Source organism: Lissotriton helveticus, chromosome 9, assembly GCF_964261635.1.
Source record: "Lissotriton helveticus chromosome 9, aLisHel1.1, whole genome shotgun sequence".
Taxonomy (NCBI): Eukaryota; Metazoa; Chordata; class Amphibia; order Caudata; family Salamandridae; genus Lissotriton; species Lissotriton helveticus.
This window is the reverse complement of record NC_136070.1, coordinates 76150335-76294513: the sequence shown is the minus strand read 5'-3', so window position 1 is coordinate 76294513 and position 144179 is coordinate 76150335. Positions and strand designations below refer to the sequence as shown.

At 44.5% G+C, this 144179-nt stretch overlaps 1 protein-coding gene across 1 annotated transcript; it reads left to right on the top strand.

The window, feature by feature from the left end:
- Window positions 1-24721: 24721 nt before the first annotated feature.
- On the top strand, window positions 24722-124207 carry CHURC1 (churchill domain containing 1). The gene is made up of 4 exons (XM_078661987.1): window positions 24722-24910; window positions 45745-45880; window positions 68463-68533; window positions 123661-124207. The coding sequence occupies exons 1-4, from the start codon at window positions 24872-24874 to the stop codon at window positions 123751-123753; spliced, it is 339 nt and encodes a 112-aa protein (XP_078518113.1). The 5' UTR covers window positions 24722-24871; the 3' UTR covers window positions 123754-124207.
- The last annotated feature ends 19972 nt before the right edge of the window (window positions 124208-144179 follow it).

The window sequence follows — 144179 nt, the reverse complement described above, 5'->3', positions numbered from 1 at the left end:
TATTGGAACGATTATAAGAGCTTGCAGCGTCACTATCTGTTCCAGAGGAGGAGGTATCAGAAAAAGAAATAAATTGTCTTCGCGATCTACCCTGGTTTCCTTGAAGGAAACGTCTAGATTCCGCTTTGGAATAAAAATCAGCCTGTAAATAAGGATATATATTGTCTAAAGAAAAACCTTTTTTATCTTTTTCAAATTGGTTCGACTTTTGAGTAATCGTGTAGTCCTTAAACTCTTGTACTTCTTTCGCGACTTTTTCTAAAAGTGTCTTGGCATCTGCTATGGTGGGGTTACCACTAATTTCAGACTCTAGCTTGGCGATCTCAGCTAATTCTTCCTTAGATATTCTCACAGCTGTTTCAACCGTTAAGACCAAAAGATCTCTACTGCATTTGGTCTCTATCATAGAGAATCCTTTTTTAAATATTGGATCTTCTGTAAAGATTACAGGTATATTCTTAATTTGTAGCCCAGCCGGAATGGTGCCTTCTCGGAGGTGGTGCAGCAAGAAGTGACCGTGGAGGTCTGTCCTGATCTGCTTCTTTTTAAGACGAATTAATTTGTCAGATTCGTTTGATGTGGTAGCTGTTTCACTTAAGGTGACTGAAGAAAAAATAGGTGGGTCACTGAGGAAGTTTCTGATGTGATCTTCTGAGTAAGCAAAAGTGTCCTTCTCTGCCATTACTCCTAGGGATGAACAGAAAAAGAAGGTGAGGATAAAGAAAAATAAATTGAAAACATATAATAAAACAATTAACGTGACACAGTACACACGAACGGTTCTAAAAGAACAGGGTGGAGGTAGGTACCTAGTTGGCCTCCGCACCCAGATGAATGGGCTGGTAATGGGACCTCGCGAGCCTGCGCTCGCTACAATAATCAATAAACAACTAAGGGTTGGCTCTAATCAGTATGGCTGAGCCTTCATAGAACATAACAAAAGAGAAATTGCCAGTACTGATGATACCGCAGTAACATAAATTCAAAAACAGTACTTGAAAAAATATTCAAAACTGAGTGCTAGTTGATAGCTTTTATTCTTATTTATGATTTCATCAAAAGATACTTTTTCATTTTACAAAAACCAACATGTAAAAAACAATTTACTACCCACAATCAAAAATAGGAATGAACATTCATCATAACAATCATATCACAACCATACAGTCAACAATCAATCAAGGAGAGAAGGAAAGCACTAAATCAGAAAACTACGACAAGTAATAAAACATACAATATTTACAATATAATACAGTACAGTACTAACAAAAACAAGAGAAGCCAATGTCTGCAAAAGCACTTAGAAAATACTTTTTTCTGATATACAATCAGTTTTGGCGTACATTCCTATAGTTAAGTATAAAGAATACTTCTCAGTTCTTTTGGGAAAAGGGGATAATGTACGAAAATAATAAGTGATAAGCAACAATTATCATAACATTCACGCTTATCACTGCAGCAGACAGTCGAGTGGCTTGGGCCTACGCGTTTCGAATCCCAATGACTTGCAGGGATTCTCTTCAGGGCCTTTTGAATTTTCTACACAATAGAAAGACAAAGAAAAAAGGGGGGAGAAAAAGGATTAAAACACAACTCAGACAGGTAAGGTTAATTGTAGTCACCAGATCAACATCAGTCGCCTGCACTCAGTGAGGACCCAGAATTTCTTAAACTAAGACTATGCACAAACTCCTGACCAATACAAGAAGTCTTAAAAGTACTGCAGGCAAAATAGACTTTACTCACATTTTTTATTTGGGAGCATTAATGGTCTCAAGGTGGAGATAGGTAGAAACCCTTGAAAGGAGGTAGACCTATAAACGAATTTAAGATTTGTTCAAAAGAAGGGCGAAATTATATGTTACATTAGAGGTGCTTGCCGTTTAAAAGAGATTCTCACCTAGTACGATGGTGAAGGAGAACGCGTCTCAACAGGCTGTTCATTTATTGTCACTGGACGTGTCTTTTAGAAAAATAAAGAAATGTCACATTTAGTATATCCTAATGACATAGTCTGAAACCGTAGTGAACAGAACAACAGATGTCAATCATTTACCGAAAAACGTAGTTGTACGAAGTATTGAAGTAGCACTTGTTCGCGGAAACCGTCTAAACACGAGGAGGCTTTCAACGCTAACAGTGAGTCTCATTAGCCGCCAGCGTGCTTTCTCAGAGAGACAGTAAATTAAAACAGAGGCGGCCGCTTACCAGCACAACAAGTGAAATGAAATAGTACATAGAGAACTCGGCATTCACCATCTTACCGATTTGATTCTCCTTAGACCCCTTATGTTGTGGCGATCCATCTGGATTAAAGAAGAAACATCTCTATGTAGAGCCATTATCATTGACTGCCTCTCAATGGATAATTATCTCAAGATCCCATGGATTAAATATAATCAAGATAGTTTCCAGGAGATCTTTGACCTCGACATTAAAGTAGACAATTACGGGGCCTCTGATTTATCTAAACCTGAAATGAAGAAGTCTTTTTTTAATCTTCTTTCTGAGAGACGGATTAGTAACAGTGTCAACCTATCCACCTGCGTGTCATATAATGGTTTGAGTGAATTTGAAGGTTATCAACCATATCTGACCCAAGTGACTAGAATATCGCATAGGTTTGTATTAACCAGATTGAGAATGGGGATTGTCCACAATTTGGTGGCTTTCCCTACTCTTAACAGTCACCCGGTTGGACCATGCCCGTGTGATAATTCTTCTGCACAAAGCACTATGCACTTTCTTTTATTATGCCAAATGTATAGGTATAAGCGAATAGCTTATCTGAAACCCATCTTTGTAAAGTTTGGAGTGAGGACTGTTAATGACTCCATGAAACTGCTTTTTAACTTGCACCATCCGGATGTCTGTTTTTATACGGCTACCTTCCTCCTTAAAGCAATCAATGTAAGGAAAAGTATGTGTTTTTAATTATTTATTAATCCCTTGCCTGTATTTCTTTGTTCTGTTTTTTAACCCTGGAAATTGTCCGAAATGTTTTTTAATGTTCTTTTATGGACATTGTTTTTTTTGTTCCGAATAAAGCCTTATGAAATGAAATGACTGGAAATACTGGACACTTCTTGTACAAATTGGCCACCCAAAGTATTTCCAAAAAATAAAATTGAAGATTTTAAGATCGGCAGCTAAGCTTTGGTACCAGATAAGGAGCACCTCGAATATTCCATATTATAGAGAGTTCGCACCTATATGGGACTCTCCAGGGTCCCCAGAGTGTCTTAAAGACAAACTGGCAAATCCACTGAAAACATCAGGTTTCCAAGTATGGGGCCAGTTAATAGTTGACAATGCCATAACAGATTGGGGCACTCTGTTTGCGAGTACAAATGCATCCCTTTCAAAGTTTAAATTTTATCAACTGACTAGTTGGGCGAAAACATTGAAGGAGAAAAGCAGCGGGAATAAAACCTTAGAAACATCTATGATAGAAAATTCACCTAAGAAAAAAGAAATTGCATTATTGTACTGGGCACTTATTGAAGCCGGGGAGGAGGACTTCCTGATTCCAGAAAAGACCTGGGGGAAAGATCTGCCGTCGTTGGACCTCCAAAATCTGTGGCAAGTATCTATGAACAAATGCTGGTCCATTGTGAAATCTGCTACCCTAAGGAGAAATCCCCTTTTTACCTCCCACAGAGCCTACTGGACGCCGAAGCGATTGTCTAAATTCGGCGGTCCTAACATGAAAATCTGTCCCAAATGTGGCTTACCAAGGGCAGATGACGTGCACATGTTTTGGCAGTGCCCCCAGCTCGAGGGCTTCTGGCGGGAAGTGAGTAAAATCTTAGAATCGATACTGAGAAGACCAATTGAAGTAAGTATGGACCTTGTTATTTTTGGGGTTAGTAGACAAGAGGTAGAAATAGCCCTAACAAAAAAGGAAGAAAATCTCTTGTTTATGTTGATTTTGCTTGCGCGAAGGGAACTTTGCATTAAGTGGATAAGACCAGTCCCCCCACACACCTAGAATGGGTGGCCTCTATAAATAGAATAAATAAGTGGGACAGGAAAGGGAAACCCAGCAGGAAGTATAACTATTGGGAGATATGGGAAGACTCCCAGTTTGTAAACTAAAATTGGGATACTGAGAATACAAACACGTTATGGCCTACCTATTACCAATGATTATGCAATGGCAATAAATTTACAGGCAAAATGCCTGTGTGAGGGGCCAGGGTGGCCAGCTACCCCATCTTGAGTGGAAGGTATTGAAGGTGTTATGGACGTAAGGGGACCCTACTCTGAAAGCACGTATGGCGAGACCCCCCAAGGCCAAGGGCTGTGATGGTTCAGAAAGCAGAGAAGCGGGTCCCTGATAACTCCAAATACACTCTATTGCAGAATGAGGGGGAGGGGGGAAAGAGCAGGGAGGAGATGGCGAGAATGTTGGTGAAGACCCTTGTTATCTAAGCGATAGAGAACCGCTAAATAATTGTGTACCAATCTGCAGGAAATGTAGGTAATAAACCAACCTGTAGAAGAAAACAGGATGTTGAATGTTCAACAACCCACATTTCATGCTGGAGTGCAGCAGCCTGCACCTTGCTGAGTGACATACATGCTTCCCTTGTGTGCCGCATCTTGGGCTTTCATGCAACATGTGGAACACTGGAGATAAATGAAACTCAAATTAATAAATTCTGTTCTTTAGCCAAAGCTTGGGACAAATGTACCTGTTGCTGTGCTTTTACAGATGAGCCAGGAGAGGTGGGGAGCAACAAGGACAGAGCAGGTGCACAGATCTGAGGGGGAGACAGCAAGAAAGCACAGGCACTCTCATGGAGTGTTGAATAAAAAAGAAAAAAGTTCTTTCCTTAATGTGAGCGTGGAAGTAGAAAATGCATCCAATCAAAGAGTAGTAAAGAGGCTATGCTCCAGGACACGGAAACGTGCAAGAAGATGAAGGACAGTCACTGAATAACAAACATGCAAATGAGATTGACAAAAAGCCAGCAAATGATACGCAATGTGCTAAACCAACGTGCATCTTATTGTACATAATAGGCATTTGGACTGGGGTTTTCTTCCCAATTACCAAGGAGTTTCTCTGCGAAGCCGGCCTTGTGCTCTGATGTTGCTTCAAAACCTCTTCTGATTCCAAAATGCTGTGGAGCCCAGCAGAAAACCAGTCTATGTGAAAGTACACATTTAGCAGAAGCGGATGCCTTCTGTTGCCCTAAAATGGTTATTACCATTATTTGTGGGTAAATTGACCTCGTTATTTTTGCATGTAAGATTTAACCTCTTGTGAGGCTGCTCTAACATTCTGATAAGTAGAAGTAAGCTTTCCAGAAAGCCAAGTTGACTGGCAAATGCAAGTGAATCTGTACCCGGTGTAGCCCTGTTGACTGGAGGCACAACTAAACATTCCACCATATGAGACTGACAGTAATGCAGTGACTCCTTCAGAGACAGGCATGAGTGATGCCCACTGAAACTGCACCACAGCCCTCAGAGACATAATGGAATGTGATGATGTCACATCCTGACTCACCCACAAAAAAATGGAAGAAGTTCCAGAGCAAAGAAGGATCAACAATACAGGTGAAGTCATTGGTTAATGATAATTCTTTAATCTTACAAAACGTGTTGAGGGCACGAGGAACTAAAATCTGGAGGTGGTATTTTGGAGTAGATGGTGGTTATCACTTCCATAATGGTATTGCGATAACCAAAACCAAGGCCATACCCAGCACCGTAGATGACAGAGTGCTGTTTGAGGGTTAACTCTGTGGCTCATTGAAGTTCCTGACATTTGAAATACTTTCTGACTAGGTAGTTGGTGGTGTACCCATCCTTCCCTTAGAGGTCCATGGAGTGGGTAAACTTCAGCTACAAAGCCACATGGGGAATGCAGTCTCTTGTTATGATTCATAAAAAGGGCCATCTATGCGCAAAGCTTGGGTAACAGAGTACACTTCTCTGGTTGACCCTTAAATGGTTTGCACAACGACACACACTCATCCCATGTTAACATCTGGCAAAATATGAGCCAGGCTCAACTCTTGCTGGCTGAGAAGCAGTGCTTAATTTGTTTTAGAATGCGTGCCAGTGCTATTTGCTCTTATTTCATTTGTTATACTTACCCTATGCACATCTCTAACTTTAGATGTGCTGCCTGTGTCTTTGAGAAATTATTCCCCAGGAGCTCTGGGTCCCTAAGACACACCAACCTACAATTCTGGACCAGTGTTGCTCTCTCTCTCTCTCTCTCTCTCTCTCTCTCTCTCGCCCAATGGGCGCCTTGACGCCCATTGGGCTAAGTTTGCGCATGATAAGACCCCCTTCAATTCAATTAAATTCTCTCTATTTCTACCCTATTCCCTTCCAAAGGTTGACTGGGTGGCACCTAGGGTAAATACAGAGTCTAGGGAGGGATTGACTGTAGGATGGCAATAGTCTCTATTGGCTCTCTGTAAGAACCCTGTTTAATAACATTATAGCATGTATACAAGCTTTATCTCTGGTTACAAGGATTGAGATGTTCTTCCTGGTTGTTGAGGCTGAATCCTCATGCTGGTATAATCACAAGGCATAGCCTTTTACCTGTACTCCTCGTCCTTTTTTCTCTTCCCCTAAGGTGTCTTATGAGTATGCATAAATATGGCACGGGGCCCGGTCTATGCATTTTACATAGGGGACGGTGTAATGCATCTTTGAAGATGACATTTAACGGCTACCATTTTGTTCTAGCAGTCTATAGCATGCAATAGTTTCTTGATGTGCCGACCAGCTGACGGGTATTTAGAACAGCTAGGCCATGGCTGCGCCTCTGAATGCTTCTTACTATGACACTGTGTGTACTAATGTCTGATTTCCTATTTGTTGGTTTATTTAATGATGCTGACATGAAAAACTATTGTATGGCTTCCTTTTTTTCAAATTCTTTTTTATTGTAAACTGTATGGCTTCCTTTCTTGAAATTTCTTTTGCATCCCACTGTGAGTTTTTTTTGTTAACTCACATTGGGAACAATAGATGTTCCCTATTTATTTATTTATTTAAACTTATAACGCGCACAGCTACCCACAGTGGGTTTCCCGGCGCTAGGGATAGACTCAAGAAAGAAAAGCAGGTAATAAAGATGGAACTGATACATCAGACAGAACACTCAAAAAGCAAAGTTTTGAGTCCCTTCCTGAAACGAAGCATGTTTGTCTCCAACTTTAAAGTCACCAGTAAAGCATTCCAGAGCTTAGGGCCCAGGTAGGAAAAAGACCGACCACCCATTTTTACAAGCTTAAACCTTGGAATGATGAAATCACCATTCTCGGATGATCTCAGCATACGGTGAGGTTTATAGGGTTGCACCAAATTCTGCAAATATTTAGGCGCCGAGCCTTGCCTGATCTTAAACAGATAACACAAGGCTTTAAATTTAATGCGACTCGGAACTCTGAGCCAGTGGAGATCGCGCAAGGCGTAGGCAGCAGAAGTTCTTCTTGGGACATTACGGAGGAGACGGGCAGACGCATTTTGCAACACTTGAAGAATTTTGGTTGTTGCTACGTCAGCTCCGAGATAGAGAACGTTACCGTAATCCAGGCGGGAAACGACCAACGCCTGGACAACAGTTCTCCCTATTGTAACATATACCCGTGTGAAGCATAATTTAAAGCTCCTCCATCATTAGCATCGTATGGACCACTCTAATTAGCTGAGCTAAAGGTTCCATATAAAGTTCAAAAAGTACTGTGAAGCAGACAACCCTGCTCATACTTCTTCTAAAATATATATTCTCTGCTGAGTTTCCCCTCACCAAAAGTCGTGCAGTTGTGGCACTAAAAAGGGAGCTGCATGTCACTCAACCATCATTAAGCTTTAGAAAATCTGTTCCATATCTTCATCATTTAACACTTGAAACAAATGTATGAAAATGTGTGAAATATATGTTCAGTCTTCATTACATGATATGTCCTTCCTATCCTGGGTATCTTGGATGCAATTTAATATAGTTTTGAGTTCTCTCTGCACCATGACAATAATACTAGATAAAAAGGCATGTTGTGCAATGTCAGATCAAAGGCAAATCATAGACACTAAATCTCAGAATACGTCTAATTGTTCATCTCGCTTTAGAAACTACTATAAGACACACACAATCCATTCTGGATTGCAAGCCTTTAGTAGGTGCCTGCAAAGTTAACCACACTACAATAAATGTTATGTTATTTCTAATCTTCCTGTGCTGTTTGTAGAAATTATCTCCCTTGCCACAGCAAATCAACATCTAATTGTCTTCGATAACCTCGATCTCTAGCTTTAAATGCTTTCCACTATGGAAAAAACCTGTTTAAAAGACCTTAAAGTCGTATTTTAAATTTAATTAGCACAGTGCCTAGGTGCATGGCTGGACATCTTTGTGATCCAAAAGGGTCATGTCTAGAACAAGTCCATCTTGAGAAGCCCATCCAGTTCATGTGGACCAACCACTATGGTGTTCCATTTTCTATCATAACCCCAGCTATAAAAACACATGGAAACAAAGTGATATGATCTCTCCAAGTGCTCTTGATATAACTCAAATGCCCCACTATAAAAAAAATGCTGTCCAAAGAAAATGATACCACAGGCATGAATGGAGCCCCTTTAAACTGTGGTTTTTATTGCTTGCAATGTAGATTTGTGTTTGGTTTTTATTCTAGAATTTACATTGCTCTGAGAAGAAAGCACATTTTGTCTCGAACATATGCGTTTTCTGTTCCTCATTGGGAATTGCAATATGGGTTCTAGCCTTTGAGCAGGTGGGTGTTTTAAATATGTTTTTCGTAAGACTTATATTTTGTAGTTGTTTGTGCCATTGTGACGTTGAGCAATGTAGTCATACGTGTGTTTTGTCAAATGATCCTGTTTTTGGTTATAGTAATAACTTGCAGGAGGGTAGTCATACAAATGTATTATAATTGTGGAACTTGGTTTGATTCTTGTTCTGGCAAAGATGTAATCTATGGCTCCTGGCGGCTCTTTGTGTAGATCATGTTACATTGACAAATATAGAGATTTTCATGCCTATGTCTATGCAATGAAAAGTCTGTTATGAGGAGAACATAGGAAAGGTCCAATGGCCCTGCACTATTACTACCTGTTCTGTTAGTAATCCTACCTAACAAGAAACTTGAGTCTTTAGAAATGGTGGTCGAGTGCCAACATCAGAAGAAACCACAGTTCCAAATGCAATACCACATTTCCGCTACTGTAATTAGTTTCTTTAACTCCCAAATAGCCAGCACATCAGTCTCAAATTGTAATCTGATGAAAAAGGGTTTTGACATAATAAACATGACGTTTTCTTCTTTTTATCCCTATATGCAAGTAGATAATGTATGCAGAAAGACATTTGATCATTTCAATCAATTGTTAACTTTATTTCGGCCACCAGGGCATTAAAAGCACATAATAAAAAACATAGATTCATTACAATTAAGAATAAATAGGTTAAAAACTGACAAACTACAATGACTTTGGGATTAATAATAAATTAGACATTTTCAAAAAACATATACTAAGTTAAAAACTTATTAAACCATGTAAAGAAGTTATCATGAAGATGCAATAATTATCAATAAAATACAATAGCAGAAAGTTCATCAAATAATCATTATATAAGGGAGTTACGTCACTTCAGCCACATTGCATTTAAGAAGCGGGACACTGCGAAAACTATCCGGGGGTGTGTGTCAAATTTTAGAACTCTCAGAGCCGTGGAACATTCCCTGAATCCGAGGTTCCTACAGATTGGTTTGACCCAACATCTGCGTGCTGCCTGATATTTAGGACAGAAAAAGAGTACATGAGTTTCATTTTCTAGATCGTGATTGCATGATGGGCACTCAGTGCTTTGGTTACTACCCATCCTGAACTGCATGTACAATTTCCTTGACATAGCCGGGACGATCCCATCCAAAAACTGTTCCAATTTGTACTCTAATTTACCGTGGAGGAACTGGGATGTCAGCTTGCCGAGTGTAGTGCTTCTGTGTAGGAGGGTTAAATTGTAGTACCTACAGTGGTGCACAAGGTTGGCCTTAGTTATTGTAGCGCAAGCTACTTCTGGTGTGGCCCACAACTCTGGCACACCAATCCTACTGGTATATTTCTTAATGTGATTTAGCCATGGAATCCTTTTATCTCTAATATCCACCCGGACATTGCTAAACTCGTTCTTGTAGGCAGATAATTCAGGAGAAGTTCACAGTCTTCTCCAGAATATTAGTGGCCTTAGTGCTGCCTCCTCCTCAATAGGAAGGAGCCCTAAATCCAGTCTGAGGGGTATTAGAGGAGTGCTGACAGGCAGCCCCAACAAGTTCCTCATAAATGTATTTTCAGTCTTCGTGAGGTTGGTAAGCTGGTTGTGGCCCCATAGCTCAGCTCCATACATCGATGCAGCTCTAACCAGCACTTTGTACATTTCTAAGGCGGGTGCAGTAGGCTTGTAGGCCGAGAGTCTATACATTTTGGTTAACCCTCCGACTTTTTGTCCCATTTTGAGAGCTGCCTTTGACAGCTGGGTACCCCAGTTCAGATGTTCTTCGAGCGTGATTCCCAGATACTCAAAGGTTTTTACCCTCTCTAAAGGAGTACCATCTAATACTGGGTTTTGGCGGGTCTTACTGGGGGGGTTGAAAATCATAAACTTGGTTTTGGCCAAATTGATTTCCAATCCTCTTAGTGCACAAAAATTGGCAAAGCCGTCCAGGACGCGTTGAATCCCCATTGACGTTCTGGGTAACAACAAGGTGTCATCCGCGAACATCAATGCGGGTACCCGACCTGAGACCAGCTTCGGGGCATCAATGTCCTTTATACCCACCAAATGATCCACAAGTCCATTTATGTAAATACTGAAAAGGGTAGGAGCCAGGACGCACCCCTGGCGTACTACCTTTCCTACTGGAAACCGTTTGGAGAGCTCTCCTTGTCTCCCACACCTAACCTGGGCATAGGTTTCTGTGTGTAGCCTGATTAGTACATCAAGAAGGTAAGGAGGTAGGCCTAAATCTGCGAGAACTTTCCACAGTTTTCCCCTGGGCACCAGGTCAAATGTAGACCTCAGGTCCACGAAAATGAGGTAGAGGCTGCCACCCTCTACACTCACTGCTCTCCAATACAGGACCTGAAGTCTGAATAACTGGTCAGTGGTTGACGTACCTGCCCTAAAGCCAGCCTGGAGAGGACTCAAGATCTCATTTTCCTCTATCCAGGCTTGCACCCTGTCCAGGATAATTCGACACATCAGCTTCTGCGTGTTATCTATCAGACTGATGGGCCTATAGTTTGATGGTAAGAGAGGGCAGACTTTTTTATAAATGGGTACTATTTCTGCCCCCCGCCAACTTTCAGGTGGATCCATTTCCCTCAGGATAGAATTGTAGAGCACACAGAGATAGGGGGCCCATATTTCAGGTTGAGACCTAAACAAGTCCCCAGGAAGTCTATCCAATCCGGGCGCCTTGTTTGGCACTAGTTTGTTAATAGCAGAAACAACTTCTGCAAGAGTAATTTATTGTTCCCCAGCCAGTCGATACTCGTGGGTGGGGGAGGAAGCAGAAAATACTACTGCATCTTCGCTTGAGCAAGCGTACAAAGATCCAAAGTGTCCCTCCCATACAATTGGGGCTATATTGGGTTCAATTTCCGCTTTAGGCTCTCTCCCACCACCACTCACTATGGCCCAGAAGGATTTCTATCTCTATTCTGGAGTGAAATTCTCAGTTCCTCCCATTTCTTGGCATCCCAGTCTTTCTTAGTATTTAGGATAGCCCGCTTATATAGATGTCTATGTTCCTTGATACCTGTCCTAGATCATTTCTATTAACAGAACAACTGACAGTCAAAATGATCCTCACAGCATCTTCCCTTCCAGCCATCTCAATAAATAACAGCCAAAATGTATCAGAAAAATAATGTCTTCCGTTTAAGCTAACACATGATGCAGGAATAGAATGACCTACTTCTTAAAAGCTTTTAGTCTGAGTTATAAGTAAGGCTCCCGGTTTTCCGTTTAAACTGATTTTTGCATATAAATACAGAGAGAAAAATATTTTTCCATTGTCTGTATTTATAAATATAAACGGAAAAATGCCAGTAACTATGTTAACTGAGAGATTTTGTTGTACCTGTGATAACGTAGCATGTTTGCATTTGCGGATTGGTCAGCCAGGTTTCAGGTTCTTCGGACGCTAGCTTTTTGTTCTCTGTAAAAAGGATACAAAAAAAGAAACACTTTTGCTGGAAATGTCATTTTCTGACATTTGTCTCTTGCAAAGTGCAGTGGCTGGACGCAAAGTGGCCAGATTGGGTTTATTCACACATTAGCACCTCGTTACAGAGTTTACCAGTTTAGAACTACTTTTGTTTTCTTGTCATTCTTTGAACAGCATTGAAGTGAACCATTCCTGGAGATGCCATAACAAAGTCAGATGGTAAGGGGCCATCAGGCCTCCTTTTGTTGTAGTATCCTGGCTGGGGCTATGGGGGTGGGGAGGAGATGCACACCTAAAAGCAATGGAGGGAATACAAATGCACACAGCTTATCACTTTTCAGGCACTTAAAAGAGGCATGCTCTTCAGTCCCTGTATAAAAGAGATAGGCATGCACTGTACGAATGTTATATGTGCTGACCTGTCAACAATTTAAATACCTTTATTTTGCTTTATTTCTTTTATAGTGCTATAGCGTCACTCATCCCAATGTAGGGTGTCAGAGCGCTTTATATCCCTCGTATACATTATACATTGACAATAAATCATATGTGTATAATCAATGTGTAGGATGTGTTAATTAAGACAGTGGGGGTTACAAGGTGTAGGAGTCACATGTCGCTCATAGCTCAGTGTGCTATATTAGAAGGATTACAATTTATGAACTGCAAGTAACAAAAGAACCTCTTTGTTCAAAGCAATAACCCATGTATCCATCTACATAAATCTATCTAAACCTATAACAACCAAGTGCCCATTGTCTATTTAAATAAATGTGAAGAAATACCAGCTGTAGCGTCTTTTTTTTCTTGCGACAAACATAAATGTGGATAAATACAGATAAAATGACAAATAAAATATGGATAAGTACAGCTGGAAATGTTAAAAAAATAAATACCATAAAACCGGGAGCCCTAGTTATAAGCCGACCACTAGACTAAACATAAAAAATGTCTCCCTTCTCCCTGGCTTTAAATCTTGGTTATACGTTTGTATCAAGCACTTCTGAATTTTAAGGATGATGTTAAGTTTTTAATATAAAAGTGGCTAGCCGACCATGTGCCGAGAGATATATGACATATTCAGAAGTGTAGCTTTATAGGGCTGAGAGGTGGGGCGTTACACCCCCTAAAAATGTATTCTGTGATAAATAGTTGGGTACAAGTACTTTCAGTCAGTTATGGTGAGGTGTCTGTCGGATTTCACCTGGGAGTTTTACAGAAACGCAGATCAAAAACCACACACACTCGAGTCCCATCTCTGTTTTGAAGGCCTTAAAAACTGTTGGTTCATTTGGAAAATATTGCGTTTTAAGCACTCTTAACAATACGCACTGTTCCTTAAGCCTCCCGTCACACCCTGCTTCTCATTTAATGTATTTTCACAGCCTACACAAGCTTGATTGTTGGGAAAACTGAAGTTCACCCCGCCCCTCCCAATCTTACTGACTAAGCTACGCTCCTGAACATATTTCAGTTAGAGACAGAGATCTACAAACGTTGTGCAACTTCTTGCCTGTGTGGCTATTATGATAAGGAATTTGCTAACTAAAATACTGCTCCAAACCTCACCACAAATGAGTGGAGACAATGGGTTACATTTGTAAAGTGGTCCCTTATGCAGTACAATGTAATGCAAAGGAAGAGGGGGGATACACCCAAATAGCCAATAGCATTAGGTAAGCGATGAATACTCCACTGGGTCAACAAAGACATGACTGAAAAAGTTTCAAGCCCATCTCTGGTCAAAAATGCCAGTGTTTGAAAGCCCCCATATGTTTTAAGAACAGCTAATAAATATCTGCACCTAAAAGGCTCATAAAATGAGCAAAAAAGGTAAAATGTGTCAGTCTAAACTAAAGTGAGGTTTCATCACAAGGGCAAACCAATATGACCTTGGGATCACTCTGCCCTAGTGGAGAGCAGAGGTGGCTTCTAAAGGCACCAGCATGAAATTTAGTTAGGAGTGACCTTTGTTAAATGTTTTTTACCACACATAAATAAGGCTCAATCCACCCACTTGTTTTGAGGACTATATAATCTCTCAAAGCCGGTTTTTCCAATTCCCTGCTCTCTCTATCTTCCGATGCAGACTTCTTGGAAAGCTCCTTTACCCTGGCACGTTCCCACTTTCCCACCGAATAGGATGACGTGTATTAGTCGAGTCTGCCCAGCGCTTCATCAGTTCTCTTGATATAACTCAGCCACTGGATCTTATACCCAGAATCACAAGCTAGACAATTAGTAGTAACATCAAGATTAAATGAGGTATGCTGATTCCCCATAATGCAATCCAAAAGAGTGGCGTGGGTTTTGCGTCATCTTCTGCATAGGTTAAGCACAATTCCTCATGAAAAAAATAATAAGGGTTACAGGGGCCTAGACCTATCCAGGACCTACAAATTCAGTCCTCCACCTGCTGTAGTTTAGAGCAGGCCTGATTCCCCCATAAGGCGTCCCCAAAGGTCGACATTTAAGTCTATAAACTTCCAGCAAGGACTGCATAGGCTTGCTGCCAGCAGCGGCTCCTGGAGGGAGTGCTGCGGGGCGGTGGGGGGTAGTAAACTCCGGCATACGGCCGAACGTAGGTAAGTAAAGAAATGCATAAATAAAACAAGTTACATTGCGCATGCTGCAGCGCGCGCAATGTCATTTGTTTTATTTACTTACTTCTTTACTTACCTCCGTTCTGCCCTATGCCGTAGTTTACTACCTCCCAACCTGCCCTCCCCCGCCCCAGAGCACTCCCTCCAGGAGCCGCTACTGGCCAACACTAGTCGCCAAACCAAACAGGGCACCAACAGAGTGATTAATGGGGAGGCACCGGTTAGAAAAGCAGGGATGCCAACTACTTTGGAAATCAGAGGTTACCCCAAGATAGGAAAATTCGATGATCCTGGTAATATTTTTCCCCTTAATTGAAATGGGCCTGATTTTACAGTTTACCGACCATAAACTATAAAATGAGTTTTTTTGGTTTGTTTTTTTCAGAAACATCTTTATTGGTTCATTCTCTTTGCATGAGAGACACAGGTAATTAGGAAAATAAAAAGCAACCTTGAGCTGTCATCCGTTCAATAATAAAAAAAATTGCCATATTCAGAAAAATTACATCCTCTGGCCAGGTTTAATTCCAAGAATACTGAAGCCCTTCTCCATAACAGCAGCTGTCGCCTCCCACAAAAGCATTCTTCACATGTTGACCTTTACAATCTCACCAGTTTGCCGGTCCTTTTCCACACAATAGCAGTTGTCCTAAAACTCTGTGAACGTGGTGGCTAGCTCATAAAGGTAGTCACAGAGCGTGTGAAGAAGGAGGTCGTCTAGGATCTTCTGTAGGATCTCCGGGAACCGCAAGATACACTTGCCCAACTTCCATTCCTTCTCGTGGTCCAAAATGATCGCTTTCTAAGCATCTACTCATCCACATTTGCAAGTCGTGCAATACTCCTGATTCTGGTGAAGGCATAAGCAGGTATGCCGCTGTGCTCCCACGATCATCCAACATTTTATCAAAGGAGAAGATGTAGTAGTTCGTTCGGTTATGAAAGAGGTTGGCATATTTCACACAGCCAAATGCTACAGACTCCTGGGCAGCTTTCAATTCTTCTGCTGTTGAAACCTTATCTCTCTCTTTGTCCTTTAGTTTGTCCATTGATCGTTTCAGTCCTTCTTGCAGCAGGTCTATTAGGCGCACAGTTTCCCCAGAGCGAGTTTTAAACTTCTTCTTGTCTTCTCTTAGGACCACTCCAAATCCTGCATGTTCTACTCTGGTCACTTTGGGATCAAACCAGCCAATCATCTGGCCTCCTGCATAAATATTTTAAAGATGTACCGACTGCCCACTGTCTACCACATAGATGAGAATGTCGCCTTTCTCCTCAAGCAGCCTTTGTTTGAGGGCAGCTAGATCCAATGTGTCATACGTGTACCCTCCTATATTACAGCGCAAACCCAGGTAATCCAGACACATAACAAAGTTGTTAATGATGCCGTAAGGCCGTTTGGTGCATGTGAAAGGAAAACGGCATCATCAGCGTCCAGCAGATCTGGGACAAAAGTAGACTTTACCTTGGACAGGTCCTTCTCTTGTGATTTTAAAAAGAATTCTAACAATTTATAGAGAGGAGAAATAAAATAAGGGTCAAAACACAGCCCTGGCTTACTCCCCAGGATAGGGCAAAAGGTTTGGTGCATTCTCCATCCATACCGTATATAGCTGATGTGGTAACCCCATGGTGAGGTGCACACTAGAATTCTACCAGGATTTGCGTCAGGCTTATCAGGGTTAAAATCTTTCATCATTTGTAGTGATGAAGACAGTCAAAAGTGCTGCTAAGGTCCATGAAAGTGAGTTAGAGTGATCCATTTTTAGCGATTGTGTACTTCCCAATTATTAAGTGGAGATTCAAACACTGTTCTTGAGTCCCTAACCCCTCTTTGAACCTGTACTGTACAATGCTAAATGTGCCATTTAGCTATGTCCATTCCTCTATCCTATTCAGGATAATACATCTGTCTATTTTTACCACAGAATCTAACAATGATAGGGTTCTGTAGCTAGGGGTCTGGCCTATTGCCTTTCTTAAAGACTGTGTAGGAGCTGAAATAAGAAATGATGCCAGAAATACAATTCTCTGTCAGCACAAAAGATGGCACAATTATTGGAGACCAACAGACAATGTAAATACGTGCAGCACGGAGGCAGACAGCAAAGTCACCGAATGCCCAATGATGTGACGTTCCTGACAACTTTTATAGGCCCAAACCACAATGAATGCACCACTATTACCCGCAATTTTCCAACAAACTAAATGTGTCAGATGACCGTTTTCATAGGGCACTCCTAGAGACACCCCTTTAGGGTTGGAGTGATCCTTTTGGAAGTTTGCTACTCCCATGGTGCAGAATAGTGTCTGTGCCTGGAGTCTAAGGCCTCCAGATGCAAGAGGGGGGATAATGTATTCACGGTAGAGACATGTGGTTGGATGATTCTGCAAGGGGGGGCAATGAATCCACCGATTCCATCCTGCGCTAAAGATGGCGGCAGACATATGGTTATTCGGGGAGTTTTACAAAACATTTTGGTTGTTATAGGAAATCAAAAGGAAAGCTAAATTCGGGTTATTGCAATTAATTATAATGCAGTACCCCTTAAGATGCTTGTCTGAAAAACCAAACGAAATAATGTCTTAATATGCTTCAGTGTTAAAATCGGAAATGCTAGTTAGACAACAACACACCTTGCTTTTAATTTGGAAGCTGTTTACCACAGATGTAGACAGAGGTGGAATGTTAGACATAACTGCTACCTAGGGGCAGCATTCACGTGGAAGATTAAGGCGAGGCTGGTTGATAATTTGATCATATCATCTTGCGGGTTCTTCCCTTCTAAATCGCACCCTGGAGTGATACCCTTATCCTCTGTACTACACTGTGAGTGCCGCCCCCTTCCCAAAACATGGAAATACAATAAATTGGACATATATGTGCTTCTAAAGCAGTAGGCCCTTGAGGCAGTGTTGCTGTTAACACTTCCATACCAGTGATGGAGTTCATTGGTCCCACTTGCCCATTTCTGACCAATGCTTGATCCTCCTTCTGAGCACTGCTTAATTTTAAAATTGCACATTCCAAACTCATTACTTTTTCCAACAAAGGGAGTAACACATGCTTTAACAATGGACTTTGTTTTACAGAGGTGCTGGTCCCAGTGGAAGTTGGCCTTTCCTTTGGCTGAATTAACAAGCATTTGCAATGCAATAGGTCTCGCATTAGGAAAGTTTGAGCTATTGTTATTGTAAATGGCAAAGTTTTTATTTATGTTTCTTTTTTTTTAAATAGTTAAATTAATAGCTTCGTCATTTACAATGCCAATAGTTATAACTTTCGCAAATGTGATACCTATAGCATTTGTAATGCAATATGTTTTGTATTTACAAACCGCGAGAGGACAAAAAAAAGCTCCGGACCACCGCCTCCTCCCAGGCCTTCAAAAGGGACCTCAAAGTTCTCCTCCTCCAGAGACACCTCCAAAAGTAATTCACGTCCTCTTGCTATTTGTGAGGAAGACTTCCCACTACTGATAATTTCTACTTTCCATGACCATGGAAGTGCCTTCCCAGTGTATGCCTGTGATTGGAGGGTCTGCCTTTTTGCAGTATTTTCCATGTACTGGTGTTCGGTGCCCTTTTGTAACATGCACACACCACTCTGCCCTTGCAAAACACGGCTGCTACCTCTCACATGTCTTTGCCTTTGATACTTGCACAAGTGCCACCTTGCCCATGTAACGCTTGTTCCTGAGCCTGAGTGTCTAGCACTTATTGCAGGACTATACCTCTAATTATACTCTGTTTTCTCTTATAACTGCACACTTGTCACTTTAATTTCCTCTTGTGCACTTTTGACTACCTCATGTATTTTGGTTGCTCACAATTTTTACTCAAGTATTTTGTTTGCTCACGATTGTCACTATTACCTTTACTACCTCATGTATTTTTGGTTGCTTATAGTTTTTACTACCTCATGTATTTTGTTTGCTCACAATTGTCACTATTACCTTATGTAAGTAACGTATGTTTTTGCAACCTTTTCTTTTGTAATGTTTCTCATTATGTTTCATTTCTGTTCCTAATGTGAAGCGCTCTGACGCCTTCGGGTAAAGTCCGCGCTATATAAAAATGCATAAATACATAAATAAATAAATACCGCCTCCGGGTAAAGTCCGCGCTATATAAAAATGCATAAATACATAAATAAATAAATACCGCCTTCGGGTAAAGTCCGCGCTATATAAAAATGCATAATTAAATAAATAAATAAATACCGCAAATCAAACATCCTCGTTACTCTGCCGGCCTGCGACCAGGAAGTCAGGCAGGCCGGCGCGACAACCGGAAACAGGAAGTAGGAGGGCGGGAGACTACCCCGCCTCCCACGGAAGAGCCGCGATTGTTTGGAGCACCGGAGCAGGCAGGAGCCTACCCTGCGCCCCGGTGCCGAAGGAGGGAAGAAGAGTCCTGCTGCCGGGCCCTGCAGCTGAGAGCCGCCGCACGAAGGAAGCCGGTGAGGAGGGGGGGGGCAGCGCATGTGTGTGCGCGCGCGTGCGGGGGGGCGGGCTGTGTATGTGTGTGTGCGTGCGTGCGTGTGTGTGTGTATGTGTCTTGGAGTGCGTGTGTGTGACTGTGGGGGAGGGGGTCTGTGTGTGAGCGAGTGTCTGTCTGCGCGCGCATGTGTATGGCGCGGGACGCGACGTGCGCGTTCGCACACACGAATCCAAGCTCGTACACCCTCTTGTCCTCCTTCCCCCCAGACTGATCGCTATACGTCTCCAGCTGGACACATGCATCCACTTGCGGATGCATTGCCAGCGAGACCCAAAAAGGGATTCAGACTGTTCATGGGCCAGGAGATTCCTGACCATGCACTCGGTGGTGCCGCTCTTATTGCTGCAAGCGTGCTTTGACAGCCTTTTCCTTTTGCTGAGGGGCACCCTCAGCTGATGGTTGTAGGTTCGCCCAACGTAACAAGTAATGGGTGATTAAATGAGAGGCAGTCAATTCATCACTGAAATCCAGAGATAATCATCATCTTTCGGCAAGGTGGATCTCTTTAGAGATGACCATGCAGGCTCTAGCCAGAAAGGAATCCAAGGTGGTGCCATGGGGCTCATTTGGCGTTTTGGCTTTATCTCTCCCCCAGGCAACTTCCTTTTTCCCCATTGCCCTCGGTCATATATCTGCTGCAGTCAGATGATATGCCTAATAAAAAAGGCAGGGCTTCGTGCAGAGTAATTGAGGCAAGATATCGAGGTAAACAGACTAGTAGGGGCTAATCCACATGTTGAGATAGACAGTAAGGAGAAAAAGAAACAGTCACTCAAAATTGGTACCTTCCCAGGAAGACGTTGATCAACCATCATTCATCGATGATACCGTATCCTTAAGGCCAAGAGGGGTGGTTCAGCCCAACCTCTTCCGGGTTACTACAGGCATAAATAGGCTTCAGCTAGGCCCAGTCTTCATCATCCTTCGCTGTGGGAATTGGCGATGCATATAACAGTGTTGCAGTCCACGCCTCCTCCTCCTCCCGGAAGCAGATCTGAGCACACTGGGCCTTGTAGTTCTGGCCCCCTCCTCAATAAGCAACCCCATTATCTTATCCAGTGAGTAACTTGTTCAGTATGTTCAAGTGAATGCGCTTAAAACATATAATAATTGCTGTAACATTAATTTTAATAAAATTATTTTTATCCCATAAAATGAAGTTTAGGGCATTCCATGGGATCAGGTTTCCCTTGATAAGAGACATGATGGGACATATATTTATTTTAACCTGGCCTTTCATTTCCTTGGTACTTCACTAAAGTGCTTGCTATCTCTGTGCCCCAACCACTGCAGTTATGCACACTTAAAGAATCATATATGTTCAATATATAGGTTTGTTCTCATTTATGTAGTAGCCAGAAAAAAGTGCAAAATTAATTGACAGTTTCTAATTTTGCAGAGGCACTTGCATATAGAATAACCTTAAAGCCATATGCGATATTCATTTTACTTAAGGCAGAGATTCAAGCCTTAGTGTCAAGTTAGATCTTTGAGATCCAGCAATCATAGACTTGTTCAATTGCCTCGGATTGGCAACGCTAGGAGAGGTGGTAGACCGTTTGTCTTCCTTACCTCAAAGCTTTCGAACTCCCTTCCTCTCAGCCTGCTCCTTAGTCCGTCAGAAATTGCTTTCAGAAACAATCTATAAACTTTGCTTTTTAACTCTCACCTGGAGGGCATCCAAGTTTGGTTGGGCTGTCTGTCGTACTGATATCAGATACTTGCTACTAGCTATGGGACGCCTCTACAGAGGCAGCTATGCACTTTACAAATGGTGTTGTATTTTATAGTATTGTATTGTATTGCCGTGCAGGAGCACTAGCATACAGAATGACCTTAAGGTCCTGTTCATAACAAATGATCATTTGTTTCCAAATATATATGGCATCTGCAGGTGAACTCAGTTGCGATATTAGATAAACAAGGGGATAAGGGCCAACCGTGTTTAATTCTCCTCTTTGTAAGAACGCTGGAGAATTCTGTTCCCCTGACCTTTGCACCAGAACCCTGGTATGAAGACCTTAAGCCCCGAAAAGCTGCCAGAGTCTGGGAAGTTCAAAAGCTGCACCACCGAGCCAGCCCTAAAATGAAATAACAAGGATCTCTCCCACCAAGTTAGTGGATTTGCAAAATAAAGTACTGCCTCATATCCTCAGGTGTACACATGTTGAGGAACTCCCTAATAGTGATTTTACTAGACTTATTTTGTAGCCTTTGGGAGTAACACTGTTCAAGGAACTGGTGCTTTACCAACAGCTTATCCACTATTTTAGATCTATCCTATGCAGCGATTGCGCTGTCTCTTTGAGACACGCTGTATTGCACGGGTACTCATAGTACGGCCCCAGAGGGAGAGAGAGGGAGAGAGATGGAGAGAGGGAGGGAGACAGACAGAGATAGACAGAGACAGGGGCAGACAGATAGAGGCAGAGAGACAGAGAGACGGTGAGGGAGACAGAGGGAAGGAGACAGGGTCAGACAGACAGATAGAGGTAGAGACAGGGACAGACAGAGACAGAGAGGCAGAGAGACAGAGAGGGAGACGGAGAGGGAAACAGAGATAGAGACAGACAGGGACAGACAGATAGAGGCAGAGACAGAGAGACAGAGATGGAGACAGAGGAAGAGGGAGGGAGAGGGAGGGAGAGGGAGACAGAGAGAGAGGGAGACAGAGGGAGGGAGGGAGACAGAGGGAGGGAGACAGACAGAGGGCGACAGACAGAGGGGGGAAACAGACAGAGGGAGATAGACAGAGGGAGGAGGACGACAGAGGGAGGGAGACAGACAGAGGGAGACAGACAGGGGGAGAGAGGAGGGCAACAGAGGGAGGAGCGAGACAGATAAAGGGAGACAGAGGGTGGGAGACAGACAGAGGGAGAAGGGCGACAGAGGGAGAAGGGCGACAGATAGAGGGAGACAGAGGGAGGTAGACAGACAGAGGGAGACAGACAGAGGGAGAAAGACAGAGGGTAAGAGATGGAGGGAGACGGAGAGAGGGAGACAGAGAGAGAGGGAGACAGATAGAGTGAGTGAGACAGAAGGAGAGAGACAGAGGGAGGGAGACAGAGGGAGGGAGGGAGAGAAGAGAGAGATGTGTGCATGCCGGGTCTGGTGGCTCAGTGGACGAAGGCGTCCGCTGCAGGGGCCTGTGTTCAACCTCATGGTCACAGTTTTTTGTTGTTCTAGCCCCGCCCCCTCCCCCACTGACCCCACCCCCACTGGTGCGGCTCTCGGCCACAAACCACACTGTAAATTTGGCCCCCCGAGAGAAAGTTTGTGAGTCACTTTTTGCTTGTAACACACTGTTTGCAACCTCTTACATTTTGTTTGCTTTCGATACTTGCACAAGTGCCCCCATTGCCTACGTAACGTTTGTTCTTGTGTTTGAGTGTCCTCCATTTAATGCAGTATTATACCTCTATTTGTACTTTGTACGCTTTTGTAACCTGAACACATGTCACTTTTTCCTCCTGTAATGCACCGTTTGCTACCTCTTGTATTTTGTTTGCTCACGATTGTCACTTTTGCCTCATTTATTTTTATTTTTTATTTTATTTAATGTGATTTTACATAGCGCAAACTTTACCCGAAGGTGTCAGAGCGCTTTACATAAGAACCAGTTGCAGAACATAAGGACTAAGGATTACATGCGGTACATATAAGATACAAACAGAAAACAATTGCAAATGTAGAAGATGTAAAGTCACACAAGGAAGAGATAGAAACAGAAAGAAAAAGTTAAATGTACAAATAGTAAAGTCACTCAAGGAAGAGATACGAGTGGATATACTCCAGAGTCACATAGGAAAGGTAGAGAGTACAAAGGTCTACTGCATATACTAGTGGATATACTCTAAGAGTCACATAGGAATGGTGGAGAGTACAAAGGTCTACTACATATACTAGTGATTAGAGTTATCTCTATGTATATAGGGAAGGGATACGAATGGATATACTCTAAGAGTCACATAGGAATGGTAGAGTACAAAGGTCTACTGCATAAACTAGTGATTAGAGTTATCTCTATATACAAAGGGAAGGATACAAATGGATATACCCTAAGAGTCACATAGGAATGGTAGAGAATACAAAGGTCTACTGCATATACTAGTGATTAGAGTTATCTTTATATACATAGGGATGGGATACAAATGGATATACTCTAAGAGACACATAGGAATGGTAGAGTACAAAGGAGTTCCATTAAGTGGGGTCGGAGGGGGGATGCAGTCACAGCACTAGGGAGGGTGGGACGGATACAAGGGTATGGAGAAAAGGCAAATCAGAAAGGGGAAGAAACATGTGAGGATCGTCAAGGGGGAAACAAGGGGAAAGGGTTAAAAGACGAGGGAATGGACAAGATGGCGGGTCAGGGTCCAGAGAAAAGCGGCCGAGAGCAGCAGCAAAATGGCGGCCAGGACAAAAGAAAAAGTAAAGAAGTCCAGGAGAGTCCGTGGCGTAGTTTCTTTCATTCGAATGTGGATGCAGGGCTGCTGCCTGCATCTGGTGTTTTCACGGCCCCGCTGCTTTGTTTTGGGGAGGGGTGTGAGTGCCCCGAGGGCTGCTCCGCACGGGTTCTCTCTGCTGGCCCAGGGCTGCTGCAGACGTGGGGCTGCCGGGGAGCGCGGCCAGGGCTCACCTTTCTCGGTACCATTTCTCATGTAATATAACGTTTGCTTTTGTAATTTGTTCACTTGTAATGTTTTCATGTATCAGTTCTGTTCCTATTGTGAAGCGCTCTGACACCTTCGGGTAAAGTCTGCGCTATATAAATACGCATAAATAAATAAAAAATAAAAAACACTTGAGGATAGGTCTAGTGCTTTATTCTGTTTAGAACTTGCTTGGTGCCTATTGTCAGGATCGGGACGCCCCCTCAAGTAGACAGAAGAAAGACAGTAGGAATGATCATGTAATGAAGATTGCCAGTAGTTATTCCAGGCATTATGGCCACCTGAACAGAACCGTCTTCTACAGGTCACGTGATTGTGGTATGCCTTCTAGTTTTCTTTCAGAGAACTAAGAGACCATAGAACGTTCGAAAGCCGATGAAAGGAAAAGAGGAACTTACTTGGACAAATAACTAACTCGGGTCTCCCTTGAGTTAGAAAGGCGCGTGACTACCATATTGCTCCAACACCGTTTAAAATTCGGGACGTTATGTGGCACAAAAATAAATATCTTGCCAACAAGGAAATATATGTTGACTCCCGTGCCCCGTTAAATAAAAAAAGAGTCAATGACATAATTATTTAACAAGGTGAAGTTTATAATATTTTGAATTCTTAACCGAATCGTGTATCGGAAATCAAGCGTGTTTCGAGGTTTGGCTCTACCTTCTCTGTCCAGCGGTGGCTGTTGCTATCCGTTCCAAGATGGCGCCCGTTGTGCGCCTTGAAAGGCGGAAACCAAATTTGTGACAGCTTCGGAATAGTAAAAGAGGAATTCATTCTCAGCGCTTGCGTTTCCGTTAAACTACCGTAAATAATAATAACGATAATATTTAGAGCAAGAACTCCGAAGTTAAGACCAGGTGAAATGTGTACAGACTGCGTGACGAAGGAGTACCCCGAACGGGTAAGTGTAGTAGACAGTCCGCCTGTGACGCAATATACGCAGCCTACAGCTACCTTTTCGAATGGTAGTTAGCGACGATTTTTATGCCCACGGCCGTGAAGCCAAATGCTTTCACGTGCTTAAATTAAAGGATTGAGTGCTTTCTGTATCTATTTGCACCCGCAGATGGTGAGTTTAGTCTCGCCTGGAAACTCGCATGGTTACTTGACTTGTTTTCTTCAGAACTGCCAAGGTTTGAGATTGCTAATGACTAATGTGTGACATTTTCAAAGTTTCAGTGTACTTAAGTGAAATTCAACGACCAATGTGTGACACTTTCTCGCGATTAAAATCAAGCAATGAATGCCAGTTTGTGTTCTTATTCGGCTAACCAACTTTGCGCTCATCAAGGCCCTTGGCATCTAGACCCTGTAATTCAGGGCCTCATCCGTGACATGGGCATTGCTAGAGTCTCACCTCTACCTTCCCTTCCCCTGAAAATACCTTCTTTGTTGTTATCATCCACTTCCCTACCCTCCGGGGCCACCCTAAACACTGTTATCACACCCCCACCTGTCCCCTTGGTAACTACCTCTCCGACTATCTCGGCCTTTCTGTTAAACACCCGCTCGGCTGTTAAACACCAGTCAGACCTGTTTATTTTTTTGGACACTCATAAACCGGACCTAATGTTCCTAATGGAAACTTGGCTTCGCCCCGAGTCCTTGCCTAGCCTACTGGCTGCCCTGCCCACCTCATACTATGCTTTGCGAGCGGACCGGCCCCTTGGCAAGGCAGGAGGAGGGGTGGCCATGATTGTCCGCACCGGCATTCAGTTCCAACTACTTCCCTCCCCCTCGATCTCAGAGGTGGATTTTCTGATTGCCCGCTCTGTGTCCTTTAAAACCCCTATCACGGGGACGTGTCCAACATGGCGGCGTGATCGGACGTGGGTCTCAGGAGCTCCCTGCCTGACCCCGCCTGACCAGCGCAAAATCAGCTTTTATCTCCCCTTGCCAACACGGGAGAATAGCGGGAGAGGTGCCGTCCGGCAGCGGTGACCAGGCATCGACCCTCTGCTGAGCCGCTCACCCGCAAGCTATACTTCTGCGCTGCCGCCTATCCCGCACTCCGTGATGGCGGCCATGCTGGAGCTCTGACCGGCTTGGCGCCTTTACACAGACGTCTCTGCGGGCACTCCCGCGGCGAGTACAGCGGATGAGAGGCGCGGACCGCAGAATCGGCTGAGCGGTGCCTCCGCCGGAGATCCGGGGCTTACTGCAGCCTGCTGCCTGAGCCACCCAGCCGATAGGAGAGACGCCGAGCCGGAGGTCGCAGAAATACAGGCCCCGGCTTTAGGCCTGTGCACCGGACCCCTGCTGCACCGAGGCGGCGGGCCTAGAGAGAGCGCCAAACCGACCCAGCGAGCCCCCTGCCGCGGGGCCCGCCGCAACCACACCTGCCAAGCACCAGAACAGGCGGGAGAGACCCCTGGGGGTGGAGCAGCCGCCGTCTCACGGACCTCAGACCTCTCCCTACAACCCACAGCAGACCCGGAGAGAGGGAGCATCGCCGTAAGACTGCAACCGCCTCGCAGGCCTTCAGGTGAGGAGACCGGTGGTGGGCGCTGCGGCAGACTCGAGGGGCACAATCGAGCCCCTGGAGGGGGGACAGCAGCGGAGGCCGACTTCGGGCTCCCTGGGCCTGACGGACTTTCCCCACGGACAGGCCGACGGGCGGAGACACCCGATCGGCAGGCACGAAGCTGGGGCTCCCGGATTTGGGCCCACGCGCCGGTCCTCACTACACTGAGACCTGGGCCTTGGGGGGTACCCAACCAGACCAAGAGGCCCCGACATTGGAACGACCAACCGCCTTTGAACCTAGGCCCCACCACCACTGCGCGAAGCGGGGCTGGGAGGCAGAAGCCCTCACAGAAATCTGCACCCGTCCCCGAAGCCACACAAGAGAGAGGGAGACGCCATTTTAACCTCGAGGGGCAAACTCGGGTAGAGCTCCCAGAGACACTGACATTACAACGGCCGGTGCTCGCAATTTGAGGCGGGGCATGAGTGACTGACCAGGACTGACCTGCGGTGCCCCTCGCTGGATTTCCTTCATACCCCGGACGCCTTCGCATCCCAGGGCCCCATTGTGGGCCCCTATAGCCTACTCCCAAGTCCCTGCGCAACATGGCGGGCCAGAAGGGCAAGAGAGGACATCAGACGCTCCCGGAGCTGATGGCTAAAACCCAGCCTAAACCTGCCAAGGACCCATCCTCCCCGATGGTCGCTAAATCGCCGCCGCCACCTGCAGAAGACCAAATTCCCATCACTAGATCCTTTTTGGAGACACTGTTCAACTCCCTACGTGATGACTTTAAATCCCTGAAACAAGAGGTGGCGGGTGAGGTTCGGGAACTCAGACGTGAGGTAGATGGCCTCGGAGAGCGGGTGGCTGCGGTGGAGGAGGCAGTTCATACTAAGAGCACTGAAATTGAGCAACTCCAACAAGAAATCCTGCGGCTTACTGACCAACAGCTGGACCTACAGGCCCACGCAGAGGACCTTAAAAATCGCTCTCGCAGGAACAATATACGGGTCCGGGGTGTTCCTCAAAAAGAAGAAGGGTCTGACGTCACTGAATAACTACGAACCCTCTTCAGAACCATCTTGGGAGAGCCAGCGGATTTGCCCATTCGCATCGACAGGGCACACAGGGTTGGATTGCCGCGACGAGATTCGGCCCCCCCCCCCGACATATTGGCCTTTTTGCCCGATTTCCCGCTAAAGGAACGGATTCTCCGGGAGGCCCGTCGAGCTCAGCCCCTTCAGTATGGAGGTCGTCCCATAGCTCTTTATCAGGACCTCTCCGCCACCACCCTGCAGAAACGCAAGGAATTTAAAGTAGCGACGGACTTTCTGCGACAGCACGAGACCCCCTATTCCTGGGGTCACCCGTTTAGACTCATATTCAAATGGAACGGGCGGTTGCACCAAATGAGGTCGCTCAAGGACACCTGCTCGCTGTTGGGACTGGATCAAGATGTTGAAGCACCTACCCCCCGAGCTTCCCACGGGTCACCCAAGGGTGAATGGCACACGGTGAGCTACAAACGATCGCCGTCACACCGGCTGAAGCCAGATGCATCGACCATCCTGCAGGAACGCGCTACTGCAGTGGCGGAGGTAGCCAAAGAAACCTCTCCCTCGGAAGATTAAGTACTCCGGTGGCCTGGGAGATCAGATATGGCACAGTTCTTCGCACCAGCGGTGGGAGGGGGCGGGCGGGGGGCCGGAGAAGCCGCCACTGGAGATGACCCACACGAGAACTGTTACCACGGCCCTGTGCGGAATCACAGGACTGGGACTATTTTTCCTTTTCTTCTTTTTTGGGTTACTACGGGACGGGGAGGGGTGGAGGGAATGTTATCCTGCCTTCGAACATCGGTTGTTGATCAATTCCACACAGTTTGATGAGGTTGTTGTTGGGGGGGGGGATGGGGGACTGTGGGGAGGGATCCAGGGTTGGAACCAGTGTGCCACGACTGCGTTGTTGCTGTTCCACTGATCGAACTTTCAGCGGTACACCCGGGCTTCATGTCTGGGGTTGGATTTATGGAGGGCGGGGGGCCCTGCGGTGTCACCTCAGGAGTCGTTACCCAGGTGTTACCGCGATGACACGTTATAGACGACCCAAAATGTCTCCACGCTGCATACCGGGGTTTTCCAGTCATGTGTGACACGAAAGTGAAGGTAATAACACTTAATGTAAAAGGGCTGAATAACCCTATTAAGAGAAGGGCGATCATTTCCTATTTGGAGAATTCTGAGGCCGATATCTGCCTGCTGCAAGAAACTCACCTATTGCAGAAAGACTGGCATAGAATGCGCTCACATGCTTTCCCACAACAATTTTTCTCCTCATTACCCACGAAACACGCCGGAGTGGCTAGACTCCTCTCTAAACATTTCAAGGGCCAGGTGGGGATCAGGGTGGGGGAAATTAAGGGCCGGATGCTGGCATACACTTTCCACATAGGAAACACACACCTCACGGTTGGTTCGCTCTATGCCCCGAACACCGGACAGGAGACTTTTCTGAAAAATGCAACGTCTGAAGCGCTTGGCTCTTCCGACTCCCTTCTACTCCTGGGGGGGGGACTTCAACCTTGTTATGGACACACACGCTGACAGGTCGGGACACAGGTATGGAGATACAGTTGCTATTTCGGCGACCGGACTTGGGTGGCTGCGGGATAGGGGCCTGGTGGACCTGTGGAGATCTACACACCCAACTGAGTCACGATTCACCTTCTACTCCCATGTTCACCACACGTACGCTAGGATCGACCACTTCCTGGGCTCCGCGGAGTTGCTCGGGTCCCTCTGGGGAGTTGATATAACTCCTGCCGCTGTTTCAGATCACGACGCGGTGGAGGTGTCGCTCCTACTTCGCGCGCCTCCCCGCCCCCGAGGTTCCTGGCGCCTGCGTGAGACTCTCCTGCAGCGTCCAGTAGTCGTCACACGACTTCGGAAGTGCATCACTGATTACTTAGCCACTAACGATACACCAGGGATTTCTATGACAGCTCTCTGGGGGGCCTTAAAATCCGTTGTTCGCGGCGAACTGATAGCCATAGCGGCTGCGGAAGCCAGGGACCGGAAAGCCAAACATGATGACCTTACGGCGAAGGTGGCAGAATTAGAGAGAGTCCACAGCCGCACCTGCGCTCCACGCATCTGGAGGCAACTGAAAGCAGCTAGAGCCCAACTCGCTAGTCTGGACATGGACAGAGCCGAATTTGCGGCGCTCCGCCTTCGGCATACCTACTACATCGGCGGTAACAAGACGGGCCGCTTATTGGCCAGCGCACTGAGAGCTAAGACACAACGCACCAAGATCTCTGGCCTCACTGACGATACTGGAACGGTCCTCACAGATGACGCCCAAGTGGCAGAGGCGTTCAGGTCTTACTATGCCTCATTATACGGAGCGGAGGATACGTCCCCTGAGATGATTGATACATATTTAGATTCCGTGGCTGTCACCGAGCTCTCTAAAGCCAACGCGGACGCTTTAGATGCCCCCATTCGCTTGGATGAGGTGCTGGCCGCCATAACCCGTTTGCGCCCACTCAAATCCCCGGGGCCGGACGGATTCTCGGCGGGATTCTATAAGACCTTCGGCCATCTGCTGGCCCCGGTACTCACCAGACTCTTTAATTCCTTTGAGGGTGCTGGTGCCATCCCCCCGGACATGCTAGCCGCCGAGGTGGTGGTCCTCCCTAAACCGGGTAAGAAACCCACGCAATGCTCTGCTTTCCGCCCTATCTCCCTATTAAACCTCGACCTCAAACTCTTCACGGGCATTTTAGCTGCACGTCTTGGCCCCTGTCTTCCCGGGATCTTGGAGCCCGACCAATCGGGCTTCGTGCCCAACAGACAATGTAGTGACAACACTAAACGGATACTCCATTTAATCGACAAATCCCACTTTCAGGGTTCGGACTCCGCACTGTTGGCTATCGATGCCGAGAAGGCATTCGACCGCGTCGACTGGACCTACCTACAGCGAGTTCTGCTGCGTTTTGGATTGGGAGACCGCTTCATGACATGGATTGCATGTTGTTACCATCATCCGCATGCCAGGGTCCGGTTAGGCGGCATGCGCTCGGACTCGTTCGAAATTCAACGCGGCACGAGACAAGGATGTCCCCTTTCCCCCCTCCTGTTCGCCTTATATATAGAACCCCTGGAAACAAAAGGTCCGAGATAACCCTGCAATTAGAGGTATCACCTTCGGGCACGAACCCCACACAATTAGTCTGTATGCGGACGATGTCATAGTGGCCCTTGATTGCACGGCTCGCTCCATCCCCGCCTTTATGGAAGAGCTTGATTCCTTTGGGGCGGTCTCGGGATTTCGTATTAACAGAAGCAAATCTCTGGTGTTGCCATTGGGCAAGAATGCGCACCCGCAAAATCATAATTTGGCACAAGGGAGCGGCCTCCAGACTGCCCCCTTAGTTCCTTATTTAGGCATCTCCCTCGCTTCCTCCACGGAGTTGACAGTTAAGACCAACTACGGATCCCTTGCCACTGCAATCTGGAAAGACACCACTCGCTGGTCTAAACATCCGCTCTCGCTTTTGGGGAGGGTGGCGGCGGTAAGAATGTCTATCTTACCTCGTATCCTATATCTATTCCAAACACTTCCTGCCATGCCCCCACCTGGAGCTTTGAACGAGCTGCAGGACGTTCTCCACCGATTTATCTGGAATGGGAAGCGCGCACGCCTCCGGAAATCACTGTCGTACAGGAGCATGGATGACGGAGGCCTGGGCGTTCCTAGTTTATCACAATACTTTCAAGCGGCTCAACTTCGCTATCTGGTAGAATGGCACAGGCCGGAGTCGGAAAAAAGGTGGCTCTTCCAAGACAGAGCAATAGCTCAGACATCACTATGGAGAGTTTCGTTTCTCGCTAGGCAACACCGCACGCGATATCTCCAAAAATCGCCTATCACTCGCACTGTTCTGCAAGTCTGGGACAAGGTCGCTCTTCACAGAGGCCTGACGACATTCCCTTCCCCATTCACCCCCATCTTGGACAACCCGGACTTCCCTCCGGGCAATGACCCAACCGCGTTTCCACAATGGCGCTCTTCTGGGTGCCACTCGGCTGGTCATCTTTTTGATACACAAGGCTTTCTTCCTCTATCAGACATTACACAGGGATACGATCTGAGGAACCCCCACCTTTTCCAATATTTCCAACTTAGGCATTGGCTCACAGACCCAGCTATTGTCGACAAGGTGGGCCGCCCAATGACGCCCTTTGAGAAATGGCTACTTACCAAAGACTCAGACAAACACCTCATTTCAGACATTTATAAGATGTTGGCGCCGACACCCAGTCCGGATAAGACCCCGAGCCAGAGGCGTTGGGAGACTGAAATAGGCAGAACGCTAACGTCAAGAGAGTGGAAGGATATCTACTATAGGGCCTCACATACCACACGCAACACGGCAGCGAGAGAGACTGCAGTGAAGCTAGCTATGTACTGGCACCTCACCCCAGTCCGACTTCATGTGGGAAATCCATCACGTAGCGAACACTGTTTGAGACATTGTGGGGAACGCGGCACTTTAACTCATCTCCTTTGGGATTGCCGAGAGATCCGCAGCTACTGGGAGGCGGTACTAGATGACATTGACTCCTCCTTTAACACTGAGGTCCCGCGTTTCCCTGCGTATACCATCCTGGGACTCCCCAATGCACTCACATTCCCCTTGAAATCATTACGGGCCGTCAAATGGGAATTGCTATGCAGGCGGCCACACAACACATCCTGTCCCTATGGGGCTCGGCGACTAAACCCACTCACACAGGGTGGTTACATAAACTTTGGTTCACACTGGGGATGGAACGCATGCACGCTACACTTACACACTCCACCGCCGCCTTTCAGAAAACGTGGACGCCACTGCTGTCCCTTTTGTCCAAAGAATTTAATGAGTTCACCTGTCCTAAATACCTCCGAATTCTGCGCCTCACAGATCCCACACCTAATCCCGGGTGATCCCCCGGACCATGGAGGTTATCCTCTCTAAGCTGAATTGCAGACTCTGTTTTGACGCATGGCACACTGGTTGGGGTGGTTGGGGTGGAGGGGGAGGAGGGGGGGGTTCGGGTTGTTCAAGGGTTGTTGGTTACTCCTTATCCTGCTCTGCTTTCTTGCATCGCATAATATTTGCCTTCATGATACTGTTTACCACATTTGGCGTATGTGCTTCACTCTGTATATCTCACTTAGGGAAGACATGCTAGTCTGTCCCGCCAGCATTACATACCGCCAGCCTTTGCAAAATGTCAAAATGTCTGATATTTCTTTTACTGACAAACCCAATAAAATACATTTAAAACTAAAACCCCTATCACCTGCGTTTTGATGTACTGCCCTCCCCAACCTATGTCTCACTTTCTTCCAGCTTTCCAGGACTTATTAGCTACACTCGCCGTAAGCCACTCATCGGTCCTGGTACTTGGGGATTTCAATTTCTGGCCCTCTGCCAAAGCGGAAAACGCATCCTCTAGAGAGTTTACCGAACTGCTTGTCAACTTAAATTTTATCTCGCATGTCCACACTCCCACACATGTTCAAGGTCATATTCTGGACCAAATTTGGTCTCTTAACATCTCTATTTCCGTCCCTATAGTCACTCCCTGTCTATGGTCTGACCACCTTTTGATCTCCTTCTCCTTGGATTTGAGGTCAGCCCACAGGCCACCCCTCCCCAAAAACACCTGGGCGCGTAACTGGGGAAAAGTTGATATTCCATCTTTGTGCTCCTCTCTTTCTACTTCCAGTCCAGCTATTGATAAACTCTCTATTCCATCTCAAGCTGAGGCCATAAACAAATGGCTGACCAGGACATGCGATCAGGTGGCCCCCCTTAGGCGTGTCCAAGTGAAGCGCACTCACCACGCGAACAAGTGGTTCAACCAGGAGCTTAAAGAGAACAAATTGGCGGCTCGCCAAGCAGAGCGCACCTGGAGACTCACTTATAGTGAGACCTCAAAAACCCTGTACAACTCTATTCAGGCGGAATACAAGAGAGCAATTTTGAAGGCAAAAACTTCCTATTTTTCAGGCAAGATTCTCCAGGCAGAGAATAAACCGAGGGAAATCTTTGCCACAGTGTTCAAACTGGCCTCTTCGGACAGAACCACTGCTAAACCGGTTCCTTCTCAAAAGCTGTGTGATTCCCTGAATGATTTTTTCATCAGTAAAATTGAAGGCATTAAGTCCAATATCCCTCCTCCCTCTACTTCATTCTCTGACACTGTCTCGCCTAACAACTCTTATCACCTTGATCAATTAGCCTTGCTATCTGAGGAGACTTTTCTCTCTATTCTCCCTAGTGTCAAATCTGGCTCCCCTGCAGATGTTTGCCCGGCTTATATCATGTGTGACATTTTCCGGAGCTGTCCTCTCCCCCCCCTGACCTTTCTTAATGCGTCCCTTAAAACAGGCACTGTCCCTTTCTCCCATAAATCGGCCATGATTGTCCCCATCTTAAAAAAGCCGGGCGCCGATCCTACTATGTTGGCTAACTACCGCCCCATCTCCCTCCTCCCCTACCTGGCAAAGGTGCTGGAGCGGCACATTACGTCCACTCTCAGTTCCTTTATTGAGTCTAGTGGGTTTCTTGCTCCCTCTCAAGCGGGTTTTCGCCCCCTCCATTCCACCGAAAAGGTGGTATTGTCCGTCATGGACACACTCAGAGAGGGGCTTGATTCCAATCTCCCACAAGCGCTGATTCTCCTCGATCTATCCGCCGCCTTCGACACGGTTGATCATACCATCCTTCTTTCCCGTGTCGAGGCAGCGGGTATCGGGGGTTCCGCCCTGGCCTGGGTGTCCTCATTTCTTAGGGATCGCACCCAAGCCGTCCATCTGGCAGACTTTTCCTCAGCGGCTCAAAAAGTACAGTATGGTGTCACCCAGGGCTCATCTCTTTCCCCTCTTCTTTTTAATTTGTTTATCTTTCCACTTATTTTTGCTTTACAGCTGATGGAGGTCACAGTGTTCAATTACGCTGATGACCTCCAACTTATTTTTACTTTGTCTAACTCACCTCATTCTATTCATAGCTTCCAGTCAGTGATGGTCTTTATCAGGGATTGGATGAACTCGAACCATCTGAAACTTAACCCTGATAAGACCGAACTTGTCCTGACTGGAGGTAAACTCAATCCCTGGTCTTCTGCCTTTTGGCCTCCCTCACTTGGTCCCCCTCCTCTCCCCTCTTCTTCTGTTAAAACTTTGGGGATCACTCTCAATCAACATCTTACTCTCCACTCACATGTTAGCACGGTGGTTTCTTCCTGTTTTTTTGCACTGCGTACTATTCGCAAGATCTCACGCTTTTTCTCTTCCTCTGCCATCAAGCTCATTGTCATGGCGATGGTTCTCTCTCGCCTTGACTATGGCAACGCACTGTATAATGGCATCCCCAGTTATGCCCTCCGCCGGCTTCAGCTGGTGCAGAACCAAGCCACTCGCCTGGTTCTTAGTTTACCCAGATCTCAACATATCACTCCGTCTCTCTGATCCTTGCATTGGCTCCCGATAAAAGAAAGAGCCCAGTTCAAACTTGGATGCCTGACTTTTCAGGCTTGCGCCGGGACAGCCCCAGCCTTTATTAAGTCCAACATCCATCATTATATTCCTGGAAGGCAATTGCTTTCCTCCTCCCTTTCTCTCTTAGTGGTACCCCGTTCTAAGACAAGCAGGACAGGAGGCTGTAAGTTTTCTGTCCTTGCCCCGTCCTTTTGGAACTCCTTGCCCCTCCTTATTCGAACTTCTGCATCTTATATGGAGTTCCGTAGGAGACTGAAAACTTTTCTGTTCTCACAGGCCTTCTCACCTTAATTTACTGGTCCTCCCTGTTGAAGTTGTATTGACCCCGCAGCGCCATGAAACCGCCAGGTAAACGTGCGCTATATAAATATTTAAAAATTCAAAATTCAGGAACCAGATAAATACCAGAAATTACTGTAATGAAGCGAAGGGGTCTAAGAATATACAAAAAGGTTGTTTATTCAAGTGCCATAAAAGGACCCACTGGTGCATCAGTGAGTTCCACATTACATATGAATGTTCCATATGACATAAACAATAGCCATTAACATACATGGCTCCAAGTTCAATAGTACACAAAAGTAGGATACCACAATTACACCAATATGAACAACGAGAAACTGTAAGAGGATCTTAAAACTGCTGCAAAGCAGCTGAAATGTAAGGGCGCTAATCTCTCTTTTTCATTTAATTATAGCGCTCTGTTGAAGTGAAAACTCCACACGGTTGTAAAGGTAAAACACACTTTATTTATGAGCATGCAAGAGGAGCGTTATTCTCCCTTCGCCAGGCACAGGGTAACTGCCTCTGGTGCAATACTGCATGAAAGGTGTTCTAAAGCCCATCACAACATGACATCTAGGTATAACGTGGAATACACCCTTAAGTGTTAAACATCCCACCTCACCTTGAGGCAGGACAAATGTAGGTTCCTAGTGGAGGAAATAGAATACCTCAGCCGTACCATTTTGAAGTAGGGGGTCCGACCCAAGATCGACTTATTAGAGGCTATCAGGGCTGCACCTGTTTCTCGTGGTAAAGACCAGTTCTGAACATTCATGGCCTTGATCGAGTATTATGCCAAATTTGTTAACAATTTTGCGGTCAAAACTGAAGATCTCAGAATGATGTTGCAGAAGGGGTGCACATTTGTTTAGAGCGATGTTCAGCCGAAGGCATTTGATAAGGATGGACATTTGTGGGGCAGGTATTCTTGCCCAATTTGACACTCCGCTCAAAACATTTTTGAGAGTTGATGCCAGTGCGTGTGGGTTAGGGGCAGTCTTGTCCCAGGTACATGCGGTAACTGGAAATTCTTTTTAGCTTTCGCCTTGCACTCTTTGGCGGAATGTGAGAGCAACTATTCTGTTATAGAGTGTAAAGGTCTGGTAACAGTCTGGTCGGTCGAGCATTTTAGGACCTTTTTATGCGGTCTGCAGTTTTGCATTCGTACAGACCATAAACCCTTAGTCAAAGTTTTGGGCAAAACATAAGAACGAGTCTTTCGTTCTTGATTGATGGATCCAGAAACCAGCATCTTCAGATATTTGAAATGAATCTCGCACTTAGAAAGTAAGTCTTGGCTTGCTCAAGGATTCCATAAATGAGTCTCATACCTACTAATGGCCATTCTTCTTGAAACCTCTGGTGCAAGGCAGAGGCAGCTTGTAAAAGACCCAAACACTTCCTTTACAAGATTCGAGAGAAAGGCAGGCACTTTCCAATGCCCTCCATATTTGTGTAGATGCAGTCAACCTATTTTCTAACTTATTACATGATGTTGAGATAGTTGCTTGCCTGAAATTCATACAAAAGTAAATCAACAAGATGAAACTGAGTTGGTCATAAAAAAACACATTAGTTTCAAACTTGCATTCAACAATTTTTTTAACGAAAGACAATTCTTACACAATTTGGGGTCTGCCAAGGGCTGATAATTCACCTTGCAATATGCTAACCTCTGTATGGCTCATGTGATACAGGAATTCTAAGAACAAAACTTAAAAACCATAAAAATAACTGTGGTATGTGTTCATGATTTGGGAGAACTAGTGGAAGTCTCTCAAACTTTTATATGACAATAAATGGTGTTCACTATCAAATCAAATTTACCATGGGATAGTCCCAAACAGACATCAGTTTCCTAGATAAATGTGGAAAGAAGTTATATATTTGTAAAAACTGTACAAGAAATTTAGAGGAAGGAATAGATACTTCCACAAAACAAGCTTCTATCTGGCCACACCAAAGTATCTGTATTGTTCGGTCAAGGTATCTGATACTGTGTTGTATAGCACTGCTGCATTTGTTCTTCTGAGAAGATACAAGACAAAACGAAAAGCTCATTTAATCTTTTTTGTCAAAATAGGCATGAAACCTGTCATATTGACAGGAAATCTAACTATCCATAAACAGTAACCCCAAAAGTTATATATCAATAGTGTAGAGCAAAGAAAATGATCATGTCAGGTGACATCTGCGTCTGAGGACGTGTATGGTGAAATTCCGGATTGCGCCCAACCTGTTATCGAGACAAGTCGACGTGTGCATGCTTGGATAACAAGGTCAAATTCCCTTGGAGAGCACGCTACGTGATATCTTGGTGTCCATTTTTGAGGAAACTTGGAGAGTAAGGTAAGAAGTCAGCATTCTAGACTTCGATCACCAGCCTCGATTAGGAACGTCAGGCGGAACTGAGTTTTGGCAGCTGTGAGGATTGTGTGACACCTGTGTCTAAGAAGGTTCTGTCTTCCGTCAGTGGTTCATTTGACTCATGGAGTTCATTGTTTGGTGTGGTGTCCATTTGCTCGATGAGTTGCACACCATTCTATTGTGCTTTCCATATGCTGTTTGGTGATTGGCACATCTAGTGTTTGTGTGAAGGGAAGTGTACATTTTTTTCCTCATTGCTTTTCCTTGACCATTGACGATACCTGAGTTCTTGTGGATTTTTTTGGCACTGGTGGGCAAATCAGAATATTTTTGGTGTTCAAAAGGAACTGAATACCAACACTCTGACAGTGTTTGGTTATTGGAAGGGAGCTAGTCATTGGTTGACATTTGCTGCTGCATTTACTGTAATTGTCTTTCGGCATGTCTAACACATAAGAACCGCCTCAATTTCTTTCAGACGAAGGTGATCCAGTTTTACCTTGGAAACAATGGTAACAGATTTTTGATTCATAATCATTGCTACAAGGGGGGGGTATTCAGCGATTCGTAAGCAAGCTATTTTGCTACATAACTTGAGCATTGAAGGCAGGAATGTTTATAAGAGTCTTGATGAAGTTGAGATGGGGGATGGTGAAGGGGAGCCCAACAATGTTTATGACCTGACAGTGATGATGTTGGAAAGGCATTTTGGCTCGCGTGTGAATGTAGGTTTGGAAAGACACAAGTTCTTTGCGAGAGTGCAAGGGAATCAGGAAAAAAATGGAAGTTATGTGGTGGCACTGAAAACCTTAGCTCAAACTTGTGATTTTGATCATTTTATCAGACTCTCTGGTGAGGGATCAAATTGGTAGGTGCACTAACACTCCCAAGGACCACGAGAAGTTGTTATCAAGAAATCCATGGTTGTTGGATGCAATATCTGTTGTGGAAGCTATATGGAAAATACAAGGAAGTGGGTGTGGGAAATTCGTGATGAAAGAGGGAAAGGTGATTCTCCAGGAGTTGACACAACTGTTGAGGAACTGAAAGGAAAGGTGAGTGTTGGAGATAAACAGATTGTCAAAAACAGAGATGTGGAAAGTAAAAAGAAACAAGTTCAGGATGATCCCAAAGGTGGTTGGATGAAATGTTTCCGTGTCGTAGTGAGAGGCATGTTTCCCAGAGTGTTATGCCAGATTTGCAACTTGGAGTAAGTGTGGTAAGAAGGGGCACCAAGCTCGTGTGTGCAGAGGTTCCAATTCCAAACAACAACGTGTGAATTGTGTTGATGAAGAGGAGGGTAAGTTTGTGTTCAGTGTGAGAAATGATGAGTTGGTTGATGCTGATCCTATTGAGATGCCGTAGTGTCCGATAGTGGTCAATGGAAAAAGTGTGTCAGTCTGGTTGATCCTGGGTCCCCATATACCATAATTGTGGGTAAGCATTGGGATCGGTTATTTGGTGAGAAAAAACGAACTCTGTAAGACTCTGACATAAGTCCTATTGGATATGGAGGGAAGAAACTAGGGGCCCGATGTAGGAGCCCTAATACCAGTCGGAAACGGCCGAATTCGGCCGTTTCCGACCGGTATTACGGTTTTCTAATGTAGGGGGCTACATAAGTACAGATTCGGTAATTTTACCGATTCTGTACATTTACCGATTCGGTAAAATACCGAATCGGTAAATGTACAGAATCGGTAAATAGAGATGTAGGTGGCACTCTGAAGAGTGCCACAGGCCTTCAAGAGTCGGTATTTTACCACCTAATCCAATTGGGTGGTAAAATACCGAATCCAGGTGTGCATGCACATCTGTGCATGCACATCTGTGCCATGTGACACACAGACATGCCCTTGGGGCATGTCTGTGTGCCACATGGCACACAAGCCTGTAATTGGGGTGCTAGAGGGTGTCAAAGTGACACCCCCTGCACCCTTGCAAGAATAGGTAATTACCGAATCGGTAAATACCGATTCGGTATTCCACATTGATTCCTATGGGCTTCAAGGCCCATAGGAATCAATGGGGGATACCGATTCGGTATTTACAGAATCGGTAAATACCGAATCTTACAGATTCGGTATTTACCGAATCAGATTTACCTACATTTCCCCCCCTCTAATTTACCACTTCTTAAATACCAAATCGGTATGATTCGGTATTTTAGAAGTGGTAAATTAGATTTACCTACATCGGGCCCTAGATGTGTTAGGTTTCTCTGTGATGAGAATATATCGTGAAACTGTGGGGAAGGTGTATGTGGCCAGGAGGGGCGATAATCCTCTGGGTTGGAGGCATCAGCGGGACATGGGGATAACCTTAAACCTCACTGCCAAGCAGAAAGTCATGTTAATGGTTGAGGAAGGGCATCCAGAAAGCATATTCACAGAATCTCCAACATGGTTTAGTGGTGAGTTAGGATTGCTAAGGGATTTTGAGCTCATAATAGTGTTGAAGAATTGTGCTACGCCATTTGTTTCTAAAGTACGGAAGGTTCCTCATATGATGCTAGCACCACTTGAAAAGGAGCTTATAACGTTTAAATTGTGATTGAGGAAATTGAGTGTTCAGAGTGGTTGGCCCCAATAGTTTTGGCACCCAAGGACGATGGGTAAGTGATATGCATGTGTGTGTACTTGAAAGGATTGAACAAGTACATATGGGTTGACAGACAGCCACTGCCAAATATATCAGAGACATTGGCACTGATCAAGCACACTAAGGTCTTTAGTGTCATGGACTTATCCTCTGCTTATCGTCAAGTTGTACTGCCTCCTAACTCCAGACATCTCACTTCTTTTGTGTCTCCTGGGAGGGTTTCATTTCATTCACATGCCTTTTGGTCTGGCTTCTGTGGCGGCATGTTTCCAGAGGTTCATGAATAAGGTACTTGAGGGTTTGGACAAGGTGTTGTTTTTCCAGGATGATATTTTGGTTTATGGTGGTGATGTGCAGGATCATGATGAGATTCTAGGCCACAGAGAAGGTGGGACATGCACCCCCCTTGTGCCAATTGTGTGCTCTCTTTCTTAAAAAGACGCATGCAAAGCCCAATAGCAAGTTATTTAAAAAAAGTACACGCACAAGCTTTTGTTTGGAGTTTAAAAGCCCCTACTAAATGCCTCGCAGAGCAGCCCATGTGTGCGGGCTCAGGCAAGACCTAAAAAGGTGGACAGAAGGGTTGTCCAATTACAATTTTGCAGTGGAATCCCAGGAGCTAAGAATTATGCAGCTAATTGTTTATCCAGGATGCCAGCTGTGGAGGGGGTGAGCAACTCTGAAATGGTTGGTGGGTTGGGTGTGTTAACCAGCATTAAAGGACAGTGAGTGAAATGGATTTGGATTTGGAAAAACATAAGGAGTTTATTATGGAAGGATGGCCAGACAGGCGAGACATTCCCCCAGCCTTGAGTGGTTTTCTTAAGGTTAAGGAATAACTTTGCATTGTGGAAGGAGGGATATATAGGGGAGAACGAGTTATACCTCCTTGTGCGTTGAGAGTAAAACTGATGAACTTGGCTCATGAAGGGCATCTGGGTAGAAGTAAAACCAAAGCAAGATTGCGTGAGTGGTACTGGTGTCCAGGAATGGATCATGATGTGGAGGCAGTGGGGAAAGATTGTTGGCAGTGTGCTAATATTAACGAGTCAAAGAGGACTTGCACTGGTCCAGTGTCTCCTGTTGAGGTTCAAGAAGAACATTAAAGCAAGTTGGTGCTGGACATTGCAGGTCCGTTTGAGTTTTTCAACCAGAGTGAATGGTTTGTGATGCTGTTAGTGGATTATGCATCCAAGTGGGTTGTTACAGAGAGTGTTTCTGCGGTGAACACCAAGACAGTTATTGATTTCCTCAATGAGGAGTTTTCCAGGGAAGGCATACCGAAAGTCTAGTCACGGACAATGGTGTGTCATTTGTGTCCCAGGAGATGTGTGATTTCCTGGAAGAGCCCTCGATTGTACATCTTAAGACAGCTCTTTATTCGTGTCAAGCAAATGGTTTGGCAGAGAGCATGAATAGACTGGTGAAAAGTTTTTCGCAGCGTGTTCTTCTGGATAAATCCTTTTTGAGGGATGCTTTAAGAGCAACCTGGTGGGCACACTGTGTTACACCGAATGATGTGACATGTATTTCACCATTTGCAGGAATGAGTGACTGGAAGCCTCATTGCAAGCGCAGTCCAGCCTGGCTAAAGTTAAGCACTAGAGTGGAGAAGAGATGGTCTGAGAGTGAGATGAAGCTTCGTAGGCAGAAACATCAAGAGAAGTATAGGATGTATTTTGATAACAAGAATTGTGTGCTTATGGGTAATTGGAAAAGAGGTGATAAGGTGCTGGTGAAAAGATCTGGAATGGTGAAGAAAGGGTTGTCAAAATTCATGGGTCTTTTTGTGATGAGTGAGGTGAAACAGCATGTGGTGGTATTGGAGTGTGGAGTTGTGTTGTTTTTTCAAATTGGTAAAAGTGGTAACTTCTCTGTTCATGGTAGAAGGTCTAGAGATCTTCCCAATGTTAACTTCAATGAAGAATTGTGTGCTCAAAAGAGACTCTGGATCAAGCCCAGATGGCAACATGATTTTGTGATGTAATGCTTGGGGGTGGTATTTTCTGTTTCGTTTAATGTACAAAAGAAAACCATTTCTCATATGTTTAGGATTACTATATAGCTGGCTGGTCACTATTGTATAGCTTGGCTATGTTTATTTCATTTATGTTACTTTTTTTGTAGTTATTGCATTCTTGTTATCTAATGTGAGGAAGTTGTGCTATGTTCTAACATCCTTTCCTTGCAGCTCAGGTTTTGAAGATAGGTCATGTCATTGAAGGTGGGGCATTATGAGCTGGCAATGTAGAATTTGTCAATGTCATCAAGGAGAATGTGTGGGTGGTGAGGACTTGAACTGGTGGAAAACAGTTGAGGAGTGACGGTTGGTAAGGTGACCAAAGAAAGGTGACTGCTGCTCTGTGAGTTTGCTGGCTTTGTACTTATGGAATAAACATTCCTTCTCTAACTGGATGTTTCGCGTCTTTATTGAAAACTTAATAAATCCCATGTACAGGCCATGCGAGTCATGTGACTAACAAGGGATTTTTTTGTCACTCCGCCTCAAAGAACATGGGTTATAAAAATAAATAAACACATTAACAAGGATGTTCGTTTTAAGTCGCACTACGGTTGCCTAACACCATCCCAATAACCACATCAATATTGCACTTGGAGCACCAAGACAAATTGGGGATTTTCACTGAAATTTCACTGACACCTGTGAGCCAAAATGTCTTGAGAGGTGTGTATGGATCACATATTCAAAACATCATCTCTGCCAAGACACACCTGTAGGGTGGCCGCCCACCTGACCCACACCTGAAGGTCACAAGCCATGCTATGTTATGAGGATTTGTCTAGCACGCTTATCACCTGAGGGGTATCTAGGCGTCGTAATAGTTGACTAGGCTGATCAGACTCCTAGTTGAATAGCCAGCTCTTCAGTTTCTTGCAGAGCTGGAGTAGTGATGGGGAGGTCCTCATGTGATGTAGAAGGTCTGTCCAGGATTTGGCCGGCGATTTAGGTGAACGAGTGTCCTCCTGATTTGCTCATGCAGATGCGGGGTATTTGCGCGAGGTGGAGTGTGGCTTAGTGCAGTTGTCTGGTGGGTTGGTGGAAGTTGATGCGGTGGTTGAGGTAGGCAGGTCCAACGTTGTGGATCACTTTGAATGCATGGGTGAGCAGTTTGAATTCTAGATAGGTAGCCATTGTAGGTCTAGGATATGGGCTGCGGGGGATGTTGAGGATGAGTCTGGCGGAGTCTTTGTATGAGTTTATTTATAATGCCGGCATAGAGTGTGTTGACGTAGTCTTGTCTGCTGGTGATGAGGGTCTGAGTGACCATATGTTTAATATCAGTGGGGAGCTATTCGAATATTTTGTGATGCATACGCAGGATGAAGAAGCAGGAGGTTACGACGTTCACAAATGCCGCAGTGCAGCGAGGGTCGAACTTTGACTGCTATCCGTCCAACAATATTGTGGCACCACCATTAAAGACTATTAACGCCATGGTGACAGGAAGGAAATGTTACTTATGTGTAAAAGCAATTATCTAATAGTGCTTTTGTTAAAATCATAAACATTAGACTATCTGCACACGAGCGTGATCTGCGAGCATTTTTTCTGCAGAAAGAAATACATACGTCTAACTATAAACAAGCAATACCTAAACAAGTGCAATGTTTTTAAAAACATTTAAATAAAAAACAATATATGAAAAAACAGCATAAAATAAAAAATAGTTTAAAAGTATATTGAATAGCACTGTTGCTCTAACCCTTTTACTTTGTCTCTTTTAGAAGTGTATTAAATAAAGGAAACTGTAGTTAGTTGTACACGGCCTCACATAGAGGAAAAACCATACTGTCTCCTTAAGGCAGGCAATGATCACCAGAGCCTCAGTAAGCAATGGCAGTTGGGGCCTCAGTTCTGTTTTTTTGCTGTGTAAAGTTCCCATAACACTGGCTCTGGTATTTTTAGAAGTAGTAAAGAGAAGTCGTGCAAAGTAATTTTTCGTTTCATTCAGCATTTTTAATGCACGACTTCATTCGGAAGACACGTTTTTCCCCTTAGAAGTAACATTTAGTAATATCCTTTCCTTCCTCTCCTCTTGTGGCATTTCCCCCACTTTTTCAAAAACATTCCAGAAACTCTTTTCTGACAGGATTGTCTTCTCAGATTTTCTGCTAGAGTTGAATGAATGTCCATAATCACTGCTCTCTGTGAGGGTGGTCACTAGTTAGTTAAATGCCTTTAGAATAAGGGAGAGGTTCAGAGGAGACACTATGCTCAGGCAATTCCAGGGTGCTCTGCTGGCCTGGAGGAGCAGCCAAGGACAGGCAGGACAATCCTGTTCCTACCTCAGGCCTTGGATCTCTTCTTCCCCAGACTCCCAATGCTTGTTTATATTTGGGGTAAATAAATGTATTAATCTCTGTCAAAATAGTTTTCCGGGATCACGCACCTGTGCAGCAGGGGCAGCTCCTTCATTAATGGCAGAGGAGCTTCGCCCCTCTGCCGTGAGCCAGCAGATGATAAATAATATGATAATAACACAATGTTAATATAATTTTATTTATTGTTGTTTGAGCAGAGATGGAGACGGAGTCCAAGCAATTAATATAGGCTGTGGCTGGGCCAGGAATGACAGGGAGGAGGACTAGTGTGCACTTATGAGTGCGTGTGTCAGGCCGGCTGTCGCAGGCCAAACAGACATGAACACTTATGTTTCTCCAGCCTAGCTGTGTTGCTTAGCCAGGTTGGAGAAAAGCCACAGGCTCCCATGCACGGTCTGAGTGGCAAACAAAGCCGCTCAGACCAATGTAGGCGCTGCCCTCATAGCATGAGAGCAGAGTCAGGATAGGGTGGGGAGCCTGAGCTTTGAGGGCCCATCCACTTCTGGCTGAACGAGAGGAGCGGTGAGGTGGCTGGCAGCGTCAGGTAAGATGTAATCTTTTTATTTTATTCCCACAAACCCCCTGCTGCCCCCGCAATCCCTCAACACCCCTTCCCCTCCCCCCACCCCTGCCCTACCACCTTAGATAGTCAGCAGCCACCACTGCTGTGCAGGGAAAATAGCCTAGCGATGATGAAAATGCAGACTGTGCCATGATGTAAAACATATAACTAGTGTTATCAAAAAAATGAGTCTGCTCTTGTGTTCTGGCCACGGCGGGTGACCTTGCTCAGTGCTGAGGCATTTCTTTACGTGTTGAGGGTTCTTGTAGAGGATTGTGTGTGCACAGGAGAGGGAAAGGGACCATGAGTAACGTCACTCATGTAGCTGGCAGTGAACAGAGAATTGACAGCATGACTAGATACATTGGACAGGCCTGTGTCTAAAAGATTATGCATCATATCATCTTTGCATTTTTTTCAGTTACTTCAATGAAACAATATCATAGGCTGATGTGTTTATAGTGGAATAATACAATACTTCATGCTTGCTTGTGCAATTAAATGATGTTTCTAGTTTAACACTTTGGAATTGCGTTTTTTTTCCTAGGGCAACATCTGCTTGGAAAATGGATCTTTCCTGCTAAATTATGCATGTTGTGCAGAGTGCAATAAAAGGGATTTTGTGCTGATAACAAACAAATCAACAATGGAAGAAGATGGAGAAGAGATAATTACCTATGACCGTAAGCTTTATTTATTTCTCTAATTTTAAGTAATGTGTTATCCTAAAGTCGCGTGTTTTTAAAACTGTATGTATGTACGTATGTGTGTGTGTTTGTGTGTGTGTATATATGTGTGTGTGTGTATATATGTGTGTGTGTGTGGATATATTTGTGTGTGTATATGTGTGTGTGTGTCTATATATGTGTTATTTATGTGTCCATGTGTGTTTTTATATATATATATATGTGTGTGTATATATACGTGTGTGTATATGTTTGTGTGTGTGTATATATTTATGTGTGTGTATATATTTATGTGTGTGTGTGTATATGTGTGTGTGATATATGTGTGTCTATAGTTATATGTGTGTGTGTATATATCTATGTGTGTGTGGGTGTATATGTGTGTGGGTGTATATATGTGTGTGGGTGTATATATGTGTGTGTGTGTGTGTGTGTATATATATATGTATATATATATATATATGTGTGTGGGTGTGTGTGAATATATATATATATGTGTGTGTGTGTGTGAACATACATATATATATATATATATCCGCAACAATCTTCAAAACCTCCTCCACGGCGAAATGAAGAGGCGGACCCCACAGCTTCAGGCAAGGCAATGATTTTATTCTTGCAACCTTTCAAAGATGACGCGTTTCAAGCATCAAGTGCTCTTGATCACACTTAAAAAAAATATTTATATTTATCCACTTGGTAAGCATTCTTACCATCACACCATTAGTACAACGTGCCTCTGGTGATGTAGGCCTTGTGGAAATGTGGTTTTGTGAAATTAACCTTCTTGTATATTTTGCCATTTTCTCTAGATGTAGAGTTTTCATTTTTGAAGAAGCTTTTCAGTCCGCGTGGTCTCTTCTTCTGCAGGAAGCAGCTAGACTGGTTCTGTGAGAGGAGCACAGGGCTACTGCACTGGGACAAAAGTTCACATCACCTTTGCTATATGTGAAGAATGGGAAGAATTAATAGTAAACGCTTGACACAGATGCTCAAATATTATAAGGCATGGGCCAAGAACTATAACAATTTGATATCTCATTAGGAGTTTCATACAAGGGATTTGCTTCTTCCAGGGTAGATGGATCACATAATTAAATTAATTTCTGCACAGTATCCTCTACCTGAGAGGGAGATTGATAGAGCGAGACAGAGAAGAAAAAGAAAAAATACTACTCAGCACCAGAGCAGACTTTAGAAGCCTGTGTGATGGAAAGCTTTTAGACAACCATGTGAGAGTACTCGGCCTTGAGAAGCCAGCAAGAGAACTGGTGTATCCAAGATTCTTATGGGGGTTCCAGTGGGTGATCCATAACACTCTGCTAAGGGCTAGGACTGTCCCAATGCCAGAGGAGCTTTTGTTAAATAAGAACATGGCAAGCAAACTGAAGATGGTAAACAGGAGTGGATTTTAAGGCGCTGGGTGCAAAACCAAATGATTTATAGTTGTGTTCTCACATGGTTGGGAGGCTTCAGGAGACGACATGGGTGCCCTGCTCAGGAACCACTGTGAAGGTAACCAGACCCTCTGTAATCCCTCTAAAGCTTAGAGTAGATCCTGTTTTAAGTCTGTAAAAATGATGTAGTGAAAACGTCCTGGCTCTAGAGGCGTGCAGGTTTTTTTTGAAGTGTATATTCAGACTCCTAGAACTACTGAGAAAGCCCAACATAGGTGCACCCAAGAAGCCACGTTTTAGCAGTTTCATAACGAGGTTTCAGGTTCCACTCTGTAGGTGGATAATGAGGGGGCTTTAGTTTCCCAAATGGTACTAGATCGTGAAAATGTAGGATGTGTGTGTTGACCATCGTTTCCCAAATTCTGAACCCTCTGGCTAATGGCACCAGTAATGAAGGTAGTAGAATCATAAGTCTCACAAAAGTGAACAGTCATGGTACTTTTTCAATCCATGCTAAACTCCCGTAGGAGTTGCCTATGGCAGTTCTAGCAGAAAGGGAGACTGGGGAATCCTAGTATTTCCCAAACGATACATCTGAGATACAGCATCAGTTCTAAAGAGAGGTAATTCATATGGGGGTGCAAATGTTTGTCTGGCAACCACCCGTCTGCACACATCACAAAAGGTTAAAAGACGTATATTTGTCAGGCTGGGCTGTATGCATTTTTTCTGGGATGAGTCCAGTACAGAATTTGTGTTCATTTTTGCTATATATAGCCAGGTGAATTAAGTGACCATGAATGCAGTTCATTTCCATCTTCTGCTGAAGTCTCATTCCATCCTGTTCCTGAGGATAGTGATTGAGCAAGTTTTACCTAAGAAGTTAGTGCCTTTTTGGTTGCTATGAAAAGTGACTCTTTGGTCACTCGGTCAGATAGGACGCTCAAGCGGTCAGTGGTGTTACTGTATACTTTAATAGTTTAACAGAAAAGGGGAGTAAGTACAGTCCTGGGAGGGATGGCTCTTAAACCGGAAGAGTAAATCCAGTCTTAGCGGTGTGAGTTTCCTCACTGTACACCGGGGTGGTTTCTTTTCTCTCAAGGTCCTGATCAGGTGTCTCCTGCTTCTTCCCGTCCCATCAGAAGAAGGGGTTGACATTTGTCCCTCAAAATGAACAAATCTAAAACAAGTTCAGGCGTCTCTAACGCACACTCTAACCCTTCACTGTCACCCAGAGTGTTCTCGTGCTTTTGTTAGTGCGGCATGCTCAGTACACCAGTGAGTAACAAAAACCTTATTTGTGCCCCTTCCTTCACCTACCCAATGTAAAGAAGTTTAGGAAGGGTACTTGCCTTGAGCCACGACCTCCGGGGTCGTGGCCGAATGAGTCACACCGTCCTTCTCTCCTCCGGGACGGCTTGACTGGCTGGTAGTGCCCTCCGGCGTTAATTCTTTGGGTTCAGCCGTTCCTTCTACCTCCACGCTGCTGGTCGGGTCCCTGGGGTCTCTCCTCCAGCATCGTCGTCCTTCCTCTGGACTTCACGCTTGATCCTGGTTCCTCGTGGTTCTCCGAGTCTTCTTCCTGTCTTTCCACGCGTCCTCCTCCAGTGTTAGGCAGCTGTTGGGCTGCGTCCGCATCACGTCTCCTGGAGGAGTTAGAGCACTGTGCTCACTCTCCTGACGCCACAACTCCTCTGCCATGTTGGAAATCGTGCCTGGGAACGGCGTGGGATTACAGACACCATCTCCATCTAAAAGCCCTCTCCCCACTGGCTTACCATAGAGGTCTGCAACTGAAGCAATATTGTCTGGGCACTGAGGGGGAATAAGAATGAAAATGTTTTTGATATATCCTTTATTATAAAATAGCAGTTTCTATACTTGTATAACTAAGCATCTATATTCTAGTAGGAGCGCAGGGGTAAACATTACACATCATGGCCCTGGTGTAGAATGTCTGAGAAAATGCTTTAGTACATATGGCTCCATGTTCGTTAGTATTCAAATTCACCAATCCAGAAAAACTAAAAAGACAACATTTCTCATCAATATTCTGGAAATCTAAAGTCTAAACAAGAAAATGATATGACTGGATCAAGCTGCCCCCTGCCAGAACCATGGTTGTCTGTAATTAATCCCAGATGTCACACCAGTAGGTAACACATTAGCACTCAAAGCCTGCCTGGCTTGTTTTCAACAGTGGTCATTTGCTGTTAAGGCCTTAATCTATGTACACAGAAAAAAGCAGAGCCAAACTGATAACGCGGAGGGCTTACAATTGACAGCAGTGTTAACTAGTTATTTGACATCTATCTACATATTTATAGACTGTCCTCATACCACCTGCCAGTTGTCAAGCTTGAAAAGGCAAGCTATTTGAAAGGAATAAGTTGATATAATGCTACCTCGTGTCTTCATTAGAAACTGGATTTTCCAATTGTTTTAAAAAAATCCTTTATTCTGTAGCAAGACAGACCTATAGGATTTTTTATGCATTTTTAATTATATATCTTCTTTGTCAAGAAACAGTTCTCCTTATAAATGTTACCACAGGTCTTGCTTGGATCCTGCTTTCTCAGACGTTGAGGTAACAGATCACTAATCGTTTGTGTTTGCCTGTCATGCAGGCTAAATATTGACCCGGTTATTTATCTTGGTCCCATGTGACAGAAATTTTGATCTGGGCTAACGGACCTTGAGGACTTGTCAGGTCAACATGGAATACACAAATCGAAACCCCACTATCACGCATTCCAAGCTGATCTGGAACTGAAGGGTTAACAGAATTCAATACGTTCTAATGATCAGTGCAGATGGCTGGGGATGCCATCTACTTTCTGAATCCTCAAGCTCCCCAGGAATGGAGCACCCTCCAGATACAGTGGGTGGAGTCCACACGGTGATTGCCCTCATGAAACAGCAGATTGGCAAATCTGTAGAAAGTTCCACAACACCTAGACATCATGCTTACAGTGCACAGAGTTGGAGACCCACATCCCAGTCATCTGTCCTCTGATGCTGGCTCTATGGATTATCACACTTTTCTGCACAGCTGGAGTGCATCTGTTCCTGCCACCTCTGTCTAGCCTCCTGCTATAACACCAGAAATCTGGATGTTCAGTCTGGAGTGGAAATTTCTGTCTGTTGCAGGTACCAACAAGACATCAGGGTTCAGAGCACCGCTGGATGCAGCCTTCATTTTCAGTAGGCCTTGAGTTTTTACTGTGCCTCAGTGGTGGCTAATCCTGGTAATCCACCTTTAATGGAACTCAAATGCTGGAGATGGCCATGCCAGATGCCTTTTGCAAGCTCTACCAGAAACCTGAATCTTTTTCTTCTAAGATGATTAATATAGTGAACCACAGAGATGCTACCATCTGCAGGAGGATGAAATGTTGTACTGTGAAAAGACATTCTAGTTGCTCTAAGCATTGGTGTGCCTGTTCAGTTCCCGAGAAGGCCTTCTGTGTCCATTAGCAATATCCTCACAGTAGGCTCCCCCATGTGTCCTGCTGTTATGTGATCCCGTGAAAAGGTCTGGAGTAGCTTTAAAGGTTACCATCTATATCTGGCCTCTTTTTACTCCAGTCAGCAATTGAGTTCTTCAAGAGTGGATACTTCTGAATCTACAAGCTCTGCAGACCCTTGTAATGCAGGGGACATTACAATGGTCATAATAAAGGAAGATACACAACATAGTATCCAGACTTGTCTTCTGAGGGAGATGCACTCTCTTTCTAGAGCCAGGCAAAAACACCGTACCATTGGAATGCATCTTTTAAATCTGAATTTCCAGATCAGGTGAGAACATTTTATGACGAATCCCAGGAAACCCATCTTCTGAGTCTGTAGTAAACTTGACTTCTCAGAATTTATCACAAGTCCAGGTCGTACAGAAGTTCTATTGCAATTTGTGCATGCATGTGGAGGGATGGATGGTGTTGGCCCTAAAACATGAAGATCTGTCTTCTAGAACATACAAACATATCAACCTTTGAGGATGGTAGTTACCAGCTTCATTAGTTTTTTTTCAAGAACTAAGGGATTACCACCCATCTTGGAATGAATATTCACTAGCCATTCATTCATCACAGTGTTTAATTAAAAATAAATGTATTACCACGTGTTCCCTTTTGCTATTTAATCTGATATTAGAGTTATGCCCTTTCCAGTGTATCTTGAGTTTCCTGGTTGTCAAGATACACTGGAAGGGGCTTAACTCTAATATCAGATGAAATAACAAAAGGGAACCTGTGGTAATACATTTATTTTTAATTAAACATGACTTAAATCAAATTTCAGATATTGGAAAAGTGAAACCCCAAAGAAAGGTGGAATTTGGGAGCAACTGCTAGCAAGACTGATCTATATTGTACAAAGTTGTTTCCGTGTATCTAGATGAGATGAATGACTGTGTAATAATAAAGCTCCTTCTTTAAAACATGAATGAGATATCAAATAGTGTCAAGAACGACAATAACAATTACATTTTAAGGGTTCAGTTTAAAGCCTTGGCCATTGAATATTGCTGTTGTTATGGATCTTGTCCTCACTACTTTTCAGCTAGACTAAAGCACTATCATCTGAGTAGATCTCTTTGTTCATCGGAGGCCTGCTTGTTACAAATCCCCAAAATCAAATGGAAAAAGTAGGATGGCACATTGTTCATCTATCAGGCATCACATGTTTGGAATGAGCTTCCACTCCATCTTTGGATGATTAAATCAGAGGCACTATTCAGGAAAAGCATCCAAACCGAGTTTTTTGACCCTGCTTTTTGAAAGGGGTTTTCTTCTGTAGTTGGATGATTGAGCAGTTCTCCTAGCGCCGGGACACTCTTGGAGTAGATGTCGTGCTCAATAAATAACTGATTGATTGATTACAGTGGCAAAAGGTCTTTCATCACTAAGCACCAACATTGAACGGATTTTATGGGAAATGCAACAAGAACAACGACATTGAGGTGGACGGGAATACAATTGATTGCAAAATAACGACTTGAAGTGGTGATAGTGGATGGTAAAAATAGTAATAAATGTACTTGACTTGAAATGTAAAATGCTTAATGAATCAAAGTTATTTAAATTTTTATATTCACAGGGTTTAATCCATCACGATTCTTTAGCCCACTCTGCCACCCCAGTTCAGACATGGCCATATGCAAATCAGTCTGACCGTGTGCCTCATGGGAACAGTCCAGCCCGAACTGCCAAGCCATGCCTTCCCTGGACCGGAAACAAGCTTCCTAGGACCGGTTTCTGGCATTTCAGCCAGGCTTGCTTGAATCCAGTGGCAAAGTGAGTAAGGGACTCACGTCTGAGCATTCCCTGCCAACTTATGGCGAACAAAGCACTACAAAAGGGAGTGGTGATGGACGGAGCATCTGAACCAATCAAACACTCACACCCAGTCAAAAGATCTGGGTTTAATCCATCACCGTGCTTTAGCCCACTCTGCCACCCCAGTTCAGACATGGCCATATGCAAATCAGTCTTACCCTTTGCCTCATGGGAACAGTCTAGCCCGAACTGCCAAGCCATGCCTTCCCTGGACTGGAAACAAGCTTCCTAGGACCTGTCTCTGGCATCTCAGCCGTCTTCAGCCAGGCTTGCTTGAATCCAGTGGCAAAGTGAGCAAGGGACTCACGTCTGAGCATACCCTGCCAATTTATGGCGAACAAAGCGGTACAAAAGGGGGTGTGATGGACGGAGCATCTGAACCAATCAAACACTCACACCCAGTCAAAAGATCTGGGTTTAATCCATCACTGTTCTTTAGCCCACTATGCCACCCCAGTTCAGACATGGCAATATGCAAATCAGTCTGACCCTGTGCCTCATGGGAACAGCCCAGCCCGAACTGCCAAGCCATGCCTTCCCTACACCGGAAACAAGCTTCCTAGGACCGGTTTCTGGCATTTCAGCCATCTTCAACCAGGCTTGCTTTAATCCAGTGGCAAAGTGAGCAAGGGATTCACGTCTGAGCATACCCTCCCAACTTATGGCGAACAAAGCGGTACAAAAGGGGGTGGTGATGGACGGAGCACATGAACCAATCAAACACTCACACCCAGTCAAAAGATCTGGGTTTAATCCATCACCGTTCTTTAGTCCACTCTGCCACCTCAGTTCAGACATGGCCATATGCAAATCAGTCTGACCCTGTGCCTCATGGGAACAGTCCAGCCCGAACTGCCAAGCCATGCCTTCCCTGGACCGGAAACAAGCTTCCTAGGACCTGTTTCTGGCATTTCAGCCGTCTTCAGCATGGCTTGAATCCAGTGGCAAAGTGAGCAAGGGACTCACGTCTGAGCATACCCTGCCAACTTATGGCGAACAAAGCGGTACAAAAGGGGGTGGTGATGGACGGAGCATCTGAACCAATCAAACACTCACACCCAGTCAAAAGATCTGGGTTTAATCTATCACCGTTCTAAGGCATGGCTTGGCAGTTCGGGCTGGACTGTTCCCATGAGGCACAGGGTCAGACTGATTTGCATATGGCCGTGTCTGAACTGGGGTGGCTGAGTGGGCTAAAGAACGGTGATGGATTAAACCCAGATCTGTTGACTGGGTGTGAGTGTTTGATTGGTTCAGATGCTCCGTCCATCACCACCCCCTTTTGTACCGCTTTGAATAGAGTGGGGCAGTATTGCTAGAAGTTGGTGAGAATCTGTTGTCTTGCAGCAGGTGTTGTCATGGTATTCATTGTCTGACGAGGGAAGTTGCGGTATGGCTTGCAGGGTCTTCACGGAGGTCTTATAAGTGAGGGTTTTTGGTAATGGCACGTTCTAGGTTATGGTGTTCTGATAGGATGTAATGCAGTTTCTTGGGTGAACATTTTACTCTGGCTATTGGAAGTGAATAGCAAACACTTTTTGCTTTTTTTGATGACCTATTTGTAGATACTTGTGTGGCGCTTGAATAGGAGCTGCCCATTTGAGCTTTTTATTCCTTCCATTGACTTTCCAAAGTTCTGTTCTCAATCTTCAATACCACACGTGTTGAGCGAAATCTTCTTTGAGTTTTATGCAAGGAGGCTTTCGGTGCTATCAGTCTGTTGACTGCTTCGGTTAGCCAGCAGTAGAATTGCTTTACTTCTGTTATGCGATTAGGTGCTGGGGGTTTGGTGAAGTGTGAGCTTACTTCATTGTCATATAAAGGAGATCTGGAGGTTGATATTCCAGATGATATGGAGATTTAGTGACAGATGACTTTTCATGGTGAGAACGTTTTATGCATGGTGTCTCCAGGTGAGTGTTTGAGTTAATAATCCAGGCGAGTGTGTGAGTTAATAATCCAGGCTCTAGGTTTGATGGGGTGGGGAGGAGGGGATCTTGTTCTAATGAGTTTTGGGTTTTCTACCCAGATGTTAAAGTCTCACAGAATGCACAGGTTGTTGTACATTAGGGCGAAATTGGAAGTGGCGTCTATTAAGGTGTCTGAATGCTAAACTGTTAGGTGGAGGTCTGCACAGTTGCAGGAGTGAGCATGTGATGGTTTGAGTATAGGAGCAGGTGATGAGACATGATTTGCTTTGGCAGCTGTAAACTTCCTTGAAAGTTGTGATCATAAATACGTTTTTAAATTGACTGCTAATCCCCTTGCAGTCTTCTTAGAATATGTTTAGTGAGGATTCTGTATCCAGGTGGGATTGCCTCTCAAAGGGTGGGAGCTGTATCATCTACTTTAGTATGTTTGGTGATGAAGACAAGGTCCATGTTGGAGTCCAAGAACACAGTGCAGCTCTGTATATGATTGATAAATACTGTAATACTGCATTACCTTCTGTCAACCTCATTGCATATTGTTGCAAATTAATTTCCTTAATAGATGGATGTGTGGTTTACTGTTTGATTCATAAGTACAACTGCGATCTAAATGTTACTTATAGCAGTCCTAGCTTAAATGACTTGGGGTGGTTATTACGGAGAAGATGATTTGATCCTGCTTTTTAGACCGTGAAAGAGCTTTCCAGGAGTTTTATGCCCATTTGTTTTTAACCACTTAACTTTTATGTTGCACTTAGAGCCCTTATATATTGACCTGCAAGATCTGTGTCTGATGGGTTAATATCGGTCAGTCAATGTACGATTATTCTCCAACTCTTGGAGTGAATCTGCTGGTCTGTTTATCAGGAGAACACCAAATCTGCCTATGAAACTCACAATACTGTCACCTTATTCATTTGAAGTGTTAGCCTCTTCTGCGGAGTCCCTTTGATCTGCTGGCATTGAGGTCAGCAATGATCTACACTTGAACAGATCAGTCAGAAGTGAATCTCGGTAACCAACTGGCTATGAAAACCATAATCCAAGTAAATTTATGTGAATAAACTCATTTAGGGTGAATCTAGGCCCAGACACGAGTTCTGGGCTCATCCAAACATACTGTTTCCGGTCTTTCTTCTATTTCCCCACAGACATATAACTTATTTTAGTAATAAGTGAATGTGGTCGATATAAGAGGTCTGGCACCCTTTATCCAAATGAATTATGGGGGCTGAGCATTTCGAAGCATTGGGCGCATATTTAAATTTGAAATCGGTATCATCAGTAACAGCCCTACCAGTCCACACCTCACCAGCAAAAAGGCATCTTTACTCATATTTTACGTGAACACTTGTGTTTCATGTTCACCGGAACCCTACCCAAATCGACCCGGAAGCAACAGAGAGCATGTGTGGGAGAAGGAATCAACAAGTGTCAGCTAGCGTATGTAATAAATGGTAGGGTGCGAATGCGCTCTACTGAACATGCATTTGGGAGCACGACCGGTGTGACCCTTCTCTTAGCTTTCCATGAGCAGGAAAAGGAAGTACTTTCTTCCTGCTTGCGAAACGCAGCTCCAACCAATCCTGGAGCTGCTCTCGTGCTGTGAAAGCACCTCCAGGATTGGTGGGAGCAGGCTCACCCTGTGCTTATTTTGAGGCTGGGGGACTGTGCAAGCAATCACCAGACCGTTTTGTGGTAAATAAATAAATAATACCTCTCTTTTTGACTAGACATATATCATAACAGATAGCTCAATAAATAAGAGTCAAGATTCGAGGTAGTGGGAGTTTTTTCAGGTTTAATACAGCATAAGGACAGGAACAGGACAACCTGCATAGGAATAGGATGACAGGGCCCAGCAGCTGCTGGGGCTGGATCTGGGATGAGCGCGCTGACTTTTAATAACAATACATGAGCATATATACATAACGTGAACACATAGCATTACATTGCAGTAGGCGTAGCAGTGGGTGGAGCAGAAGGCGTGACGCGTAGCAGTCGCGAAAGATAAAGGCAAAAGTAGGTGTAACTGGGCGTATACATAGACATGTGGTGCAGACGTAACAGGATATGTCATGAATGGGGCGGAAACCATGGAGGGGGCTACCTAAGGAGCCGGGACCTCTAACCTGGTGGTGCGCGCAAACTGGCAATGACGTATTATTAGGAGAAGCTGGGGGCTATGAACTCTGTGCTAGGAGCAGAGACTGAAGTCTGGAGGGTCGGAGCGACATGTACCTAAACAGTATCTAGTATCTGATGTTTAGAGAACATGTTGATATAAACTAGAAGTCAGGAGGGGAAAGGCTAACAGACTCTAAGACTGGAGCATGCATTATTCTACATGTAGTGCGTGATGAAGAATATTAAATGACCATTAATACAGTATTTCTCTAACGTGGAGCCGTGAAGGCTAGACAATGACGGAAACTATTGATGCAGTTCAGTAGCTTAGGAATGCAGAGAAGGAGGACTGAACTGATAACTGGAATCATAACATATTCTTGGCAGACTCAGAGGCAGAGCCAGGCTGGACCGGGCACTGAGAGGCAGGAAGTAAGTGAAGGGTCGAGGATACAGGTGGGGGCTGTATCGCTCCTCAGCGAGGCTTCAGGAGACAGGAGCTGAATCTAGTGTCCAGGCCCTTTTGAGGCCTAGAAACGGGGACTTTATAATGGAATAACGTGCACACTGAGAAACGTGGCAACGTAGCTTTACATAGGCCTAATATTCGTAGTATTCACGAAGACTGGAAACTGGCATACTAGAGGTGGACACAACTGTAATTGCGTCATTAATCAGACATGGGGAATACATATGCATATTTAATCATGCACACATAACATATGATGGATGACACGTAGGGACACAGAACATGGCAAAATTTACTTTTCCACATTCCCTCCTTGTCACTACGTTTCCATCAGGAAACATCAATTTTCATGATACCGTCTATCATTTCATACAGTATCATTTGCTCATCTCGAATTATCCTGGAACGGGATTTAGAACGGGACTTGGGACTAGGAATACAAGAGGTAGCACAAATGCCGCAAATCGCAGGGCCACATTGTATACAGAGGCAGCAGCTGAATATGATCGCTACTGCAATACCTAGAAAGGACAATATTTTCCATCCCCATGCGGAAATTATATTCCAGAACCAACCGGACCATGTCCAGGTGCCTGGATCTTGGTGTAACAGATGGGCAATTTTATGGAGTCTGGTTATAGCTGAATAAACAGACGGCGCGTTATTTGGAATGAAAATGCAGCAACTAGATCCGATGACTCTACAGGCCCCGCCCCTATCGGCCAGTATGACGTCAAGGACGAGACGATTTTGCAAAACGACAAATCTCATGGCAGATTGCTCTTCGGTTAAGTTACCTAGAGCAGAGGCAGTCTCATTTACTACAGCTTCAAGGGTTCTGGTTAACCTACGGATTAACTTACTATTCTGGACAGGGCCTATAAAGAAGAAGAAACCTTTATTGAAATCGGTATATTGTTCTAGAGTAGTTTCAGTATAATCGACAATTGGGGACTCCCTTCTATGTCTAATGTGTACTAGATGTGTGTTTCTATGATAATCAGATGGGGCTAGAAAAACAGGTGGCAGTAGGAAGGCAATGTAACAGGTTCCCTCCCAATCGAGGGGCAGACGAACATATGCGGTCTGGCCACAAATAAAATATGAATGACGTGAAGCTTTGAAAATAGATTTCCCACTGTCACTATACTTGACAATAGTAGTACAATCACTATGTCCTACATGTACAGAACCATAATTTCGGACACATAATTCGCCTTTGACTGGTAGTACTGAAATAGCAGGTAAGTCTGGAGTAGTATCAGACTGAACATTCAGGACCATAAAATTCGACGAATAATTACCTAAATTATATACTTCATTTTCTAGATCTAAACCTGTTCGGTGAGGGAGACCTTGCTTGTCTGGGAAACATGTACTGTTAAGAAAAGACATATCTGTTGAGGATGACGTTAACGTGGACCATGCTCCACACGAACCATTATGTGAGAATGGATAAGGGAAAAGTGGCAGAACTCCCTTTGGTGTCTGGAAAGGGGGGAGTCGACCACACACCCAACAATTAGTGGCATTGCTGGTCTGGTGTGAGTAATGTAACATGCGGATAAATGAGTTATTACGCATAGCGAGGCGGTAGGACAGTTCATGAGGGGGCAGATCACTAAACGTGTGCTCTACTGTAGCATTAGCAGACTTATTTACATGTGAAACTGGGAAACATAGGTAAAATGCATAACTGGTGCAGGAAATCATAAGGCTGGAAAACAATATAAAACATAGAAAAACGATACATCGGATTGAGTTTTGACTAACTCTCTCACTATGGGGGTCTATTTTATACATGTCAGAAACAGTCTAACCGTTTCACCTAGGGGAGGACTTAGACAATCAAACTGGCTGACTTAATTTACTAGACCGTAGTTTCTGTTTATACTCCTGCTGCAGAGTTTTCTCTAACAGGGGAGGGGTTGTAGCAATGTCTTTTGCGGGACAGTCCTTGAGAGCAATATTCTGGCAATCCTTTGAATCCTGGGAAATGTTCTTAAAGACGGGTTTCAGTCCATTAAAAAGTTTAACATGAGAAAGGTGCACCCAGCCCTTGCGTCCTTCCAACTTCACGGCTGTACGGGTGGTGAGGAGGACCTGTCGGGGCTCTTCCCAACGAGGCTCCAGCGGACTTGATCTGTCAAAGTTGCGGACCATCACCATGGATCCTGGGACGATTTCATGCGGTGCCACCTCGGTATTGTCTGGAAATGCGGCAGCAACCTGTGAACGACATGAGTTGAGGGCAGACATCAAGGAAGCTAGGTAATCTGTCAGCATATTACTTGAAACATCGGTAATACTTCGGGGTCTAGGAGTACCCCACATGTTAGGGGGGCGGCCGAATACGACCTCATACGGGGACAGACCTGATCTGGAATGTGCGACCATGCGCATATAAAATAAAGCGACTGGCAGAGCTACTAGCCAGTCCACACCTTTTTCTTGACAGACTTTGGCGATGCGGATTTTCAGGGTTTGATTATGTCTCTCAACGAGACCGGCTGCTTCAGGATGGCGTACACAATGGAACTTCCACTGGTACCCTAGCAAAAGGGAAACGTGCTTCATTAACTCTGAGGAGAATGGCTGGCCGTTGTCAGAATATACGACTCTAGGGAGTCCATAACGGGGGAAGAACTCACGAACCAACTGCTTGGCAGTGGTCGCGGCTGTGTAATCTGGGACTGGATATGCTTCTGTCCACCTGGACAAAGCGCATACAACTACAAGGACATACTTGAAACCTCGACATCGCTCCATCTGAATATAATCCATCTGGAGGACTTCAAAAGGGTGGTCAGGGGGCTGGAATCCACCTTGTTCCACCGGGACACTTTTACCTGGATTGAACTGACAACATATCATACAGGTACGGACTTTCTGCTTGGCTGCAGCTCGTAAATGCTTGTTGAACCAAATGTTCTGGATACTGTCTAACATAGCTTTTTCTCCTAAATGTGCTGGACTATGTGCGGTATTAATAATGACTTGAACCATAGAGTCGGGGAGAAACCATGTGGCTCTACCCTTCGTTAACCATCCTTGATCTGTCTGGACCCCTCCTTGTTCGGACCATTTCTTAATTTCATCGGGAGTAGCATGTAACTGGATATCTATGACATCTTGAGTAGGGTCCTTAACTGTCATACATGTAGTCGGATCTGGAGTATGTGTCTGTGTCGGATTAACTTGAATGTCTGGAGTCTGTGCTGTAAGCTTGGCTGTGCGGTCTGCTAGATCATTACCTTGAGAAATAATGTCAGTAACTTTCGTATGGGCTTTGCACTTCATGATAGCAATAGATGTCGGTAAATGTATGGCATCTAACAGAGCTTGAATAAGGAGACCATGCTGAATCTTGGTTCCATGAGAAGTCATGAAACCTCTTTCCTGCCAGAGCACTCCGAAGTCGTGTACAACTCCAAATGCGTAGCGTGAATCTGTGTAAACATTAACTTTCAGGTTCTTGGCGTGTATACAGGCTTGTGTCAGAGCAACTAGCTCTGCTGCTTGAGCGGACAGAATGTCAATACGGTGTGTCTCAATAACTTCGGTGTCAGTAGTCACTGCATACGCGGCGACTAGTTCTCCTGTACTAGTTCTCATACATGAACCATCCACATAAAGTGTCAGGTCGGGATCTGGTAACGGAGTATCTGTCAGATCTTGTCTTGGCTTTGTCGTAATGTTAACTACTTCCACACAGTCATGTGGGTCAGGATTCGAATTAGCTGATGGTAACAATGTAGCCGGGTTTAAAACGTTGCAGCGTCTGATTTCTATGTGTGGCTGGAACAGTGTCAATTCATAACCTGTTAGACGTGCAATTGTCAAGTGCTGAGTCTGTGTTCGGTTCAGAAGAACTTCCACAGAGTGTGGAACTTGTACTGTCAAGGAGTGTCCTAAGACTATGGAATCACTTTGTCTGATAGCTAGTGCTGTGGCTGCAACTGACTTGAGGCACGCAGGCAGAGCCTGGGCTACAGGATCTAATGTGCTCGAAAAATAAGCACATGGCTTGTTTTGTCCTGCTTGATCTTGTGTGAGAACAGATAATGCTGTACCTTCACGTTCTGTGACGAAAAGTGTAAAAGGCTTACTGTAGTTCGGTGTAGCTAGAACTGGAGCTTGGCATAGGGCTTTCTTTAACTCGTTGAAACTCAGTGTATGTTCAGATGTCCAAGGGAGAACAGTCGATGCGGCTGCCTCCTGTGTCGTTAACTGTATCAGTGGCTTGGCTAGAAATGCATACTGAGGAATCCATTGTCTACAATAAGAAGTAAGGCCGATAAAGGCACGTACCTCCTTCTGTGTCTTGGGCTGAGGAAGACTCGCTATTAACTGGATACGGTCTGGTGTCAACTGCCTACCCCTCTTGGACAGTAAGTGTCCTAAGTAGACCACTTGCTGGACACAGAATTGAAGCTTCGAAGGGGACACCTTGTGCCCCATCTCGGCTAGGAAATACAAGACTGTAAGGGATGCTCGCTCGCAAGCACGTTCAGAACGGGCTGTGATCAGTAAATCATCGACATACTGGAGCAGGGCAGTGTCAGTTGGCATGTGAATGTTGTCTAGTTGTCTCTTAAGTGCTTGACTGTAAATACTAGGACTTTCTGTGAAACCTTGAGGAGCGCGTGTGAACATATAGCTCCTTCCATTTAAACAGAATCCGAAAAGAAACTGGCTGTCTGGATGAATAGGAACACTAAAAAATGCATTCTTGAGGTCTATTACTGTAAAGAACGTGGCTTCGGAATCAATGGTTGTCAATAGGGAAGAGATGTCTGGAACAACTGGGTACTGCGGAATAATACATTTATTAAGCTCTCGTAGGTCGATCACTAATCGATATACTGGGGGTGCATTTGGATCAGTACGTTTCATGACTGGAATGATCGGAGAATTGCATACGTTGGAGTCAGTTTCTACAACTACTCCTTGAGCGATGAGCTCGTCAATAATTTTGGATAAGGCTGCTACAGCCTCAGGTGGCAATCTGTACTGTCTGATTCGTGGTAACACTACACCTGGTTTGAGAGTCACACGATAGGGTGTGATTTGCATATAACCTACATCAGTTGGACCTTGCGCCCATAAATGCTGTGGAACATTAGACAGTCTTGAATCAAAATCTCGTAATACATAGTGACCCTTGAAGTCACGTAGGAACAATCGTATTCCCTCTGGGGAACAGCATATAACTGCACCTAACTCTTTCAGTGTTTTAATGCCTAACAGGTTTTCTGGACATGACTTAGTAAGTAACAGATCAGTAGTACGGGACAATGGACCTACTTCTAGAGTAACTGGTTTTGAAATCTCATTTACGATAGGCTTTCCTGAAAATCCAAGGGAAACATTTCTTGAGCCTGAGAGCGGAGCCCCTGGAACTTCGGCGTGACTAATTGTGGTCCTACTTGCCCCTGTATCGATCAAAAACTTTCTGTCTTTCCCTAATACTTGACTGTGAACATAGGGACCTTCTTGATCTACAGGTATCTCGATGAGAGGCAAGCCAACCTCCCTCTCTAGGCTGTTTCATGAATACTGCTGGTACTCTGGATACTCAGACTGTGCATACTGGTACATCTGCGATGTAACGTGCTGTGTTGCAGCAATAGGCTGCGGAGCTGTAACTGTCTGTTGTGCATTCTGTGGCTGAGGAGTCTGTGAAACTTGCTCTTGTCTAGGCGGACGTGGTCTTTCTTTAGTCTTACCAGTAGCTATGTTGTGTTTCAGAACTGCACACTCATTTATAAAATGACCTGGCTGTTTACAATAATTGCAGTTCCCTTTAACGGGAGCTGCAGGATGACTGGCTTGATTCGGACCCCTCTTCTGACTGTCTTGAGGAACAGATTGTGCAACTAGTACTTTCATTTTTGTGTCTTTCATACGTTTTCTCTCGTGTTCTTGCTCTTCCCTGATTCTATTCTGGTGGTACTGGAGCATTTGCAACATCTGGGACGGAGTATTAGCTTGCCAGGTACTTTCGACTTTCAAAACTCGATTTTTAACTTGTGGGCTTGAATTCTCGACTAATTTAGTAACAAAAAGGTGAGGGTATGACTCACTACTTGTCTTGAGGCCACTGTTGATACTGAAACATTTTTCAAACCTAGAATAAAAATCACTAATATCTTCCTCTTGTTTCTGTTTACAGGCTGAGATTGCATCCCAGTCTTCTTTTCTAGTTGTCAATAATCTGGGTAAAACTTGTATTAATAATTCTGGTAATTCTTTACATTTATCTCCAAGACCGGTACCTGGTACTCGTGCCTTATCTTCAGCTTCTAGAACTGTCCAATCTATCTTTTTCTCTCCCACCTCCCATTCTTTTTCCCTTAGCTTTTCATACACCCCTGCGGGCAACAGGACCTTTAACATTTTAATGATACCTGGGTAAGTGTATTCTCCCATACGGAGCATGTCTTTTAATTCTCTATGGAACCCTGCTGGATCTTTGTCATGACAGGGAATTAATTTCTTCATCTCGAGGAGTTCCATCTTTGTAATCGGGGTGTAAACAAACACTCGTTGCATTTCACCGTCCTCTGTCTTAACTGGATGCACTTCTCGTAACGGGTTCTGTCTTTCTATGTAAAAGGGTTTACTTTCTGGGGGTGAGACATGAACAAAATGCGGGTTCAGAAACGTTCTATATTTGTGGCGCTGTTCTAGAATGACACTAACTAAATCGGTACCTAAACCTCTCCATCTATACTGGAGTAACTCGTTCAGGATATCATGTAACGGACCTGGATCAAAGTGCTGACCCTCATACAAAGTAATGAGGTGCTGGATCATATACATACCCACCAGTCGCTGCTCGGCTGGGGGCAATTTCAGAAACATTTGTGCCACTATTTCGTCTGGAAAAGTGGTAGAATCAGTAATCCATCGGACTGCTGATCGGGCTAGTTCCTGCTCATGCATGGTACTTAATTCACTGTAACCGATTCGTGATTTCAGAATGTAATCGGTAGCTTGGAACACTTGTTCTAGGGAACCTTGTTCTGGTGCTGGATGATGGAAAGTAGACTTGTGTTCTAGGCGTAAATGGTGATCTGGAAATCTAGATTTTCCTACATACGCTATCCTGGCGGTATTCTCGTCGTCTTCCTCTTCAGGATCAGAGTTACTTTCTTTCTCGCTTACTTGTGCTGCTTTACGTTGTTCGTGTATCTTTATTATTTCTCTACGGATTTTCTTGTACATACTCTCCATGGCACTAATGGTATTGTGCTTACCCTCGGCTATATTATCACTCCACTTTGTCAGGATTTTCATTTCGGCCGGATCTTTAGACGGGTAATCTTGTTCTCTTATTAGACAGTTAATTAAAAATTTTAATATCATACGCTGGATCTCAGCCTTCCTTTGAGACATGGCATCACTAATACTTTCTGGATCATCCCCTGTACGGATGAAACGATATATTCTGTCTAGATCTTCTTTCATATTGGGTAGGGTGACTAGATACTCGGTCACCCTCCTTACGCGTACTGAATATAAAACCATATTATTCTCGCCTGGGACTGGGTCATAGGCACATTCGCCAAGGGCTTGCCTGATTTCTGCAACAGACTTATTACTCTTGGGAGTACGCTGTGATGCTTGAGCATGTAATTCGAGTGCTGATAAACGCTTGCGTGGCGGCGGGGTTTGAGGAGGACCTCCTCCTGCGGCCCCTAGACTAGAATCGTCGACTGATATTCTTCGTGGCGGAGCGGGAAATTGAAATGCTGGCTGGACCGGGGGTACCGTAGCAGGTACTGCATGGGGTGCCCCGGTGTCTGGAGGAGCAGGATGTGCCTGATTTACAGGGACTGGCGGAGCGCGAACAGGATCTGCATATTCAGGGACTGTGTCGTCCAGATAGGACAAAATAAAAATATCAGCTGCGGTCGGTTTGTGACGTAGCTTGGTCGGAACTAGTGGTGGCGGGAAATTACTGGATGCCTCTGGGGTCGCTTTCGGCAGGCCCTCGGCAAGAAGAGGATACATACCCTTAATAAGGGCATTCCTCTGTCTGTCTGACTGTTCGGCTTTGACTTGTTCACCTATCTCGATTAATTCTTTTTCTTGGGCTCGCTCTAAGGATTCTCTACTTAATTCTGATTTTCTGATTTCTTTTTCGGTTCTTTTATGAGCTTCTTTGCGCCATAACTCGATGGCATCTTTCTGTGACTGTCTGGCTTTCTTTTTCCATAATGCTTCTTCTACTCGCATGATGCATTCGGCATCCCATGTACCCGATACGGGCCATCTATACTTTTCATCTAACTGTTTGGTATACTCTACCCATAAATCTAGATACAATATGGCACTTATGCCATGTTTCTGATACATAAAGTGACCTGGACTGTCCCTGGGCGGGACGGGAACTGCTGCTTCCAGCAGACCCTTTCTAGTTTTTAACTGACGTAACTTGGAAAATATGGGCATGACTGAACTGTAATCTAGACACAATACAATACACAATGAACACGATACTTATTCCCCATTCATACCACGACATTAAAATACATGAGAAACATTTAAAAATAACAGTTCGAACAGAATACTACCTGGAAATACTGAGAACAGAACACATAAATTTTCTCGAGAACAGAAACTGACTAGAACAGAAACTAGATGCACTGCTGAAACAGTACGAAACTTACCGGTCTCATAAAGAGACACGTCAGGACCCGCATCCACCGAAGTGGACACTTCGTTTGTGGGACTGTGTACCACCAACCCACAGACCAGAGTCAATTAAATTGACCCTGTCTAGATACCACCCCAGTAACGGTACTCACCGGGCAGCAAGAACGGAAAGCCTCAGACTGGACTGGACTGCTACGACGACGGACGCCGAACTTCGGACTTCGGACTTCAGTTACGGGTGGACCTCCGGATACCTCGGACCTTGGACTCTTGGCTTGGGCTCTGGTCGGGACTCGCCGCGTTCCTCCACCGTCTCGTCTGGATGCTGGACCGCCTCCTCCGTCTCCTCCGTGGGCCTGAGGGATACTTGAGCAGAAATATCTGCCACTGCGCAGAAGAGTTCCGTCACGACTGCAGAGGGTCAGGGGGTCGGCGTGGCTTCACCGACGCGTGGGGAAAGGGCAAGTCCCTATTCGGGCGCCATTATGTGGTAAATAAATAAATAATACCTCTCTTTTTGACTAGACATATATCATAACAGATAGCTCAATAAATAAGAGTCAAGATTCGAGGTAGTGGGAGTTTTTTCAGGTTTAATACAGCATAAGGACAGGAACAGGACAACCTGCATAGGAATAGGATGACAGGGCCCAGCAGCTGCTGGGGCTGGATCTGGGATGAGCGCGCTGACTTTTAATAACAATACATGAGCATATATACATAACGTGAACACATAGCATTACATTGCAGTAGGCGTAGCAGTGGGTGGAGCAGAAGGCGTGACGCGTAGCAGTCGCGAAAGATAAAGGCAAAAGTAGGTGTAACTGGGCGTATACATAGACATGTGGTGCAGACGTAACAGGATATGTCATGAATGGGGCGGAAACCATGGAGGGGGCTACCTAAGGAGCCGGGACCTCTAACCTGGTGGTGCGCGCAAACTGGCAATGACGTATTATTAGGAGAAGCTGGGGGCTATGAACTCTGTGCTAGGAGCAGAGACTGAAGTCTGGAGGGTCGGAGCGACATGTACCTAAACAGTATCTAGTATCTGATGTTTAGAGAACATGTTGATATAAACTAGAAGTCAGGAGGGGAAAGGCTAACAGACTCTAAGACTGGAGCATGCATTATTCTACATGTAGTGCGTGATGAAGAATATTAAATGACCATTAATACAGTATTTCTCTAACGTGGAGCCGTGAAGGCTAGACAATGACGGAAACTATTGATGCAGTTCAGTAGCTTAGGAATGCAGAGAAGGAGGACTGAACTGATAACTGGAATCATAACATATTCTTGGCAGACTCAGAGGCAGAGCCAGGCTGGACCGGGCACTGAGAGGCAGGAAGTAAGTGAAGGGTCGAGGATACAGGTGGGGGCTGTATCGCTCCTCAGCGAGGCTTCAGGAGACAGGAGCTGAATCTAGTGTCCAGGCCCTTTTGAGGCCTAGAAACGGGGACTTTATAATGGAATAACGTGCACACTGAGAAACGTGGCAACGTAGCTTTACATAGGCCTAATATTCGTAGTATTCACGAAGACTGGAAACTGGCATACTAGAGGTGGACACAACTGTAATTGCGTCATTAATCAGACATGGGGAATACATATGCATATTTAATCATGCACACATAACATATGATGGATGACACGTAGGGACACAGAACATGGCAAAATTTACTTTTCCACAGTTTCACAGCCTTTAGATTGCTGGGTGTACAGTGCGCACGTCGGGCTGGCCGTCACAAGACGGCAGGCCAATCCAGCATGCGCACTGTAGACCAGTTCTGTCATCCTGCAAGATTCAGCCACGCTCCCACTCTCGCAAGCTGGTGCGGTAGCAAATAAATAAAATGGCTTTGATATGTAATTTTATTTAATTATGTTTGCCTTCTGCGCTTGCAGCAGGTAGGTCGATGCTCCTGAGGAGGAGCTCCTCCCTAGAATCAACATGGAGGACACTGGTGGGGTGGAAGCAACACCGGGGCAGAAGCAAAGCTGAAGACCTGGGTAGGGGTTGGAAGCAACACAGGGTGAGGTGAGAGAAAAGCAAATGACTGTGAGAGAGCAATGTGGAGCTGGCGGGGAGAAGCATTCTTGTGAGATAGAGGAATTCGGATCGTGGCTTAGGGATAATGAAAATACACGAGGGAGACAGCTGAAAAATACATGCAGTCATGAGGAGTGCTTAGACAAAAAGAAAAAAGTAGTACTTGGGAAGCAAGCAGTGTAAGAACACAGCTAATAGGTCCATAGTCCTTTAAAGGGACAAACATAAGAAAAAGAAGGGAATGCCCACACAAGCTGATTATAAGAGGGAAGCAAATGAGAGTGACAATAAAGTCAACAAATGGTAAGCCATAGGTGGGCTCTAAGCTCACTGTGAGCTAATACAATCTGCAACAGACAGACACTGCCCTGTCTATAGGGTAATATCTCAAAACCAGAGATCCATAAATCGTAAACTACTGGGAACATTCAGGACAGAATACAATTTCCGACAGCGATACTTTGGCTTTTCATCATCAGTACTGTTCACTAAATTGTTTAAGCGACTACACAAAAAAGAAGTGTTTTTTTCCTTTCATCGCTTAACTAATGGTAAAGGTCGTTATTTTATTTTAAACATTTTGTATTATTTTGTTTCAGATGAGTGCACAAATTGTCATCATATCATCGCAAGCCACGAATATACCTTCAGTGTTGTGGACGACTACCAGGTATTTTCGATGCATACTTTATATCCTGGTCGTAATTAGCGTGCACATACTTAATTTTTGATGCTTAAAATGAGCTTTGCAGTAGAACGTTTGGAAACCCCGGATTTCTTTATGCTGGTTGATTTCGAGCAGTACTTTTTTGTAGCAGAGAATAATAAATCCCTATCATTTAAAAAAATCGAAGAATGCCTCAATAACTTAATTATTTTTCCGTTATTTCTCCCACTTTTAATAAAAGCAGGTCCTGCTACATAGGATAATGCGTTTCTGAATCAAAATGTGTTTTAAAAGTCCCCAAAACAGGAGTTTGTCCACGATGAATGAGGAAAAACGAAAGGAAATGGTTTACATGAATTTGTATATATCAATGCATAGAAAAATCTTGCTATGTGGGGTGCAAGTGAAACGGTATAGTCTTTGACCCTGTCCTGTAGGCCTCTGATATTGTGATACCCACATACTTTGCGAGGCATCCTCAGCCTACATTTACCCACCTAACTGCCTATTCTACCTGCTCTGTCTCCGGTGGAGGGAATGTGGTCATGGCGCTTACTAACTGATTGTCCCCAGTTGTAGCTGTACCAAAACCGAAAGGTAAGAACATTTGTATCATTGTAGAAATGATAATTCCTAATACATCAATTGAGGGACGATATCCTGAACCATGAAGTGCCATGATAACCAACTTGCATGGATTTACTAAGTTTTCAGTTTAACATCTACAAGGGGTATCATCTACGGGAATTGTATGAAGAATCGTTACTTTACCACTTTCTCAACTCACTTAGGAATATTCAGCTCTAAAAGGCTCAATTTTAGAATCTCGTCTACCTCAAAAGTTTTCACAAAGCGATAAGGAAAGTAATTTGATTAGTAAAACAAATTATTAAATTGCATTGATGATATTCTTGTATTCAGTAAAGCACAAGAAGGGCAGGATCAAGCACTTTCTGAAGTATGTATCAGTTTGCAAAATGCCAGCTTGACACTTCATAAGGAAAAAAATGTGCCCTGGAAGAAAGGGAATTCGTTTCATTTGGTCATTTATTGTCAGACAAAGGTACTAAACCTGATCCAGAAAAAAAAACAATGCCAGCAACATTAGTTCTCACTGATAATTTCAGTATTGTCTTTTTAAGACGTCCCAAAATTCACCACTATTAGTCCAGCATTGAGAGCATTAACTGAGAAAGGACAATATTTAAACACAACACAAAATTGTAGTTAGGCATTTGAAATCATTAAAAAAGGATTACTAGAGTAGCACATGGCTTATTTTAATCCAGAACTGTGTACAGAATTAACGTTAAAACTAGTGCAGTGAACTCGGTGCTACAGAACCTAAACCAGGAAGTGATTCTCCAAACAAATAATATAGTATGATAGTTAGAGTTTTACTTAGAAAGAAAGTCTTACAACCCGAAAAAGAAAACTTAGCAGTTGTATGGGCATGTGAGAGTAGTATCATTTTCACTTGGGGGGCCAGATGTTTACTATTGTCACTGACCGCCAAGCACTACTTACTTAGGAAATCTTTGCGCAAAAGTGCCTCCATGTCTGATCAAACGAAGGAGCATTAGATTAATGGATTATGATTTTAAAATAATACACAAACCAGGTAAGAAATTAAACACAGCTCACTATATTTCAAGACACCCCTTACCAACCACTGAAGATGGACTGTATCTTGCTGAAGAGTAGCTCACTTTTGTCATATAAGAACCCTCGCCAGAGTGGTTCTTGGAATCTAATCTCTTAACAGCTATGTTGGATGATGCAGAGATGCAAGATGTAATTAAGATAATTAAAACAAGCATTTACAATGCAACGGTTTCACCTTCGGAAAAGTTAGAGCTATTGGCATTGTAAATGACAAACTTTTTATTTATCTGTTAGTTTTGAAAACAGATAAATAAATGGCATTTCATTTACAATGCCAATAGCTTACTCTGTCGCAAATGCGAGACGTATTGCATTTGCACACACACACCCACACAAGAGCCCCCCCACACACACAAAAGCCCCACACACACACAAGAGCCCCACACACACACCACACAAGAGCCCCCCACACACACCACACAAGAGCCCCCCCACACACACACAAGAGCCCCACACACACACACAAGAGCCCCACACACACAAGAGCCCCCCCACACACACACAAGAGCCCCACACACACACACAAGAGCCCCACACACACACAAGAGCCCCCCACACACACACAAGAGCCACACACACACAAGAGCCCCCCCCACACACACACAAGAGCCCCACACACACACACAAGAGCCCCACACACACACAAGAGCCACACACACACAAGAGCCCCACACACACGCAAGAGCCCCCCCACACACACACGCAAGACCCCCCACACACACGCAAGAGCCCCACACACCCGCAAGAGCCCCACACACACACAAGAGCCCCACACACACACGCAAGAGCCCCACACACACACGCAAGAGCCCCACACACACACGCAAGAGCCCCACACACACGCGCAAGAGCCCCACACACACACGCAAGAGCCCCCCACACACGCAAGAGCCCCCCACACACGCAAGAGCCCCCCACACACACACAAGAGCCCCCCCCACACACGCAAAGAGCCCCACACAGAGGTCAGGGGTGGCACAGAAGCAGAGTTTCACCAACTGAGGCTTGCATGAAGCCTCTAGCACAGCCTCAGTGTCGGGATCTTTGTTTACCTTCAATAACACGAGCCCGGTCACGAGCTCCTCTCCTCCCTTAGCCCCTGCTCGGAGGTCGTCTGATAAACTCCCCACACGCGCACCCCTGTCACTTGACCTCTGTTAACAGCCTGGTGCGAAACGACCACCTTCCTGGTTTAGAGACAAATCCCGTCTCGCCCCTTGCGTCCGACCTTCGTCATGTTAACAAAGGTACACAAAGCCCAGCGCCTCAGCATTGTGTTATAGGAGCGCTAAAAAGTCAGAAAGCATCTGCTAGTCGCCCTGGCCGCCCACCTCAATCAGTTTTCAACAAATTCCACAAGGAGTAATTTAGTGTGTGGACGGATTCAAACACAACCTGCCCTCTCCTAGAAGTATTGTGCGTGATCTGTGAAACATATCACAAGTGGCTACTTACTGAAACTATCTGCAGTTCTACAAAAGTCTTAATCACACAAGAGGAAGTAAATGAAGTGTGTTTATTGTTTATGCGGCCAGGGGTACCATTGGAGCTTTTTTAATGTTAGGAGAGAAATGCAACGAACCTACACACATCTCAGAAATTCATTATTAGACCAAATCTGCGTAGATCACCTGTCGGAGTGCCCAGGGTATTGGCACATTGATGCTTTCCAATACAAACCTCGCAGCCGGGGATAAGATACAGAGGGGGTCGAGGGATCTGAGTGGCAGGCGACTGCCCAGCCCCCGCGGCTCCCAGAAGAGCAGTGAAACGGTGTCCACCTGGCCCACGTCCGACCGGGCAGGATGTTGTATCTGTCGGGCAGTGCCTGCCGTCTGCTCGCCGCTGCTGCTCGTCGGGAGTGACGGAGCGCCGTGTGCGCTCGGCTCCAGACTGAACCTCCGCGGTAGAATTCACCCTGGGACCACCCAGCCATTTCTAACTCCACCATAGCAGCTGCTGAATAAATGGCGAGTGTATTCCATGAATAGCGTGGGTTACTAAGCGCTTTTTGCTATAAAGGCACAACGCTGTGAGTAAATAGTCTTTCAATTGAAACCCTTGTACGGATTGCTATGATTGATATAGGTTTCTAACCTAAAGTGCTTCATGGACTGCAGTAACTGAATAATAAGGTTTTATATTTAACGAGCGATGTGACGGCCAGTCGCTGCATAAAATTTGCCCAAAGAGGAAGCCCTTTGCAAACAACAAGCATTGATTGATGTGGGACGCTAACACGAAGCACTTTATGAATAACAAATATTGAATAATAATAACGCCATGTAAAGCACACGCCTTACACTTTCACCCACATCCAGAAACTCGAAAGTTTGAAACCGGCATCCCGGAGCGGCCACGTCCGCTGGTTCAAGACGACTCTGCGGAGCTTCGCAAGTAAGCTACTGCCCGGGCGCCATCTTCGGAGGAATGACAAAAACAAACTTGGAGAAAAAACAAAAAAAACAAACGCCCACCGCTGCATGACGGAGAAAAGGGGTGGAGCTTAAAAAAACACAGAAACGCCCACGAATCAGCTCCCACAATGATTGACACATCTTTCTTCCAATGGCTAGCCTCCATTTATGGAGCTAGCCAATGGACGAGAGAGGCGGGTTAAAGCCCCAGTACTGGAGATCAAAAAATCTCGCCTGCGCGACACTGCTGCGCAGTGAACGCCAGGCGAAACCTAAACAGATGGCTGCATGGGAACAGTGGAATGATTTCAGTGCCAGGTTAGGAAAAGAAGAAAACTTGGCTTTTAGGCAAGCGCCTTGTGAAGAGAGAGTATCAGCAATGGGAACATTGTTCATGGAAGTATAAATTGTGATTACATATCTACTTGGCATAAGAATTGTTGTTATAGCTGATGAAAGTCACAGTGGAATAGATGCCTCCAAAAAGATGTACATTTACCCAAATGCGTTTGCCCTAGTAGACACTATGATACAATTGTGGCACCTTTTTTAAAGCATGGGAAAATCAGACAATCAACATGTCCAGCATCCTAGAAATAGTCTGGGGAATTGCTGTTGTTGATTTTTATGGACCTTTAGGAATTGGGAATCCGGACCCTATCTACTAGTCCTGATAGGTAAATATTCTAGGTTTCCGATGGTACAAAATTGCAGTCTATTTTTGCTGTGTGTTGCTAATTTTTGTTTTTGTCAGCAAGAGGTGTAAAGTCCACTGCCCAAGCAGATAAGGGACTCCCTTTCTGTGATGCAGAGGTTAGGAAGTTTATGGGCATAATTCAATTCACCACGTACAGATTATACCGTTGTTTTCTCAAGCCAATGAAATGATTCATGGGGATAGTTAGGAAAACAGTTCAAAGAGCAAAACTTAAACAAATGTACCTTTATCAAGCCTCGTGTCAAATATTATGAAGGTATCAAATACCCCACATGGGTCAAAAGGAAAATGCACAATCTGAACCGATGTTTATACAAAGTTATCCATCCAGATTGCCTCAGTTGATAGATGTGTCCCCTAAAAGACATTGTTCAATGAAATCAAAGCACAAAAGAAGCAATGAATATATATTAGAAGAGGAGAGCTTATTCGTCCTTAATTACAAGTAGATCTGATGTTAGTCTAACAATGCAAAACACAAATTATGATATGCCCATGTAAATTACTGCAATGAAAGGGACAGTGGTCTATGCTGATTCACAATGTTAACTAGACAGGTAGGCGGTTACTCAAAATATCTCTCATTTCAAGAAATTCAGCGTCACTGACATTGATGCATTTGAAGGAATGGCTGATACTTACTCAGCATCAATGTCAGTGCATTCGGGAGATTTATCACCGCCAACGGGTCCAACTGTACAGCATCTGAGACCAGAAAAACCACTGGAACCATTAGAGGGCCTGAAAGACTCAGTAAATAATTTTATTACAAGTTACAAGCATGATGTGTTGTAGACTCACCATTAAATTATTGAGCAGGGTTTACATCTTTATTTGAAAAAGGGAAGTTATTGTGTTGTAAATGTACTACCCTTAAGGGCACCCTCATTAGTAACCCAGGGAATGGAATGTTGTAGATGGTAGGAAAGACGAAGGACAATTTAATGGACAATATGACAAGCGTGCGCATGCAAATATTAAATAAAGTGATGCACGTCCCCCCTTAACTTCATGATCATTAACCTAGGGTTCTAGGGTTTAATTCTAACCAAGAGAGATTCACTACTCTAGGGAGTACATTTAGCAGTTTGGGCATGGTACCTCAGGACAGGGGCATAGGTTAAGCTAACCATAGGGTGATCCCTGGGGAGACCTTAAAGGCAACTACTTGGCTGGGTTTGGTTTCTTAAGGAAGACTCACTTAGAAGATTTCTGGCAAACCCCCAGCGAGGACACCATCAAACTGCACACGGAGTCTAAAATGGAAAAACTCAAAGCTGCAGACCTTTTCCATCTGTGCACCCAGAATTTGGATCAACATTGCTGTATCCATTAAGACTGCCTCAACGCTCCAATTTAGGAAAAAGTTGAAGACTCGCCTCTTCAACGAACTCTATATCCCAATTGCATTAACCACCCATAACTCGGCTATCTCGCCTCTCATTTGTTGACTTTGGCCCCATACAGTGCTTCTCTCCCTTTTAGCTAGGTTTGCACTATAGAAATACTATATCCATACAAGACTCTGACATTACTGCAAGTCCTGAGACTCAGTATGGTTCTTTCAAAGACTGAAATCCTTTCCAAACTACACTCTGGACTTCTTTCGCCGCAGATAATACCAGTTCCAACTAGCCTCAACATTCTATTGTGATAATGGCTCAAGTCTGGGGGCTTGGTCACATCATCAGCCTACCATACACCAAATGGTCAGGTAATTTGCATGTTATTCCTTGACTATGAAACATTTTACAGAACCCTCCAGGTGAAACGTAAGCTGCATAATTGCATAGACCAGTATAACCCCTTATTACATAAGTCCAGAACTTTGAGGAAAACCCATGATGTTGACCCTTGATCAATAATGGTTTATGCAAACACAGAGAGTGTCTGTGAAATGAAGTGTGTTAAGGCTGCTGTGTCACAGTGCATTACACTTGGGGCCAGTATTCTAGATTAACACCAGTCAAGTCAGCCACAACTTTAGAGGAGAGGACTATTTAAAAAAGCCTGCCAGTGAAAAGCAGCAATAACTCAAAAACAGGTCCATCTTGTCAGGGATGCCATGCTTCGAGAAGAGCAGGTGGCCAAACAGCCAGATACAAGTAAGCCGACACTAGAAGGGCAAGCCAACAGATGGCTACAACACCAAAGGCTCATGCTGCCTGATAGCCCATATACTAACGCTGCCTATGTAGCCCTAATGGACTCGAAGGACCCTTAAGTGTGCAGTGGTGAGGGCCAGCAAAGTGTCATGTGCATACATCTCTGTAACAGCCCAGGCCATCAAGATTGACATTGCTGTTTACCACTCCTGGGAGGAGATATGTCATTGTAGCAAGTCAAGCATCCATAACGCCATGAGAGCAACAATACATGGTCTTCAGAATACCTGACCCTATAGTAGACCAGGTAGATTGAAATGTTAGACATATGTCAAGATGGCTGAAATGATGAGAGTCCTTATGCAATCTTGGCATCTATAAAGAAACCAAGCATTTCAAGATCACACAGAGCTGCCTCCCGGCTCAATAACAACTGACCTTTGATTTTAGAAAATATCTTCTGAAGAGGAAGCTGAAGTATTCAGCTCTGGTCCCCCTGACGTAGCTGGTCTCTTCTCTTATTAGTTTGATCTTGAACATGGAGTAAGGAAATTTTTTTTAGTTGAAAGATTATGCTGATGTAGCTCTCCTAAACCTTCAACTTAAAGATATCTTTATTAGGTAATGTAACCACTTTCTCTGCTAAGGATTCATACTAATAGTTAAGTCACAAGTTTAAAACCTCATTTTTAGGATACTTTGCCTTTTAACGGAGCAACTTACACCTCCCATATTCCAGACCAGAATCTTCAGTGTTAAAATCTTGTTCATCTACATTATGGGTATTTTTTTCACTTTGTAGTTTACTACAGTGTTCTAGCAGGTTGGGACAGGAAGGTCCCCTGCATGGTCAATGGGCCCTCCTGCCTGATAGCTTGTGAAACTAGTATCATTTTCAATCAGGGAATTTCAGGGGGAGTATAATGTTGGGCCCTGGCTTCACATGAATCTAACTGTGCAGAACACTAGGCCTGTCTCTGGTAATTTGAAGTCCAGAAACTGTTCTGTGACCTGAAAAGTCGCATAGAGTGTGCCTTCTCAGTGGTTATAGGGCTGCTTTCTATACCATGGTTGAATCAAAGCAGTGGCGGGTTGTGAATTAAGTGTGACCAGCCCTGTTTGTCTGAGTCACTGAAAGTATGGTCTGCTGAGCCTTGTCATGTACATTTTCACTGTAATGTTAGCCTCATTTTAGCGCTAACATTCTGTGTGCATATATGTGCAGTGAGTATGTGAAGCATGTATAGCAGTAGGATTTTGTGTTTGGCGAGAGTCTGAGTACTGGGACCAGTGAGATCCATTTTGGATGGCCTCTGGTTAGCACGGCACAAGGTGGAAGGTGGATGCAAGTTTGCCAGATGTTGGAAGTATATTGACTGTATTCTTGTGGCTGGAAGGGTTAGATCCAGAGACTGAAGTGAGGGGGGATGTACGACATTACAACGCATGCTTTTACATCGCATGCTTTTACAACGCGAGTTTTACAACGCATACCATTACAACGCATAGTGCTTTGGGGTGCTGGATAGTGAATAGTTTAATTTACTATTCCAACTCCAGTCCCCGTGGACACTAGGGAAGGTGTTGGACAGTAAATTAAACTTATTCCCTATCCTAGAGCGCCCCCCAGCGCAATGCGTTGTAATGGTTTGCGTTGTAAAAGCTGCGATGTAAAAGCATTGCGTGGCAAAAGTTGCGTTGTAAGTGATGTTTCCCAGTGAGGGGAGATGAGACTGGGCCCATTTTACATTGTTAGTTCTTCCTGCGCACTGCCAACAGACTGTTGCAAACCAGTGGGTAAGGATCAGGGCAATTCTCAAGGGTCCCAGCAAGGACACAGGTAAAAAGGCAAGTGAGTTCCAAATCATGAACACAAAGATAGTGGAGAACAGGAAGTTTCTTCCATGCATAAAGTCATTTACTTGTTATAGGTGTCACAAAGAGGGGCACCACCACACTGTCAGGTGAAAGAACCAGTAACATCTGTATCTATTGCAGCTTGAGTGTTGCCTGTGTGTGAGGGGACCAGAGAGATTCCCATGCTTTCATTGTAGATACCAGAGACACATGTTTCCAAATACCATGAGTTTGTGTTGGAAGTAGATCTCAGTGAGAAGAAGGATCCTGCTCCGAGGGGAACAATTCCTTACAGAACTCTTGTCTCTTGTTGAGAAGAAGTTCTCAAACCCAAGGGGATTCTCCTCTGTGCCAGTGACACAGGGTTAGGAGCCAGTGCAGACGACCTAGAGTATCCGAGTGCCAAAGTTGAGGGGTGCCAGAGAAGCAAGGTACTGGATGTCTCTTTGGCAGTGATTTGATTGCCTCTGGTTTCGTATCACGACCAGAAGCCTGGGCCATCGCTTGGACCACGTTAGTTGTGTTGACCTGTGCATAGGCTGCATTCCAGTGTCAGGACGAGACTGAGACCATCCTAGATTTGCGAGGACCAGAGAAGGGTATTGGATGGATCAGAGATAACTTAGCAGGCACAGGCCATGGTCTCCATTGCATCTGCTCCTGAGGAAGAAGAAGATGGGACACCTAACGCGTACAAGGTGTTTGAATCTGGGTCTCTGCCACATCTGCTGGCTTTGTTACCTGCAGGAGGATCTACCCAAGAGAAATTCCACTGGCACAAGTTAACACTTCAGGGACTACTGAAGGAATCCCAGGAGCAGGTCAACAAGGGAGTGCTTTAGATGAATCACACAAAGAGACACAGATGGTTCTTATGATTCATTAAGGTAGCCAGACTAGGCCTACTAACCCCTCCTCTGTAAAGTTCAGCTATTATGTAAACCCCAGATCTCGGTACATGTTGAATGTGTGTATCTGTAGCGAGTATGTGATGTATATGATAGTAGGTCTGTGTGTGTAGTGATAGCCTAAGTATTTGGAACGCTGGGCTTCATTTGGATGGCCACTCTTTGGCATGGCAAAAGATGGAGAGAGGATACAACGTTATCAGACATTAGACATGTAGTGAATGAATTCTTGTTGCTGGTAGAGACAACCACTGAAGTGGAGAAAGGAAACGGGACTCCCCGTAGCAATTTAATGAAGCCCCTGTTAGCAAAAGGCTGCTAATCAGTTCTTCCTGAGCACTGCATTTGGTATATAGCAAGACTGTGATCATTGTTGTGAGGATATTTCTATTCGGGGCTGTCCCTTTTTTCTGTCCTTATTATGCTTCAGGAAGGCTGATGACAGCCAGGTGCAGATATCTCATACTTCATTGTGTGATTGTTTTAAACATTCCAGTTTGGAGCAATCACCTTTGCTATCTGATGAGCCACCTAATATCAGAGCTATCACTTTGCACAAAGGCTGTGTCTGAGGAGCAGTCAACATATGACATTTGAAAGGCAACTAACCCAGGCCATTTTTGAAACCTTTACAGTGGGTCCACATCCTATGTCTTGAAAATGTATTTGAAAGTGGGATCCGAACCACCCCACTTTCGTCCAGTTCCATGTTCTTCGTGAATAAGGAAGGGAGTGCTCTACAGATTTTTCGAAAGACACCTCTGTTACCAGGGCTGTTGTCTGCAAGGTAGTCAACCTCCCAGTGATGGTGGGCAGTCACCTGAAGTGTGCACTTTCTGCTGAAAGCTGAAAATGTGCCTAAAGCTTAGAAGCCGGTCAGCTTGTGGGGGGAGGAAAGGAGTGTTCCTGGCTCTGTGGGAGAACAGACTGTCCAGGAGGAGCAGCCCAGTGTGTACCTGCATGGAGAATAAAGAGAGTGCACGAGACAGCCACGGCGAACCGGGTGTGGAAAGGGTCCCCCAGTCTCCCTTCACAGTTCTGGTCACACACCGCATGACGCCTTCTACAAAAATCAAGTATTGGATGCGTTTTGTAGTCCACTGTGACTGAGAGACTGATGCTGCTAACATGGTGGTGAGTGCTGTGATCATCCTGAAGACTGCATCTGTCATGACAGTGTCCTAACTGCACCTTTACTACGGAAGGTGCAAATCCGAAGACGAAAACTGCTGCAGGAACCCTCTGCACTGAAATCCCCAAAGTCATCAAGTTCCAAACGAGAGAACCTTCTGGGCCTTGACAGCTTAGAAGCTACTAGCTCCATTGCAGGACTGCTGCACACACCCTTCTACACCCGACAGTACTGTAGCTCCCAGATGCAATCAACAACTGGGCATGAGCGTGCAAGCATGAGAAACTGAATTGTAGACTGAGGACTGCAGCACAAACTAAGACTTTTTACAAATAACTTCAAGAAGTGAAAAGCAAACTAAACTGTTGGCAGCATGTAAGCCTTGGGGTGATTGACTGAACTGCACCTGTGCCTAATCAATACTGTTTCCAAGATTAGACGAAAACAATCAAAGACTCTGGGGGAGCTCAGTGAACGAGGGTTGGATCCCGAAGGGTGCAGCGCCTCTAAGTTGGAAACTGGATACCTGCTCTGTGTAGCTATATGGCCAACTGCTTGGGGAGAGGCTCAATGTTGCTGATAACATAGCACCTAAGAAATGCTATTTTCAAATAAAAGTTCTGTTCAGATTTCCCTCATTGTGTACCAGCATACACTGACACCTTTGGCAATTGGCACTTGGGCAGATTTGATCCCTGATGCAGTTTGTGTTGTAAATTGGTTTACATTCAGCCAGAATGTATTTTTACCACAGCATCTGCCTGGGGAAGGTTGAAATAGGATGAGTTAGCCAGCTATGCCGCTTTGCACAGGGTGCTGTGATCCCTAAAGAGCATGTCTGCTCTCAACTGGCCTGGTATTGCGCCCATTTTGCTTTTTTTTCCCCAATGAAATAGTAAATCATTATGCGCTAAATATAACTTTGCAGAGTTCGTCATAAGTCGCAGTCTCAGATCACTTTCAGTACATCGAAATTAACTGGAAGATCCACTGATTATAAGGAAGATACTCAAAATAATTAGAACATAATTAATATTTACTCAGTCTTCAAAACTGCAACATTGTGTTTGCCAAAAGGGCCTCATTGGCAGATAGCTATCCATTTACCTTCAAGGATAACCAGAGATGAATTTTCTGGTAATAGATCCATGCTCTACCTTCTCTTCATGCAAAATACTTTGGTGATATTTTAACAGGCTGCAAAGAACCAGAGACCTCTGTGTGGAGCCACCCCTTGCAGGTGGGATTTGTGTACTCTCTGAGATGTGACACATTAAAACCCTCTCATCACGTTTGTCGCCGAGATAGAATGTTGTCTCATACTTTTTGTTTTCTCCTGAGATTCCGGCACATTACGTGGCTCCATTATCAGTCATACCACCTGGCCACCTTATCTTGCAAGGAAGAGTTCAGGGCAGTCCGACTGCAGGCATGTGCAGTTTTTCCATCCTTCCTTCTGGCAAGCACGACCGATCTCTTGGAACGGTTTCCATGGTACTGTAACTCATGGTCTGTAGCTTGCACCACCATGTATGCACTACTTGTGTTCCAGCCTGTCTAGGTGCCTTGGCAAATGAATGAATGAATGAATTTGTACTTGTAAAGCGCACTGCTGCCCCAGCAAAGGGGCGTCCTGGCGCTGTACTCATACCGCTGTGGAACCCTTCCTGGCTTTTCCCTGTGAAATGGCCACTCTTGGGCACCCCCACGGTGAAGCCAGGTATCCCAGCGCTGTTGGGATCGTTGTGGAGATTAAGCAAGCTATTACCCAGAGTTGCAGAGTGGGACCCATGATTAGAATAGGCACTGAGGCGAGAATTATCAGGTCCGAGGAAATTGAGCCCAAGACCCGCCGAGGCGGGAATTGAACCCTGGTCCCGGGCCAGACCTCTGCATCAGGATATGCCGCTCAAACCATTGAGCCACACTTCTCCACAGATCTCCAAATCTGAGTAGGTCTGTGCGTCCAGTTATCACTTTGTGGAATAAAGAGTGTGACTGTGCCATTACCTGTAACTAATGAGGATTGCCTTTGGTTGGAGATGTTGAGGTGGGCCTCTGTATGGTGCACACTTCATGAAGTAGGTTGCTGCCGGTGGAGTGTGACCTTTTTGAATGGTCTGCCTCCATCTGTAGTACTCAGTCCGTAGTTCGGTGGAATCGTTTATTTTTCAGGAGTTTACAAGAGAGTATGTTATTTCTCCTATACTTGCCAGAACACATTTTGCTTCATTCCAAAGCCCATGGCTGCACAGTCCAGTGCATCGGCTCTCAGGTTGTTGTTAGGACATTTACTACAAGTGAGCATCGTGGTGTTCGCTCAGAGGTTCCATTAACCCTCAGTTGTTCTCAGTGACTCTGGTGTCAAGATGTTCACCCAAGACTGAAGAGAGGATAGTCATACAGTATGAAATGCCGGATGTTCAGAACTGTCACACCACACAATAAATCTATTAGGCTACACAAGTGCTCCTGTTCCTACGATATTAAATAGTATCAGGCACCCCAGTACAACCTACGTACGTGCGTGCAAAGCACCTACTAAAACTGGTGATGAATTCATCATCATTCAACGCTGGAATGTGGTGGACCTGGCTATAATATTGAGAGCCAACACAAGACCCAATGGTATGTCCAGTGCTCATGCACTGAGATGGAAGGGTGTTATTCCAGAAAGTGTCTTGTCCCCTTTTGTAGGAATTATTAAATTCTGAAGAAAATCAAGAGCAGGCTGTACCCTTTTACCATATATTTGAGCAAACTTTTGTCCCATATACCTCTCCATTTAGACAAGGAAACGTCGTGAAAACTGCCTGGTGTGGTTTCATAAGACAAACTGACCCGCGCAAAGAAGATTTGCCTCCGCCATGAGGTGCACAGGCCTGTAACTGATGAGTTTTGCAGATGAAAAAATAATATGATTTATTTCTTGGCCACAAGAAGGAAGAGATCTGCTAGGAAGCTTCAACAGATCTGGAAGGTTATAATAGCATGGAGAGAAAGTGCTCTGCTGAATAGTAACCTTCTGTGGTTGCAGGGTTCATAGGTAGCCCAGCAGTGAGCACACATTTTGTAATTTTACAGGACAGTTGATTGTCCTGTGACGTAGTTGCCTTTTCTGACAACAGCCCATTCCTGCTCTCCATCTCCTCCTCTTCAACCATGATAGACCTCTGGTGGCCCATTCAGCTTGTGGACTCTAGGGACTTTTATGATACCCTTGCATTTTAACCAAAGAAGATAGCCAGCATGTTTATCATTTATATCTAGCGTTGCATTTTGTACAGTGAAATTTACACACACACACACCAGGGGCAGTCCGAGCGGCAGCAGCAGTGTAAACATAACTTGAGCAAACCCAGAACCAGTCTAATGTGAGCAAAAGCAGCGAAATATCCCTATTACACAAAGGTCCATGGCGGGCACAATTGGGGCAGATCTCACCAGCAGCACTGATACTAGCAGTACAAACCTCATATGCAGCGAAGGCACCAGCAATGAGATTTTGTATGCAGCAGTGAAGATTTCACATACTGTGCTGGCACCAGCAGGACACACTTTCCATGGATGCTGAAGCATAGCATGGGCGTCAATGATGCTGGTTTGTCATGCAAATTGCTGTTGGATTCTCATTGAAAATAGTGTTTCATGGTGCATGGGCCAGCAGAAGCCGAGCCAGCTCGTCGCCATGCCTTACGGGCGGTCCCCTGCTTTTAAGATGGCCTCTGCATTTAACGGTATTACATGTGAGTGTCATTGAGGGACTTAGGATCAGATGTACGACCATAGTGTTTTGCGAGTTGCAAATTGCTATGCACAAGGGTGTCTGAGACATTGTTTGCGAATCCCGATAGGGTCGCAAATTGCATGCCTCATGAATATAAATAAGGCAGTCGCAATTTGCGCCGCCATTGGGAATGACTAGCATGTGGAAAAGTAAATTTTGCCATGTTCTGTGTCCCTACGTGTTCCCCATGTTATGTTGTATGTGCATGATTAATATGCATATGTATTCCCCATGATCGATTAAAGACGCAATTACAGTTGTGTCCATCTCTAGTATGCCAGTTTCCAGTTCTCGTGAAAGCTACGAGTATTAGGCCTATGTAAAGTTACGTTGCCACGTTTCTCAGTGTGCACGTTATTTCATTGTAAAGTCCCCGTTTCTAGGCCTCAAAAGGGCCCGGACACCAGATTCAGCTCCTGTCTCCTGAGCCCTCGCTGAGGAGCGATACAGCCCCCACCTGTATTCCTGACCCTTCACTTACTTCCTGCCTCACAGTGCCCGGCTCGGCCTGGCTCTGCCTGCTAGTCTGCCAAGAGTATGTTATGATTCTAGTTATCAGTTCAGCCCTCCTTCTCTGCATTCCTAAACTACTGAATCGCATCAATAGTTTCCGTCATCGTCTAGCCCTTACGTCTCCATGTAAGAGAAATACTGTATTTATGGTCATTTAATATTCTTCATCACGCACTACATGTAGAATAATGCATGCTCCAGTCTTAGAGTCTGTTAGCCTCTCCCCTCCTGACTCTTAGTTTATATCAACATGTTCTCTAAACATCAGATACTAGATATTGTTTAGGCACATGTCGCCCTGACTCTCCAGACTCCAGTCTCTGCTCCTAGTACAGAGTTCATAGCCCCCAGCTTCTCCTAGTAACACGTCATTGTCAGTTTGCGCGCACTATTAGGTTAGAGGTCCCGGCTCCTTAGGTAGCCCCCTCCATGTTTCCGCCCCATTTATGACATATTCTGTTACGTTTACATCACATGTCTATGTATACGCCTCCTGTTACACCCACTTTCACCCTTATCTTTCGCGACTGCTATTGACCACACCCACTGCTCCGCCTATTGTATGTATTGTAGTGCAACTGTTTTAGTATATATGCTTGTGTACTGTTATTAAAGTTAGCGCGCGCTCATCCCAGATCCAGCCCCGGCAGCTGCCGGGCTCTGCCATCCTATTCCTGTGCAGGTTGTCCTGTTCCTGTCCTTTATGCTGTATTAAACCTGCAAACTCCTACTACCTCGAATCTTGACTCTTATTTATTGAGCTATCTGTTATTGCTATGTCCAGTCAAACCTAGATCCGGTATTATTTATTTATATACCACATAATGGCGCCCGAATAGGGACTTGCCCTTTCCCCACGCGCCGGTGAAGCCACGTATGCCCCCTGACCCTCTGCAGCCGTGACGGAACCATACCGGCCACGTGCAGATATTTCTGCTTCAAGTATCCCTCAGGCCCACGGAGGAGACGGAGGTTGCTGTCCAGCATCCAGACGAGGCGGTGGAGGAACGCGGCGAGTCCCGACCAGAGCCCAAGCCGAGAGTCCAAGGTCCGAGGTATCCGGAGGCCCACCCGTAACAGAAGTCCGAAGTCCGTCTGTCCGGCGTCGAAGCAGTCCAGTCCAGTCCGAGGCCTTCCGTTCTTGCTGCCCGGTGAGTACCGTTGCTAGGGTAGTATCTAGACAGGGTCAATCTAATTGTCTCTGGTCCGTGGGGTTTGGTGGTACACAGATCCCACTTCGGTGGATGCGGGTCCTGACGTGTCTCTTTATGAGACCGGTAAGTTTCGTACTGTTTCAGCAGTGCATCTAGTCTCTGTTCTAGCCAGTTCTGTTCTCGAGAAAATTCATGTATTCTGTTTTCCGTATTCCAGGTAGTATTTTGTCAGAACTGTTATTTTAAATGTTCTTCATGTATTTTAATGTCGTGGTATGAGAGTGGTGTAATTATCGTGTTCATTTTGTATTGTATTGTGTCTAGATTACAGTTCAGTCATGCCTTTATTTTCTAAACTACGTCAGTTAAAAACCAGAAAAGGTCTGTTAGAAGCAGCAGTTCCTGTCCCGCCTAGGGACAGTCCAGGTCATTTTATGTATCAGAAGCATGGCATAAGTGCCATATTATATCTAGATTTATGGGAAGAGTACACCAAAGAGTTAGAAGAAAAGTATAGATGGCCCGTATCAGGTACGTGGGATGCCGAGTGCATCATGCGAGTAGAAGAAGCATTATGGAAAAAGAAAGCCAGACAGTCACAGAAAGATGCCATCGAGTTATGGCGCAAAGAATCTCATAAAAGAACCGAAAAAGAAATCAGAAAGTCAGAATTAAGTAGAGAATCCTTAGAACGAGCCCAAGAAAGGGAATTAATCGAGATAGGTGAACGAGTTAAAACCGAACAGTCAGACAGACAGAGGAATGCCCTCATTAAGGGTATGTATCCTCTTCTTGCCGAGGGCTTGCCAAAAGCGACCCCGGAGGCATCCAGTAATTTTCCGCCACCATTAGTTCCGATCAAGTTACGTCACAAACCGACCGCAGCTGATATTTTTATTTCGTCCTATTTGGACGACACAGTCCCGGAATATGCAAATCCTGTTCCGCCAGTTCCTGTAAATAATGCAATTCCTGCTCCTCCAGACACCGGGGCACCTTTTGCAGTACCTGCTACGGTACCCCCGGTCCAGCCCATAGTACAACTTCCCGCCACATTAGCCACTCTGCCAGCACGAAGAATATCAGTCGACGATTCTAGTCTAGGGGCTGCAGGAGGAGGTCCTCCTGGTACCCCGCCACCACACCAACGTGTAACGTTAGTCGAGTTACATGAATGTGCGTTACAGCGTACGCCCAAATATAAGTCCGTTGCAGATATCCGACGAGCTCTTACTGAATGCCGCTATGATCCAGTCACAGGCGATGATAGTACGGTTATATACTCCATACGTGTAAGACGGGTGACCGGGTATTTGGACACCCTACCAGATATGAAAGAAGATCTAGACAGAATATATCGTTTCATCCGTACAGGGGATGATCCAGAAAGTATTGGCGAAGCCATGTCTCAAAGGAAAGCTGAGATCCAGCTCATGCTATTAAAGTTTCTGATTAATTGTTTAATAAGAGAACAAGATTACCCGTCCAAAGATCCGGCCGAAATGAGAATCCTGACAAGGTGGAGTGATAATATAGCCGAGGGTAAACACAGAACTATCAGTAGTATAGAGAGTATGTACAAGAGAATTCGTAAGGAAATAATAAAGTTACACGAACAACGTAAAGCAGCACAAGTAAGCGAGAAAGAGAATGACTCTTCTACTGAAGAGGTAGACGACGAGAATCCCGCCAGAATAGCGTATGTAGGAAAATCTAGATTTCCAGACCGCCATTTACGCCTAGAACACAAGTCAGTTTTTCATCACCCAGCACCAGAACAAGGTTCTCTAGAACAAGTATTTCAAGCTATCGATCATATTCTGAAATCACGAATCGGTTATAGTAAGTTAAGTACTATGCATGAACAAGAACTAGCCCGATCAGCAGTCCGATGGATTACTGATTCTACCACTTTTCCAGACGAAATAGTGGCACAAATGTTTCTGAAACTGCCCCCAGCCGAGCAACGACTGGTGGGTATGTATATGATCCAGCACCTCATTACTCTGTATGAGGGTCAACATTCTGATCCAGGTCCGTTACACGATGTCCTGAACGAGTTACTCCAGTATAGATGGAAAGGTTTAGGTACCGATTTAATTAGTGTCATTCTAGAACAGCGCCACAAATATAGAACGTTCCTGAAACCGCATTTTGTTCATGTCTCACCTCCAGAAAGTAAACCCTTTTACATAGACAGACCGAATCCGTTACGAGAAGTACACCCAGTCAGGACAGCAGATGGTGAAATGCAACGAGTGTTTGTTTACACTCCGATTACAAAGATGGAACTCTTAGAGATGAAGAAATTAATTCCCTGTCATGACAAAGATCCAGCAGGGTTCCACCGAGAATTAAAAGACATGCTCCGTATGGGAGAATACACGTATCCAGATATTATTAAAATGCTAAAGGTCCTGTTGCCCGCAGGGGTATACGAGAAACTCAAGGAAAAAGAATGGGAGGTGGGAGAGAAAAAGATCGATTGGGCAGTTCTAGAAGCTGAAGATAAGATACGAGTACCAGGTACCGGTCTTGGAGAGAAATGTAAAGAATTACCAGAACTGTTAATACAAGTTTTGCCCAGATTATTAGCCACTAAAAAAGAAGACTGGGATGCAATCTCAGCCTGTAAACAGAAACAAGACGAAGACACTAGTGATTTTTATTCTAGATTCGAGAAATGTTTCATTATAAACAGTGGCTTGAAGACGAGTAGCGAGTCGTACCCTCATCTTTTTGTTACTAAATTAGTCGAGAATTCAAGTCCACAAATTAAGAATCGAGTTTTGAAAGTCGAAAGTACATGGCAAGCTAGTACCCCGTCCCAGATGTTACAGATGCTCCAATATCACCAGAATAGAATCAGAGAAGAGCAAGATCATGAAAGGAAACGTATGAAAGACACGAAAATGAAAGTACTAGTTGCACAATCTGTTCCTCAAGACAGTCAGAAGAGGGGTCCGAATCAAGCCAGTCATCCTGCAGCTCCCGTTAAAGGGGCCTGCAATTATTGTAAACAGCCAGGTCATTTCATAAACGAGTGTGCAGTTCTGAAACACAATATAGCTACTGGTAAAACTAAAAGACCACGTCCGCCTAGACAAGAACAAGTTTCACAGACTTCTCAGCCACAGAATGCACAACAGACAGTTCCAGCACCGCAGCCTATTGCTGCAACACAGCATGTTACACAGCAGATGTACCAGTATGCACAGACAGAGTATCCAGAGTATCAACAGTACTCATGAAACAGCCTAGAGAGGGAGGTAGGCTTGCCTCTCATCGAGATTCCTGTAGATCAAGAAGGTCCCTATGTTCATAGTCAAGTACTAGGGAAAGACAGAAAGTTTCTGATTGATACAGGGGCAAGTAGGACGACCATCAGTCACGCCGAAGTTCCAGGGGCTCCGCTCTCAGGCTCTAGAAATGTTTCCCTTGGATTTTCAGGAAAGCCTATTGTAAACGAGATATCTAAGCCAGTTACTCTAGAAGTAGGTCCATTGTCCCGCACTACTGATCTGTTACTTACGAAGTCATGTCCAGAAAATCTGTTAGGTATTAGGACACTGAAAGAATTAGGTGCAGTTATTTGCTGTTCCCCCGAGGGAATACGACTGTTTCTACGTGACTTCAAGGGTCACTATGTATTACGAGATTTTGATCCGAGATTGTCTAATGTTCCGCAGCATCTATGGGCGCAAGGTCCAACTGATGTAGGTCTTATGCAAATCACACCCCATCGTGTGACTCTCAAGCCAGGTGTAGTGTTACCACGAATCAGACAGTACAGATTGCCACCTGAGGCTGTAGCAGCCTTATCCAAAATTATTGACGAGCTCATCGCTCAAGGAGTAGTTGTAGAAACTACTTCCAATGTATGTAATTCTCCGATCATTCCAGTCATGAAACGTACTGATCCAAATGCACCCCCAGTATATCGATTAGTGATTGACCTTCGAGAACTCAATAAATGTATTATTCCCCAGTACCCAGTTGTTCCAGATATTTCTTCCCTATTGACAGCCATTGATTCCGAAGCTACATTTTTTACAGTCATTGACCTCAAGAACGCATTTTTCAGTGTCCCCATTCATCCAGACAGCCAGTTTCTTTTCGGATTTTGTTTAAATGGAAGGAGCTATAAATTCACACGAGCTCCTCAAGGTTTCACAGAAAGTCCTAGCATTTACAGTCAAGCACTTAAGAGACAACTAGACAACATTCACATGCCAACAGACACTGCCCTGCTCCAGTATGTCGATGATCTACTGATCACAGCCCGTTCTGAACGTGCTTGCGAGCGAGCATCACTTACAGTCTTGTATTTCCTTGCCGAGATGGGGCACAAGGTGTCCCCTTCGAAGCTTCAATTCTGTGTCCAGCAAGTGATCTACTTAGGCCACTTACTGTCCAAGTGGGGTAGGCAGTTGACACCAGACCGTATCCAGTTAATAACGAGTCTTCCTCAGCCCAAGACCCAGAAGGAGGTACGTGCTTTTATCGGCCTTACTTCTTACTGCAGACAATGGATTCCTCAGTATGCATTTCTAGCTAAACCACTAATACAGTTAACGACACAGGAGGCAGCCGTATCGACTGTCCTCCCTTGGACATCTGAACATACACTTAGTTTCAATGAGTTGAAGAAAGCCTTATGCCAAGCTCCAGTTCTAGCTACACCGAACTACAGTAAGCCTTTTACACTTTTCGTCACAGAACGCGAAGGTACAGCATTATCTGTTCTCACACAAGATCAAGCAGGACAATACAAGCCCTGTGCTTATTTTTCGAGCACATTAGATCCTGTAGCCCAGGCTCTGCCTGCGTGCCTCAAGTCAGTTGCAGCCACAGCACTAGCTATCAGACAAAGTGATTCCATAGTATTAGGACATTCCTTGACAGTACAAGTTCCACACTCTGTGGAAGTTCTTTTAAATCGAACACAGACTCAGCACTTGACAATTGCACGTTTAACAGGTTATGAACTGACACTGTTCCAGCCACACATAGAAATCAGACGCTGCAACGTTCTAAATCCTGCTACACTATTACCGTCAGTTAATTCGAATCCTGCCACACATGACTGTGTGGAAGTAGTTAACACCATGACAAAGCCAAGACAAGATCTGACAGATATTCCATTACCAGATCCCGACCTGACACTTTATGTGGATGGTTCATGTATGAGAACAAGTACAGGAGAACTAGTAGCCGCGTATGCAGCGACTACTGACACTGAAGTTATAGAAACACACCGTATTGACACCCTGTCTGCTCAAGCAGCAGAGCTAGTTGCTCTGACACAAGCCTGCATACACGCTAAGAACCTGAAAGTTAATGTTTATACAGATTCACGCTACGCATTCGGAGTTGTACATGACTTCGGAGTGCTCTGGCAGGAGAGAGGTTTCATGACTTCTCATGGAACCAAGATTCAGCATGGTCTCCTTATTCAAGCTCTGTTAGATGCCATACATTTACCGACATCTATTGCTATCATGAAGTGCAAAGCACATACGAAAGTTACTGACATTATTTCTCAAGGTAATGATCTAGCAGATCGCACAGCCAAGCTTACAGCACAGACTCCAGACATTTCAGTTAATCCGACACAGACACATACTCCAGCTCCGACTACCTGTATGACAGTTAAGGACCCTACTCAAGATGTCATAGATATCCAGTTACATGCTACTCCCGAAGAAATCAAGAAATGGTCCGAACAAGGAGGGGTCCAGACAGATCAGGGATGGGTAACGAAGGGTAGAGCCACATGGTTTCTCCCCGACTCTATGGTTCAAGTCATTATCAATACCGCACATAGTCCAGCCCATTTAGGAGAAAAAGCTATGTTAGACAGTATCCAGAACATTTGGTTCAATAAGCATTTACGAGCTGCAGCCAAGCAGAAAGTCCGTACCTGTATGATATGTTGCCAGTTTAATCCAGGTAAAAGTGTCCCGGTGGAACAAGGTGGATTCCAACCCCCTGACCACCCTTTTGAGGTCCTCCAGATGGATTATATTCAGATGGAGCGATGTCGAGGTTTCAAGTATGTCCTTGTAGTTGTATGCGCTTTGTCCAGGTGGACAGAAGCATATCCAGTCCCAGATTACACAGCCGCGACCACTGCCAAGCAGCTGGTTCGTGAGTTCTTCCCCCGTTATGGACTCCCAAGGGTCGTATATTCTGATAACGGCCAGCCATTTTCATCTGAATTGATGAAACACGTTTCCCTGTTGTTAGGATACCAGTGGAAGTTCCATTGTGTACGCCATCCTGAAGCAGCCGGTCTCGTAGAGAGACATAACCAGACCCTAAAAATCCGTATCGCCAAAGTCTGTCAAGAAAAAGGTGTAGACTGGCTAGTAGCTCTGCCAGTCGCTCTGTTTTATATGCGCATGGTCGCACATTCCAGATCAGGTCTGTCCCCGTACGAGGTCGTATTCGGCCGCCCCCCTAATATGTGGGGTACACCTAGACCTCGAAGTATTACAGATGTTTCAAGTAATATGCTGACAGATTACCTAGCTTCCTTGATGTCTGCCCTACACTCTTGTCGTTCACAGGTTGCCGCCGCATTTCCAGACAATACCGAGGTGGCACCGCATGAAATCGTTCCCGGAAATCTGGTTCTTGTAAGGAACTTTGATCGTTCAAGTCCGCTGGAGCCCCGCTGGAAGGAGCCAAAACAGGTCCTCCTGGCCACCCGTACTGCCGTCAAGCTGGAAGGCAGGAAGGGCTGGGTCCACCTGTCTCACGTGAAAAAGTTTTATGGACTAAAGACTGTTTCCAAGAACATTTCCGAGGATTTTAAGGATTGCCAAAGTACTATTCTTAAGGACTGTCCCGCAAAAGACAATGATACAAATCCCTCCCTGTTAGAGAAAACTCCGCAACAGGAGTATAAGCTAAAATTAAGGTCTAGTAAAATAAGTCAGCCAGTTTGATTGTCTAAGTCCTCCCCTAGGTGAAACGGTTAGACCGGTTTCTGACATGTAAAAAATAGACCCCCATAGTGAGAAAGTTAGTCAAAACTCAATCCGATGTATCGTTTTTCTAAGTTTCATATTGTTTTTCAGCCTCATGATTACCTGCACAGGTTATGCATTTTATTTGTGTTTTCCAGTTTCTCATGTAAATAAGTCTTCTATTGTTACAGTAGAGCACACGTTTAGTGATCTGCCTCCTCATGAACTATCTTATCGTCTTGCTATGCGTAATAATTCCTTTATCCGCATGTTACATTATTCACACCAGACCAGCAATGCCACTAATTGTTAGGTGTGTGGTCGACTCCCCCCTTTCCAGACACCGAAGGGAGTTCTGCCACTGTTTCCTTATCCATTTTCACATAATGGTTCGTGTGGAGCCTGGTCCATGTTAACGTCATCTTCAACAGATATGTCCTTTCTGAACAGTACATGTTTCCCAGACAAGCAAGGTCTTCCCCACAGAACAGGGTTAGATCTAGAAAATGAAGTTTATAATTTAGGTAATTATTCTTCGAATTTTATGGTCCTGAATGTTCAGTCTGATACTACTCCAGACTTACCTGCTATGTCAGTACTACCAGTCAAAGGTGAATTATGTGTCAGAAATAATGGTTCCGTACATGTAGGACATAGTGATTGTACTACTATTGTCAAGTATAGTGACAGTGGGAAATCTATTTTTAAAGCTTCACGTCATTCTTATTTTGTTTGTGGTCAGACCGCATATGTCCGTCTGCCCCTCGATTGGGAGGGAACCTGTTACATTGCCTTCCTACTGCCACCAGTTTTTCTAGCCCCACCTGACTACCATAGGAATTCCCACCTAGTACATATCAGACACAAGAGAGACCTCCCGATTGTCGATTATACTGAAACTGCTATAGAACAATATATAGATATCAATAAAGGTGTCTTCCCTTATTTAGGTACTGTTGTGAATAGTAAACTGATACGTAGATTGACCAGAACACTTGAAGCAGTAGTGATTGAGACTACCTCTGCTCTAGGTAACTTAACCGAAGAGCAATCTTTTATGAGAATTGTCGTGCTCCAGAATCGTCTCGTCCTTGACGTCATACTGGCCGATAGGGGCGGGGCATGTAGAGTCATCGGATCTAGTTGCTGCATTTTCATTCCTAATAACGCGCCGTCTGTTTATTCAGCTATAACCAGACTCCATAAAATTGCCCATCTGTTACACCAAAATCCAGGCACCTGGACATGGTCCGGTTGGTTCTGGAATATAATTTCCGCCTGGGGATGGAAAGTATTGTCCTTTCTAGGTATTGCAGTAGCGATCATATTCAGTTGCTGCCTCTGTATACAATGTGGCCCTGCGATTTGTGGCATTTGTGCTACCTCTTGTATTCCTAGTCCCAAGTCCCGTCCTAAATCCCGTTCCAAGACAATTCGAGACGAGCAAATGATACTATATGAAATGATAGATGGTATCATGAATATTGATGTTTCCTGATGGAAACGTAGTGACAAGGAGGGAATGTGGAAAAGTAAATTTTGCCATGTTCTGTGTCCCTACGTGTTCCCCATGTTATGTTGTATGTGCATGATTAATATGCATATGTATTCCCCATGATCGATTAAAGACGCAATTACAGTTGTGTCCATCTCTAGTATGCCAGTTTCCAGTTCTCGTGAAAGCTACGAGTATTAGGCCTATGTAAAGTTACGTTGCCACGTTTCTCAGTGTGCACGTTATTTCATTGTAAAGTCCCCGTTTCTAGGCCTCAAAAGGGCCCGGACACCAGATTCATCTCCTGTCTCCTGAGCCCTCGCTGAGGAGCGATACAGCCCCCACCTGTATTCCTGACCCTTCACTTACTTCCTGCCTCACAGTGCCCGGCTCGGCCTGGCTCTGCCTGCTAGTCTGCCAAGAGTATGTTATGATTCTAGTTATCAGTTCAGCCCTCCTTCTCTGCATTCCTAAACTACTGAATCGCATCAATAGTTTCCGTCATCGTCTAGCCCTTACGTCTCCATGTAAGAGAAATACTGTATTTATGGTCATTTAATATTCTTCATCACGCACTACATGTAGAATAATGCATGCTCCAGTCTTAGAGTCTGTTAGCCTCTCCCCTCCTGACTCTTAGTTTATATCAACATGTTCTCTAAACATCAGATACTAGATATTGTTTAGGCAAATGTCGCCCTGACTCTCCAGACTCCAGTCTCTGCTCCTAGTACAGAGTTCATAGCCCCCAGCTTCTCCTAGTAACACGTCATTGTCAGTTTGCGCGCACTATTAGGTTAGAGGTCCCGGCTCCTTAGGTAGCCCCCTCCATGTTTCCGCCCCATTTATGACATATTCTGTTACGTTTACATCACATGTCTATGTATACGCCTCCTGTTACACCCACTTTCACCCTTATCTTTCGCGACTGCTATTGACCACACCCACTGCTCCGCCTATTGTATGTATTGTAGTGCAACTGTTTTAGTATATATGCTTGTGTACTGTTATTAAAGTTAGCGCGCGCTCATCCCAGATCCAGCCCCGGCAGCTGCCGGGCTCTGCCATCCTATTCCTGTGCAGGTTGTCCTGTTCCTGTCCTTTATGCTGTATTAAACCTGCAAACTCCTACTACCTCGAATCTTGACTCTTATTTATTGAGCTATCTGTTATTGCTATGTCCAGTCAAACCTAGATCCGGTATTATTTATTTATATACCACAAGCACTCCCAGTGATGGTGGCCTGCTGGGGTCAGCAGACCACCATGTCTGGGACTGCTTTTAAATAAAGCAGTTTTTTTTAAATGCATCTCATTTTCCTTAAAGGAAAACAGGATGCATTTAAAAAAGAAAAATTTTACTTTTAAGTTTCATTTTTTAAGGGCAGGCAGTGGTCCCTGAGACCACTGCCTGCCCTTAAAAAAATAATTGTGCATTGTTAGACCTGGCACCCTTGGCATGGGACTCCCTTCCATTTTTTCACTGTTGCCTCCTATGTTTTTGCTGTTTTGCTTGTCTAGATGTTTTGGGCACTTTGCCACTGCTATTCAGTGCCAAAGTGCAAGTGCTCCCTATTTTAAATTGTTATATTGGTTTAGTGACTCCATGATTGGCTTATTTGATTTGCTTGTCAGACCCTAGTACAGTGCACCATGTGTGCACAGGGCCTGTAAATCAAATGCTGATGGTGGGCTTGCAGCAATAATTGTGCCACACACAGAGGCAGCTTGTAAAGTATGGCTCAGGCCTGCCATTGCAGAGCTTGTGTGCAGTCTGGGACTGCAATGTCGACTTGGCAAGTGCACCCACTTGCCAGTCCCTAAACCTTCCCCTTTCTACATATTAGTCACCCCTAAGTTAGGCCCAAGGGCAGTGTGCATTGTATTTAAAAGGTAGGACATGCCCTGATGTGTGTGGCATGTTCTAATAGTGAATTACAGCCAATTTCGTTTTTCACTATTGCAAGGCTATGGGTTCCTATAGGCCAGAATGGGCAGTTTGATTATAACATCTTATATTCATAACTGACCCTAGGAACAAGATTGGAAAATACAGTTTAGTATGCCTGAACTCAGAGTGTTAAAATACATCTTTTAGTGTGGGTGATTTTTACATTCTGTGTTTGAAAATACCACTTTTAGAAAGTAGGTATTGTCTTGCCTTACCATCCAGCATGACTCTGCTAGGTTTGTGTATTCCATGTCTGGTTTGTGAGTGACAGGGGGCTGGAGAGGGCCTTGGCTCCAGGAGTCTGATGGGTCAGGGCTGGGTTGAATAGGTCCTGCATTGAATAGAGAGTAGGGGGAGGAGATTTCCTTTCACTGACCTGAGCACTCATAGAATAGAGAGTAGGGGGAGGAGTTTTCCTTTCAGCTACCTGGGCCAGGTCTGCTTTCAACAATGCATTCTCCATCTCCTGCCTGGAAGCTGCACCAGGGAGAACAGAACTGGTTTTGCTGGGCACAACCACCCTCTCTGCCTTCAGAGGACAGGATTTTGCAGTCTAAATATTGCAGCCCAGACCCCAGAACTTTAGATCACTTCTGGGAATCAAGACAAACGTTTGCCAAGGAGAAGAACCAAGGAAGCTGAAGGAGGAGCCTGCCCCTGTGAGGTTTGGGGTTGGTCTGCAGTGGTTATTTTATTGCCAAGGAAAGGCGAAAAGGAACTTTTGCGTGTACTTTTACTATCTTGCGGAAGATCTCCAAGGGCTTGAAGCTGAGCTTGCCTCCTGTTCTGAAGTCTCAGGGACACAAATACTTCACCACCAGCTCCCCCTGAATTCTCTTGCTGGGAAATTCTACCTGCAGTGAGGTGCCTGCTGTTGTTTTGGGCCCTCTGGAGACTGCGTGTCGCTGGGAGCTGGTGGAAGCCGGATGCAACAATGAAGTAGCGTGTTGACGTCACATCGTCGTAGAAGCGTGTCGCCGCTGCAGCTGTTCACCGTCGCATTGCCAACAAAGCGGGTCGCATCACCGGAGAAGTGCGTCGCCGGGCCTGTCGCGGTTCAAGTGTCTACCGAGTCGCCGTCAGGCATGCACGCATCACATCCACGTTGTCGCTTTGCATCAAAGACGCCATTTTGTTGCATCGCACAGATCGTCGCATCGAGGCGCCATCTTGTCGCATGGTAACCGGAACTCAGTAAAAAAAACAACGCATCACCTCCTCTCCGGTAAGGAACAAACGCATCACCTCCCCTGCGCTGTAGTAAGGATCCGACACATCACCTCCCCCGAAGCAAGGAACAGACACATCACCTTCCCTGCGACCCTTTTGTTTGTATTGCTTGACGCATCCAAGGTACTTTGAGAGTAAAGTGTCGCTTTTACCATCTATGTTGAACTAAGCAATTTCTACCATTTTAAAGACTTATTTTTGATTACAGTATTGTGGATTTTTGTTGTTTGGTCTTGTGTTAAGTCTAGTAAACATTACTTATTTTTCTAAACTGGTATGGTGTCCATTTGTAGTGTTCGCACTGTATTACTGTATGTGTTAAAAAATGCTTTACACACTGGCACTGATATAAGCCTGTCTGCTCGTGCCAAGCTACCAAGGGGGTGAGCAGGGGTTATCCAGGAGGGTACCCCCATTGACTGACTGGCAGCAAGGGCCCTACTTGGTCAAAGGTACCTACCCCTGCCAACTAGGCGCCTTGATGCCGTTGGGCTAAGTTGCGCGATATAAGACTCCCATCATTCATTCATTCATTCATTCAGAGACCCCCATTTCTAACATGCATGCATTCCCAAAGGGAAAGGGGACCCCTTCCCATTTGTGAGTGCCTTACCACCCTTCTGAGAAGGGTGGTAAACTGCGAGTGTTTTGCAACCGCAATTGCGGTTGCAAAACATTCATATATTGGTTTTGGAGTCGCTTATTAGGAAGAGACGCCCTTATTAGGAAGGGACGCCCTTGGGACACCCCTTCCTGATAGTGAGTCGCTAACCCTATTTTGCGAGTCGCTAATTGATTAGCGACTCGCAAAATAGGGTTGGCACATGGGCCACGCTTTTTTTGCGGTCGCAACAGGCCTAAAACCACTTTGCGACCGCAAAAAACGGTTGTACATCTGGCCCTATGTTTTTGCATGTTCCGCAGTGTATATGGCAGTTGAGCCCCTTTAGATTCTGCATGTCACAAAAATATATAATTTTTAAAATATTTTTTTTAAGAGATTAGCATGTTGTCACATGATGTTTGTTGCATGATTTAGATGCCAACTATTGTCATGGCTCAGCTTGTGCATGGGCTGTTAGACCGCAGCCAGATCCAGGGCTCGGGTGTGGCTCGACTCTCCCTGCTACTTTGTTCGTAGCCAATCTTGATGTAATATAACCACAACGTCCGCTGACGCATCCGCCATGTTAGGTGAGATAGCTTGTGTGGCTCGACCTACTCCTCGCCCAACAATGAGGTCCCACATCTGGTGAGGCTACACATATTTCAGAAGTTGCCTCGTGCTTGGAAATATGCTGTACAGACACACCTTGTTCAGTTTTAGAGAAACATTTTTACGGCACTTGTGGAATGATGCTGGACTGGCAGATTCATCCAGGTCGTTGAGCTGTAATTTCCCTGGGGTGAAATGTGCGTTTCTTTGTTGTTGAGTGAGTGCCCCTATATTTGATAAACGGTTGCTAAAAATGTGAATGTGTATGAAACGCCATGTATCATAGTTATACAACACGTGTATTGGGGTTTGAACTTATGAGATTTGTAATGTTTGAAACTAGATGGATTATTTTAAATTAAAATACATCCAAGATACATTAAATTATATAACGTTCTGCTTTGTCACCATCAATCAGAAAATAAAAACATGAGGAGACACGGGGACCTGATAAACGCTTCAAGGATTCTTACGTCTTTTCGACAGTGCCTTCGAAGTGCCTTTCCCTCTCTCGTGTTGTGGGAGTTTGTGCACAGGGGTTCGGAACAGCGCCCTTCGGGGTGGGTCTCGGAAATATGTACGCAATGACGTGAGCCTCTTCCCCAGAGCCTTCTGTAGCAGTACAGTAATGACTGCCGAGTTCATGGAAAAAAGGACCCACAACCGAAGAGACGGCTAGATATCTGTGGTGTGCAGACCCAGAGAACGAGAGCAGGGTGTCTCTGGGCTCAACCACCCCTGCAGAGCGCAGATAAGGGCTTCCCCCGCGCAGGGAGATCCCTGCTCGTGCACTCTTACTACCACGAGGTAGCACCACACCACGTGAAGCTTGCCACTGTTTACTCAGTACACTTAATAACTGTGGCCTTGCTCTGGGGCAGATCGTTTAGTTCAGGATTTACGCCACTGTAGTTCTTAGACCGAGTATTTGTATATCGTTTTGGGAGCACTCTGCAAAAGTGCAGTTTGCGCCACAGCTGCGTGGAACTTGTACAGGGTCTGATTTGCCTCTGCATTAGCCTGGAAGGCTCATGTTGCAGAACAACACATGCATTGGGGTGGAGTCACTACAGGCCCGGCTCCAGGAATTTTTATTTGGGTGGGCCAAGGGCGCATTCGGGTGCGCCACTGCGGGCCCAATTTGTCGCTTCTGGAGGTAGCCTACAAGCCCTGATTACATCATATGTACTTGCAAACAGGCAGCATGATACAACTGATTGCTTCTGTGTGTACACAGAGCATGTGGAGAGTTATTTGAAAGTAAGACCAAGGTTTGGACCTAACTGCAAACCCTCGAATTCCAGCAGGCCAGGCTTCAAAACAATTACTTGAATGCTAAGCATATTATAAAACGTTCAAGATTAAGGAAGTCCTTATTACTAAATGAAAGCCTTGACACCAGTGCCCCTCATCGCTCCAAAGCACCTCCCCATCATGGCCTCCTCCTCGGATTCCCTCATTGCCATCCTCTAACACTGCCCTTCATCTATCCGTAGCCACTTCCCCTCATGACCTCCTCCTCAGACTCCCTCCCTACCACCCTCCACCAGTGCCCCTCATCTCTCCGTAGCTTCTCCCCCATAACCTCCCCCTCATACTCCCTCCCTACCTCCCTCCACCAGGGCACCTCATCGGATGTATGTCAATACATCGCATAGTAATACCACGCGTGCCATTACAGCGCGTGTATTACTACGCGATGTCAATGACATTGCATACCATTACATCGCATAATTTTACCACAAGTATGCCTTTACCACGCATGCCATTACAACTCCTAGGCATGCGTGGTAAAGCTATACTCGTGGTAAAAGTATGAAAGGTAAGTACAACCCTACACCTACACAACACACTACTCCCACCCCTACACTACTCCTAACCCAAAAACACTACCACACTACCCACACTACTCCCACCCCTACACTACCCTAAAACACCACTACACTTCCCACACTACTCCCACCCCTACAGTACCCTAAACCCTAAAACACTACTACCTTACCCATACTACTCCCACCCCTATACTACCCTAAACCACTACTACACTACCCACACTATTACCACACCTACACTAACCTAACCCATAAAACACTACTACACTACCCACACTACTCCCACCCCTACACTATCCTAAACCCTAACACACTACTACACTACCCACACTACTCGCACCCCTACACTACCCTAAACCCTAAAACACTACTACACTACCCACACCCCTACACTACCCTAAACCACTACTACACTACCCACACTACTCCCACCCCTACACTACCCTAAGCCCTAAAACACTGCTACACTACCCACACTACTCCCACCGCTACACTAAACCCTAAAACACTACTACACTACTCCCACCCCTACACCACCCTAAACCCTAAAACACTATTACACTCAACACTACCCTAAACCCTAAAACACTACCTTAAAACCTAAATCAATACACTACATAAATACTACTACACTACCCTAAAACCTAAATCACTACACAAACACTAATACACTGCCCTAAAACTAAATCAGTACACTACATAAACACTACTACACTACCCTAAAACCTAAATCACTACACAAACCCTACTACACTACCCTAAAACCTAAATCACTACACTACATAAACACTACTACACTACCCTAAAACACTACACTACACAAACACTTCTACACTACCCTAACACCTAAATCACTACACTAGATAAACACTACTACACTACCCTCCCTAATACACTACACTAAACAAACACAACACTACAACATACACTAAAATGTTTTTTTTAAGCACACACAACAAACATTACCACACTACTTTTACCCACCCTAAACCCTACAAAAGTAACCCCCATCCAATGCACAACCCTCCTTACCTCTCCTCTCTAGCACCGCCGTCAGATCCTGCTTCCTCCTTCCTGCTTGCTTCACGTCGTTGTGAGGAAACAGCCTAAGTTTCCTCACAACGACGTGGATAACCATTACATCGCATGCGTTGTAAAAGCACATGCGATGTAATGGTATGCGTGGTTTTACCACGCGTTGTAACATCGCATGCGTTGTAACGCATGCGATGTAAAAGCAACGTGTGGTAAAACCCGCGTTGTAATGGCTGTTCCCCCACCTCATCGCTCCAAAGCCCCTACCCCACATGACCTCCTCCTCGCATTTCCTCACTGCCACCCTCCACCAGTACCCCTCATCGCTCCATTGCCCCTCCCTCATGACCTCCTCCTCAGACTCCCTCACAAACAACCTCCACCATTGCCTCTCATCTCTCCGTAGCTCCACTCCCATGACCTACTCCTCAGATTCCCTCATTGTCACCCTTACCCTCCACCAGTGCCCCTCAGCGCTCCATAGTCCCTCCCCCCCATTATGTCCCCCTCGGATTCCCTCATAGCCACCCTCCAACAGTGCCCATCATCTCTCCACAGCCCCTCTCCCGAATGCATTTTATTTGTTGTCTAGCTCTACTCGTAGTGTTGGGTGTCACAGTACTTTACATTACGCACACATTATGCAGAGACACTGAATCATACAAGTATGTAAATCGGCATATAGGGAATGTCACATATGCTAATGAGGATTACCAGGTGTAGGAATCACATGTCATCCATACTGCTGGGCAAAATGTTTTAAGAGGGTTAGGTCTGAAGAAGCTCAAACACAGGATTTGAAGCATACCCCAGTAGTTGGCTTCACTGATTAGAATGTATAATGCCCAAACAAACTCTTTATTTCAACATTTAGAATTAGGAAAGACTGGGAAAATGTGAACTAAATAGCAATACAAAAAAAGAAAATCTAATTAGACCATTCTGGTTTGAATGCAGGTCTTTCACAGTCCATAGGTCACTGTCCTATGTTAGGATTGTAACTTCTGAACTGCAAGTAATCAAATGATCTCTGTGACAAAGGTAGTAACCCACTGAGCTATCCATGTTAATCACAGTTTTTCTGCATTTAAAAACTACAAATAGTTGTCGTGCCTCCTTGGCAGAACAAGTCATGATAATGATACTAACTATTTAAACAAACGATTTAAATAAAATATACACAGCACACAAAGTCTGTCTTGCTCACAGATGAAAAAAACGTAACAAATGCCACACTTTCTCTTACCTGGTCCTTACAAACTCTGTCAGAGCCCGATCTGATAAGCAGCTCATGGGGTCAGGAAAATGAACCTGCATAAACAAACTCCTCTTCACCAGCGCTGAAAAGAATGAAATATCCACGCAGCAGGACGGTACACAAATCCACTGCCAACGAAAGGATTTGTCACCTTTGCATTGCCCCTATTTTACCTGCACGAGTGGGCGGGGACACAGCCCACCTTTCTAATAGGAGATGCAGATACGTGACTGGGGGAGCGAGCCCAGGCCCAATCACACAACTCCTAAAAAAAGAAGGAAAATAATGTTCAGAGAACGTTTTAAATTGCAGTGGCCATTTTCTGTTGGCCTTGCTGATGTCACTGTCAGGGCCAAGGTTCATGTTTGGGTGGGCCAGGCAAATGTTTGGGTGGGCCTGGCCCACCCGGACCACCCTCTGGAGCGGACCTGGGTCACTATCAGAACCTTTCACTCGTAGGTCATTTCGAAGAAACGTTGTTGAAAAAAATGTGTCTCTCTGGTGATGGTGTTTAAGGTTTAGGTTGTTTCATGCGTCTTCCTCTCTTTTCTGGAAAGACTGTCACTCAACGCATGCTTGTCAAATAATGCTTGGCTTATCCTAGCTGATTTCGGTAGTAGCTGCAGCAGAGGTAGACAGTGGTGTGTTACTTCAGGCGTGGATGGTTCATGCATCTTCACAACCTTTCTATAACGACATTGGTTCATGCGCAGCAGGCAGTACTTATCTTCTCCTGGTTATGTTATGGGTATCACGCGGGAGGGTATCCTGGTGCTGCTGCAGTTGCCAGTCTAGCCAGGCCTCGGGTAGGTGAGGGGTCTGTCGAAAGAGACAGGACTCCAGCTTCTTGGCAGTACTCAAGAATTGAAGAGGCTGCTCTGATGTGTAACGGCAGGTCGTTCCAGGCTTTGGTTGTTCAGTTCAGCAGAGGATAGATACCCACTGCTGGTATTATTTGCAGGTCTGATTGTATCCTGTGTTGTCCTCTCCTTTCCAGACATACATTCGGTGAAGACGGAACTTAACCTCGTTTCTGGAGTAACTTGATGACTTCATGTTTCTTACTCTCTTTTACAGAAAGGCATTTGAAGGGATAATCTTGTGTGAGCCAGACACTACTCGGCATTACCTATTGCTTTGTTCTCTAGTGGCTACAAAATAGTAGGCCCCAGTGGTGGTGTTATTGCAGGCCTGGGATGGTGTATGCATCTCCCTTGTCTTTCTAGGAAGACCTTCTCAAAAGCACAGTCCATGCTGGTCGGGGAGTTCCTGGCTCATCCTACTATGTAGTTGCTGCAAAACAGGGAACCCGGTTGTGTGATCTGAGGCTTGAATTGTTTCAGAAAGCTTCCCCTCCCTTCTAGCAAGTTCAAGTTCAAGAATTTGTATAGCGCACTACTCACCCAGAGGGTCTTAAGGCGCTTGAGGGAGGGTGGGTGCATTACTTATCGAAAAGCCAGCTTTTAGCTGTTTTCTGAAGGAGAGGTGGTTCTGTGTAAGGCGGAGAAGAGTGGGGAGGGAGTTCCAGGTCTTGGCCGCTAAGTGGGAGAAGGATCTTCCTCCTATGGTGGATTTATGGATACGCGGAATTGCGGCGAGGGCTTGATTGGACGATCGTAGTTGGCGGGTGGGTGTGTAGAAGGACAGTCGTGTGTTGAGGCATTCGGGTCCAAGGTCGTAGAGGGCCTTGTGTGCGTGGGTGAGGAGACGGAACGTTATTCTCTTGTTGACGGGAAGCCAGTGGAGTTCTTTCAGGTGACCGGAAATATGAGCTTGACTGGGGATGTCCAGTATGAGTCTGGCTGCGGCGTTTTGGATGCGTTGAAGTTTTTTCTGTAGTTTGGCTGTGGTTCCTGCGTAAAGGGTATTTCCATAGTCTAGTCGGCTAGTTACCAGTGCGTGGGTTACTGTCTTTCTTGTTTCGGTGGGGATCCAACGGAAGATTTTTTTGAGCATGCGTAGGATGTTGAAGCATGAGGATGAGACGGCATTGACTTGTCTGGTCATCGAGAGGGAGGAGTCTAGGATGAAGCCCAGGTTACGTGCGTGATCTGTAGGTATGGGTGCAGTGCCCAGGGCCGGAGGCCACCATGAGTCGTCCCAGGTAGAGGGGGATGATCCTAAGATGAGGACCTCCGTTTTGTCAGAGTTTAGTTTTAAGCGGCTGGTCTTCATCCATTCGGCTACTTCTTTCATTCCTTCATGTAGATTGGTTTTGGCGGTGTTTGGGTCTTTGGTGAGGGAGAGGATCAGCTGGGTGTCGTCTGCGTAGGAGATGATGTTGAGGTTGTGTTGGCGCGCGATGGATGCGAGGGGACTCATGTAAACGTTGAAGAGGGTGGGGCTGAGTGATGATCCTTGTGGTACGCCGCAGATGACTTCGGTGGCCTCTGATTTGAATGGGGGGAGGCGGACTCTTTGGGTTCTTCCGGCGAGGAATGAGATGATCCAGTCTAGGGCTTTTCCTTGTATTCCGATGTTGCTGAGACGTTGTATAAGGGTGCTATGGCAGACTGTGTCGAAGGCTGCGGAAAGGTCGAGTAGGATGAGGGCAGCTGTTTCTCCGTTGTCCAGTAGCGTTCGGATGTCGTCTGTAGCAGCGATGAGGGCGGTTTCGGTGCTGTGTTTGGCTCGGAAGCCGGACTGGGAGGGGTCGAGGGAGTTGTTGGATTCAAGGAAGGCGGCGAACTGAGTATTGACGGCTTTCTCAATGACTTTGTCAGAGAATGGGAGGAGTGAGATGGGGCGGTAGTTCTTAAGTTCAGAGGGGTCTGCTGTGGGGTTTTTCAGAAGGGCGCTGAGTTCGGCATGTTTCCAGCTTTCCGGGAAGGTAGCGGAGTTGAAGGAACAGTTGATGACGTCGCGGAGATGGGGTGCGATGATGGAGGCTGCTTTGTTGAAAATGTGGTGGGGACATGGGTCGGTTGGCGATCCTGAGTGGATGGAGTTCATCAGGCGGATAGTGTCTTCAGTGGTGATTGGGTTCCAGGTGCAAAGGGTGTGAGAATGCTGTTTTGGTTCGGGGTTGGGTAGAGTGGTCTGTTCTACGGACTGGTTTTCAAAACTGTTGTGTATGTCGGCGATTTTGTTGTGGAAGAAGGCGGATAGAGAGTCGCAGAGGTCTTGGAAGGGAGTGATGTCGTTGGTGCCGGCGGTGAGGTTGGTTTATTCTTTGACGATGTTGAATAGTTCCTTGCTGTTGTGGGCGTTGTTGTCCAGTCGGTCCTTGAATGCTGATTTCTTGGTGGATCGGATCAGTTGGTGGTGTTTGCGGGTGGCATCCTTGAAGGTGGTCAGGTTGTCAGTGGTTGGGTTTTTTCTCCAGGTTTTCTCGAGGTTGCGACATAACTTCTTGGTTTTCTTAAGGTCATCGTTGAACCAGGGGGCCTTTTTGCAGCCTTGTTTGATCTGGTGGTTTTTCAAAGGTGCTAATTCGTCAGCGCTGTGGGTGATCCATTGTGTGAGTTTGGTGGCAGCTTGGTTTGGGTCTGATGATATGGTAGGTAGGAGGGTTAAGGTTGAGCGATGTGAAGAGTTGTTCGGTGGTAGTTTTGTTCCAGTTTCTTAGAGGAATAGGTTGTGGGGGGTTGTGGGTCGTGGTCTTTTTGTAGCTGAAGTGAACGCAGCTGTGGTCCGTCCAATGGAGAGCTGTGGAGTGATCGAATGAGATGTGTTTGCTGGATGTGAAGATGGGGTCGAGCGTGTGTCCGGCTAAGTGGGTGGGGGTGTTCACAAGTTGTTTGAGTCCGAGGTCGGCCAGGTTATCCAGAAGGGTGTTGGTGTTGTTGTCGTTTTTCTTTTCCAGGTGGAAGTTAAGGTCTCCCAGTAGAATGTAGTTATCGGATGTGAGGGCATGTGGGCTGATGAAGTCAGTGATGTCTTTGTTGAATTGTGTGCGGGTTCCTGGTGGTCTGTAGATGAGGGTGCCTCTAAGTGTGGTTCTGGGGTCGGTGTGGATCTGGAAGTGAAGGTGTTCGGCGGTCGCGAGGTTGTCGTCGGAGCTGGTCGTGATTCGGATGGTGTTCTTATGGACGATGGCGATGCCTCCACCAGTTTGGTTGGTGCGGTCCTTTCGGATGATTTTGTAAGCGTCCGGGATGGCAATGGCGATGTCGGGCGCTGATGAGGTGTTCATCCATGTTTCTGTAAGGAAGGCGATGTCCGGCGATGAAGTGTCGAGTAAATCCCAGAGTTCAGTGGCGTGTCTGTGGACCGAGCGGGTGTTCAGTAGGATGCACTTAAGGTGATTAGAGTCGGAGCTGTGTTTGGAGGAGGTGGATTTGGTGTGGGTCCTGATGCTGGTGAACTTGCAGGAGTAGCAGGCGAATGGTCCGTGGGTGTGTTCTGGGGTCGCCTCGCAGCAATGTGGGGTGCGACCGGGGTTAAGGGCAGAGAGGGTGGCGGAATCATACGTAATGCGGGTGGAGTGGGATTTGCGGGGGGCAGGGGGTATGGCGCTGGGCGCAGTCCAGGCGTGGACGGGCGTACCTTTGGCGCACCTTCAGCGCGCATAGGGCGCGTCCGCTGCGCGTGAACGCTGCGCGCAGAAGCATCTGTCATAAGTGGATGGTGGAGGGGGAGGGGCGAGGGAGGGTCAGCTGGGAGGCGGGGGCGGGGGCGGGGTGGAGGTCCGGGCAGGGATGCACGACAACAAACTACAAGATGGCAGCAGGCCAAAAAACGAAAATGACATTGTAAGGGTATACTCCAGGCTTGGGTAGACACTGTTCGGCAAACATGAGTTGGTGTGAAAAATATGAGAGCAGAAACAGTTGTGCAAGCGGCACATTACATTTTATTACGTGTGGCAGTCTCAGGGGCATCGTGATATGAAAACTTAACCCTTCTCTGGCCTGTTGCATATATACGTCATGAACGGGTGTGTCCACAGTACAGTAAGACCAGCTCCTCCCATCCTATCACCCCCACCCACCCTCAAATCCCACCAACAGAAAAAAATCAAAAGGTGGGTTTGGAAGAGTATGGGTTAAGATTGTTCCTGTAACATACACTTCTAATCCCACTTCTGATTCAGTATCAGACAGATGCTTCGTCCCCTAGTGCTTCTCTGTCCAAGAGAAGCATTGGGAGGAGACGGAGCTGTGCGTGTGTGCACCACCAAGATTCCAGATGCTATTTGGATTTTCTTTAACCTAAGAAAAAAAAAACAATGTCTGGCTTATTTCTGGGGCACAGACACATAGATTTGTGCCCCACCGAGGAGCCGTTCCAAAATCGAGGGGTTTGTCCTATTAATCCCACCACACCTGGGCAAAGATAAAGCATGTATAAGCAAAAAATTATGTGTAGGAACTAATTGAGAAAAACTTTTTATAATAGAGAAAACTTTAATTAGTCTCTATTACTGGGTATCATTATCCCAACCAACCTACATTGGTTTAATTTCAAACTCTTGAACAGACATCAATTCCAAGTATCCAACCTTAAATTAAATAAACAAAAAAAACAACTACTATAATGTACAAAAAGATGATTTTCTTCTATAGGCAATCGTTTTTTCAATATATATGGGTGCAATATTCAATAGTCCATGGCAGTCCATATGGAAGGTAGTCCAATGTCTATAGGCGCCCAAGCAAACGAGGGCCTTCAAATCTATACAGCGTGTATTCAAATCCTATATTCAAATGTAATCCTTAGTTGTACTCCTCCATTTTCAACACAGACGAGCTGCACATGGTTTACTTCTAGAACATGTGCAGGAGAGGAATTCCCATTTGAAAATGCTCTCCAAGAATTACCAATTGGAAAAACGTATCTGTTTCTGTCTTATTGATCACAATTTGAATCCTGCTTGGTTTTGTTGCCTGGTGAGTCCAATCGTCACTACTGTAGTAATCCAAACACCGTAATAACGTTCACATATATCCAAGTTTATTTGGAAATTCCCCAGGCAGTCCTCATGGCCCATACTTCTTCCAGCAAAGCCCTATTGCACTCTGTCCTTCTGAACATGCATTCTTTGTTGACATATACTAGATCTTGAAGTACTAGCTCATTCCATACCTCAGTCTGCACCTAAGTGAGGAGTGCGTACACTGGAGAGAATTTTTGTTACGATCATACCCAATCCAAACAGAGCCTTTCTCCTACCTAGAGTGAACAAACATGACTGTGCTCCTGCAATAGGTTTGGTTGTTATGTGGATTTTTTCTATCCTCCAAAAAAAGAAACAAACAGCACTTGGTCCTTGCTGGGATGTAGACAGACACACATCTGTGTCCCACCCGAGTATATCCGTCCTTTTTCAGGACGACTTGAATGATTCCCTCCAAGAGTTCTTTCCATCAGATTTATATCTAGGTTCTATTCCATAACTAGGCAAAGAATGAAAGGTTGCAAAGAGAAGAGAACACGTTATCAATTGCAGTGTTTTTTTGTGAGAAATTACGCTATATATGAAACACCCGACTTATCAGACTTAACAATGCAGAATATGTGTTTTTTAGGTCCTATTTATCATGTTGTAAATGTCAGGTGTCTGAAGTTTGACTTTCTTCAGCATAACACTGAACCATATGGTTTGCTTGTTAAGGAAGCAAGTAAGTGAGTAGCCATGCAACCTTTACAACGAAGTAGAAAATATGTTGTCTTGGTATCAGTCCATGCACCTGTTCCCTGAACACTCATTGCTTACTGGGTGCTGTCTGTGATTGGTACTTGTAGGAAATCTGCCTTGTCTGTGTGGTCACCCCAGATTGTTCTCCTTTTGCTGTACCCTGTATTCTGGCTGGCTCTAGAACTCTCTGCACTTTACCCCTGGTAACCAGAAGTAGTGCAGTAGTATAGTGCCTGTGTTCTCTTTAAAAATAGTTGAATTAGCACACTGCTTATTAGAATATTTAACCTACCTATAAGACTCTAGTATATTGTACAAGGTGTACTGGGGCCTGGAAGATAAATGTCACTAGTAGACTGCAGCACCAGTTGTGCCATCCACTACAGTGGTAGTGCATACACGGCTTCAAGTCTACTCTGTGTAGCCTGACTGTAGCAGTAAAAAAATTGCAATTTGCCCTCTGAAAACTAAACATTTTGATAGGTCAAAAGCTCCTTTTCAATTATTAATAAGTCACCCCTACTTACGCCTTGTGGCCCACAAGGCAGGGCGCATAGTATTGAAAAGTAGGACGTGTAGAAACTTAATGTTAACATGTCCTCACAGCTATTTCCCACTGTTGCAGGCCTAACAGTCCTATTTAGAAAACTAGAGTACTGATTAAAATCATAATACTGTATCTCGGGAATGAGACTAACTGGAAAAATAATGAAACACAGCTTTTAATAGTTCTTAAATATCCAATGCCCTGGTCTGTTCTGACCCTTCATCACTGCATCTCAAAACGCTTAAGAACAAGAGAAATGCCTACTTCAGGAAAATAAAGCGCACAAAGTCGGACTTCTTTAGCCGCCAGTTGGACCAAGCAAAAAACAGGCCAAGAAAGCTGTTCGAACTAATCAAGACTCAAACAAAGACACAACCCTTACAATCAAACAGCACAACAAGCGACACCCCACACTGTGAAGCCTTCTCTGCTTTCTTTAAGCTAAAGACTGACAACATAAGAAATGACCTCATCATGGATGTAAGCTGTTTCCCCAACCACACCAGAATGTCTAACACTCAACCTAAAAACAAGGCATCATGGCTGTACTTCGACACCTACTCGGAAGAAGCAATACACAAACTGCTCTGCACCTTGAAGCCCTCTAATCACCTCATAGACCCCCTACCTGTTAATGCTGTAAAAGACTTCATCCCCTTGCTCCTCCCTCTTTGGACCAAAATCATCAACAGCTCCCTTCAACAAGGTCTCATTCCAGACTCCCTCAAGGTGGGGCAAGTCACGCCTATACTCAAGAAACCTACAGCTGACCCGTCTGATCTAAACAATTACCGTCCCATCACCAATATCCCCACCCTGGCCAAACTGCTGGAGAAATGTGTCCAACTCCAACTAACAAAACACATTGACCAATTTGACCTCCTCAATCCTCATCAATCAGGCTTCCGAGCGAAACATAGCACGGAAACAGCTATGACACACATAATTGATGACGCCCTCCAAATCCTTGATCGCAATGAGTCTTGCCTCCTCATCCTTCTTGACCTCTCTTCAGCATTTGACACGGTCAAACATGAGAACTTGCTGGAGCTGCTAAGCACTAGAATGGGTCTATCGGGAACTGTTCTCAAATGGTTTTCGTCCTTCCTTCATAACCGGTCTCAGAAGTTCAAGATCGACAATGTGCTATCTACACCTGTGCCTGCAGATCTAGGTGTTCCACAAGGATCCTCCCTCTCCCCCACACTGTTCAACCTCGTCATGGAACCGCTCGCCACCTTGCTCCAAGCATCCAATGTTCAATTCCATATGTACGCCGACGACACACAACTTTACCTAAAGCTACAATCCCCGGAAGATATCAAACATCTGAATTCCACACTCATTAACACTCAATCTTGGCTGGCCGATAATCACCTCAAACTAAATGCTCTGAAAACTGAGTTCCTACTCATCTCACCCCCGGCGAAAATTTCCACCACCCAAACCTGGCTCAATAACCTAACAGCACTCAATGTCCAACCTACCATCGTGGATTCGGCGAAATCCCTAGGCATCACACTCGACGCCAAGCTCAACATGCAGCAGCACGTTAGCAAAGCCACAAAAGGAGCTAATTTCCAAATCAACACACTGAGGAAAATTAAACCCTTCCTCCCTGCCGAAGACTTCCAAACTGCTGTACAAGCTTTAGTCATCCCTCGAATAGACTACGGAATTGTGGCCCTCAGCGGACTCCCGCTATCCACAACAGCACCCCTAAGAGCCTCCTTGAACGCTGCCGCGAGACTCATTACTGGCTCAAGAAAACATTCGCATATATCCCCAGACTTAAAGTCTCTAAAATGGCTGCCTTTTGAAGCCAGAATACAGCTAAAAATTGCAGTTATGACACACTCGGCCGTGCACCACAATGCACCCAACTACCTCGCTCAAAAGTTGTCTATATCAGGAGGTTCGAGATCCAATAGAAGTACAAAAAATCTACTCCTGAAACCTCGTAGATTCCGGAAAGAGAAAACATACAAGCGCTCCTTCTCAGGAATGGCACCCAGGATCTGGAATGCGCTCCCTCCTGAAACCAGGCTTATCTCCTCCACTGCACTCTTCAAGAAAGAGGTGAAAACCATCCTTCTGGCCAAGATCTCCTGAACTTTATAGGTGCCGGATCAGAGACTCTGCATCGCTCTGTATCACTGATCACCTTGTCCTTTGGCACTATACTCCTACTTGATGGTGACTCTACTACGCTACTCTCTTACTACCGACCAATATATGATACACTTTGGTTTATTGAATCACCCTCCCGATGCCCCCACCCAGTGTTCTCTCTATCCTAAGAAATTGGTATAAGCCATCCACACATCCAAGGTTTACCTGAACCCTTTTGTAGTGGGATCAATGACTTGTGCCGTCTTATATTATTTGTTTACCTGATTGTATATTGATATGTTTTCTGTACGTTATTATTATCCTACTATGTTAGTGACTATTATACTGCTCCCATTATCTCTGTTCATTCCTGCTGCCCCTACCCCTGTCTCTGTGAAGCACTCTGATATCTGTAAGGATCTTGTTCGCGCTATATTATTATTATTATAAACTTTATTTCGGCCATTTTTGACCATAAAAGTCATGTACATACATAAAATCATCATTATATATAACAATATAAAAAGAAAGGGAACAAGTGTTATGCGGGCGTGGAAAGTTTTCACAGTTCATTCATATTTTTTTAAAAAGGACAATAATACGTTATGTTTCATTTCATAGGTTTAGAAGAGAATTAGAAAATATCACAAATGCAGGGATTGGATAGACATGTACATTTTTCCAACTCAGAGACAATATCCTTGTTTTTTCCGGATTATAAAAACAGAATATAAAAATTTGCTTACGCTGAATACAATAAACTGGGTTGTGTTACTTTTCATGATCCTAAAAGCTATTAAACAGGACCTAGTCCCCAGGAGGTTACACATGGGTTTCAACCATTTCTTTCTCGGTTTCGCGTAAGCGCTACAAACAAAGAGCATGTGAACCTCATCCTCGGAGCAGACAGTTGAGCACATGGGGCAGCTAGTTATTTTATCAGACAAGGCCCCCAATCTTTTTTGTGCCCATTTTTCAGTATTGTAATTCAGCATAAGTGTCCCATATCTAAACTTTAGGAAGAGAGTTTTTGCAATAGGTGGCTCTATCTCGTCCAGGAATGGTTCAAAATAAGATTCATCTTTGAATAATAAAAAAGTCTGGACTGCAGAACCAACACTAACTCCATCCACTAGCTTCCCACTTATATGGTTCCAGAATGCACGCTTAACTACCATTTTAGAAAACGTAGGCATTTTATCTGGAGTCTCCCACATAGAATGTAGGTCCAAGAGTATAAGCCATTTTTTAATGTGCACTAGCCAATGCAGGGAGTTAAAGGAGTCAAGCCTCATCAGTTCTTGCAGGCCATGTCTATAGTCTATCAGTTCGGGTGTAGTCCAAAGCCTAACCCAGAATAGTAATGGCCTCAACATAGTTAGATGATCTGTTCTCCTAAAGTTTAAATCAAGTTGGAGTGGTAAAAGTGGTGTACTACTAGGAACCCTAACAGTAGAACGCATAAATTTATTGTCCATAACATGGAAACTATTCTTTGCCCATGGGCCCCATATTTCTGCTCCATATAGTACAGCAGATTGTATTTTAAATTTAAAAAGTTCTAAAACCGGGGTAACACTCTTGCTTGTACTGGAATTCATTTTGTTTAAGATTGGTTTGACATTTTGGGCATAAGTTATTTTGCTTTTCTCAATTTGGGGTTTCCAGCTTTGTTTGGAATCGAGTACAACACCCAAATAAGAAAAGTTATCCACAGTATCTAGTTTTTGGCTATTTAGGGTCAAAAACCCTCTATCTGGCATACTGGGATTTAGAAACATGCATTTCGTTTTATTTGCATTAATTTCCAGGCCCTTTGTCTGACAATAGCAGCTGAATGAGTTGAGGAGTGCCTGAAGACCCTTTTTTGTTTGGGATATGAGTATAGTGTCGTCTGCAAAAAGCAGCGCGGGCACCCTTACACCATTGAGCTGCGGTGAATCATTAACACAAGCATTTAAATAATCAGGGACATCGTTGATAAACAAGGAAAATAAAGTAGGGGCCAGAACACACCCCTGGCGAACCCCACGTTCAATGGGAATATTGCGGGTCAGCTCACCATTTGGACCCCACCTGACATTTGCAAAATTATCTGCATGTAACTCTACTATTTGTGCTAGGAGGCATCCCGGCAGCCCAAGATCTTGCAGTGTGTTCCAGAGTAATCTGCGTGGAACTAAATCAAAAGCAGCCCTCAGGTCAACAAAGGCTACATACAGATGACCTCTTTTCAGCTGGACATATTTCCAAATCAAACAGCAAAAGCGAAAAATTTGGTCTGTTGTGCTTGTCTTGCTACGAAAGCCAGCCTGGAATTTGGAAATTATGTTCGTAGCTTCAAGCCAATCGTTGATTCTAAACAGAAGATGTTTGGCATACAGTTTTTGAAGTGTATCCATCAAACTGATTGGCCTGTAGTTAGAGGGTATCATTCTATCCCCCTTTTTAAATATTAGCACAACCTCCGCTGCCCGCCAGCTGTCAGGAAAGTTGCAATTTAAAGAAAGGGCGTTAAACAGACGATTCAGATAGGGGGCCCAGACTTCAACCTCATGTTTATAAAGATCCCCCGGTATTCTGTCTGGACCAGGGGCTTTAGAGTTTTTAAGATCGTTAATCGCCCTTACTGTCTCGTTCAGTGTAAAGTTGAGCGGTTCAACCGGCCGCGGGGACCTTTGGCTCCATTGGCTATCATTATCATATTGTTTATAAAGTTTTGTAAAATGAGAAACCCAGGTCATTTCATCCAAGAATACATCTTTCACGACTCTCCCAGCATGACCACCATTGGCCACTAGTCTCCAGAAGCCAACGTTGTCATTGGTTTTTGCGGCAGATAACATGTCGGCCCAGATCGATTCCTCCCAAAGTTTTTTCGATGTTTCCAACGTACTTTTATATTCCAACCTTGCAACTTTTACTTCTTCTTTGGACTTGTTTTTAATAGCAAACAGTAGGTTTGTTTTGGCAGATCTACACGCGTGGCCGTACCATAACTTTCCATGGTTTGCCACCCTTTGATTTTGTTGCTTCTTTTTCGGCATTTTTGATAAGAGCATTTTTATTTCCGAAAAGAAGATTTTGTGTAGATCAATAAAATGTTCAAAGTGTTCCGGTAGGAAGGCATAGTCAACTACATGTTCAAATGTTTGATCAAAAAGAGAATAAACCAGTGATAAGGCTTTGCCATCTGCCAAGACACGTGGCCATCTCACCGCACGTCTGTTGTTGCTTATGTGGACGTCCTCACAAGTAGTGACTTCGGTGGATTCAATTGTAGTTGAAGTGATATCGCTAACCATGCTCTTATTGATGTAAAGTTCCAAAGGGTAGTGATCACTTTCCCCCCTACTTACTACTTTCAAATCTATCATAAAATGCCATATACTGAGAGAAACAAGTACAAAGTCTAAGTTGCTTTTAGCTTTGGAAAAGGTTGGTTGTTTTTGGAGGTCAGATGGCAGTCGGCCATTGCCTGCTCTGAGGCCGTGATCTGCGGAAAGTCTTAAAAGTTGGCTGGCCAATGTCGAATATTTTACAGATTTAGTGGTCTCAAGCTGGGGGATATTATAGGCTGAGTCCTCATCTTCAAACACTTCAGAAATGCCCTGAACAGGTTCAAAATTGCAGTTTAGGTCTCCTCCTAGAATGACCGGGGTGTCTACAATTACGTTTTTAAGCAGGAGCTCCAGGGCCTCAATTGTTGTTGATACCTTCGAGTGACTAGTTGGTCTATTATAGACATTCACAATGTACCATTCGTTGCCACACGATGAGGTTGCCCTTAGAGCTAAAATATCCGGGGAACCTGTATCCACAATTTCAACCTGCATGGCTAGGGTGATTTTTAGCCAGATTAATAGACCCCCTGATGGTCTTCCTCGGTCAGACTGAACTGCCTTAGTGCCAAAGGTTTTGTAACCTACCCGATGGGGAACCTCTAAGGCCCAAGTTTCTTGTAGTAGGCAAATATCACAGGTGTCAATGTAATTTGCCCACTCAGGGTCTTTTAAGTTCTTATAAACACCTGCAATGTTCCATGATAGGAAAAGTAAACAAGGGTCAGTACTCTGGAAGGCAGGGGGGGGAATAACTACACACTGATTGCAGCTAGTGCCTGCTTGCAGTGATATTATGTCTTTCTCTGCATCCTTTATCTTTTCGCCAGCTGCGGTAGTTATACTCCTATCCCGACCACCCTCAGCTGCGTAGCAGCATATCCTACCAGCTCTATAAAGTGGTCCCTTTTTCTGTGGATCGGGATTATGGTTAAGCATTCTACTCCTATTAAGGTGTTTATCATCATGAAAGTGTGCAACATTTTTTGGTTTAGGGTAGCCTTTGCCCAAACTACAAAAATCATCATATAACTCATGAATGCAGTTAGGCATTGTGGCAAGTCAATCCACTGCCTCTAGGCAGCTAAATCTGTTAAAAGTAGAGATGCCAGACCACATGTTGTAATCACCATGTCCACCCAAATTTGGAGCACCAGACCACATATTGTAATTTCCATACCTAACCAAATTTGGAGCATTATCTGAATAATGTTTAACAAGTTTCAAATTTTGGCCGTGGTGGATAGGTCTTGGTGGAGGATAAAAAAATGATAAGGGTCTGGCTTCAATAGGGGGATTCATACCATACGACTTCCAATTGCAGATTTGCTCAGCACTCAGGGGTTCCTCAAAGGATATGACAATACAATCGCCCGTGATTGATTTTGGGGTTGGCCCTACCCATGGTACCCTCCTAACCATGAGAATCTTACTTTTCAGGTGGTTGGGAATAGGTTTATATTTGTTTAGCCAAAAAATCACTTTATTTTTTAGCGATTGGAAGTTTTCCTCGTATTGACTGTCCAGTTCTGGCACCCCTGTAAGAACGGCTACAAATGTACTAGCGTCTGGTGGCAAGTCTATGTACCCTCCTCTAAAATTGTTGCGAGTATGGTTGGACTGGTGGTTTAAGTTATGGGAGGCATTAGCATTGATTTTGTCCGGCATGGATTGAATGCCTGCCGCACTAATGTAGGGATAGGTGGAAATATTAAGTTGAGGTTTATTTGAAATTGATGTATTCTGAATGGAAGAGTGGGAAGAAGGGGGAATTTGTGATAAAGGAGAATTAGTATATGTTTGATTTTTCTGCATTGGTTTATTAATAGTAGTATTTACAGCTGAAGCCGTAAATATTGAGGGAGTTAAGTTTGGTTGGATTTTAGTGCTACTTGATTGAGTGGTATTTGTGTTATTCGCTATCCCTATCTTTTTTTTCTGCACATCTAATAGCTTAGTATATGGTTCTTTTGATGTGGTCAGGGCAAGGACCGGAACTTGCTGGGCGACTCTAGGCACTTCAGTACAATTAAGACTTATACTGGAAAGAGTGATAACACTTTTCTCAACTTCAAGAAGCTGATTCTCAATTCCAGTTAACCTGATTTCTAATGGTTTAAGTAATGTCTTAAGTGTTTCCCATACTATTTTTAAAAATTCCTCTCTTCCACCATCTGATTCTACCATACCACAGGAGACTCTCTTTCCTTCGCTACCTAAGTGGTCAGACTTATCTAGGGAAATGAGCTCATCTGTACTAGTATTGGTGTTATCAGTATTTACTAAATCATGTACAGGGCTCACGGGTATTACAGCAGGCATCTTAGGAGTCCCACCCTTAATATTATGACTAAGGTTGATTTTTGCTTTTTTTCTAGCAAAAGCGGTAAGATGTTTACGCTTCCTTTTGTGCTTTGATGGAACTTTGCCTGGAGATTTTGTGGAGGACTCTGTTTCAACTGGCAGCTGACTAGTGAGTACGGGACATGTAATTGGTATCGTCCCTGCTAATGAGTCACAGGACACCCCATCTGGAGGGACTTCGACTTTCTCCTTAGAAAGTATCAACTGAGATGAGCTTCCTGACTCGGCCCCAGCTGGAAGCTCATGAGATTCCTGGAGGGTGGAAGGAATTAGTTCTTCTACTATCGAGTGTACTTCAGCTACGACGATGAGTGGTTTTGGACCAGAAATCCGCTCAGGGGTTTTAGATGTGGCAATGCTGCCTAGGGAAGATTTTTTCCTAAGCGCAAGTTCAGTTGAAAGCCTCCTAGCGCATTCGAGTTCGGTTGATACTCTATGCTGAAGTTTGGTAATTTCATTGTCAATAGAGAGGCTAGTCCTGGTGATGAAGTCATCTAGGGTGCCTGTGGCTTTTTTGGGGATCTTTGTAGCTTTACTCCTAGTTTCACGTAAGGACATTATGGGGAAGAGAGCTTACAAACAATATATAAATTTATTCAAGTATAGTACTGTAACCCCAGACTAAAAAACCAAGGGGAGTAGCCCGGTCCGGTCTCAATCGGTCTCTAACGGCCTAGAACGGCCCTGTCTTTGCCCAGTCTTAGCCCGGGCTGCGTCCCGCGCTGCGGGAGTGATCTGGTATTATGAGGCCTCAGGAGGGCGGGGGGCGGGCCAGCAGGGAGAGCGGACCGGAAGCTCTCCGTCGGTCTAGCAGGGACTTCTGGGAAATGAAGTCCCTGCACGCTCGCAGCCCCGCTGCAGCCACACGCCCAAGCCGCTTACCTCCTTACTGCCTCTGTGCTCCTTACTCGCAGCAGATGGTTTACTTCCCTCCACAAACGGGCGAAGGGGCACCCGCGCAGCGGGTGCGCCGAGAAGTGGGCGGATGACAGGAAAAGACTTGGTGAGTCGCTCTGGCTTGTTGCTGGCGCTAGTTTCCTCCGTGTAGCGCTTGACGTGGCAATACAATTCTGAACAATGTCCCACTCGCTTTTACTGATGGCAGGTGTTTTGAGGCCTCAGGAGGGCGGGGGGCGGGCCAGCAGGGAGAGCGGACCGGAAGCTCTCCGTCGGTCTAGCAGGGACTTCTGGGAAATGAAGTCCCTGCACGCTCGCAGCCCCGCTGCAGCCACACGCCCAAGCCGCTTACCTCCTTACTGCCTCTGTGCTCCTTACTCGCAGCAGATGGTTTACTTCCCTCCACAAACGGGCGAAGGGGCACCCGCGCAGCGGGTGCGCCGAGAAGTGGGCGGATGACAGGAAAAGACTTGGTGAGTCGCTCTGGCTTGTTGCTGGCGCTAGTTTCCTCCGTGTAGCGCTTGACGTGGCAATACAATTCTGAACAATGTCCCACTCGCTTTTACTGATGGCAGGTGTTTTGAGGCCTCAGGAGGGCGGGGGGCGGGCCAGCAGGGAGAGCGGACCGGAAGCTCTCCGTCGGTCTAGCAGGGACTTCTGGGAAATGAAGTCCCTGCACGCTCGCAGCCCCGCTGCAGCCACACGCCCAAGCCGCTTACCTCCTTACTGCCTCTGTGCTCCTTACTCGCAGCAGATGGTTTACTTCCCTCCACAAACGGGCGAAGGGGCACCCGCGCAGCGGGTGCGCCGAGAAGTGGGCGGATGACAGGAAAAGACTTGGTGAGTCGCTCTGGCTTGTTGCTGGCGCTAGTTTCCTCCGTGTAGCGCTTGACGTGGCAATACAATTCTGAACAATGTCCCCGCTATATAAAACTTTGAATAAATAAATAAATATGAAGGAAAAGTAACTTTTAGAAAGTTACCTTTTGCTTGCCCAGACGTTCTTGGAGGCTAGTGTGGCTTTGCTGTGCAGCACCCACACCCCCTCACCCCCAGCTAGGAATTAGCGTTTGAATAGGTGTGAAGTGCCACCCAGAAACTATACAACAGGTCACTGAGATTGACTGATCAAGCTGAATGGGCAGGGGTGACTCATTTGAACTCAGCAGAAGGCAAGAGCAGCAATCATCCTTTCTGATATTTCACTGTCAAATACTGATGGAGTGTCAAATCCTGCTTAGCAGGTCTGCTGGGTTTTCATGTAACACTGGGGGAGCACTTTAAAGGGCGGGAACAGGATGCCAGGACAATTTGTGTATATCCACTGTCTAGTTGTTGGAAAACCCTGATATTGTCCTACCAGACTTCAGTCTCTGTGTTTATTGGGGGTACAGTGACTGCTTCAAACTGGAGTTTGGTGTTATATGATGGAGGACAATGGGATTAGGTTAGTACACTCCCCAAACACCCCAGCTCTCAGAGATCAAGTTTAGTGTGGCCAAAGAATTTTGACATATCAAAAATGCCCGAAGTGGGTAGGTTAGCCCTGGCTACTTTTACATCATTGGTTAGGGTATGCCCAGGAATCAATCTCTTCCGGTAGCTGGTTCTAGGCATGAATATGGCAATTCCAGGCACCCACTTCAGAACAGGTCCTGGAGCTTTGGAAGATCAGAAGACTGGACCTGCCGCCTGTGACCTGAGAGGATCCCTGAAGAATTGGACCTGCTCCTTCTTGTACCCAGGACAAAGTGGCGTTGAACTCCTCTTCAACCTACAGGAATACAACAAACTATAAGTGTCCTTTCCTGTAACTGCAAAACAACAATTGATGGACAGAATGCAGAACAATGTCATACATTCACCCCAGTACAGAGATCTGGGCCTAAATACATCGTTTTTTTGCACTCCACTCCACCCCAGGTCAGACATGGCCATTATGCAAATCAGCCTTGACCCTGTTCCTCATGGGAACAGTCCAGCCCGAACTGCCAAGCCATATCTTTCCTGGACCGGAATCAAGCATCCAAGGACCGGTTTCTGGCTATCAGCCTGGATAGCTTGACTCCAGTGGTGTGGAGAGCATGGGACTCACGTCTGAGCATACCCATCCCAATCGGGGTGACAAATGCAAAACAACAATTGATGGACAGAATGCAGAACAATGTCATACATTCACCCCAGTACAGAGATCTGGGCCTAAATCCATCGTTTTTTTGCACTCCACTCCACCCCAGGTCAGACATGGCCATTATGCAAATCAGCCTTGACCCTGTTCCTCATGGGAACAGTCCAGCCCGAACTGCCAAGCCATGTCTTTCCTGGACCGGAATCAAGCATCCAAGGACCGGTTTCTGGCTATCAGCCTTCATCAGCCTGGATAGCTTGACTCCAGTGGTGTGGAGAGCATGGGACTCACGTCTGAGCATACCCATCCCACTCGGGGTGACAAATGCAAAACAACAATTGATGGACAGAATGCAGAACAATGCCATACATTCACCCCAGTACAGAGATCTGGGCCTAAATCCATCGTTTTTTTGCACTCCACTCCACCCCAGGTCAGACATGGCCATTATGCAAATCAGCCTTGACCCTGTTCCTCATGGGAACAGTCCAGCCCGAACTGCCAAGCCATGTCTTTCCTGGACCGGAATCAAGCATCCAAGGACCGGTTTCTGGCTATCAGCCTTCATCAGCCTGGATAGCTTGACTCCAGTGGTGTGGAGAGCATGGGACTCACGTCTGAGCATACCCATCCCACTCGGGGTGACAAATGCAAAACAACAATTGATGGACAGAATGCAGAACAATGCCATACATTCACCCCAGTACAGAGATCTGGGCCTAAATCCATCGTTTTTTTGCACTCCACTCCACCCCAGGTCAGACATGGCCATTATGCAAATCATCCTTGACTCTGTTCCTCATGGGAACAGTCCAGCCCGAACTGCCAAGCCATGTCTTTCCTGGACCGGAATCAAGCATCCAAGGACCGGTTTCTGGCTATCAGCCTTCATCAGCCTGGATAGCTTGACTCCAGTGGTGTGGAGAGCATGGGACTCACGTCTGAGCATACCCATCCCACTCGGGGTGACAAATGCAAAACAACAATTGATGGACAGAATGCAGAACAATGTCATACATTCACCCCAGTACAGAGATCTGGGCCTAAATCCATCGTTTTTTTGCACTCCACTCCACCCCAGGTCAGACATGGCCATTATGCAAATCAGCCTTGACCCTGTTCCTCATGGGAACAGTCCAGCCCGAACTGCCAAGCCATGTCTTTCCTGGACCGGAATCAAGCATCCAAGGACCGGTTTCTGGCTATCAGCCTTCATCAGCCTGGACAGCTTGACTCCAGTGGTGTGGAGAGCATGGGACTCACGTCTGAGCATGCCCATCCCACTCGGGGTGACAAATGCAAAACAACAATTGATGGACAGAATGCAGAACAATGTCATACATTCACCCCAGTACAGAGATCTGGGCCTAAATCCATCGTTTTTTTGCACTTTGTTCGCCCTAAGTGTGGCAGGGTATGCTCAGACGTGAGTCCCTTGTTCACTTGGCCACTGGATTCAAGATAGCCTGGCCGATGAGGATTATGAATCCGAAACCGGTCCCAGGATGCTTGTTTCCGGTCCAGGGAAGACATGGCTTGGCAGTTCGGGCTGGACTGTTCCCATGAGGCACAGGGTCAGACTGATTTGCATATAGCCATGTCTGAACTGGGGTGGCTGAGTGAACTAAAGAATGGTGATGGATTAAACCCAGATCAGTTGACTGGGGGTGAGTGTTTGATTTGTTCAAACACTCTGTCCATCATCCCCTTTTGTATCGCTTTCCTGTAACTGTCCAGCTGACCAGTGGCAATTGGTACTGGACTGGACCCTGCTGTTGTCCTCTGCTGACACCCTGTGAGTTTCTAAGTGCCTTCCCTTAGATCCTGCAGATCTTTGGCAGTGTACTACTGAGATAGATAGTAACTTAAACACTAAGTCAGAAGATAAAATCTATGTAAAGGACGAACCTGGCTTGTGGGTCCAACCCGCGCCTCATCTCGGCCAGCCTCAAATTGAGCCTAGATCATGGTCTTCTGCAACCATTGACTATCATCAGCACTTTATGCCTATTGGTGCTATTTCTACTTAAAACTTTAGAAATTCATACCCCAGGTCACTTCATTGGATTTTTTCATTTTGGTGTCATTTTGTTTGTTAAAGTTTACTCTTGTTTGAGATTTTTATTGTTTTGCATTTTGATGTTTATACTGTTTTGACACTTCATAAATACTTTATACATTGCCCTAAGTTAAGCCAGTCTGCTGTGTGCCATTTAGTGACTTTGAGGGTTCACCCCAACAGGAAGTGTGATTATTTCTTAAGGTGAGTAGTCCTCTTCCCCAAATAATCCAATTTCTTACAGTTCAATCATTTTCTTCTACTGCCCCAGGAACTTTGGCACTACTGCATTCCAAATAGTGCAGTAGTCCCAAGCTGTCCAAGTATGTCGAGTTGAGCAGCCATTGCGGACTCCTGGAGGTGTTTGGAATTCAGATACTGAATAACATCATACATTCCAAGTAATAACATTGGAAACCACTCAGAGCTATAGGTTTGAAACAAAATTGGTGTTTTATTTACAAACAGAAGGGATTATACTTAAACTGTGATGAATATGAAAACACATAAGCTTCCTAACATCTTCTAGGCACAACTGACCGCAATGAATCGGTATAAATCAAATTACACAGGACCTTCTGGCCGAAGTTACCCTATGGGGAAAGTTTCAGATATCTCCAGTTCACTTGATGAACTGTTGGTTTTTACTAAGGGCTTTGTTTTCTGCAGCCAGTCAATCTGGTAGAGGTGCCACACATAGTGCTAAAGTATGTCAAGTTACCCATGATTGGTCTACCCCATGCCATAGTTTCTCAACAGCTCTCAGAAAAAGTCAGGATATCTTAGTGTCTTACTGAGAATCCAGTTAAAAGTTCTAAAATCCCAAGAAAACGAAGTACACACCACCCAAAATCAAGTCCCACCAAAGAACCAAAGTAAAAAAGGAACCTCTAGGCCACTAACCAAAAGTCTTAAAATCCTATCAACAATGCAACAGTATCTACAAGAGGGCCCGGTTCAGGGTACATCATTTAATGTGCAAACTGATCGCGTAACTGACAGTGCAACACTTGAGGAGAAGTTGTCTCATTGACAAAGGATAACCATCTGCACCTACTGAGACGCTAGGGGCCTGTATCTCAAAATTGAATGGTCGTGATCAAGATTTTTTGTTGGTGGGGGAACACTTCAGACCCACAGGCTCACCCGTTAGGAATGGGGAAAAAGTATATGTCCAACTGCTGGTTCAAATTAGGTTATCTTTGAAACCATTGGTGCTAGTAGGATAATTCCAAACAACAGTTCTGGTTTCAATGAGATGAGTCACAGCCAAATGGACACCACCAGAAGTTCAAGAGTGGCAGGAATGATCTCTGTGTCCCTCTGGGATTGGAAATGGACAGATATGAATTACCATCAGGGGTAGACTTTTCATAGACTCAAACTGTGCTGTAATCTAGCATGCCAGGTTAAGGTGGGGTGCTAAATTCAAGAAAACAATCACATTTTAACACAGGTTTTTGATTGGAAGCTGAGTGCACGGTTTGCCAAGTTAACCAGTTGCTGGAAGACTAGTCTTAAAACCGCCCGTGGCTACCATTGAGGATCCCATTTTTTTGTGATTCACTTGCATTGTTTTCAGTCTGTGAGAACTCAAAAGTTTGGGTTGAGACTTGCATTTTAGTTGGCTTTTGAACTCCCTCCCAGGGTCTTGACTAAACAAATAGTAAGTGAGAATTTATTAATGTTGAATTTATGGTTTGAAAGTGACAATGCACTGTACGGTGAAGTACAATGGACTAGTTCGTTTTGACTTCTCCCCCTCGTCTTTCCAACTACATCCTTGTACCTTCTGTCAAGCGTCCATCATAGATTGCTTCTTGAGACTTAAAGTGATTTTTCTTTTTCTTTCCAGGAGTACACCATGCTGTGTATGCTGTGTGGGAAAGCCGAAGACTCCATCAGTGTACTCCCTGATGACCCACGACAAATGGCGCCTCTGTTTTAAAGACTCTATGTACTTGACTCCGCTTGTATATTGTCTTGTGGCTCTTTGCCGTTTCATTTTAACTGTGCAAATGTCAGATTCTCTCAGTGACACTCTCTATCTATACAAATTCCATATATAATATATACAATTGGCCAGTCAACAGGTCTGCCTTTATTTGGTAAAGAATTAAAACAAGTGCCCTTAAGAAGTGGACCATGCGCTTTTTTTCATCTCGAGCTCCTGAGTTTTACTCGAGCTGACCTGTCCTGTGCATGAAGCTTGCTTACAAAATGTGCAATTTCAGGTTTTATAGCTTTGCAGGCAATTGATCGTAAACCACACTGTATAAACGTTTTTTGCGTCAGCTGTATGAAATCTAGTGCTGACAAACAGATGGATCCAGTAGTTTTAACTCTCCTCTTTTCTGTTCATCTTTAAAATAATTAAATAAAGAAATTACGGTCAATTTGAATACCTAGTTTGAGTGGAAGTAAATAAAGGGCAAGTGGGATGAAGGCCACTTTAGAATAAAAAGTAAACAAGGCGAGGGTTGGAGGCGGACCTCTTTGAAACAAAAGTAAAGAAATTGAGTGTGGAAGCGGGTTCGTTTGAAATGTAAGTAAATAAGCGAGTGTTGGAGGTATGCTCATTTAAAATGGAAAGAAAGGTGGCGTGGGTTGAGGCAGGCTCATTTGGAATGGAAGGAAGGAACGTGAGGGTTGGAGGTGGATCTGTTAGAAAGGAAAGTAAAGAAGGCGAGTGTGGGAGGCGGCTTGTTTGAAATGGAAGTAAAGAAGGTAAGGGCTGAAGATGGTCTTGTTTGAAATGTAAGTAAAGAATGCGAGAACTAGAGGTCGGCTCATTTGAAATAGAAATGAGAATGCGAGTGTTGAAGGTGGGCTCTTTTGAAATAGAAATGAGAATATGTGGGTTGGCGGCAGACTCCTTTGAAATGGAAGTAAAGAAGGCGAAGGTTGATGTGGGCTCCTTTGGAATGGAGGTAAAGAAGGCGAGGATTGGAAGCAGGCCCATTTGAAATAGAAATAAGAAGGCGAGGGAGGGAGGCTGGCTCCTTTGAAATGAAAGTAAAGAAGGCGAGAGTTGGAGAAGGCCTGCTTTGAAATGAAAGTAAAGGAGGCGAGGGTTGGAGGCGGGCTCGTTTGAAATCAAAGTGAAGAAGTCAAGGGTTGAAGATGGGCTCCTTTGAAATAAAAGTAAAGGAGGCAATGATTGTAGGCGGACTCATTTGAAATAGAAATGAGAATGCATAGGTTGGCAGCAGACTCCTTTGAAATGGAAGTATAGAAGGCGAGGGTTGGAGGCTGGCTCCTTTGAAATGAAAGTAAAGATGGCGAGGGTTGGAGGTGGGCTCATTTGAAATGGAAGTAAAGAAGGCAGTTGTAAATGGTAGTAACTACTAGGTAGAGGAAAGAGAGGGGCATAGGATTTAAGATGGGGAGAGCAGGAGGAGCGGTCATAAAGTACAATGAAAGTGAAGATGGATACTGTTTGAGGAGCACCACCAAGTGGGTTTAAAGGTGAAGATGGGTCGGGTGCGAGTGACTATGGACAGAATGAAAGAGAAGATAGAGAGAGCAGTGGCAGTGTGTGCTTGGGCCATCTCCATCGCTTTGAGTCCACATCACAGGTAGTAAAGCTTTATATAAGAGCGAGAGTACAATACGATAAATATGAAAAGGCCATGAGTAAACAAAACTGATGTTGAGAGGGAGTATGGAGAAATATGTGGGAAATAAATGCTGCGAGATGGAGCTAAAGGGGATTAAACTGAAGATGGAAAGTTTGAAGAGCAGTCATGAGTGCATAGCTAGCCTTTTGTCTGGCAGCTAGTACCTGAAATAGGTAAATAAAATACTCCAGGACCCCACAAATTGGGGGGGGGGGGGGAATGGGAATGGCATCTGAAAGAGGGTGTAGTCAAGTGGGGTGGAATCATCTGGAGCGGAATCTGACCATCCAGATATAATTTTTTTTAATAAAAATATCAGCCCCCCCCAAAAATTGCCAACTACGACAAACTTGATAGTGAATGTCTTCAGGCTTACCTAATTGTTACAAAGATATTTATATTTATATAACCAGCAAGTTCTGTGATATAATAGCGGTAAAAGAACTCTGATGGGCAATAACTTGGGGGAGGGATCTGCATGCATGCTGGTCATAGCTTTCACTTATCATAAAAGAGCACAGGAGGTTTATGTGCCCACTGCAAAGCAGAACATGTAATTATGACTTATTAGGAAAAGCAGGAGCTCCATCCTTCCCGCTTTTTGGCTATTTTCTCCCCGCACTGACCATACCTGCCTGATTGTGCGAGCTGCCCAGTCATTTGGCCATTTCTGGAATACTCCTTTGTTATACTGTGCTTAGCCAATCTCAGCCCGGCTAAGACTGATGTGACACAAGAGCATTCCATATATGACGTACCAAGGTTCCAGGGTTCTGAATGCGGTGGTTGGAACTGTGCCTGGCTGTGAGGGAGCTGGGTGCTCTCTGTCCTCTGGGCTAATAAACTTACTGGAACATAGATTTGTTTGCAGTGGCGTCATTAACTTCAGTATGACAATTTTGGCGACGATTAGTTTTGTCAGGCACCTGAAAGCGCTCAGGGATTTCTGGAATACTCCTGCTGGAACACTCCTGATCATTCCTGTGCCACAGGGAGAGCCACGGAAATTTCTCCTTTAGATTTTTGCCGCTCTGCAGCTTTGGACGATTGTGTTGTTACTGCATGTTGATGCAGTCTAGAGCGGCTTTATTGCGGTGGAATATGCAAGTAGGGTAGACATTTAGCATGTTGAGCTTTGGCCTCTAACACTGGGAATCCTGTTGGGTAAAGAAGTCACTGAGGACTTGAGGTTGGTACACCGCGGCTCCAGGAATTTTCCATAAACCATCCCCTTAACCCAGGGAGCTATTCACAAATTACTCATCAGTGTCTAATACTAAAATTGTATACATTATTTACATCTGCAGTTTAATTTTAATACCCTGGTTGGTTTTATTAAAGAAAACATTAAAAAAAAACACCATTATTTGTCGATGGATCAGCTAGTAAAAGTTAACTAAAGGACAACAAGACCTGCTTAATTCTCCATTTATTTAGTTTTTATGTAGAGATTTAATCTCCTAGCATGATCTCTATGTTTTACTTGAAAGAAAAATTCAGTTAGGCATTAATAATCCTGAAAGAAAGATTAAAATTGTAAAACATTCATTTATTAGCCTGACAGTTTAGGAAAATAAATCCAAACATATTACCAAGATGTAGAGACGCAGACATCGGCATAGAACAAAATAGTTCCCAAAGAAACACCTCTCTATCTCTCTCGATGTTCCGCTCTCATAGGACTTCGCACCCATTCAAAAGTTAAAGTTCTGAAAAATGTCAAAGTCCCTGCGCCATAGGAAAATGGCGCAGTCCGACAGCATCTCGGGGTGCAAAGATTAAGTTGAAAAGCAAGCTCTTTCATTGTCCCAAATGTCCTCTTTTATACCCATTTTCACTAACTTATCTATCTAAATTCGTAACTCTTATGTCCTAGAGTGTCTGTGATTGGTCAATTTAGAGGTGGATGAGCATCACCTCATCGACTTACTGTTCAATTTATGCAGAGTCACCATAATGGCTGAAAAAATAGTGGTGCCATTGTTCATGTTATACTTCCTTCGAAGTGTCCTTTAAATTGTTATTTAATGCCCCATTCCCATGGATCATCTCGCTGACTTTCGTAAAAGTTGGCATCTGCTCCATGCGGCAGGCCACGCTGTCTTTGACCCATACTGCACAGGCAGCTCGCGCTTCCAGTCGGCGCATGCGTACTTAGACCTCCACCTCGGAGTCAGTCAGCTTCCATTTTCTCTTGGCCACAAAGGCCTCAATTTAGGAACTATTATAGAAACAAACACAAATAAACGTACATTTTAGAAGTAAAGCCCTTCTGTTTACCTCCCCCTTTCTAATAGTATCCCAGTAAGTATTTACCTAGCTTTAAGCAACACATATACGTGATTCTACTTACCAATCTTCATGATTTATGCCACAAATAAACAGACAAAAAGCACATTCATGCAATTTCCAATTAGATTATGACAAATGCGTACCTTTTATGACGCGATACATGACAAATTAGTAAATTATGCTTGGCAATTACATGCAGTTTAGTATCCCACGTGTATTTGTGTGTGTGCATTCTTATTCTATGTTGGTTAATTTCAAAACCACACGATTAGTACATGTTACTGTTATGGAGAGTTGTCTTCACAAGGGGTTACAAAAAGTTTTGTTTCCACCTTGCTCCATCAACTTCCCCCTTTGGTGATTTTATCACCAAATATCTCCCAAAATGTAGAAAATTTTATCTCAACATGTTTCAAATTCTTTTAATTAGTACAAGTTACATTTCTGTTTCTTCTATTTTCTTTCTATCGTGATAAAGTTTCTCTTTAAACTCTTCTATCTCTATATCACCCTTTTCCCTCTCCCTGTTTTTCTTCAATCACTTTCTTCAAAGACTTTCTAACATTTCTTCTCTTCTTACATTGACAACTTAATCTCAAAACTAAGATCACTATTATTATTTCAGTCACTGGTATTAGTATTTTCCCTATAATAGATCTACTTATTTCATAAAACCAATTTTTAACTGCTGATAAACTTCTACCAAGTTTCTCAAGAAAACCTTCAACTTCCAGTGGTTGTATTTCTTTATGCAATTCTGTAATATTTGTAATATATCTCTCGATGTTCTGACTTTTATCAGGAATTTAGGTACAACAGTGTTGCACCTTTAAAATTTCACAAACTCCTCCTTCTTTTGCCAAAATTATATCTAAAGCAAGTCGATTTTGCATTACCATACTTCTCATAGCAAATATTTCAGTGTTAACCATTAAAAATCCTCCCGCTGTGTCTGTTGACAATCGATCTACTATTGTTGACAATTTTCTAATTCGGTTCACATTAAATGATATGCCTACTGCTGGTATTAGTGCTCCAAAAACATCCCCTATTATTTCTATTACACTTTCTCTTCTTTTACGACTTAATGGTTTACCTATTTCATGAATTCCATTAGTACCTCTATCTACATGAAAGGTTTTAGGAAAGACCAACCCAATATAACACGATCCATACCAGTGATCTGGTAATCTATAATAAGCTTTGTTCCCGCACAAAAAGTATATTCCCAGAAAAACTGGGTAATTTCCACCTTTAAATCCCCATCCCCCTTTGATAATATAAGTATCTTCACATTGACTTGCACCCATAAAATAATTGTCATACACAGTGTTATCTCTTTGAATACATAATTTCCCTAATAATGGTGTAACTATATTTATAGCCACATTTACATTATGTTCCTCAATATTATCATCTGAAAATGCCCACTTTGTAGATTTAGTCTGTTTCACCTTTTCCCGTCGCTTATATTGTTGTCTTCTTTCCTCAACCATATTCAGAAAAACTTTCTCTTCATTTCTCATTTTACAAGTCAAATTATGTTTAAAGGCATAATCATGTGTTAATTCTTGTGTTTCTAAGAAATATTCGCCAACAATTTTAGCAGGTTTAATCTGATTTAGTTCAGCAACAATTTTCGATTTTGCAAATACATCATCAGAATCAGAATAATAATATTCTAATTTTCCAGTTCTGTAAAATAAACTTGTTATTATACTACAGGTCACTCCATATGTTAATGGTAAATGATGATAAGTCACACCCTCAGAAACAGATGCTGGTAATTTCATCCATACATAAGTCCGTCACTGGCATCCATTGTTCTTACGTATTCAGATAATAATTTTAAAAAGGTATTTTTAGAAAAATTACTGATCGACTTATCTTGATGAATTTCAGGCCTATATACATGTAATTTTTCATTTTCCAAATCATCTTTTTTATCTTTCAAATTCTTATTTGCTTTCAGTTTTTCAAAATCGGGTCTAAAAGGAATGATAATAGCAAGAATTAACCATACTAACATTAATTTTCCAGTGCAAAGTAACCACATTCTACACCATTTTCTAAAATAGAACACTTAGATTTAATCACTTCATTAGTAGCCATTTTTTTTTTACACAGCAGTTTTCACAATCTTTTCACCCTTTATTGTCTCTTTCTTAACCTTGTTTTCACTTACAATGTTCCCTTCAAGTTCAGTTACAGCTGAACTTGAAGGGTTGAAGCTTGTATATATATCCTTCAAGTTCAGTTACAGCTGAACTTGAAGGGTTGAAGCTTGTATATATATATATATATATATATATATTCACTGAAAAAACCATAGGTTATAGACCATATATAGTTAGGAATTAGCATTTAGAAAACCTTATTTTACTCACACAAAACCATTGAAATTCCATATATAGTTAGTTGCACTAACTATATATCGCGCACCCGCAATCCACTGCTGATGATGTCACATATTACATCATTCATGACATGGTCAGTGACATCACTGATGACATCACTGATGACATCTCAAATGACATCACTGATGACAACATCCAGTGATTATGTCTTTCTGTAAAGTTTAAATATGTTTTACATATTGAAGAATGAGTGGATGTATAAGTGTCTGAATGAAGGTTTTAGTAGGTGCGTGATTGACTGTATGAGTGAGTGATTAAATGCGTCTTACTAAATGCACGGGTTAGTGACTAAACTGTCTGAAAGTGTGCATCAGTATGTCTGTTGTTGTGCAAGCTGCTGCATGTGTTGATCAGTAGCTATATAAGTAGCTATATGGGTTATTGATTGGTTGCACAAGTATTTGTATGGGAGACTGAGTGTGTGTATGGCTGGCTGGGAGGTGTGTGACTCTGTGCAGATCAATGTGTACTTGTATCAGTGATTCTATAAGAGAGTAAGTATGTGTTAGTATATGTTTGAAAATGTAAGGTACTCTATGTTTAACTGTGTAGATTAGAAAATGGAAGTGTGATTGATTCTTTACAGGACTGACTAGGTGTGTGAGTAACTCCATGGATGAGTGGCAGAGTGTGAGTGTCTGTATAGGTGTATGAGTGCATATGATAGTGTTGTAAAGATGAGTGATTGTATGTATGAATGATTGTATGGGTGAATGAGTGAATGTGTGTGTAGACGTAGGAATCAGTGAGTGCGTATGTAGTAACTAGTATTGGTGTGTCAATGGTTTCAAAAATTATACTCTGTATTTAACACTGGGTGTAACAGAGGTTATATTAAAGTGTGAGGAGATGCATTGTATTGTCACATTAATGATATCATCATTGATGTGACCATTGATGTCAAATGAGATATCATCAGTGATGTCATCAGTGATGTCATTTGAGATGTCATCAGTGATGTCATCAGTGATGTCACTGACCATGTCATGAATGATGTAATATGTGACATCATCAGCAGTGGATTGCGGGTGCGCGATATATAGTTAGTGCAACTAACTATATATGGAATTTCAATGGTTTTGTGTGAGTAAAATAAGGTTTTCTAAATGCTAATTCCTAACTATATATGGTCTATAACCTATGGTTTTTTCAGTGAATTTCATTGGTTTTTTAACAGCTAATATCTGTAGCTGTAAAATGTATTCTTCTTTAAATCCAAAAATATATTTTATATGTTTATTAATAATTTTTTTTTTTAATATTTTTTTTTCTTCGTTCCCGCTTCGCGAATCGGGAAACTTCCCGTTAGCTGACCTTGATGCCGCGAAATAGACCGCGAGCCGGTAAATGTTTCTTTACCGCAACTGCCGCGTTAGAAAACAACATCGTGACGCCTCCCGTCCACATGACGTTTCGCGTTGTCGCGTGATACGTCATATGACGTGCTACGTTAGCGAACTGGTACGCGAAGCGAGGCGCAAAGCGCAGGTTTCTGGAAGCAAACCGGGAGGCCCTGCAAAGCGCGTAACGTAAACACAGCAGGTCATGTGACTTGGTAATAACACTTTTCATTGGTTCATTTCACTTTTGGTTTCCTAATGATGTAAGACTAGGTCATATAATCTAAAATGAACACTTTTCATTGGTTGAGAACTATTGTTTTTCCCAAATGATGAAAATCCCTCCTTCTTTCCTCACTCTGACTTTCATCATTGTGCGAGAAAGACCCTTTGTTACCAGTGAGCAATGGCTTCTTTAGTAGCTTCAGCTGGTGCTTCCCCACCACCTCCACCACATCCAAGGAAGAGTGGACCACCTGCTCAAGTTATAATTCAGCAAGAAGAGGAAGAAGAGGAACAGGACGAAGAGCACGAAGAGAGGCACTTTTTGCCTGAGGAGCCCAGGACGTCTCACCGGAAAGAAAACTTCATTTGGCAATTTTTTAAAATTCCCAAAGGTCAGAAAAAAGTAAATGCAAGATACGTAACTTGCCTTATATGTCAAGATAGACTGTCCAGAGGGACCGACAAAAAATACAGTTTCGGAAACTACACAATGCATCGCCATATGACTAGGTGGCATCCTAACAACTACAGTGCTGCACAGTTTCGTAACGACCTAGATAATCTCCCTATTATGGCCAGAAGATCTGTTGTATCGGAAGTAACGGGACCAGAGGGCAGGGAGATGGTGCCAAATATACAAACGAGATTTCGTGAAGTAAAACAAGTCTGCGTACATTGCAGTGGATTCATTTGCTACGGAGAAAGTAGCATCACTCTGATCAACAGAGCTATTGACAATCATGCTCATGTTTGTCCGAAACGCCCCAAACAATAAATTCTTTTTTTTTTTTTGTTGCTCCTGTTGAGCCCTTTACAATGAATCATTTTCGTTGCCCCCTCCAAAAAAAAAACAAAAAAAATATAAAATTGTTCAGAAAAATTCAAAAAAAGTAAAAAAATGGTCAGAAAAATAATTAAAAAAATATAAAACAACAAAAACAATAAAAAAAAGTTCTTTTCAGAACTACCTCCCCGGTATTAAAAAATTGGTACAATATTTGGAACTGTGCCAACCTCTATTTCTCTTAGTTCGCTTCCCAGTTCGCTCGCCGGTACGCGAACCGGAAGCGAACCAAAAAAACAGTAAGTATAAGGGAAGGAAACAGACAGTTATGTTAAAAGAAAGACAGCTATAGGGGAGTAAACTAGAGATACTATTACCCGTAATCACTGCTGATGATGTCACATATTACATCATTCATGACATGCTCAGTATGTATGGAAAGGGGCAGATTTATATTAACTAGCACATCCCCAGAGATGCACCAGTTAACGTGCACCGCTGCTCTACCACCCACAGTCTGCCGCATTTACAATCAGATAGGACAAAGCTGCATCAAAACCCTGCCATAGATCTTGACGCAGGTAGGGTGAAAGCTAAAGCAACAGCTAAGTGTCGTGTGCAGAAGTTGCAAAAAAGGAAAAATGGCGTTTAAACCAATAATGAGCCCATGCTAACTTAACACAGTGTAAAGATATCCAGGATCTACATCAGTTTGGGGTTCACGAACCTGGCAGGTAAAAGGCACTGAGGCTTTGCACCATGCATATCTCATCCCAAATCATATGTTGTTTGTGAATGAAACAATTTCCCAGACCAAATGCTTTGGATTGGCTACTTCTAAAAAATTAAACACCCCTACTATCCCGGAGTTAGAGGAATATGATGGTTGGAGTAATTTTACTCGGTTGTCCATTAAAGATTTACAGGCCCTACTCCATAATTCTTCCTTTAACATTTCCAGCATAAATCCAAAAGGTTGGCTGCTTTGGCAACGTGCCTTATCCACGGTTTAATAACGCTGCCTTTTGCTTTATATAAGTTTTCAAATTGTATGAAATATATACCAATAGGTCGTTATGCACCTTTAGGTAGTGGTTTTCTTCATGAGGTCTGGTCGCTTCCATACACATACAGATGTTTCAAAGATGATCAAGAAGTTTATCTGAATGGAGAGGAATGCACTGAGACGCCAGATCATTCACTAATGTGTAGGCACATACAGTTACACGGTTCATGCAACAAACAACCGACCAAATATGGCTTGCGTGTTGCAAGGCACGCCAGTTCCTGCTATCATCCCCACGTTCAAGTTGTTGGACAATGGTAGTTATTTGATGCTCAATAATGAAGATTGTTCTGGGTTAATTAAAAGTATTCCTTTTATCGTAACAGTAAGTGAACGGGTTATTTGCTGCAGAAATGTTCTATTTCCTCCCACACATGAACATAGGGAGTTTTCAATCTGGCCACAAATACCAACCTTGGGAACAGATTTCAACGGCATGGCAAGAATAAGAGCTCTTTTGTCTCAGAGAGAGGTGGCCTTGAGTTCGGCCCGTGAAACCTTCGTGCTTCACATAGCGAACACCCGTACAGAGGTGCAGACCCTTTTAAATACAGATTTGCCTTTCCATTTCAGCAAGATGGTTCGGACTATCTTTAACGCGTCCTCCACAAAGGGCCTGGCGCACTTTTTTAAAGTTGTTACCAGTGGTCTCGTGACTTCATTTGAGAAAATCTTTGGAGTCATCCCTGCTTTCTTTCATTCTATTTTTTCCACTGTGCTTGGTGGATTCCCATTTTTACTTGCATTACCAGCGGACGCTCTTGTGCTTTTTTACATTTTTAAATATGGATGTCCCTCCTGTGCAAGCTCCCGCCCTGCAGCTGCTGACGCTGTTCCGCAATCGCATGCTTGAATATTATGGCACAATGCCGTTGGCGATATTAAGCACGGCATATGGATTATCTTTTCGATTCTCCTACTTCACCTGTGTCCAGCCTGTATTTCACTGCCTGACCTGTGATTTCGATTGGGCCATTGATTTGTGTCTCTGCGGACCGGTTTCTCCTGACGTCGACTTTAATCAGCTGATGACTCCTATCATTACTCACGAGTTGGTTTGTCCTGGCGAAAGGATTATGGCTGTGGCATTGATGCATGGACTAATTGGTCCCTGGAATTTACTGGCGGCAACACAGTCTTTCTTGGAACAGAGCTTTCTTGAAAACCCACCGAGCTGTCCTCTGATGGTGATAGAGGATCCGGTGCTGGGAGAGCACGTATGTTCTTTTCCGCTTTTAAATTGGATGGCTGAACTCTTTTCGGATGAAGACGGTGACTTCCTATTGGAGGCTGTTGCAGCTTATTTTGCATACACAGTTATGTCATAGACCTTTTTCATGTTTGATATGCTGAGTACTAGCATTTCATTGACAATTCATTGACTTATTTGTCAAGTTTTTATTATTTAGCTTGCCTATTGGCTTAAGCCTCGATAAAGTAGTTGGCTGTTTTATTTTTCTTTAGCATTAAATTTTCCTAGTTTTTAATGTTTTACCTTGCGGACCGTCCACATATAAAGTTGCAATCTGCTCTCATGAGATGCCACTTCTATTATCTTATTCAGTTCGTTTCCGGATCATGGGGAAGTGTCATCTAGATCCTGGATATCTTTACACCGTGTTAAGTTAGCATGGGCTCATTACCGGTTTAAACGCCATTTTTCCTTTTTTGCAACTTCTGCACATGACACTTAGTTGTTGCTTTAGCTTTCAACCTAGTAGTTCATCGTGGTTTACATGAGAATAATATGTTATTGCTCTACTATCTGCTTTGCTTGTTAAACTATATCTGTACAGCGACTGCTGAAGTTTCAAGAACAACACGATACAGAATTGTTATGAGGTCTGATCTCCACGACTTCATACTCATAACATAAGTGCAGCTTCTGCCAATTCTGGGCATGAGGCGGGTTTTATATTGCTTTGCCGAACACACATACACAACATTTGATGCAGTTCACATGAAGAGAGAGCTGGTGTATGCTGATGTGATTCCTTCAAATCTAAGACACTAAAGTATGGGCACGCCCTAAACCAACACAAAGAGACCTTCTTAGCAAATAATATAATATGTGTATTAGGGAGGGTCAGATATAAGCAGCCGCGGGCCGTGGAGGGAGTTACGGTGAGGCAGGGAGGCGGGGAGGGGGAGGGGCAGGGTGGAGCCCTCTCCACCCTGCCCCTAGGGCTCCACCCTGCCCCTCCGCCTCCCCGCCTCCCTGCCCCACCGTAACTCCCTCCACGGCCCGCGGCTGCTTATAAGTGTTGCTAACTCTTATTCATTTACAGCATGTTAACATACTGTCACCATTCGCTTTTTATGTACTAGTAACTATGCTGGTAATTTTGCTACTGATAATATGTGTACTTCTATTATCTAAGATACTACGCCTGAGAAGACGGCATTAGTAAATAAACATTTCAAATACACATGTGTTCTTCTTAACTCCATGTTCTGGTTTCTAAGAAATATATAACGACCGACTGTTCATGAGTTCCACGTATCCTGAGGTACTATAAGTTCATATTCTGGATTGTCTAAACATTGAGAGTTTGTTATATCCAATGTGACACTGTACCTAGCTTGCTAAGGGGTTTTTGATTACTAAGGTGAGTTTTGGGGCACCCTAATTCGCCGAGGTTCCAATCCTCTGTCCACAGTTCTGTGTGAGAACAGAAACCCTGCGACAGGGACACCCCTGAGCCTTGCTGGAGCTTCATCACACTTGCGATACAACTCCAGCAATGCGCCACCTTTACGGCACAGATACGTCACGCATCTGTGCTGTTTTTGCCCCATGATGCGCCGCATTGTAAATGCAGCACACCATAGGTGACGGAACAGCGGCACAGAATGACTAACACATCCCTGGTGATGCGCCAGTCATCATAAATCTATCCCTATGCTTCTTATCTTGTTAGAGATGAACCGCCATATGTATCATCAAAGTTTTTTGCATTTCCTAAATAGCGAACTTTAAGGAATAAATAGCGATTCTTTACCATTCCTAGTTTGCAATGAGCTATTTGCTAATTACAAATTACCCATTCATTTCCATGCAGCAGGAGGCCCATAGGAATGAAGGTGCAATTTGCGATTAGCAATTACCTCATCGCAAATTACGAGTTTTTCCGAGGGTGCAGGGGTGTCTCAAGAACACCCTGCTGCACCCCTGAAAAAGAAATTTGGGGGCATATGGCGCACATAAATTTTGAAAACATTCCTTTACCTCAAAAACGATTTTCAACTCATAATTTGAAAACACTGCACATGGGGAAATGACTTAAAATGTCCTTAAGACACATAAAAGCGTTTTTTGATTGCCTTTGCAGCATGTTTCAGTCACCTTTAACATGCCTATGTAACGCAAACATTCAAAATCTAAATTTGCCATGCACAGGTGGGAGCATATTTACAAGCAATTTGCTCCACAGACAAACTTCTTACATTGAAATGGGAAAAATAACATCAGAGACTCTCAATTACCTTATAAAGAAGCAGACACCATTATGTCCTTGTCATCAATATTAAAACCATTGCTTTTTCTCAAAAACGATTTACAAGTCATAATTTGAAAACACTCCACAGCTCCTATGCACATAAAAACCCTGTCAGTACTAATACTTCACATTTTCTCCAATTACAATTTCTCAAAGAAACAAAATCTATTTGTAAAACACTTGAGACAAAGCAACATTTGAAAAACACAACTTTCTTCATAATTTTCTCCTTAAAGCACACTATTTTCTATCTAAATTAAAGAAATCTTTTCTCACCTTAGCAAATACTTTGAGTTTCAAAACAGTCTCAGAAACACACCAATTTGTCTTCAGCAGAGCAAAAGGTATGCACTCCAGAGTCTGCAGCTATCAAAAGCACAGAAATGCTGTAATTCTTCACACATATCTCTCATGTCACCCAATCAAAACTCTTCCCTCACTTTTTTTCAAATGAAAACCCTTCCCCCCTCTGCCATTTCATGCCTTTTCTGCATGGCAACCACGTCTTGGAAGACCTCTGGTGTTTGCAAGTTCACACAACAATGTTGCAATTGAACTCTGAACTCTCAGTGCACCTCATATCCAGTGCATTCTTTCATTTAATGATTTTTTCTTCACCACTCAAAATACATCTTTCAAACAACTCATCCATGCACCCTAACTTTCTGTTTTCAGCAATCAAAATCCACCAATCACTGTTACTGCTTCATTAACACAGAAACTCCACAGTTTTTTTCATTTTAAACTCTTATTTTTTCAACTGCCATTTCATTGCCACACTTCATCTGACTGCAGGAGAACCTTCTCTCACCATGTTTTCTGTCTGGATTGTTGGACATAGTTACATCTATTGGGCTCAGAGGTATGCTGAGAACAGGAATTTACCTAACCTCAATTTACAAGATGTGGAAATTAAGTGGTTTGGCCACAGAGGATTAAAATGTCACCAATTGATACCATTGGTGAAAACCTTTATGCATTTGCCAAAACCTGACCTGTTAATTGTGCACTGTGGAGGTAATGATTTGGGCACTTTGACTGGGGTAGGTCTGGAAATGCTTTTAAAGGACACCTTTGAGCAATTGATGGCACTTTTTCCTCAGACTGCCTTGGTATATTCAAATATATGCCAAAGACAGAAATGGAGGTGGTCAAACCAATTTTGTCCACAAATTGAGAAGTCGAGGAAGCATGTAAACAAATCTGTTTCAGCTTACATGAGAGACCATGGAATGGGCTCCCTGTACAACAATAACTTGCGTTACTACATGCAAGATATCTACAGAGGAGATGGAGTTCACTTCTCAGATGAGGGCAACAGAGTTTTCATTTTGAATTTAAGACTGTGCATTGGTACCTACTTATAAGTACCTAAATGTACCATAAACCCAAAAGCTCTTCTCAGAGCTACCCTACATCTGATCACTCACAATTATTATTTTACTCTAACTTTTTTCACTAATTTTCAAGAAAGTACGCTCCCCAGAACGCTTCCCGGTTCGCGAACCGGGCGCACTCCACGCAAAAAAACTAAAAAAACGATATATTTTTTTTTTGCCCTGCGAGACCCTTTTAAAGCCTCCACATCAAACCTAGGGGGTCAGGGACGACCTACTATGCCCCCTTATGATCATTTGCCCCTTCGCTTTGGCCTCCTCTTGTCTCTCGATCCTACCGAGAGACAAGATGGCGGCCGCTACGGACTGTTTGGAATGTTTACAGACGCCGAAGAACCAATCAGCTTCGCAAAGCTCCGAAGCGGAGCGCTGTTACAGATATATATCTTTATTGGAACGTTAATTTCTCAAAATCCACTGGAGCACATATATTGAGACCTAGCAAAGGCACATCGGGCTACCAGTCCCTACAATTTTGCCAAGTTTCGTGCAAATCCATTCAGCCGTTCGATTATTATTATTTTTATTTTTTTTTGCCCCGCGGGGCCCTTTTAAAACCTCCACATCAAACCTAGGGGGTCAGCGAGAATCTACTATGCCCCCTTATGGACATTTGCCCCTTCGCTTTGGCCTCCTCTTGTCTCTCGATCCTACCGAGAGACAAGATGGCGGCCGCTACGGACTGTTTGGAATGTTTACAGACGCCGGAGAACCAATCAGCTTCGCTTCACAAAGCTCCGTTGCGCGAAAAGTACGCGAACTGGAGCGCTGCCCGGTCCGCTGTTACAGATATATATCTTTTTTTTAACGTTAATTTCTCAAAATCCACTGAAGCACATATATTGAGACCTACAAAAGGCACATCGGGCTACCAGTCCCTACAATTTTGCCAAGTTTCGTGCAAATCCATTCAGCCCTTCGGGCTAAAAGTGAGGCCAACCGCCCTATGGAAAACTCAATGTTAAAAACACGTTTTGGGACCCCCCTTTTTTCTCGGCCCCCCCTTGACAAACCCCCCCCCCAAATTTTCAAGGGCTGCTCAGAAACAAAATGTGCCATTTTCCTGAAAATTTCAGCCAATTCCATCCACAAACGCCAAAGTTATTAGACATAGAATTTTCAAAAATCCCATAGAGAAAAAATCCTAACTATATATACCTACTGGCGACCGCCAGTAGGTAATATATATATATATATAATCTTTCTTTTCACGGTTTCTCCAACCCTCTGAGAAATCTTTTTCTTTCTTTGTGTCACAGTTTACTCACTTTCTTTTTCAACACCTGGACATGCAAGTTTTCATGGCTGCTGTTTACTTCTCTTATTGGAGGCAGCAACATGTAGGTCCACTCAGGTGATTTATATTTTTCATTTGGTCTTCTCACTCTTTTTGGCCTTTGCACAACCTATATTTTCTTTCCCAACAACTATTTTTGACTGGTTATTTCATTTACTTGATTCTCTTGTACTTTTGCTTTGTTAACCAGTTTAATTTTCAGTCCATCAATTTCTTTACGCCAATTATCTCCTTTTCGAACTCCTTTTTATTTCAGGTTCAGTAGTGTTTCGCTCCACTCTCCAAGTTCTTTTTCTTGAACTTCTCCTTAATTGAGTGTCATCATCACTGTCATCTGTCTCTCTTTCAGATCTTTCTATAGTTTCATTTATAATGAATTTTACAGGATCTGATTCTTTTTTGGAGCTTAAATTCTCTTCAGTCAGTTCTTTCACTCTGCTAGGAACTTCTCCATAGCTGGTACTTGGAAGCTCATCTTCATCGTGAGTTATTTCCCTTTCACCATTTTTGAGATTGCGGTTCCTGCTTTCAGAGCTTTCAGACTGTCCTTCAATAACTCCTGAATTTTATTTATTTAGTTATTTTTCACATTTTTAAAGCGCACTGTTACCAGACGGTGTCCTGGCGCTGACTGACCACTCCTTAGCCTGACCTGAAGCTTATTGTTTAAAGAGCCATGTTTTCAAGGCCCTCAGAAAGGACATCAAATCCGGTGATAGTCTGAGGACCATTGGCAGGGCGTTCCAGGCTTTCGCTGCTCCCAGGGAGAAACTCCTTCACCCCCCCAACGGGCTTTCCTGACTCTTGGAACCACAATTGTCCCCTGGTCGGCTGATCTCAGTGATCTAGCTGGTTTGTACCACTGGAAGAGCTGGGTCATACAATGAGGGCCTACTCCTTTGAGTGCTTTAAATACTACACAGAGCGCTTTGAATATGATTCTTTTGCGCACAGGTAGCCAGTGTAGTTTCACCAAATCCTGGGCGAACGAGGCAAATTTCGGTGTACCCGTAATCAGGCGGGCTGCCGCGTTCTGCAGGATTTGGAGTTTGTTGAGCAGCCCTTGTTGAGCATTAAGCAGCAAGCTGTTGCAGTAATCCAGGCGAGACATAATCAGCCCTGTCACCACTGTCTTCCTGCACTCATCCAGAAGAAAAGGCAAGACTTTATGTACTGTTTTCAGAACGTAGTGGGTTGCAGAGGACAGCGCATTTACTTGAGGCCTGAATGACAGTGTATCGTCCATCAGGATCCCAAGGTTTTTAACCTTAGCAACTGGGGTGTGTGGGGCACCCATTTCCTCCGGCCACCACCTTGGTGTCCAGAAATTCTCTCTGGCCCCAAACAGGAGAACTTCTGTCTTTGATGAGTTCAGCTTTAGGCAGTTCCCTGCCATCCAACTGCTGACCGCACGCATGCAATCTTTAAACCTGTTGGCCGTGCCTACCTCTCCCCCGGGTAGCAGTGACACCACAATCTGCGTGTCGTCCGCATATGATGTTAAGTTAAAGCCGAATGATCTAATAACTGGGGCCAGAGTGGAGACATATATGTTAAAAAGAGTCAGACTCAGGGATGACCCCTGAGGGACCCCACAGGGGAGTACAAACAGGTCCGACTCTAGATCTCCTAGGGCCACCACCTGGCTCCTGTCGGAAAGGAAAGCCTGCAATATCTTGAGAGCTTTACCCTGAATCCCACAGGCCCCTAACTGGTCCACCAGTAACCTGTGGTGGACCGTATCAAAGGCCATGGACAGGTCCAACAGGATCAAGGCGGCTCTGCCTCCTGCATCCATCACTGTTCTGATGTCTTCTGCCGACTTAATTAGGGTCAATACTGTGCTGTGCCCCGCCCAGAATCCATGTTGCGATGGATCCAGATGATGCCCAGTCCCCAGAAAAATACTCAACTGAATATTCATTATTCCCTCTATGATCTTGGCGGGCAGTGGGAGCCTGGCAATGGGCCGATAGTTGTTCAAATCGGCCACATCAAGGTTTGGTTTTTTTAAGAGGGGCAAGATGGATGCCTGCTTCCAGCGGGAGGGAAACTCCCCACTTCCTAGCATGTTATTAAATAGAGGGGTGAGCACAGTGGCTATCGGAAATGCAGCTGATTTAGCTATAATAGCTGGGCAGGGGTCACCAGGAGAGCCTGATTTTAGCCTCTGCAGCTGTTTCCTAACCTCCTCCTCACTTATCGGGGAGAAGTTGATTAGCCTGATTTCTTGCCTATTGGTCTCTGTACTTCCTAGGTTAACCTCTGGGGAGTTGACCTTTACATGGTCATCAAGGGAGTTGAAAATGGTCTCCACTTTGTTCTGAAAAAATTTGGCCAGGTCCTCGCATAGTTCCTGACTAGGGGGCACTGTTGCAGATTTAGGAGCTGCCAGCGATGACACAGCTTGGAAAAGTTCCTTTGAGGAATTACTCGCCTCTTTAATGCGCTTGGTGAAAAAGGCGCGTTTAGCCTTCCCAATCATCTCTTTATACACCGCCTGCTCCAGTTTGAGTCTCTTTTTATCCGCCTCGCAGTAATTTTTCCGCCAGGTTCTTTCTAACTTCTTACAGATAACTTTATGATCCCTGATCTCCTCTGAAAACCACAGGGCCGATGGACACGAGCGGGTTGAGTGGTAGGTTTTTGGTGGTGCTAATCGCATACATGCATTGTCTACCCAGTTGGTATAGGCAGTCGCCGCCTCCTCTACATCTCCTGGAAGCGGCTTCATCAAGGATAATAGTAGGTTGTCAAGGGCCGAACCTTCTATGTTTTTCCATTTCCTCACTGTCCTAGCTGAATTGTTCACCTTACTTGGTCTGTGGGGAGGCATCAACATGATGTTAAAAAGACTGTGACATGATCGGACCAAGAGACCGGGCATGTTGCCGTGACGGCTAAGTTGGGATGGTTAGAGAAAACACCGTCTAGGGTGTGCCCAGCCTTATGTGTCGGGCCCATCACCATTTGCCTTAGCTCGACCCCTTCCATCAGCTCAATAAGTTCCCGTGTATGTGTGTCCATTGCACAATCCAAATGAAAGTTAAAATCCCCTAAAACAGTAAGGGCCAGATGTAGGTGTCCAAATACCGGTCGGAAACGGCCGAAAATACCGATTTTCGGCCATTTCCGACCGGTATTTGGACATTGGTATGTAGGGGCATGTAAAATTACAGAATCTGTAATTTTACCGAATCTGTAATTTTACCGATTCTGTAAAATACCGAATTGGTAAAATTACCGATTCTGTAATTTGAGATGTAGGTAGCACTGTTTTCAGTGCTACAAGGGTTTACGAAGTCTTAATTTACCACCAACTAGTAGTTGGTGGTAAATTAAGAAAAACATTTGAAAAGCATTTTTTTTGCTTTTTAAACAGTGCCATGTTGCAGACATACATGCCCTAAGGGCATGTATGTCAGCAACATGTGCACCCTTGCACAATTGAGGGGTGCATCAGGGTGTCAAAGTGACACCCTGCCACCCTTCAATATTTCCCACAATTACCGAATCGGTATTTACCGATTCGGTAATTGACATTGATTCCTATGGGCCTCAAGGCCCATAGGAATCAATGGGCAATACCGATTCGGTATTTACAGAATCGGTAAATACCGAATCTTAACGATTCGGTATTTACCGACCCTGAAATGCCTACATCTCCCCCCCTCTATTTTACCACCTCTTAAATACCGATTCGGTATGAATCGGTATTTAAGAGGTGGTAAATTAAAATTACCTACATCTGGCCCTAAATGTCTTAGCACATACTGCTTCTTCTAGCAGATTGCCTAGTGCTACTAAAAATGGGACCTTAGTCCCCGGGGGCCTATAGATTAAACAGCCTCTAAGGGTTTGATGATCAGACAAATTAAAATTAAAAGCCAGTGCTTCTCCTAGATTTGACGCAGCCGGCTGAAAAGTCCCTGTCACTGAGTTGTGGTAGATGATGGCCAATCCACCACCTCTCTTCCCACATCTATTCTGATCATGGCACCCATAGTCGGGGGGGTGGCTTTAACAATGTCTGGACCTGATGCAGCATCGGTCCAGGATTCCGTTATGAAAGCTATCTTTACTTTCATTTCTTGTATCAGGTCTGCCAGTTCAATGTTGTGTTTGACTAGAGATCTAGCATTTAACAGCAGGCATTTCACCGCAGCATGTTCCCCCTTCTCCTTCCCTCTATCTGTATTAGAGAGGGTCCTAATGGACTGCCAAAGAACCTTAGGAAGGACTTTACTGCAACTCAGGCAGCGATATGGTCCAGGCTGCAAGTTTTTACACATCTCTAGGCCTACACATCCTAATGTTCTGCCTTCTCCCCCTAAAGCCCACAGGGTCCCGCGGTCGTAAGTATGGCGACTTGCTGTGCTTGACGCCTCTCGACCAGGGTTTCTGGCACTAGGCGCGGGTCCGGCGCAGACGGGCTT

Excerpts from the sequence above, each read along its gene's own strand:
- CHURC1 (XM_078661987.1), top strand. The coding sequence starts at position 24,872 with ATGTGTACAGACTGCGTGACGAAGGAGTACCCCGAACGG. Across the intron at positions 24,911-45,744 it reads CGAAGGAGTACCCCGAACGG|GGCAACATCTGCTTGGAAAA; the intron begins GTAAGTGTAGTA and ends TTTTTTTCCTAG. Across the intron at positions 45,881-68,462 it reads AGAGATAATTACCTATGACC|ATGAGTGCACAAATTGTCAT; the intron begins GTAAGCTTTATT and ends ATTTTGTTTCAG.